Genomic DNA, 144,179 nt, shown 5'->3' with positions numbered 1-144,179 from the left:
ACGATCGGATTTTCTGACAACTTCGTCCGATTGTGTGTATGCAACACAAGTTTCAGACAAAATCCGACGGATTTTGTTGTCGGAATGTCCGACCGTGTGTACAAGGGCTAAGAGAGCAAAAGGCTGGTAAAAGCTATTAAGCTGTGCATGTGGAAGCTGAAAAACTGTTGGCTTGCTCAGCCTGATAGTTAGGGCCTGTAAATATTGTATAACTAGGGCTGAGGCACGGCTAGGTTTTTGTTTGGCTATTTTTACTTGTTTTTCTGGAAAACTATACAGCACTTATATATATATATATATATATATATATATATATATATATATATATATCACAAATAAACACGACACTGTTTGTCACTACCTCACTGGATTTGGTATCTGTGCCTGAAAGACTGTTCATCCCAGGTAGCTTTGTACCTGATACCTGCACCCCAGGTTACAAGGGATAGAGGAAACCCCTTACAATGGACAGAGCAGGTGTACAGACCTGGCAGATGTGGCCTGGGGTGGTGGGAACTCCTCTATTTGGGCACAACGGGCATGCAGATCCAGGAACTCAGTACATGGATGTGGAAACCCTCACAATGGGAACAGTTGATATGCAGACACAGAAACTCATATTTGGCACTGCTGGTGTTTAGAACTGGTAAGTCAGCGCAGGTTTGGTGGAAACTCCATATAATTAGAGCATCAAGTGTACAGGCCTAGGTACAGGGTTGGTGGGAGCCCCCTCTAATGATATCAGGTATTGTAAGTGGTGAACTCCAGTACAGAAATGTAAATAAGAGATTGAAGAAATGTTAGGGTTTTTTTTTCTCAAGATTGTGTTTTTGAGCCACATGTGGCCTTCTCCTTCCTTCTTTGTGGCATAGATTTACTCCTAGAATTTAAAGTAATTGAGACTCCTTATTGCACTCTGTTGAAATAAAGCTACACTTATTATTATGTAGGGGTTTGGTCCGTGGCAGCCTGCTGTGTTTTGTTTAAATTCCCCGAGGAGCATTGCAGCCAGAGATGACCTGTAGGACATCAACTAATGCCGCATACACACGGGTGGATTGTATGGCGTACTTAGTCCGTCGAAACACATTTCAGCGGACAATCCGCTCGTGTGTGGGCTTCAGCTGACTTTTTCAGCGTGCAGTCTGGAGTACTAAGTATTTCGGTTTTTTCGAAATTCAGTCCGTCGTACTTTGATTTCAGCGGACAATACGGTCGTCAGTATGCTAGTTCGACGGACTAAGAATGGCGCATGCCCAGAAAAGATTTACACGGCGGAAGGGTGCTTTGCTGTGTCTTGGACTTCCTATTTCTAGTCCCATCGTACGTGCTGTACATGTCATCGCGCAAGCTTTCGACGGACTGTTTGTGTATCCGTGTGTGGTCAAGTCCGTTCAGTGGAAAGTACGACGGACTGTCCGTCGGATTGTATGACGGACTAAGTACGCCATACAATCCGCTCGTGTGTACGCGGCATAACGCTCACTTATTTAAGGGGACGTCAGAGTCCTGTGTAAAGTTGGTCTCACACAGTAATGCTGCGTACACACGGTCGGATTTTCCGATGGAAAACGTTCGATTGGGAGATTTTTGTTGTAAATTCTGACTGCGTGTAGGCTCCATCGTAAATTTCCGAGATCTGGATCTCAAATTTTCCGACAACAAAATCCGTTGTCGGAAATTCCGACTCGTGTGTACACAATTCTGACGCACAAAGTTCTACGCATGCTCGGAATCGGAAGATTGAACTTTAATTTTCTCGGCTCGTCGTACGTCACCGTGTTCTTGACGTTCGAGATTTCCAACAACATTGTGTGACCGTGTGTATGTAAGACAAGTTTGAGCCAACATCCGTCGGAAAAAATCCCATGGATTTTGTTATCGGAATGTCCGACCGTGTGTACACGGCATTGGATTGTCATTTGAATGTTTGTATATAATTACATTAGAAGGTTCTTTCTTGCCATCACTTCATCTAATTTTGTTTAAAATGCAAGCTGAGGATCACCCCACACAAACCCCCTGAAACAGGGTTCCACATATCATTTTGAGGTTAAATATTTTAGGAAATGTTTTCTTGTCCCTTTCTGTGGTGTACAACATACAATTATAATATAAATTATTGGTGCTTTTTATATTTATCTAGAATTTACATAGGTGCAGCCCTCAGTGGATCATTTATGGGACCTTGAAGAATTTTTGGATGAAATAGTTTAGGATAAACTTACTTTTCATGTTCTGGAGATCTTCTGCCACTTTCCCCAACAACTCCATAATCCTCTGATTGTCGTTGGAATAATAAGCTGAAATACACAGAAGAGGAAAGAGCTTACTTCCGTTATACGAGAGGTCTCTAAACTATGGCCCGCTGCAAGATTTTATCTGGCTCATAGCTAGGGTTCGCAGTCCCTCACGTGCCTTCAGTCTTCATTTCTCCCCAACATCCACCCATCCTGGTCGCCAGCGCAGGTTCTCTCGGCTGCGCTGGACTGCAGTTGCTAGGACTGCTGGTGTCCTAACAAGCAATCAAATGCTAGTATTTACAGCAGGACCACATTTCCTCCATCTAGACCCACTCACCCTGTGTCTACAGCCAAACTCCTGGCCCTCTAGGCACCCAGCCACAGTGTAAGCATGTGAGATAAGGGTGGACTCCGATATAAGGGAGACTCTGATGGTCACCCTGATGTAAGGAAGGACTCCAATGGGGACCCTTATGTAAGAGGGAACTCTGATGAAAAAGGGACTATAATGGGAAGTCTGGTGTAAGGGGAAAATCTGATGGGGACTCTAATAAAAGGGGCGATGCAAAGGGGACTCTGATGGGACTCCAATGTATTGGGGACACTTATGGAGACCCTGATGTAGGGAGAGAATGTGATGTAAGGGCAGACTTTGATGGAGATTGTAAACCACACTTCGGAGTACCACGTTGAGGCTCTTTCAGGCATGGTATATCCTAAACATGTGTGGTTGGTTTAGTTTTGAATCAAAATTCAGACACATTTTTTGTCACACCTCCCAAACTTTGGAACCCTGCTTTGGACCCTGCTAGAACCAAACCCAGATGTCTTTCACTTATCACTAACAGGGGCGAGTCTAGTTTAAGAATACGCCGCTATCCATTAAGCAGAATCCCCAATACATTGAAGCAATGACCAAAGCTCCCGATCTTCTGCATGCTTCAGAAAATCTCCCCCATTCTTTGTGGGTTCATGAATAGGGACTGGATACAGAAGGTGATTAGAATATTTAGATAACAGCTATCAAAACTTTTCTCATATACATTGAGCAGTACATATTTACCCATGATTCGATCTGTTAAATTATGCTTCACGTTAGACTCTGAGAAAGAGAGGAAAACCAATATCAATTAGTATATTCTGGTTTATCATTATACACCCCTCTATACTCTACATATATTCATTCAAGACACACCCACTACCAGTAGCGGTCCATCCATCGGGGGTGCCCATACAGTCAAAAAATTGAAAAAAAAAATGATTTAAACATGTCCCTTTAAAAAAATAATTATTATTTTTTTAAATGTGCATTGTGTCCTAGCGCCGGGCACAGTGCAATATGGGAAGCGCCACGTCTGTGCAATCATGAGATTGCAGATGAGGCGCTTCATTTTCCCCTAAAAATCCCTCTGTGGCGCAGTTGATCGTGCCACTGCTTCTGGCGCGATGGACTGGTCGGGCGACAGCATAGACTTTCACTCTGAGTTAACATGGGCTGTGCTTCCAACGTCACTCAAGGAAGTGACCTTGGCACTCTGCTGCTCAGTTCTCCTGCCTGAGAGGATCAGAGGTAAGCCATGCTTTACAACCTGATGTGTTTAATTGTGGTTTTTTTCGGCGGCTGAACTATTATTATTAACTTTTTTTATTTTCTACGGTGGGCAGCACCCTAACTGTCCCCCTCCTGGTCAACAACTTTGGTTATTTATGTTCGGTGGTCAGCGGCACCATCCCCCCCCCCAACAACTTTTATTGTAATTTAATTTCTTCTCTGCTATAAAACAGGTATTGTTAAGTCTTCCTTGACAGGCTTTGTGCGATTTACAGTTTGCAGACTGCAGATATGTGCAATTTACAGGTTGCAGAATGCAGATATGTGCGATTTACAGGTTGCAGATATTTAGATTTAAGATTTACAGGTTGCCTGGTATATGATGTACAGAGCCCGGTGTATAATGTGCAGCCTGGTATATGATGTGCAGAGCCCGGTGTATAATGTGCAGCCTGGTATATGATGTGCAGAGCCCTGTGTATAATGTGCAGCCTGGTATATGATGTACAGAGCCCTGTGTATAATGTGCAGCCTGGTATATGATGTACAGAGCCCTGTGTATAATGTAGAGCATGGTATATGATGTGCAGTGCCCTGTGTATAATTTACAGCCTGGTATATGATGTGCAGAGCCCAGTGTATAATGTGCAGCCTGATATATGATGTACAGTGCCCTGTGTATAATGTACAGCCTGGTATATGATGTGCAGTGCCCTATGTATAATGTTCAGCCTCGTATATGATGTGGATTTGATAAGGGTTGTGGCTTATAAGTGGGATGGGCCAAATCTGGAGGGGTGGGGTCTTGTGCCCCCCCATCCTAAAACTTCAACAGCCGTCACTGCCCACTACCCTGTAGGCAGGGGCCTAATTGTGGAGATCCTACATTGCCAAGTTCTACCTCATGTTGTTTTTCTGTACTGTTTTTACTGAGCAATTATGGTTCGTGGGTTTTATCTATTAAGCTGCCTAGAAGTCAGGAGGTGGTTAAGATGCTCACTCTCAAGTGTTGTGCCATGGCTCTGCCCCCTTTTGGAGGGCTGTAAATACAAGAGGAGGCAACCTATCAGAGCCCTTTTGATGGGGATTTGCAAGGAGGACTGCAGACACATGTACTATATGTCTGCTATAAATTTTGGGGGCTTCCTCTTGGTGGTTTACCAGTCAGAGTACCATAGATGGGTTCATGGTCTTTACTCAAAGAACTTTGCTCTATTTGAAGGTATGAACTGGAGCAGCCTGAAGTTAGGATGAGCTAGAGTTGTGTATGGAAGAATCTGTGAGAGACTGATGTTTTTACTGCTCTGTACCTGCACAGGTTTCCAGTAAAAGTTCTAAAAGTGTCTGGCCCGATGCTTATTCAAAAGAAATGCATGCATGGCATATCAAAAGAACAGGGCTTAGGATGGGGATGAAGAGAATTTTGTGTGAACACATTACAACAATTTTGCATGCAGTGGAGTGGAGAAGGTGATATTGCAGCTGTCAAGTGTAACTGGAGTTATGTTGGGTGATAAAGTAGCCAGTCAGAAGGAAATGGTGGTGACCTGGCTTGGGTGACAGAAATCCCTTGTGGTGAGGGAGTTTGTGAGTTTAACCGCTTCCCTAGTGAATAATGGCCCACATCCAAGGACTGATATTGCGACACAGGGTACCCCATGTACCCAGCCTGGAGGTCAGCGAAGACTAGAGGAAAGGAGGGCCCTTGGGCGTGGAGAGACTTGGAAACATGTGAAGAGATGATCTCTGTATGTGTCGGGGAGAAGCCTCGTAGTGGGAGTGAGGCGACATGTCGGGCTGTGCTGGTGAGTGGGTTACAGGCTCCCCGGTACCCACTCAGAATTGCAGCATCCATTGGGAGAAGTCAGAGTACAGTTAAAGTGAAGTGTGGGTCACTAAGGAGTGTGACGTACACAAAGAGTTTACTGTGCAAGCCGGACATGCTTGATTCTAAATTAGAGTGCAGTCTTAAGACTGTTTTCCAGTGACCAAGGCCTGTGCTTGTGAGCACAGGCATTAGGAAGCACCAGGAGCAGGTTAAGCCCTGACCAAAACTCTACCCACCCCAATCAGGGGTCACACTCTTCTACTAAAGAGAAGGATCAGGCAGTTTGAACTCTGATTCTAGGGACTTAGACATGTGACCATAATGGAATTTTGGAGAAGCTGTGAACATGATTGTTACCATTTAGGATCACCATGGAACATGGTGTACTGGGCAGTGGACATCATATCTGATAATAGCTCTGCTTTAAAGCCCAACTTCAATTTAATAAAATACACTGCTGAGGACAAAAACCGACCCATGATGTCAGGATCCACCCACTTCTGAAAAAAAGAGGAGGACCTGTGATGTAATGGGCCCATGATGTCAGAATACTCCTACTGTTGAGGAGAGAAGAGAATCCATGATTTCAAAGGTCCACGACATCAGGGCCCACACAATGCTATAGCCAGATGGGAAACCTGACCTGCCATGTTTGAATGGTGTGGTGGCTTCAGATTGTGCAACTCTGACTCCACCCTTGTAGGTGTTTGCCTATTGCACTACAGTATTGTAATAAACCTGTTTTGGTGGAGTAACACTATGCTGGCTTCTTAGGCACTTGTTTAAGGGATTCATGTACTACACAAGCCGCACTATTAACCCCTTAGTGTTGGGCTAGTTGGAGTTCCTGAGGACCACATCAGCTTGCATTAGTGACTACTAAAGACCTATACATATTGAGGGGTTTTTTTTAATCTCTTTAAATATTAGAGATGAACATCTTCCAGTAAGAGGCTGAGTGTTTTAGTGATGAGATCACATGGGGGAATATCCTTTTGTTTCCTCCTCCATAGAATTATGTATGCAGGATCTCCTTCCACTAACTCCTCCTCCACAGAATTATGTATGGAGGATCTCCTTTCACTACCTCCTCCTCCACAGAATTATGTATGCAGGATCTCCTTCCACTACCTCCTCCTCCACAGAATTATATATGCAGGATCTCCTTCCACTACCTCCTCCTCCACAGAATTATGTATGGAGGATCTCCTTCCACTACCTCCTCCTCCACAGAATTATGTATGCAGGATCTCCTTTCACTACCTCCTCCTCCACAGAATTATGTATGGAGGATCTCCTTCCACTACCTCCTCCTCCACAGAATTATGTATGCAGGATTTCCTTCCACTACCTCCTCCTCCACAGAATTATGTATGGAGGATCTCCTTCCACTACCTCCTCCTCCACAGAATTATGTATGGAGGATCTCCTTCCACTACCTCCTCCTCTACAGAATTATGTATGGAGGATCTCCTTCCACTACCTCCTCCTCCACAGAATTATGTATGCAGGATCTCCTTCCACTACCTCCTCCTCCACAGAATTATATATGCAGGATCTCCTTCCACTACCTCCTCCTCCACAGAATTATGTATGCAGGATCTCCTTCCACTACCTCCTCCTCCACAGAATTATATATGCAGGATCTCCTTCCACTACCTCCTCCTCCACAGAATTATGTATGGAGGATCTCCTTCCACTACCTCCTCCTCCACAGAATTATGTATGCGGGATCTCCTTTCACTACCTCCTCCTCCACAGAATTATGTATGGAGGATCTCCTTCCACTACCTCCTCCTCCACAGAATTATGTATGCAGGATTTCCTTCCACTACCTCCTCCTCCACAGAATTATGTATGGAGGATCTCCTTCCACTACCTCCTCCTCCACAGAATTATGTATGGAGGATCTCCTTCCACTACCTCCTCCTCTACAGAATTATGTATGGAGGATCTCCTTCCACTACCTCCTCCTCCACAGAATTATGTATGGAGGATCTCCTTCCACTACCTCCTCCTCTACAGAATTATGTATGGAGGATCTTCTTCCACTACCTCCTCCTCCACAGAATTATGTATACAGGATCTCCTTCCACTACCTCCTCCTCCACAGAACTATGTATGGAGGATCTCCTTCCACTACCTCCTCCTCCACAGAATTATGTATGCATGATTTCCTTCCACTACCTCCTCCTCCACAGAATTATGTATACAGGATCTCCTTCCACTACCTCCTCCTCCACAGAATTATGTATGCAGGATCTCCTTCCACTACCTCCTCCTCCACAGAATTATGTATGGAGGATCTCCTTCCACTACCTCCTCCTCCACAGAATTATGTATGGAGGATCTCCTTCCATTACCTCCTCCTCTACATAATTATGTATGCAGGATCTCCTTCCGCTACCTCCTCCTCCACAGAATTATGTATGCAGGATCTCCTTCCACTACCTCCTCCTCCACAGAATTATGTATGCAGGATCTCCTTCCACTACCTCCTCCTCCACAGAATTATGTATGCAGGATCTCCTTCCACTACCTCCTCCTCCACTAAAACATTTTTGCATATATTGGAAGCAACTTCTGAAGCCACTCAATAGCAACCCTGAATTCCTAAACACTCACCATTCTTCAGCTGTAGAATTTCCTCTTGGAAACTTTTATCTAATGAGAAAATAGAAAATCATGTCAGAGAAGATCCCTTGACTGTTGGGGAGCTCAGAAAAGAAAATGCAGCTAGAAAAAAAAAAAAAAAACATCTAAAGGCATTATCAACAGATTGCACCAAAGTCTGAATATGGTAGAGCTTTTCCTTGTAAAATATAAAAGATGAGTTTGCGCTTAGTAAATGGATACCCAACATGTCAAGCTTTAAAACTGTGTACATGGGGTAATGCCGTTGCTTTTAATGATTTCCTAGAATTTTATTATATTTTTGTTAACATGCTTTTTATTTTTTTTGTTTAACTTTATTATTATCACAAGGGGGCTAACAAGCCCCTTATGTAATAGCATGGGCACGTTCTCTTTTTGGAGACATCATGGGTCTATTAGAACAAAAGTTTCATAATCACCTCCAAAATGACTTCAGTTGGGTGTGCATTAACATTTGCACTTTGAGGATATTTTGCTGCGTTCTCTGGATGTGAGTCAAGTTCAAGCACAACAAAGGTAGAGGAAATATTTTATATCTGTAAGCAAGCGGGGCCGTATGATGCCAATGGGTGCCTGCCCCAACCACATCCTTAGCAACCATTGGCATCACCCAGTCCATTAATCTACATGGCCACAGATGCTAAGCTCATGGTGGGTGCCTGCAGCTGCTGCTCCCCTAGCAACCATTAATAGCAGGAAGCTGCCATGTTTATCCACAATGAACAACCTAAACCTTTTGGCTTACAGCTAGTAGACCTTTACAGGGTCCCATGATTTAGTGGTGGCCCTGTATTTCTTTCTACATCCCATACACGCCCCTTCCTCTTACATTCCTTTCAACTTCCCTCTTTACTACTCATCTCCTGAACCCTACATCTCCTGTGTGTATTTCACCCTAACGTTTCTTACACCCGTTTCCCTTACATCCCCTGCAAGCCCCCGCACACCCTCTGCACACCTTTACATTTTCTTCCTGAATACAATTGTAGCAGATGACATTTGGGATCAAATGTCACTCGCATTGTAAATTTAGTTTTTGGCCTTAGGACATTAAAAGTTCTGAGGGGTAATTATTATAGGTAGGCCTAACACCAGTCTGGCCAGGCCATGTTTAGAAGTTCTACCTGGTCATGTGAATGGTGAGGTGCACATGACAGGCCAGAACCAAGTCTGGTTGGATGTTTTGGTATCGGCCCTCTCGGAGCCAATCAGTGGGAGTGCCAGGCCCGCAGAGGAGTCTGGGAGGGGGTACTTAAACAGGTGTGGGTCACGTGTTCAGGGTTCCAGAGTTGTTCGTAAGACCCATGTGGTCTGTTCTGGTTCCAGGACCGGGGTCCCGGTCACGGGGTGCTCGACATCCCCCAACATGTTCCTGTCAGAGGCCCCTGTTAGACCCGTCTGGTCTGGGGGAAGGGATCCGTCTGTTCCCGAGTCTCGGAGCCGGCTGTTCCGAGGCGCAGTAACTGAGGGAGGATTCAAAGTGTCCGGGTGTGCTCTCGGCAGCTCGTGGAAGTGACCGGGGGAGGACTCTTCAGAGGAGGGCCGGCAAGTGGCCTCCTGAGAAGTGCCTGGTTACTGGGTTGAGGAGAACATTGACGAATTCACACTTTTCCAGTACCATAGAGGAAGCGGGAACGGTTAGAAAAAGTTTCCTGTAAACTCTCAGTTGGTTGATAAAGTTTTGAGTCAACATGCTGACTGCCATGATCTCTGGCTAGAGGTCTGTTCAGCCTTGAAGTACCCAGCTGCGAGTGGCTACTCTCTGGGTGGAAATAGAGACTTTGTTAAACCTGCAGTTCAAGGTACCCGAGTTCTTCATCTGTGCCCTCTGTTCCCTAAGAGACTGTGTTTGTGAAAGTTCTACTGCAAAATAAACCTTTTTGAAAGGACTTCATCTGTGTCAGTGTACAAGTTGTTGGGTATCAACCCTGGGAACCCCTAGACGCAGAGGAGCAGGCCAGGAGAAGGTAACCAGTAAGCCCATTAAGTCATGGCCGCCCTGCAACGGGTTATGGCCGCTACACAATCATCAGTGTCCAGAGGTGAACAGAACAGAGAAGAAAAATAAGGAGACATTATCACAATTTGTGTCATTTTCAGGTTTGGTTCTACCTCCTCTAGCCCCCCCAACCCCTGAATGCAATTATGGTAAATACATCCCTGCACTGCCAATGCTCAAATAGTAATACCGTTTTTTTTTCCTTTTTTCTCTTTTTAGTTTCATGTAATAACCCAAATGATAATTATAATAGAGATACTCACTGTAAATGAAGAGGAAACTCATGAGGATGACCACGGTAATGAAGGCCAATATTAGGAGGACCCCCAGGATCAGTATCACCCGGTTCTTTGTACTCCTGGCAGCCGGAATCCCTACAGAGAGGATAGTGAATAATCCTGCGTGTATCAGCCGGTATAATGATCCTCCAGAATTCTTATCTCACATAAAGACATGTTATATTTATCTGTGTTATGCAGTATATCTCTATCGCATCATGTTATCTCACATAGATCAATATATTATGTCACGCAGCATACAGTATATACAGTATACAGTTAATTTGGTTCCAGTACAGCAGTATTAGTAGACATGTGTCCTATAAATGGAGACTCTGGTCCTCAGTTGTCTATAATGGATGAAGAGGATACCCCTCATTATAATAACTAACCTTTGGATGTTGATGTATTCTTCGTCCTCTGTACATTGCGATCACATGTGTTGGCATATACAATGTCCTCACTAAGTGGATCTATAAAGGAACAGAGACCTTCATATGAAAATCTAAGATTCCAGGGAGGACATTCAGGCAATGCAATGCAGATATAATGGAGCTCTGTGAGAGCGATGTATATTCTCCACTCGATATTCCTTTTCCTCAAACTGGTGAAATCTCATCCTAGGCCATGGGTGCTCAACGTTTGGCCATCCAGCTGTTGTGGGATTGCAAGTTTCCTCATGCCTCTGCCCTTGGGACCCGAACAGCAAGCGACATACCTCAGCACCAGAAGATGGCAGACGCCTTCAGCACATATTATAATTCCCTTTATAATATCAAAGAAGATGCAGGCACCACACAACCAGACCCAGACCTTATTAATGCCTTCTTAAAACAACACCAAATTTCCATCCCTACCAAATGAGCGACTAACCACGTTAAACAAACCTTTTACCCTAGATGATTTACTCCGCCATTGCATCTCTGCCAAACAACAAAACTCTTGATCCCGATGGGCTGCCAGGTGACTACTATAAGAAATACAAACTAATCCTAGCCCCATATCTTTGCAACCTGATCAATGACGCTGCCATGAAGACATGTTGAGAGCATTGATTGTTACACTACCAAAGCCAGGGAAGGATCCAACTAATTTCCATCCCATTTCCCTTCTTAATTCTGATTTATCAAGGTTTATGCTAAACTTATCGCTTCTAGACTTATGCATATATTACCCAACCTAATCAACAAGGACCAAACCAGCTTTGTTGCAGGGAGGCAGGCCTCGGATGCAACCAGGCGCCTGATAAACATTATTAATTTGGCGGAACGCACTCAAACCCTTTCTCTGCTCCTCTCTTTGGATGCAGAGAAGGCATTCGACAGGATGCACTGGACATAGAATTCTCTCAGCCATCATGGCACTTTATTCCAACCCCTCGGCTCTGGTTTATGTTTCAGAAATGCTTTCCACCCCCTTCACATTTCTAACGGCACCAGACAGGGGTGTCCTCTATCCCTCCCTGATTTTAAACCTGGTCATGGAATCCCTTGCTGAATACATTAGGTCACATCCCCAAATCGCTGGATTCCAAATTGGCTCACAAGAACACAAAATGTGTCTCTTTGCAGACGATGTAATTCTAATGCCGTGTACACACGATCAAACAAGCGGGTGGAAAAGTCCGGCAAACTGAAGTCCGCCAAACAATCCCCCCATGTGTAGCCTCCGGCATACTTTTTTGACCCGAAAGTACGGCGTACTTAGAAAGTAGTTTTACACTCCGGACTCGCATTTCGGCAGACAAATCTGGCCGTGTGTATGCCAGTCCGCCGTACTTTTGAAATGAGCTCATTTGGAGCGGGTCTCCAGGTAGGCGGGGCCTGGGAAGGAGACGTCGCTGGCCCCGCCACTGGCCCGCCGCTGGCCCGCCGCCTGGTATGGACTTAAAGGGGAACCCCAACGCTGAAAAAAATCGGCGTGGGGGTCCCCCCAGGTCCACATCAGACCCTTGTCCGAGCACGCTACCCGGGTGGCCAGGAAAGGGGGGGACGAGCGAGCGCCCCCCCCCCCCCCACCCCAAAGCCCCTTGTCCCCATGTTGATGAGGACAAGGGCCTCTTCCCGACAACCCTGGCCGTTGGTTGTCGGGGTCTGCGGGCGGGGGGATTATCGGAATCCGGGAGCCCCCTTTAATAAGGGGGCCCGGATACCGGCCCCCCCACCCTATGTGAATGAGTATGGGGTACAATGTACCCCTACCCATTCACCTGTAAAATAAAAGTACAAAAAAACCAAAACACACAAGATAAAATAGTTTATTGCACAGCTCCGGGGGTCTTCCGTCTTTGGGGGTCTTCTCGCTGGCCTCCCCCGCTATCTTCTTGTAGCTCTTTTGCTAGTGGAGGAGCCCGGCTTTCTTCCTCGCCGCCGGCCTCTTCTTCCGACTTCGGGGGTCCTGTCCCCCTCTTCGGTTCTTCTGCCGGGCCACCGCACCTTCTTCTAGCTCTTTTACAGGCGGTGGCCCGGTCTTCTGTCGCCGCCGCCACCGCCGCCGCCTTCCGTTCTTCTGTTCTTCTCTTTTTCTTCTTCAGATGTTGCCTCGCCGAGTCCTCCGCTCACAATGACGGGGACCGGGCACGCGGCGACTTATATAGGGACAAGGGGCGGGGTCTTTGGTTGATGTCACATGGGTTGATGTCACATGGTGACCCCGCCCCCTTACGATGTCACAGTCCCGGAGGATGCTGGGACTGTCGCCATGTGACATCAACCCATGTGACATCAACCAAAAGACCCCGCCCCTTGTCCCTATATAAGTTGCCGCGTGCCCGGTCCCCGTCATTGTGAGCGGAGGACTCGGCGAGGCAACATCTGAAGAAGAAGAAGAGAAGAACAGAAGAACGGAAGGCGGAGCGGCGGCGGCGGCGACAGAAGACCGGGGCAATGCCTGTAAAAGAGCTAGAAGAAGGCGCGGTGGCCCGGCAGAAGAACCGAAGAGGGGGACAAGACCCCCGAAGTCGGAAGAAGAGGGCGGCGGCGAGGAAGAAAGCCGGGCTCCTCCGCTAGCAAAAGAGCTAGAAGAAGATAGCGGAGGAGTCCGGCGAGAAGACCCCCTCGATGACGGAAGACCCCCGGAGCTGTGCACTATTTTAACCCTTGTGTGTTGTGTTTTTTTTTTACTTTTATTTACAGGTGAATGAGTAGGGGTACATTGTACAACATACTCATTCACATAGGGTGGGGGGGCCGGTATCCCGGGCCCCCTTATTACAGGGGGCTCCCAGATTCCGATAAGCCCCCTGCCCGCAGACCCCGACAACCAACGGCCAGGGTTGTCAGGAAGAGGCCCTTGTCCTCATCAACATGGCCCCCCTTCCCCAAGGCACCCCCCATGTTGAGGGCACGCAGCCTGGTACGGCTCAGGAGGGGGGCCGCTCGCTCGTCCCCCCCTTTCCTGGCCGGCCGGGTAGCGTGCTCGGACAAGGGTCTGATGTGGACCTGGGGGAACCCCCACGCCGATTTTTTTCAGCGTTGGGGTTCCCCTTTAAGTCCATACCAGGCGGTGGGGCCAGCGACGTATCCTTCGCGGGCCCTGCCTACCTGGAGACGCGCTCGAAATGAGCGGACTTTCCTCCGCGTTACAATTGAAGTACCCATATATGTGGAATGATACAGCCATAGGTTAGCTAGATGTTACTCTAACTCAGTGATTTTCAACCAGGGTTGCGTGGAACCCTAGGGTTCCTCCAGAGGTTGCTAGGGGTTCCGTCAGCATTGGGCAATTTCTGCCTCTCAGATAAGTTCCCACTCATTGATCTTTTTAGCTACCTGTAAGGGGGTAATTCTTCCCAATGACCACAAGTATAAGGACAATTCATCCCACTGACCATCACACTAATGTATCATGAGTTGTAGATTTCAAATTTTTAGAAGGGGTTCCCAGAGACCAGAGAACTATTTCAAGGGTTCCTCTATGTTGAAAAGGTTGAGAAAGGCTGCTCTAACTAAATAAGTCCACCATAGGACTGTACAAAGAAAACTATATACCCTTGAGATCACAAATTGTGTGAGACCTAGATAACCTAGCCCAATAAGAATTTTCATGGGCAGGCCAGCAGCGTTCAAAATGAAAATAGTTCCATAGCTATTGTACTTATTACGACCTCTGCCTATTCATATCCCACTCTCCTACCTTTCCTCCTTACAAAAACACCTAAACTCTTATATATGGCAAAGGAAAACACCCCGCAGAGCGCACAGTATTCTCATCAAACACAGGTTAGCGAGAGGCTCCGGACTAGTGGAAATCAAAAACTTCTATCAATCTACAATCCTAGCACAGTTGAGAAGCTGGTTCTCATCAAATTAAAGGTACCCACTGGTGCGAACCTGAACAAACAATGGTGCCAGGGCACAACCTAAAGAACTGGCTATATAGTACAAGCCCTAGAGGCAATATCCCACAACATCTACCACTTACACTCAAAGCCGACACTCTTACCTGGTGGAAATTCATAACCTTCCAGTGAAAAATGACTCCCGGATCTTCCCTGAAAATGCCCATAACACTAAAGCGGATGATATCCAGCTTATGTCTTCCAGCATTGCTGGATGTCCCCTATAGATAGATAATTGACCTTTTATAATAGAGGTAAATTTAAATCCTTCCCTCAGCTGCAACAAGACCGGTTAATGGACCCCACAGACCTGTTCCAATACTTGAAAATTAGCCACTGTCTAGATAGGCAGCCACATCTAACAAAGGAAATTCCAACTCCAGCAATTACCAGACTATGGAAATACACCATCCACAGAGTCCATGGTTCAATTAACTCACACCCACTATTTATATGAAGCAATACTGTCCCCATCCAGGGCAGCTTACATCCACTCCCATAGAGCATGGTCTCCTTGGATGGACTGGTACTCCCACCACTTCCCCATTGCCCAATACATTACTTCTAAGTGATACCCGTAGGTACTATTCCTCCTCTTCACTCTTCCTCCCACTTAACTGTTCTCCCATCCCTTACTCTCCCTTCCTATTTGCTGCTTGTACTATCTGCTTGTACTTCAGAGCACTCACAAAGCCTTTACTTAAAGTATGGTTTTAGATTATTGCAGGTTACACTGGTTGTTTCCTTTTGATATATGCCGACTACATTGTGGTCATACCTTTTGGATTGCTCTGTGTATCCATGCTTTACCTTTATGTTATGCAGACATCCCGACCTACAAAAACTAATTTCAGGGAGGTGGCGCTTCGCGCCCGCAACACCTCCCCCCCACAGCAAAATATTTTTTTATATCACCTTTTTTAATATTTTTCCACAGTGCTTCTGGGGAAGGGAGTGGGTGGTAGGTGGCAGTGGATGGTGCCAGTAGTTTATTTTTTTTATTTTTATTTGTAATAATTTTTTTTTTTTCACAATGCCTTTTTTTTGGGGGGGGGGGGGGGGGGTTTCAGTGGACAGTGTTGGTAGGGCAGGGCAGAGTGGTGTCAGTAGTTTTTTATTTGGGGGGGGGGGGGGGGGCTTTGATGAGATGTCAGCATATACACTTGTTAATTTTTTTATTTCAAAGCTGATATATATATATATATATATATATATATATATATATATATATATATGTATATAAAATATCTGCTCTGAAATACAGTAACAAACATAAGGAATAAACAAACTGTGTGTGTGTGTTTGTTCTCTAGCATTTGAGAATTCTCCCATTAAAACCAATGCAATATGGTCCACCACAAAATGGCTGCCAGCTGGAGCCCTAAGGACAGATTGTTTAGTGTTGATGGGGATGCTAGGAGCGGAAGCTGTTTGCGGAGATGTCTGCGGGGGTCAGAGTCGGTCTTCACAGCTGTTCCCCGCCACACTGATCATTCCCGGGAGATCAGGAGGCGCTTGCGGGTGTGCGGAATTCGCTGCAGTAATGCGGGAGTCTCCTGCACCTCGCGGGAGACTTGAGATGTCTGTGTTATGTACTTCAAAATTTTCTCAATAAAAATGTATTGAAATTAAAAAAAAAAAAAAAAAGAAAGAAGGATAGAAAAAAGCGAGGGGGGTGGAGGGAGGAAAAAAAAGGATAGAAAGAAGTGCCAGCAATCAGTGCCCATTAGTGTTGACCATCAGTGCCACCCATCAATGTCCATCAGTGTTGACCATCAGTGCCACCCATCAATGCCCATCAGTGTTGACCATCAGTGCCACCCATCAATGTCCATCAGTGTTGACCATCAGTGCCACCCATCAATGCCCATCAGTGCTGCCTATCTGTGCCACCTATTAGTGCCCATCAGTGCCCATAAGTGCTACGTCATCAATGCCCACCAGTTCAGCCTATCAGTGCCCATCAGTGCCGCCTCATCAGTGCACATCAGTGAAGGAGAAAAAATGACTTATTTACAAAATTTACTGACAAACTAAGAAAAAAAAATTGTATTCAAAATATTTTGTCTTTTTTTTGCAAAAAATAATAAACCCGGCAGTGATTAAATACCACCAAAAGAAAGCTCTATTTCGATGAAGAAAATAATAAAAATATAATTTGGGTACAGTGTTGCACGACCGTGCAATTGTCATTCACAGTGTGACAGCGCTGAAAGCCGAAAAATGGCCTGGGCAGGAAGGGGGTAAAAGTGCCCGCTAGTCAAGTGGTTAAACTCAATGGACTTTTCTTTTAACCTAACCAACTATTTACAGTAACTGATGGCATCAATATGATTTTTTTTCTTTACTCTAATTAAAAAGACTTAAATTATTTCATGGGAATATTTAAGGATATTACATGTTATTTTTGCCGAGTCTCCCCCCCCCCCCCCCCCCTCAATATTAATTAATGGTCACATCTACCACCTACCTGTTTCCATCTCCAGTTTCTGAGCTCCTCTCATTGTACGATGCGGTCACACCCGATTCTGATCTGCGTCTTCAACATACGTTGTTTCTTTTTTATAATCTTCTTAAAAGAAGGTGTTGCCCTGCTTTTTTTTTTTTTTTTTATTTCGCAAACTTTAAAAAAAAAAAAAATGACAAAAATAAACAAAGGGGAAGTGTGTGAATTCCTGCAATATTCTGTATATTACTGCAGAAAAACATCTTCCGCTTGTGAACATGATATGTTATCTCAGCGGGTTCTGCACTCTGATTGGTTTATAATAAATGATCGTGCATTACTCCTCATCATAAATAACATTCAAGAAATAGATAGAGTTGCGCTGTCCCTTTAAATCATAAATATTTATAAAACATTCATATAATGAAAATAATAATATGAGCCAAGTGAAAAAAATGTCATCCAAGAGATGAATTAGGAGCTCCCACACCGTGTGATGTAAATACCGTCCAATAAGAAATGGTGCCGGGGCTTCTCTCTTCCACCTAATCCACACACAAAGCCCCTTAGCAGATCCCCGGACCTTGTGATCGCTCTCAATGGGGGGGGGATTTACTAAATCTGGTGAGTGAAAAATCAGGTGCAATTCTGCATAGAAACCAATCAGCCTCCATGTTTTATTGTTAAAGCTTAAAGGGGTTGTAACCCCCTGGTGTTTTTTCACCTTAAAAAAAAAAAAAACGTACCTGACCCCCGGAAATTTCTTTGCCGGAAACGCGCTTTTCCCTCTCTGCTCAGGGTTCTCGGCTCTTGATTGGATAGATTGGTAGCAGAGCAGCCATTGGCTCCCGCAGCTGTCAATCAAATCCAATGACGCGGGCACTGGGGGGGGGGGGGGGAGGAAAGGCGATGGGCAAGTCCGGCATTCGTATCTATGGACGCCAAATAGTGAATGAATTAATGTTCTTCAAATAGTCCAAATAAACTGATCCAGTGCCATCAAGTGAAGCTAAGTAAAATGTGACTTGCTTGATCTTCATAAATCCTCAAAAGTTCTTATATTAGTTCCCTTCAGTGCTCCCCCATTAGGTATGCACTCACCTCATGAAGTGTGACCTCACAGTGTGAGGATTTATGAAGATCAAACAAGTCACATTTTACTGGATCAGTTTATTTGGACTATTTGAAGAAGAACGATAATTCATTTATTGGCACCAGTGGCGGCTGGTGCTCACAATTTTTTTTTTTGGGGGGGCGGTGCAAACAAACTGAAAAGAAAAACCCATCAAACGCTCCCACTGGGCCATCAAATGCTCCCACCGTGCCCATCAAATGCTCCCACTGTGCCCATCAAACGCTCCCACTGGGCCATCAAATGCTCCCACCGTGCCCATCAAATGCTCCCACTGTGCCCATCAAATGCTCCCGCCGTGCCATCAAATGCTCTCGCCGTGCCATCAAATGCTCCCACTGTGCCCATCAAATGCTCCCACCGTGCCCATCAAATGCTCCCACTGTGCCCATCAAATGCTCCCGCCGTGCCATCAAATGCTCTCGCCGTGCCATCAAATGCTCCCACTGTGCCCATCAAATCCTCCCACCGTGCCCATCAAATGCTCCCACTGTGCCCATCAAATGCTCCCGCCGTGCCATCAAATGCTCTCGCCGTGCCATCAAATGCTCCCACTGTGCCCATCAAATGCTCCCACCGTGCCCATCAAATGCTCCCACTGTGCCCATCAAATGCTCCCGCCGTGCCATCAAATGCTCTCGCCGTGCCATCAAATGCTCCCACTGTGCCCATCAAATCCTCCCACCGTGCCCATCAAATGCTCCCACCGTGCCATCAAATTCTCCCACTGTGCCATCAAATTCTCCCACCGTGCCCATCAAATGCTCCCACCGTGCCCATCAAATGCTCCCACCGTGCTCATCAAATGCTCTCACCGTGCCATCAAATGCTCTCACCGTGCCATCAAATGCTGCCACCGTGCCCATCAAATGCTTTCACCGTGCCCATCAAATGCTCTCACTGTGCCGTCAAATGCTCTCACTGTGCCATCAAATCTCTGCAATTACTAGTAAAAACAATAGAAATAAATATAAGTCCCTAAATCTATCCCATAGTTTGTAGATACAATATCTTTTGCACAAAACCAATCAATATACGCCTATTGCAATTTTTACCAAAAATATGTATATATATATTGGCCTAAACGGATGAAAAAATCGTTTTTTGGCGATTTTTTTTATAGCAAAAAGTAAATAATATTGTTGTTTTTTTTTTCAAAATTGTCTTTCTTTTCTTTTCTTTTTTTTTTTTTTTTGTACATAGCACAAAAAATAAAGACTGCAGAGGTGATCAAATACCACCAAAAGAAAGCTCTATTTGTGGGGAGAAAAAAAGGACATCAATTTTGTTTTGGTACAACGTCGCACGACTACACAATTGTCAGTTAAAGTGATGCAGTGCCATAACGCAAAAAATGGCCTTGTCAGGAAGGGGGTAAATCCTTCAGGGGCTGAAGTGGTTAACTAGTTAATGTAACTTTTGTAACCCTGATATCTTTGTCTTCTGATGTGTATTAGCATTATAATGAAAGTCTATGGACGATTCTATAGCTTAGTGTTTGGCGCCATCTAGTGGCCAAATACTGAAAGGGAACTTAAATGATATTTGGCTTTCAAGCATTGAACTATTTACAGAAAGTGACTGTTATTTACAGTGGAGAGTTTACCCAGGATGCTGAGTGACCTACCCATGGACACCCTCTCCTGCATTGCATGCTGGGTAGGAGATAAAAGGACCCTGAGCGGCCATTTTAGGTCTCTTGGGAACGCATGGTCTGCCTGTGAGGACTTGTGCAGAGGCCTCCCAGAGGAAGCAACCTATTGCCAATACGGAGAGCAACCCTGCCTGGACCTGAAGTGCCAGCGACACAGGGATCGGATTGAGAGGATCCAGAGACACTCATTTAAGCATCGGAAGACCAGGTCCACCCGTCGGAACGGGATGGAGTGACGGAGCAGGCTGCAACTACCGGACCAAAGTTACCATTAGACATGTGCAGAGTAAAATATTTCGTTTCGGAATTTCGTTTTCGTCCGAAAACTTAATTTATTTAGTTACTCCCGAAAATCGTTTTTATTTATTTCGTTTTCGTTCAAAAATTTCATTCGTCCGAAAAGCCACATGAATTACGTTCGAATCTGTCTTAGAAGATTCGACGGAGCTAACTATATAGCATACTTTAGAACCTTATTAAAGTCTATGGGACTCCAACGTTCAAAATCTAAAGTGCTAATTTTAAAGGCTAATTTGCAAGTTACTGTCCTAAAAAGTGTTTGGGGACCCGGGTCCTGCCCCAGGGGACATGTATCAATGCAAAAAAAAGTTTTAAAAACGGCCGTTTTTTCGGGAGCAGTGATTTTAATAATGATTAAAGTGAAACAATAAAAGTGTAATATTCCTTTAAATTTCGTAGGGGGGGGGGGGGTTGTCTATAGTATGCCTGTGAAGGGGCGCATGTTTCCCGTGCTTAGAATTGTCCCTGCACAAAGTGTCATTTATGCAGGAAAAAAAGTCCTTTAAAATCACTCGCGGCTATAATGAATTGTCGGCTCCGTAATACAGAGAACACTCATTGAAAGTCATTGATAAAAAAATAAAAAAATAAATTAAAAAAAAGCGTGGGGGTCCCCCAAATTCAATTACCAGGCCCTTCAGGTCTGGTATGGATATTAAGGGGAACCCTGCCTCAAATTTTAAAAAAAATTGACGTGGAGTTCCCCCTAAAAATCCATACCAGACCCTTTATCCGATATAACCGTACCAGGCCACATGCCCTCAACATTGGGAGGATGCTTTGGGGGTCTGTGACCCCTCAAAGCACCTTGTCCCCATGTTGATGAAGACAAGGGCCTCATCCCCACAACCCTGGCCGGTGGTTGTGGAGGTCTGCGGGCGGGGGGCTTATCAGAATCTGGAAGCCCCCTTTAACAAGGGGACCCCCAGATCCCGGCCCCCCCCCTGTTTGAAATGGTAAGGGGGTACAAAAGTACCCCTACCATTTCACAAAGAAAGTGTAAAAAATGGTTAAATAAAACAAACACACTTTTGAAAAATTCCTTTATTAAAAATAAAAAAATAAAAAAAAGATTCCAGCGGCGGTAATCCACTCTTGCTATCCAGCGACGGACGGTCATCTCTCCAGCGATGTCTCATCTCATCCAGCGCAGCGAATACATCCTTCTTCTGTCTCCGTGGAGGAGACACTGCAAGGATTCCGGCGGCTGACATTTCTTATATACGGAGGGCGGGGCCACCCGTCACCTGACCCCGCCCCCCTCTGACGCAAGGGGAAACCCGGGGTTCCCCGTGACGTATAGGTGACCCGCACCCCTCTGATGTAACACAGGCAGGTTTCCGTTACATCAGAGGGGGGGCGGGGTCACCCATACGTCACGGGGAACCCCGGGTTTCCCCTTGCGTCAGAGGGGGTGGGGTCAGGTGACGGGTGGCCCCGCCCTCCGTATATAACAAACGTCAGCCGCCGGAATCCTTGCAGTGTCTCCTCCACGGAGACAGAAGAAGGATGCTGCGCTGCGCTGGATGACATGAGACATCGCTGGAGAGATGACCGTCCGTCGCTGGATAGCAAGAGTGGATTACCGCCGCTGGAATCTTTTTTTTTTTTTTTTTTTTAATAAAGGAATTTTTCAAAAGTGTGTTTGTTTTATTTAACCATTTTTTACACTTTCTTTGTGAAATGGTAGGGGTACTTTTGTACCCCCTTACCATTTCAAACAGGGGGGGGCCGGGATCTGGGGGTCCCCTTGTTAAAGGGGGCTTCCAGATTCTGATAAGCCCCCCGCCCACAGACCTCCACAACCACCGGCCAGGGTTGTGGGGATGAGGCCCTTGTCTTCATCAACATGGGGACAAGGTGCTTTGAGGGGTCACAGACCCCCAAAGCATCCTCCCAATGTTGAGGGCATGTGGCCTGGTACGGTTCAGGAGGGAGGAGGGGCCGCTCTCTCGTCCCCCCCTCTTTTCCTGCGGCCTGCCAGGTTGCGTGCTCGGATAAAGGGTCTGGTATGAATTTTTAGGGGGAACCCCACGTCAATTTTTTTTTAAATTTGACGCGGGGTTCTCCTTAATATCCATACCAGACCTGAAGGGTCTGGTTATGGATATTTAGGGGGAACCCCACGTCAAATTTTTTCTTAAATTTGAGGCAGGGTTCCCCTTAATATCCATACCAGACCTGAAGGGCCTGGTAATTGAATTTGGGGGACCCCCACGCTTTTTTTTAAATTTATTTATTTATTTTTTTATCAATGACTTTCAATGAGTGTTCTCTGTATTACGGGAGCCGACAATTCATTATAGCCGCGAGTGATTTTAAAGGACTTTTTTTCCTGCATAAATGACACTTTGTGCAGGGACAGTTCTAAGCACGGGAAACATGCGCCCCTTCACAGGCATACTATAGACAACCCCCCCCCCCCTACGAAATTTAAAGGAATATTACACTTTTATTGTTTCACTTTAATCATTATTAAAATCACTGCTCCCGAAAAAACGGCCGTCTTTAAAACTTTTTTTTGCATTGATACATGTCCCCTGGGGCAGGACCCAATCTCCTATTCTATATCGAACTGTTGTAACAACGAAAACGAACGAAAATAAGCATTTATTTATGTCGGATTTTCGTTTTTTCGGATTTTGTGCTTTCGTTATCGTTTGTCAAAACGAAAACGAAAATAGCTGAAATTCGGACGAAAATGCGTTCGGACGAAAACGAATGCACATGTCTAGTTACCATACCAAGGTTCCGATCCAGTTGGTGAACGGGTTGCTACCCACCGTTTTCTAAACCATTGCACCTAGTCAGACTTATATACAGGCCTCGCTGGGATACTTAGTCCCACGGAGGAGGAGTATATCAACTGACGCTAGGCAGGCATAAGGCCTACTTACTATCACACTTCAGGCACTGTATTATATTTGTGGAAACAACACTAGAATCATTTCTAATTCAACGTTAACTGCTTTAACCTTGGATTACAAATTTATATGGAGTTAACCTTGCTATGACCTTGCTATGACATATGACTCTGAAGATCCGAAGATAAAGACTGAGTACTTTAACCACTTTCAGACCGGACCATTTTGCTGGTAAATGACCAGAGGTCTTTTTACACTTTGGCCCTGCGCTGCTTTAACTAGTAATTGCGCGGTCATGCAATGTTGTACCCAAACAAAATTTGCGTCCTTTTCTTCCCACAAATAGAGCTTTCTTTTGATGGTATTTGATTGCCTCTGCGATTTTTATTTTTTGCGATATAAACGTAAAAAGACCGCAAATTTTGAAAAAAAATGATATTTTCTACTTTTTGTTATTAGAAAAATCCAATAAACTCAATTTTAGTCATACATTTAGGCCAAAATGTATTCAGCCACATGTCTTTGGTAAAAAAAAAGTCAATAATTGTATATTTATTGGTTTGCGCAGAAGTTGTCACATCTACAAACTAAGGTACGTTTTCTGGAATTTACGCAGCTTTTAGTTTACGACTGCCTATCTCATTTCTTGAGGTGCTAAAATGGCAGGGCAGTACAAAACCCCCCCAAATGACCCCATTTTGGAAAGTAGACCCCCTAAGGAAATTGATAAGAGGCATGTTGAGCCCATTGAATATTTTATTTTTTTGCCTCAAGCGATTGAATAATGACAAAAAAAAAAAATTTTTTTTTTTTTTTCACAAAGTTGTCACTAAATGATATATTGCTCATGCATGCCATGGGCATATGTGAAATGACACCCCAAAATAAATTCTGCTGCTTCTCCTGAGTACGGGGATACCACATATGTGGGACTTTTTGGGAGCCTAGCCGCGTACAGGGCCCCGAAAACCAAGCACCGCCTTCAGGCTTTCTAAGGGCGTAAATTTTTGAGTTCACTTCTCACTACCTATTACAGTTTTGAAGGCCATAAAATGCCAAGATGGCACAAAACCCCCACAAATGACCCCATTTTAGAAAGTAGACACCCCAAGCTATTTGCTGAGAGGCATGTTGAGTCCATGGAATATTTTATATTTTGCCACAAGTTGCGGGAAAATTACAAACTTTTTTTTTTTTTTTTTTTCACAAAGTTGTCACTAAATGATATATTGCTCACGCATGCCATGGGCATATGTGAAATGACACCCCAAAATAAATTCTGCTGCTTCTCCTGAGTACGGGGATACCACATATGTGGGACTTTTTGGGAGCCTAGCCGCGTACGGGGCCCCGAAAACCAAGCACCGCCTTCAGGCTTTCTAAGGGCGTTACAGTTTTGAAGGCCATAAAATGCCAAGATGGCACAACCCCCCCCCCCAAATGACCCCATTTTGGAAAGTAGACACCCCTAAATTTAGGGGTACACTAGTGAGACTAGGTAATAAATGGCGGGTGCCCTGAAACTATAAAAAAATAACTAACCAACCAGCGTCACCTGTAACAGTTATATGGTGATCACTGGTGAAAGGGTTAACTAGGGGGCAATCAGGGGGCTTTATGCGGTAGTATATGGGGGTCCCTGGCGCTATAAAAAGCTGCGGCGAACCTAAATACCTACCTGCCTAACTAGCGTCACCTGTGACACTAATACAGCGATCAGAAAAACGATCGCTTATTAGGCTGGGTTCACACTGGAGCGATGCGGGAACGCCACGAATGCGCGGCGGGTTCCCGCATCGCATGCCTCCCGGCGGCAGTTCACACTGCCCTATGCGAACTGCTGGGAGTGTCAGTGAAATGTTACTGACACCCCCAGATCAGTTCGCATATCGCAGTGCGATCTGCAAACTCGGATCGCATGGTGTGAACACCCATGCGATCCGATTCTGCTGCGGGCCAAAAAAAGGGTCCCGTGCGAATTTGCGGCGGGTGCGGCGGGTGTGGCGGGTGCGGCGAATGGCTGAACTCGAATCGCACAGAGATCGGATGTGATTTGCACTGCAGTGCGGTGCGAATCACATCCGTTCTCATAAACCGCTGCAATGTGAACCCAGCCTTAGTGACACTGGCGACGGGGGGTGATCACGGGGTTAAACCTTTATTGGGGGGGTCAGGGGGGTACCTTAGAACTAAAGGGGGCTAACCCTAACTGCCCTAACAGTTATTATAGTCACAAATGACACCCGCCGGGTGATCAGGGGGTTAAACCTTTATTAGGTGGCGGGTGCCCTGAAACTATAAAAAAATAACTAACCAACCAGCGTCACCTGTAACAGTTATATGGTGATCACTGGTGAAAGGGTTAACTAGGGGGCAATCAGGGGGCTTTATGCGGTAGTATATGGGGGTCCCTGGCGCTATAAAAAGCTGCGGCGAACCTAAATACCTACCTGCCTAACTAGCGTCACCTGTGACACTAATACGGCGATCAGAAAAATGATCGCTTATTAGGCTGGGTTCACACTGGAGCGATGCGGAAACGCCGCGAATCCGCGGCGGGTTCCCGCATCGCATGCCTCCCGGCGGCAGTTCACACTGCCTTATGCGAACTGCTGGGAGTGTCAGTGAAATGTTACTGACACCCCCAGATCAGTTCGCATATCGCAGTGCGATCTGCAAACTCGGATCGCATGGTGTGAACACCCATGCGATCCGATTCTGCTGCGGGCCAAAAAAAGGGTCCCGTGCGAATTTGCGGCGGGTGCGGCGGGTGCGGCGAATGGCTGAACTCGAATCGCACAGAGATCGGATGTGATTTGCACTGCAGTGCGGTGTGAATCACATTCGTTCTCATAAACCGCTGCAATGTGAACCCAGCCTTAGTGACACTGGCGACGGGGGGTGATCACGGGGTTAAACCTTTATTGGGGGGGTTAGGGGGGTACATTAGAACTAAAGGGGGCTAACTCTAACTGCCCTAACAGTTATTATAGTCACAAATGACACCAATGCAAAAAAAAAAAAAAAAAATGACATTGGTGTCACTGTGACTGGGGGGCAGGGGTAATTGGGGGGGGTGATCGGGGGGGTGTGAGTGTGCCTGGCATGTTCTACTGTGTGTGTAGAGTGTTGGTGCAACTCACCGATCCGCTCTCCTCCGTGTCGGAACGAAAAATACCGACACGGAGGAGAGAATACATCACTTCCTCTCCTGTGTTTACATTACAGGAGAGGAAGTGATGTCACGGGGGATTTCTATTCGTCGGGAGCGATCGCGAGGGGGTGGCCATGAATGAATGGCCGCCCCCTCGTCCCGGATCGCTCCCGGACGAAAACCGACCGCCGCAGGCACCGGGTGGGGGCCCGATCGGGCCCCCGACCCGCGGGAGGCAAGGGACGTACATGTAAGCCCTTATGCCTGCCCGTGCCATTCTGCCGACGTACATCGGCGTGCGGCGGTCGGCAACTGGTTAAGCGAGATCTCACACATAGCTATAAAAGTAGGGGGAGCTCATATTTATATATATATATATATATATATATATATATATATATATATATATATATATATATATATATATGCGTGTGTGTGTATGTATATATATATATATATATATATATATATATATATAGTTTGTAACTGTTTTATCGAAGTTTATTAACCACTTGGTCCCCCGTGGACGTCCAGGGACGGCCTCGACTTTCCAGGGGTATATCTCAATGATGCCTGAGGCTACAGACATCATTCAGATATCAGCATTTTCAGCCAGCGATTCCCTGCACCATAAGAATGATCATAGCGGCTGTTCCACCGCTTGATCATTCTTACAGGTGGCGGGAGGGGACGTCCCCCCCTTCCATCCCCCTCCGGTGCTTTTACCGACTCACCGCTTGAGTCGGAGAACTGATCAGTCGGCTCCCGGATGGTGATCATAGAGAACTGGTCCGCCGGAGTCGCTATGATCGTTTGGAGGCCGGGCGCAATGTTATGACATCACGCCCGGCCTCTGCATTCAAATAATGGCGCCGCTTTGGCTGGGAAGCTGTGATAGGATTTTTTTATTTTTTATTTTAGGCTTCCCAGCCTAGTGGTGAGATGTGGGGTCTTATTGACCCCATATCTCACTGTAAATAGGTCAGATCATGCCATATTCCTATTACAAGGGATGTTTAAAAATTTTTTTTTTAAGTGTCAAACTAAAAAAATAAAAGTAAAATTAATAATAAAAATAAAAATTTAAAGCGCCCCTGTCCCCGTGAGCTTGTACGCAGAAGCGAATGCATACGTAAGAACCGCCCACATATGAAAACGGTGTTCAAACCACACATGTGAGGTATCGCCACGAACATTAGAGTGAAAGCAATAATTCTAGCCCTAGATCTCCTCTGTAACCCAAAATATGTAACCAGTAAAAAATTTTAAAGTGTCGTCTATGAGGATTTTTAAATACCAAAGTTTAGCGCCATTCCACGAGCGGGCACAATTTTGAAGCATCACATGTTGGGTATCTATTTACTCGGCATATCTTCATCTTTCACATTATGCAAAAAGATTGGGCTAACTTTACTGTTGTTTTTTTTTTTTTCTAAAGCATGAAACAGTTTTTTTTTTTCTGAAAAAAAACATGTTCAAAAAATTGCTGCGCAAATACCGTGCGAGATAAAAAGTTGCAACAACCGCCATTGTATTCTCTAGAGTCTTTGCTAAAAAAACATATATAATGTTTGGGGGTTCTATTAGGGGTGCGCATCTTCACTGGTCTCACGATTCGATTACGAATATCTGGTCAACGATTCGATTTAAATCCTCGATGCATCACGATTATCGACGAGCTCCCACTTCTGCTTGGGCCCCCTAGTGTCTTTTTATTAAAAGTCAGTAGTTACACTCTTTTTTTAGCTGCTGACTTTTAATAAACAAAAAATTGACTGGAACTCCGCTTTGAATTAAAAATAACCTCACTCCCTTAAAGTGCTCTACTTACTGTTACATTGTATGATGTGCTCCGCTGTATTTATTAAAAAAGTATGTGCTTTTTTTAAAAATTTGTCACTATACCGCATTTCACAGTAAATACATCCCGATCATATGCCGTGCCCGGTGTTGTGCCAAGAATGGTTTCCCCGTCAAAATCTGTTCCCCCTGGCTCTCGGCTCATATCGGAACTCCACCTGTCCAGCCCTCTGCACTGCAGCTCCTCCTCCTCTACCCCGAAGGCAAATCACACTTCCACCGTCCCCTGTACAATATTATTAGTCTATTCTATCCACACATATATTTATATGTATTACTCCATCCCCACATATATATATATATATATGTGTGTGGATAAAATAGACTAATAATATTGTACACGGAACAGTGGAAGTGTGATTTGCATTTGGGGTAGAGGAGGAGGAGCTGCAGCGCAGAGGGCTGGACAGACGGAGTTCCGATAAGAGCCGAGAGCCAGGGGGAACAGATTTTGACTGGCAAACCATTCTTGGCACAACACCGGCCCGCCTCTCGCCTCTCTCCTCTCAAGTCTCTCTAGTCCTGACGTCAGCGGGAAATTCTCAGCCCCGCCCGCTGACTATAGTTATCGTATCAGAAGAGAGGCGGGCGGGGCTAAGAATCCCCCGCTGACCTCAGGACTCGAGAGACGTGAGAGGAGAGAGGAGGGAGGCGAGAGGCGGGCCGGGCTTGGCATGGCACATGATCGGGATGTATTTACTGTGAATTTTGGTATCAAGTGACATTTTTTTAAAAAGCACATACAGCGGCATTTATAAAAAAAAAAAGTAATTTTAAAAATATGCTCGGAGTGCTTTCCTGGGAGGGGCGGGGCAAGTTTTAATGACGTCACCCGCAATCGATTTTCCGGTCTGTATTCATCGATGCCGCATCGGGGACTCCCGAATCCTGATGCATCGATGCAACGATTAATTTCAGCACCCCTAGGTTCTATGTAATTTTCTAGCAAAAAAATATGAATTTTACATGTAGGAGAGAAATGTCAGAATTGGCCTGGGCGCGAAGTGGTCTATGTTGGATGACAGTATAATTGCTGTAATCACCTATTTACAATTATATATAGTAAAATATACTTTAAAGCGGGAGTCCGCCGGGAGTTCAAAGCCAAACACTATGCGAATTGCAAGACCAGGTGGGTAGTCTATATGCTCCAGCCTTGTGTATCTCAGCCTTCTTCCAGCCTTGTGTTCCCAGCATGTCCCAGCCTTCTTCAAGCCTTGTGTTCCCAGTGTATCCCAGTCTGCTTTCACCCTTGTGTTCCCAGTGTGTCTTAACCTGTTTACAGCCTTGTGTCCCCAGTTAGAGATGGCCTTGTGGTTCGCCCGGCGGTCGATTCGCGGCAAACTTTGCTCAGAGGGGGAGGAGACCAGTGTCAGCAGCGCTGTGGACTTCTAGCGCTGTTCGCGGCAGACATATTTGTTTACATTGTGAAGAACTTTGACCCATGACACATCCATCATGGGGTACAGGACAGCCAATTGAGACATTTCAGCACATGGACATACCCCCTACCTTATAAATAGACCTGATCTGGCGGCCATTTTACATTCTGTCTTTTGTCAGTGTAGGGAAAGGACACTGTGTGGAGCAGGGACATTCAGTCTAATCACTAGCTATTACTATTAGGTCCACAAAAGTCCTTTTAAGGACTGGTATAGGTGTACAGTATATAGGGTTTTAATACACTTCTAATATACTTTCTTTCAAATATAGAAAGTATATTATGGTGCACTGCTGACTGCTGTGCTGCTGAGTGCTGCCCGATTCTGCAGCTGTCTTTTATCAGCAGGGACAGTCTGCACATCATTAGCTACTAGGTCCACAAAGGTTCTTTTAAGGACTGGTATAGGTGTATAGTATATAGGGTTTGTGACGGAACCAATCCCACACTCCGATTGAGTGCTTCCGTCAGTATACCGCTTCCTAAGTCTGAATATAGATATCAGATATTCCCACCGCTCACAAGCACAAAACAAGATGAGACTTGCTTAGTGCTAACATGGACTCCTTTATTAGAACCAAAATGACAAGTATTTATAATACAGTAGAAGACTAAAACCTAACCTAATTAGCATGAGCTAATTATCTAAATCAACACTCAGACTAGTTGACTGAGAGATAAGACTTTTCGGCTCCTAGCTCACTAACAATTCAATAAATATTACCATAAACATCAACACAGGGTTAATTAGCCCAAACAACAATGTGTGGAATAAGATTACAAGCCAGACTAGACTCATTTACATAATACAAGCCAACATACAGGTGACTGGAGTTTATGACATTAGCATCTGACAGTGTGTGTCCCAACAGCATGAGACAACACACATTATATATACATATATACAGCATTAAATCTGACTAGCACAGATTATAGTGGGGTTCCCATTCACCCTGTGCCCCTTAAAATCCAGGGCCCATAATCGATCGGCAAGAGGCTGGCATTCAGTCCTCTCCAAAAGCCTGTGTCCCGGCTTGGTCTGTCACACATCTCCCCTTTCGGTAGGAGACTAACACAGGAGGAGGCCCCAGACGGGTTGACTCCGAATTTAGTCAGTAGTTCCAGTCCCCCAATGCCGGTATCTACACAGTACCCCAAATAAATTGTCCCAAACAGAGCAGTACTTACCCAGCCAACCTCTGCCTCTCTCAGAGAACACGCCCGCCGCTGGGGAGAGGCCTGGACTGGTCCTTCTCCCTGGAGTCCTTTCAAATGCTGGAGAGACGACAGGGTGACTGGGCTCACTCCGTAATGCTGTTGGGGATCTGGGCCGACCGCCCAGCATCCCTGGGGTATACAAGTGGGGACTAAAGTCCCATCTACTTTTGGTAGGTGAAAATCCCCCAGTTCTTGCAAAGCAAGGCTGACTTCCTCCTGTCTCAGTGCCGTGACATTTTCTGGCGTTGTGTCAGTGGAGACCAAAGTTCCATACCCCGATATCAGCTCAAGCTGCAGTTGTGTGTAGGGGCCAGTAGCATTCTGCCCTGTAAGCACCTCAGCTGAGGACCCCACATCATCCACTCCAGCTAACAGTTGGGGAGTGACCGTCATCTTCTCACCATGGGCCCCTAGAACTACTGCAGGTGTGGGGCAGAGGTCTTGGACCCTCTGTCCGGTGGCCAGCACTTCAACTGGAGGAGTCTCTTGTAACTCCACAGTTGCCGGTGCTGGGCAGAGGTTGGTAGCACTCTGACCTGTTGCCAGCACTTCTGCTGGGGACTCCACATCCACCGCTCTGGTTAACTGTTGTGGCAGGAGGCTGGCTTCCTCCACTCCCAAATGGTGTAACTGCCATGGGGAAAGTGAGCCGGCTGATTCCTTTTCCGTTCTCTCATCTGACTGCTGGGATGACATTTCTCTATCACTGTCTTCCAGGAGCACGGATCTTTGCTGGTGAGGAAAGACTGCTTCCTCCACCCTGGTGATGCTGCACACGGGCTAGCGCTTCCTTCCAGAGTCCGCAGCGAATAGAATCAAACCATCCCAGCAGGACCTGCTCTGATACTGGTCCTCTGTGCTGTAGCTGCATCTCTCACAACCTCCTTCTGAATTCCTTTTACATGGCGGCTGGTATCTGTACCACTCCTCCTCTTCTGCTATCCAGACCTTGGATCCAGGTGGAGGTTTGGATGTTCCAGACTGCAGGAAGTATCCCACTGCTGCCACCAGTGTGATGGAACCGATCCCACACTCCGATTGAGTGCTTCCGTCAGTATACTGCTTCCTAAGTCTGAATATAGATATCAGACATTCCAACCACTCACAAGCACAAAGTAAGTCTTGTCTTGTTTTGTGCTTGTGAGCGGTTGGAATATCTGATATCTATATTCAGGCTGGGAGGAAGTGGTATATGATGGAAGCACTCAATCGGAGTGTGGGATCGGTTCCGTCACAGGGTTGTACGCGTATAATATACTTTCTTTCAAATATAGAAAGCATATTATACTTCACTGTTGTGCTGCTGAGCTGAGTGCTGACCGATTCTACAGCTGTCGTTTCTCAGTGTAGGGAGGGACAGTTTGGTTTTTGGAGCAGGGACAGTCTGCAATTCACTAGCTACTAGCTAGCTACTATTAGGTCCACAAAGGTCCTTTTAAGGACTGGTATAGGTGTACTATTTGGTGTGCAGTATATAGGGGTGTAATACACGTATAAAATACTTGCAAATATAGAAAGCAAAGTATAGTGCATTTCCACTGTGCAGCATTGTGAGTACTGAGCGGTTCTGCAGCGATACTACAAAGAGTGACAAACGCAATTAGAAAAAAGTATTATAACTGGTGTGATAGACCAGTGGCCCCCCAAAATGACAGGTTGAAGTGGGATGTTATATACATTCTTCCACATACATATTGCACTTCTCTAGAGACTTTTGTCACAGGGTCATTTAAAAAATGACAGGCAGAGGAAGAGGCAGGCCCTTCCGCAGGGATGGTAGGGGTAGGGCAGGAGCAACAGGCTTGAGCCAAAGTGGCAAATTGCAGAAGGTGCGTTCGATTACATCAAAGGACGCACCAGACTTGGTTGAATGGCTCACTCAGCCTTACTCTTCTGCACCCTCCTCATCTTCTTGATCTGCACCCTTTTCTTCACTCTCTGCTGTGTGCACCGCCAAAGACACTACCACCAACACCACCACCACCATATACCCTCCGCTTGAGTCACAGGAATTATTTTCTGATCCATCACAAGACATTGCCGATGCGCAGCCACTCTTGATATTGGATCAGGAAGAGGAGCAAGCAACAACCGCCACTCAGCAGTCTGACGCAGTACCCAGATCAGCCCAAGGAGGAGGTTGGTCCCCGGTGTTGCTGCCTACTCCGAGATCTCTAATTATAGCGGTGGGGAAGGTGACATTGATGATGACGTGTCTAGTGATGTCACGTGGGTGCCCACAAGAGAGGAAGAGGAGGGGAGTTCAGAGGGAGATATGGACCAGCAGATAGGGAGGAGAAGCAGACGGAACATACATTGCACAGAAGGGACAAACCAGACTGCTAATGTATCAGGAGCGAGGCATCAACCATGTACGGTCACATCTGGCGCTCCCAGGACGCCGGTACATGGCTCCGCAGTGTGGGCTTTTTTTTTTAACGTGTCCGCTGCTGACAATAGTGTTGCCATCTGCAGCCTTTGCAGTCAACGCATAAGTTGCGGTAAGCCCAACACTCACCTAGGGACGACCGCCTTAAGAAGAAACATGAGCTTCCATTACTGAGCCCAGTGGGAGCAACAGAACCCACAAAGCCACACTCCAGGCTCTCACCATCCAGCCTCGTCTTCTACTTCTCCTTCTCCTCTCTCCTCACAATTATCCTCCACTTCACCTTCCATCATGCCGTCCTCACGTTTTTCTGGAAAAAGGCAGGCTTCCGTGGGCCAAATGTTTGAGCGTAAAAAAATGATGACGCCGGATAACCCTCTTGCCCAACGGTTGACGGCTGGCTTGTCCGAACTGATAGCCCGCCAACTACTGCCATATAAACTGGTGGACTCGGAGGCCTTTCGAAAATTTGTGGCCATTGGAACACCACAATGGAAGGTCCCAGGAAGGAAGTATTTCTCACAGGAGGGCATCCCAGAGCTATATGGCCATGTTCAGTGGCAAGTGAATGTATCTCTGGCACACAGATACATCTGACCACAGACACATGGTCTAGCAAACACAGGCAGGGAAGGTATATAACTTTTACTGCCCACTGGGTGAACCTTCTGACGGCCGTCAAGCATGTAACCCGTTGCACACGTGTAGATTTGGTTTTACAGCCACGGATTGCATGCAGGCATGCCTCTTCCTCTCCTCCTCCTACTCCATCCTCCCTCTCCTCCTCAGCTGACTCCTCCTTTTCCGCTGCTAGCGTCTCTTCTGCTGCGCCGCCCAAGATCCCCAGAACCTATTCGACATGCCAGGTGAGACGTTGCCATGCTGTGCTGCGTCTGTTGTGCCTGGAAGCCAAGAGCCACACTGGCCCTGCACTCCTTTCAGCTTTGCGTTCACAGGCAGATCAGTGGCTAACACCGCTCGATTTGACAATTGGTAAAGTGGTGTGTGACAACGGTGCCAATCTGCTTAGCACATTGAAAAAGGGCAAAATTACACACGTGCCATTCATGGCACACGTCTTAAACTTGGTCGAGCAGCGATTCGTTGTTGACATTCAGCAGCGACACAATTGGTGCTGGTGTGGTCTCAGTGCTCTCTATCACGGTACTAGTGTCAGTGCTCTCTATCTCGGTGCTGGTGTCAGTGCTCTCTATCTCGGTGCTGGTGTCAGTGCTCTCTATCACGGTGCTGGTGTCAGTGTTCTCTATCACGATGCTGGTGTGGTCTCAGTGCTCTCTATCACGATGCTGGTGTCAGTGCTCTCTATCACGGTACTGGTGTTAGTGCTCTCTATCTCCGTGCTGGTGTCAGTGCTCAGTCTCTATCATGCTGCTTGTGTCAGTGCTCTCTCTCTATCTTGGTGCTGGTGTGGTGTCAGTGCTCTCTATCTCGGTGCTGGTGTGGTCTCAGTGCTCTCTATCACGGTGCTGGTGTCAGTGCTCTCATGGTGCTGGTGTCAGTGCTCTCTATCTCGGTGCTAGTGCCAGTGCTCTCTATCTCAGTGCTAGTGTCAGTGCTCTCTCTCACGGTGCTGGTGTCAGTGCTCAGTCTCTATTGCGGTGCTGGTTTCAGACAGTGAGGGAGATAGCAGCGGAGAGGCCAATCAGCAGGCAGTGCCAGCACCATAGCTGAGGATCAGCACTGGACTGACACCTCCAGACCACCACAGTGGAGCCCTGCATAGGTGGGGGTAAGGGCCGGGCAGAGGGAGGGGTAAGGGGCTCAAGCACAGGTTGGCACACTGGGACACTGGTACAGGACTGCTCTGCCCTGACAGTGGCACTGGTCATCTCCTGCATCCCCTTCATAGCCTGCCCTGACCTTTCCTCTCCTCCATGGTCCTCATGCGGTCCTGAATTGTCAAAATTTCACAGATAAAAAAAGAATGCTTGTCGTTGTCGCTCCCAGATTCACTTAATACTTTTGTTATGTCAGTGTCCATGTTGCGGGACTATGTGTGCACAGCTAGTAAGTATTTTGTGGCTGAAAATATGACCTGGAGGTTTTTAAGGTTTGCCTGCCATTAAAGTCAATGGTGCCCACCGCGAACCGCAACTTTTGGCCACGTTCGCGGTTTGCGTTCGCGAAACGTCCCATCGGAAGTTCGTCCATCACTATTCCCAGTGTGACCCAGCCTTCTTCCAGCCTTGTTTTCCCCAGTGTATCCCAGCCTGCTTACAGCTTATTTTTCCCAGTGTATCCCAGCCTGCTACCAGCCTTGTATTCCAGGGTGCCCCAGCCTTCTTCCAGCCTTATGTTCTCAGCATGACCTAGCCAGCTTCCAGCCTTGTTCTCCCAGTGTGTCCCAGCCTTCTTCCAGCCTTGTATTCCCAGCGTGCATGAGCCCGCTTCCAGCCTTGTGTCCCCATTGTGTCCCGGTCTGCTTTCAGCATTGTGTTCCCAATGTGTCCCAGTCTGCTTTCAGCATTGTGTTCCCAATGTGTCCCAGTCTGCTTTCAGCATTGTGTTCCCAGTGTGTCACAGCCTTGTGTTCCCAGTGTGTCCCACCCTTCTTACAGCCTTGTGCTCCCAGTGTGTCCCAGCCATCTTCCAGCCTTGTTTTCCTAGTGTATCCCAGTCTGCTTCCAGTTTATTATTCTCAGTGTGCCCCAGCCTTCTTCCAGCCTTATGTTCTCAGAATGACCTAGCCAGCTTCCAGCCTTGTTCTCCCAGTGTGTCCCATCCTGCTTCCAGCCTTGTGTTTCCAGTGTGTTCCAGCCCTATTCCAGCCTTGTGTTCCCAGTGTACCTCAGCCTGTTTCCAGACTTGTGATCCCAGTGTGCTCCAGCACAGAGAAATGACTACACACATTAAACGTATTTTAACTGGAGAAGAAATTCTTGATATGGCATATGATAGCGATATACAAATCTTTGAATGGCGACTCTAGCATTGGAAGGAAACGATTTAACCTAAATTCTATAATGAAGATGTGTGGCCAGACAATGAAATTGCATGAAAGGCACTTCAATCTTAAACTATGTAAGGTGTACTTTACTAAAACCATAATGGATCTGTACTGCGCCAAGCCCACAGTGTCCATCTCTCAGGTTTATTCTCTGTATATACAAGCTGGTAGAGACAGAACAGGTCCCAATCCAAGATACAATATGGCATAGGAATACTGCTCTCACACTATAGAACCTCTATGGCATGCTCAGCTCAAGTCCCTGCCCACCAACTATGCCCCTCTGTCATGTTTCAACCACATTGGGCTCTACAATTCAGCCCAATGTGGGTGAATCATGTCAGAGGGGCATGACTGTTAGGCAGGGACTTGATGAGAAGTCTTTTTAGTTCATTAACTTCACATCAGAGTTGAATACAGTGTGCAGTGGTATGCCACAGGGGTTCTTTACTGTTAGAGCGGTAAGGATGTGGAACTCCCTTCCACAGCTAATGGTTTCAGTGGGGAATGTGTATAAGTTCAATTAAAACTTTTTGATGTATTTATTAGCAACCACAAGAGGAATATTGAAAATTGTATTGACACACAGACACACTCAGATTTGACTGGATGGATGGGTATCTTTATTCAATCATACCAGCTATGTAACTATGGAAAAATGATCCAGGAGTCAAAAAATAGGATGTTTGGTTGTAAGCAAAGCAAAGCTTAAAGACCTAGAAAAGATCTTCAAAGGTGCTGATGGGTCTATAAGTACAAGGATCAGGAGAAGAATCAACACAATGGAAAAGACAATTGTAGCAACTCCTAGTATTGCTAGTGTGCTAGAGTTAAGGTATTTGGGCTTGGCTGGCAGCTAAGCTTCTTTGTTAATCTGGGTCGGGTGTGTGATTAGGTAGGCTGGATGTCTCATCAGCAGCATTGATGGTGACTCCCCCTGCTGGCTGGAACCTTGGAGAAGATTCCAGAAGCAGTCAGAAGGAGTCTAGGAGGAGCTGTCTGGAGTGTTCTGAGAGCCCTGGCCTATCCCCAACAGATGTGTTGGCAGGGGGCAGGCCCCCTCAAATGCTCAGAGGGGTCCCCTTGTTAAAGGGGGCTTCCAGATTCTGATAAGCCCCCCCCGTAGACCCCCACAACCACTGGCCAGGGTTGTGGGTTGAGGCCCTTGTCCTCATCAACATGGGGACAAGGTGCTTTGAGGGGTCACAGACCCCCAAAGCATCCTCCCAATGTTGAGTGCATGTGACCTGGTATGGTTCAGGAGGGGGGCGCTCTCTCGACCCCCCCTCTTTTCCTGTGGCCTGCCAGGTTGCGTGCTCGGATAAAGGGTCTGGTATGGATTTTTATGGGGGACTCCACGCCATTTTTTTTTAATTTGGCGTGGAGTTTCCCTTAGGGGGAACCCCACGTCATTTTTTTTTTATTTGACGAGGGGTTCCCCTTAATATCCATACCAGACCTGAAGGGCCTGGTAATTGAATTTGGGGGAACCCCACGCTTTTTTTTTTTTTATCATCAATGACTTTCAATGACTTCTCTGTATTATGGGGAGCCGACAATTCATTATAGCCGCGAGTGCTTTTAAATTACTTTTTTTCCTGCAGAAATTACACTTCGTGCAGGGACAGTTCTAAGCACGGGAAACATGGGCCCCTTTACAGTCATACTATACACACCCCCCAGGTACGAAATTTAAAGGAATATTACACTTTTATTGTTTCACTTTAAGCATTATTAAAATCACTGCTCCCGAAAAAACTGCATTTTTTTACAACTTTTTTTTGCATTGATACATGTCCCCTGGGGCAGGACCCAGGTCCTCAAACACTTTTTAGGACAATAACTTGCATATTAGCCTTGAAAATTAGCACTTTAGATTTTGAACGTTCGAGACCCATAGACTTTAATAGGGTTCTAAAGTTCACATGAAGTTTAGGTCTGTTCGTAGGTTCTGGTGCGAACTGAACCGGGGGGGGGGTGTTCAGTTCATCCTTACCCAACACCTTTATAAAGTTTATTGAAGCCATTGTCACTGCCCATATCCAACAACAAGTATCCTCCCCAGAAAGCATTCGCTCCGATTGTGTCAACAGACTACACAAGCATCATTTTCTAGACCATATTCCATCATCAGGATCCGGGAGACAACGCCAAAAAAAAATGTTGTGTCTCCTCAGGTTCCTCTCATTCACTATCTCTCCTCCGGGCCTCTCCTGCACTATTTCTCCTCCAGCATCTCTCCTGCACTATGTCTCTCCTGCACACTTCCTGGTTGCCAGGCCCCTCCAAACGTTCGGGACCGATATATGTTTATTGGCTGCACCCCCCTGTTGCAGGTCCTGTCTCCACCATAACGAGCTTTGGAGAATACTGGTTAGTGCTTAGGCCCCGCACATTCGGTGAGCCAGTGTCATCTGCCAGGGTGACCTGCTTTGATACCCATCCTGCTGATTGGTGGGAGACTCTCTACTGCTACTGGTCTCAGAGCCTGGTCTCTGACCATGACAATATTACAATCTTTGTTGTTGTTCAGAAGACAAGGACCTGGGGTGAAATACTGAAAATTCAACTTGCAGAAATTTTTAAAGCTTGAAAATCCTGGTGATTACTGGTTACTCTTAGTCTGGTAAAGGAATTTTTGACTTGGGTTCCAAAGTTGCTGACGTGGCAGCAACAGAATACTGGACTATTCAGGCTTGAAACTGGTGTGTCAACTCACATAGTTTGCCAGCAAATAACTGGGCCTGAATAGGATTCATCTCCATAGTGTGGCTCTCATTATGTTGCATAGTTTACCTGGCCATGTCCTGTTCTGCAAATATAACAAGGCTTATGCACAGTATGACCTATAGAAGCCACCTTTCCCTTATGAATAGTGTACCTACCAGCAGGGCTGGACTTACCATTGGGCTTGACTGGGCTCAAGCCCATGGGCCCCGCCCAGTAGGGGGCCCCACACGCCCTGCCGAGATACATAGCCGAGTGTTCTCGGCTCCACTCACAGTCACGCCCAGTCCCGCCCTATGATGGACATATCACAGGGACTGAGCGTGACTGTGAGCCGAGCCGAGTACATTTGGCTACTCTTGGTTCTGCTCAGGACTGCGAGAGGACCCAAGAGCCACCGAGAGGAACCGAGAGCCGCCGAGAGGAACCGAGAGCCGCCGAGATAGACAGGACTGGCAGCGCCATTTTTAAACTTCAAGACTGCAATGAAAAGGCTGCAAATGACAAGGCTACACTGACAAGGCTGCAAATGACACTGACAAGGCTGCAGATGGTTGGGCAAGGCTGCATTGATGGGCATTTCAATGTCAGTTTTTTCCTTAAACTTCCCTCCTAAAAGTTTTTTTCCTTAAAATTCCCTCCTAAACTTGGGGCTTGTGTTATATGCCAGAGAGGGTTATACGCTGATAAATATGGGAATGTATAGAAGGTAGGGCCCGAAAGTGACTTAAGCCCAGGGGCCCCCACCACCCTAAGTCCTGCCCTGCCTACCAGTACTAAAATGCCCCAAAGTAAAGATTTATATTTACAGAACTGAGATGTTCCCCAGCAACCCAGAGAGAGAGTATAGAGTACTGTATCTGATGGCTTCAAGAAGGTAGAGTTCAAGGTAGCTGGTGTGTACAGGAACAACCGTGACTGGTGACTGCAGTGCCCCAAGCAGATGGAGGTCTCAGCAGACAACAGATAGTTCCGCAGTCCATTATTCAAGCAAGAGTTAGGAAAGGTGGCAATCAGAGAGTAATCTATATCTGGGCAAAGAGACAAGGCAGGCAGCAATAGGAGAGCAACCCATATCCAGACAAAGGGTCAGGGCAGGCAGCAAATAGTAATCTGCATCCAGGCAAAAGGTCAGGACAGGCAGAAAAGAGTAAGCTGTATCCAGGCAAAGGGTCAGGGCAGGCAGCAAAGAGTAAGCTGTATCCAGGAAAAAGGTCAGGACAGGCAGAAAAGAGTTAGCTGCATCCAGGCAAAAGGTCAGGGCAAGCAGCAAAGAGTAAGCTGTATCCAGGCAAATGGTAATGGCAGGCAGCAATCAGAAAAAAAAATCAATTTTTCAAGCAAAGGGTCAGTAGCAGGGTGGTCCAGAGAGGACAATGCAAGGCCATGGTGCAGAAACAAGGTCAAAAACCACTAACACAAGCCCAGAGTACTGGGCTTGAGGTCCTAAAATGGAATGTCTCAGCACCACAGCCAATCAGAGGGGAAAATCATTGTAAAAAAAAATATGGGGGATGCGTGGCCACCCAGGCCAATCAATGGGGGGGGGGCTAGGCTGAAATGAAGAGCCCCCAAAGAAAAAAAAGGTGTTGATAGCCAATACAAGTGGCAAGGACATCACTACCATAGTCGGGCCAGAGCATAGGGAGCCTCTCCGGGGAAAGTTCCAAGAGAGTGAGACAGTGTTAGTGAGTGTCTCATCAACATCTTCTGGGGCACCGTTCAGTCAAGAAGACTCAATGCCTATCACCACCACAGGATAGTTGTTTGAGAGGAGATTCTTTTCACACCCTCCTTCATCTTGAACCACCCAATCAGATGCTAAACATATGGGTTGGGAACCCAGCACAGGGACTAGAGAAGAATTAGTTACGGAGAGGGGCTTTCATTTTTTAAATTGTATTTAATAGTAAATTAATAACAACATGTAAAAAAAGCATAACAGTTGAGAAAGTTGCTTATTAATTTATTATATTTCAAAAAATTTTAAATCAGAGTCATCTGTGAGTTTTCATCTCAGGGTAGGAAGTAGATGGTGACACTAGATCAGGGTCTCTCAACCAGGGTTCTTCCAGTGGTTGCTGGGGGTTCCTTGAAAAATTAGCAATTTCTTCCTCTCAGATAAGTTCCCACTGCCACCATTGATATTTTTATCTATCTGTAAGGGGTAATTCTTCTCAGTGCTCGCAAGTGTAAGGAGCCTTCTTCCCACTGACCATCACACTAATGGATCATGAGTTGTAGGTATAGTCATTGTTAGCAGGGGTTCCCTGAGACCAGAAAGTTATATCAAGGGTTCATCAGTGTTGAAAAGGTTGAGAAAAGCTGCCCTAGATGATGCCTGATGGTGATATTCTTCTAGAGGGAAAAGCAGATGAAGGAATTGTCGGGGGAGGGGATAAATATCTGAACATATTACACTGACACATTGCAGATCATGCCACAACAAACGTGAATGACTTTATCTGATGATCTGCTCACTTTACAAATATATCCTCCGCTTCTTTCTCTAGTTTGCAACCAGATTTGCCGGCATTTAGAAGAGTAGCTCCATGAACAATATCATCCACAATTGATTTATTAACCACTTGCCGACCGTTCTATAGCTGAATGAAGGCTACAGCACTGCCGGCCGGCCAGTTCTGGGAGGGTGTCCTATGATGTCCTACCATGATCGTGCCCACCAAGCACTCGATGTGCCACACGGGGAGCACATTCTTTGATCACTGTGACTTCGGACACAGCTGATTACAGATGGGGTAAATCAGCGGCTCTTTACCACATGATTAGCTGTGTCCAATCACAGCTGATCACGATGTTAACACAAGCCGATTATCAGAACTCCTTTCCTCACCCTGACAGCATGAGGAGAGGCGAGTCGATAATTGGCTTGTGTGCAAGGGACATCTACACTGATAATCAGGGAATTTATTATCAGTGCAGTCCCAACAGTGCCCACCAGTGCTACCTCTCGGTGCCCACCTGTGCCATCAATCAGTGCTCCCGAGTGCTGTCAATCAGTGCTCCCGAGTGCTGTCAATCAGTACTCACCAGTGCTGTCAATCAGTACTCACCAGTGCCACATATCAGTGCAGCCTTATCAGTGCCCATCAGTGAAGGAGAAAAATTACCCTTTTGCAAAATTTTATAACAAACTTTTACTGTTTATTAAGCAAAAAATTAAAACCCCCAACAGTGATTAAATTCCCCCAAAAAGAAGCTCTATTTATTAGACATGTGCAATTTGTTTCATTCCAAATTAATTTTTTAACAAATTCCGACAAATTCGGTTATTCAGAAATATCCAAATTAACAAAAACCCGTTTAATGAACTTTTACGAACATTCGTAAATTTGAATATTCTATAATTCGTAAATATGAAAATTCGGAAATCTGAAATAATAACTAATTAATAATAACTTAACTATTACTAACTATTAAATGAATGATATTGGTATTTCCTTTTCAAATTTGGCTGTTAGTGAACGCAATGAATACAAATGTATCCAAAATATGTATTTATCTGAAATAACAAATAAAGTATCTAAACGAATGGAACATAACAAATGAATAATAATAATAAATAACAATACTAATAAAAAACGTATTATTATTATTTATTTATTTGTTCCATTTATTTAGATGTGACATTCGTAACTTCGGATAAATTTGTATTTGTAACGCTCAATAACAGCCAAATTTTAAAGGAAATTTCAATAACTATAATTTTATAGCTAGCTATTATTAGTTAGTTAGTTATCATTTAGAATTTTGGGATTTTCATTCTTTCAAATTTTCGGATTTTCTTTCTTATTTTCGGATTTTCGAATTTACAAACTGAAGAAATTACGAATTGAGAACATAATGAACGGCCCAAAAAAAAATGAAAGAAAGAAATGAAAACAAACAAATTTTTCGGCAGTGCGCTAGACGCTAGATTTATGTGAAAAAAAATTCTAAAAATGTTATATGGGTAGAGTGTTGCATGACTGCACAATTGTCATTCAAAGTGCGACAGCGCTGAAAATTGGCCTGGGCAGGAAGGGGATAAAAGCACCCGGTATTGAAGTGGTTAAAGGAAGCGCTGACATGAATGTAGAATGGCGACCCTGCTACAATGCGTGAAATCTCATCTTTGCCGTGACAACTAATATTTTTGAGAGGCTCTTATTTTATCTGCCTATTGTTGCAGGGTAGGTATTAGAATTCTACCTTAATTATGCCTTATGTTAGATCTAGTGATGACATCGCTGGGTCTCTGTACTAAGCAATGCAGGCAGATCATGACTGGTGGGAGGGACTGGTGGGATGTTGTACATTTCTAAACACATCACACCACCCTCAGTAGTCCTTTCAAGAGCCCTCAGTCCTGATGCAAGCAGTGGGCTGGCTCTTGGGAGGAGTTATACGAATATTTTAAAAATTCCTTGATGGTGGGTGTCAGTTTAGAGGCGTGGGTGTTCCTAGACAGACTCACATTCGGAGCACCTAAGATAACACCCACGTGGAATGCTGAACCTCTGTGGTTGAAAGAACTGAAATTGATTAGATTAATTGTGGTTGGTCTAGATGACACTGGACCTCCTCCAGCCAAGAAATGAAGAAGACTCTGTCTGACCCTCTGTAGCTTCTAATGCACATTGTGAGAAGCTCACAGTGTGTGGTGAAATGCAGAACCCTATAAAGCTGTGCAAGACTAAAGACTAGGCTGGAGTACAGCTTGAAATCTGCAGATTGGGCACTCTGAGATCCTACCATTCTAGAAGAATAACAAGTTCCAGCATATCCTGTAGCAATATTTTATGCAGTAGTAGATTCTTTATGATGGAGAAGGAGAAAAGGCGGACAGAGATATCAGGTGTCCTCTGATGTCCATCAGTGCAGATCAGAAGACAATCTTCTTCTCACAGACATACCAGAAGTTCGGTGAACAGTGACCATCATTCCACTCATTACTTGGCCTTAACACAGCACAGTCTTCCCCTCCTCCGTAACCATGACCCTTCCAATCATCGGGCTGACCCTGCTCCCAGAACCTGAAGGACAGAAGAGACAATAGTGATCAGACCAAGGCAGAGCAGAACTGGGACCTAAGAAATGCTTTAAAATTTGATTTTCAAATTGTGAGCCCAACAGCTGTGACGGACTGCAAAAGAGCTGACCACATGTTACAATTTAATTGTGCAATTCACTGAGGTTAGATCAGTTGCGGCCAACTGCATGTAAGGAGTTATTTTCTTCACCTCGTTCCCTGATTGGCTATGTGAGGAGTAGGGATGAGCCAATGGTTTGGCCTGGACCTAGGCTGTTAGAGTGTTTCAAAGAATGCCCAAACTTTTGCAGGTTTGGCCCCCTGTTCGGTGGGAGGTGAGCATCATCTATAGAAGTGGTATTTTTCCACTTCTATATATACCAGCGTCCTGCTGTCAGTGGTTCCTAGAGAAGCAGGAAGTGGTGACACCCGCTGTGTCCCTAGAAACCCCCTCTGGCACATTACTTACATGGGCAGCAATATCACTGCCCAAATATCTGGTCATATTTGGACAATGATGTCACTACTTTCCCCATGCCTTCCCCTATATAGCTGATGACAGCATGGGGAGCTGTTATTTGGTGAGCAGTTCCATCAGGAATGGCCATGTGCACTGGGTCAAGTTTTTCATTTTTTAATCCGGCAATTTGGCAGGTTTTGGGCATCATGATTGATTATAGATTTACAATGACCGACTCTTGCTTTTTTTTTTGGGGGGGGGGGGGGGGGGGGCAGGGTTGGTTGTAAAAAAACGGATTTGTGGATGTCTTTAATTCTACTGTATGTAACCATTCACATGGATGGAGGGCAGTAGTGGTAGGCACCAGTATTTTTAACGGTGTCCTCTAGACTCTGATAAGGCCCACTAACTCATAGATCATGCATACATTAAGGCTTTCTGTATGAAAAAGTGTTGTAAAGCGCAAGGTGGAGTGAACTTAAGTCTCAACAATGCACTTCAGCACAAGGATTCATGGATTAGCCACCTTTTCAGATCATTTTGCCAGATCCTAAATTTAGGAATGTGCGAGAAGGATTCTTAAATTTGAGGTTTAAGTGTCTTACTTTGGAGTGACCTCATAAGGAGTTCCATCCACCCATTTCCAGGTTCCATCCAAATCCGTTAGACCGATCCACACAAATCTCTTGTTTGCAATTCCACGCAGAAAATTCTTAAGAAAGACAAAAGATAGAAATTGTGTGAAGATTAATTAATATGCATACACACTTTTCAGCCAATTTGACATGACAGTTAATCTACCAGTATATTTTTGGGATTGGATAGGAAACTGAGGTACCAGGAGGAAACCAACTCAAAGAAACTCTGTTGCCCGGTTATCATTGGCTTGTTTTGGCTACGACTTTAATACCTGCATCTGAGAGTTCCTGTGCTCCACGTGTGTGACAGCATTCTCCACAAATACCAGTCCAGCATCCACAGCATCTCAGTGGTATCCAGACTGTCATCTGACCATGCACAGTGTCCATACCTACCACAGGCACCTGTGCCACTCCTCATCCTGCTACACCCTGTCAATAACTCCAGGGGGTATTGGACAGGAGATGTAAGGGAAGCCCTCTCATCATCTTAGCATCTACCATGTACATTACAATGGCTGAATTGCACAGAGTTACATTTCAGGTCTAAATACAAGTGTGACTTCCTAATAGGAATATGCATAAGATCATTATGATATTTGGTGTCTAACAAATTGTAATTTCATGCTGATAAATTATATGTTGGTTGTCAGATTGTGAAACCTTGTCAGATGTAATTATACATTTATTTAAGATACAGTAGTTGCCAATATGGGGCCCTTTGAGTAAGTGGGGCTGTTCTGCAACACCCATTAAGGTTACAAGAAAAGATGGCTGTCCCCACAGCTCTGAGCTCTTACCATAGAGATTATGAAGGAGTATGAAGAGTCATTTATGAGCGTCAGTGACTCTGAAACATCAGATTGGACTTACTCTCCAATGAAAAAGATTCTACAAAGAACCAAAGAACAGGTGGACTACTTAAAGTGGATGTAAACCCTCTCCTATACCCAATGAAGTAAACAGCCTCAGATGATACACGGAGAAGAAACAAATCCTCCTACATAAGTTTTACATGTATATCTGTTGTCTTTCCCATTCTATATTGAATGGCAGTCTGCCTATGTAAACAAGGCAGACCGCCATTCTCTCAGGGAGAAAGAGAGAGATCTTGTGTTCCTGCTAATCAGGAACACAGATGCCTCTCTTCCTCCAGTAAGTCCACCCCCCACACAGTTAGAAATCACTCCCTAGGAGCACACTTAACACACTTTTTAGCACGGATCACTGTATTGGTGTCACTGGTCCCCAAAAAGTATCAGATTTGTCTAACACAATGTCGCAGTCCTGCTAGAAATTGCTAATCACTGTCATTACTAGTAAAAACAATAAAAAAGAACGAAAAGGAGAGGCACATGCGCGGAAGCTCGTCGGATGGCAGCTTAGTCCGCGAGCTCCGCACCGCCCCGGCCTTACAGCCTCTCCAGCGCCGACATTAGCAGCCGCAAATAGCTTCGGTGGACAGGGGAAACACCCGGGAACTCCGGAATGGCAGGTGGAACGGCTAGGAGAGACCTCTCCCGTGTTTTAAACACGGGCCCGGGACCCGCGACCATATCCAAGATGGCGCCGAACACCGCCACACGAGGGGATGTACAGGAGGAGGAAGACACCATAGCAGATCAGCCTCTTCACTCAGCAGGGCTGACAGGCCCCACAGTAAGTAATAACTCCAACGCCTGCTTGTCCCCCTCCTCCACAGAATCCCTCCTAGGCAGGGTCCTTGATGATATGCCGCTCTCACCCATGGAGGACATTACAGCTAGCCCAGGAGGCAGTGAGGCCTTTAAACCAGGCGCTCACCCCTCACCTCAGGACTTTTCCTCTATGGTTGCAATGTTCGGCACCATGTTAGCCAGGGGTCTCTCCCAAACTGCTACCCAAATCACCTCAGCCATTCAAGCTGACTTACAGCAACTGGGAAATAGAATTGAAATGATCGAACTCAAAGCAGATCAAACAATCACCAGAGTGAATCAAAATACTGCCCGAATACAGGACTTACAAGACCAACTTGAAACTGCGTTCTCCAAAATTGACGACCTCGAAAATCGTACGAGGAGATACAATTTTCGCATCAGAGGAGTCCCTGAATCCTTCCAGGACTCGGTCCTATAGGTCCAATCGTTCATTAAGGAGCTCATTCCAGACATTCCTGATCACTGGACCGCGCTCACAGGGCACTGCAACCCCCACGACAAGATGGGCTCCCGAGAGACATTATAGTCAAACCACACTTTTACAAAGTTAAGGAGGAGATCATGCAACGGTCGTAGGGTGAAGGGCATCTTACATTCCAGGGCCACCCCATACAAATCTTTGCTGACTTATCGCCCTACACCATTCAAAAACGGAGGTCTCTGAAACCGCTACTTCTTGCACTCTCCCAGAAATCGATCGCCTACTGGTGGTCCTTCCCATTTCGGCTTTCATTCTCTTTTAATTCTAAATCTTATGGCTTTTCATCATTTCCAGACGGTGAAAAACTCCTCCTTCAACTTGGCCTCATCTCACGGGACCCCGAATCATCTTTGACTGGCAAGACCCCGAATACGTCCTCTAAGAGACCCCCTCCGTCAAGCCCCATCGCCCCTGCATGGCAGAAGCGCCTATCCAAAAAGTCCAAAGACTCCAAGCCGCCTTAATGACAGTATCAGGTCTGGGTTCGGTATGGACCCGCGTCACTCCCTTTAATCCTGGCTGATCCGGATCCTCTGATATACTTATGACTCTTTTGACTTTTTTTATTTTTATTTTTTTTGTACCAGTCCTGTCTTTCACACTGCTAACCTGGTTGATGTTTTATTTAATTCTATATCTCTTATTTTTTGATAGGGGTGCCCCCCCAATTTTTTTTGACCTGTCTTAAGTTGGATGTCTAATGTACAAAAGGGCTTCCCTCAGGTCCACTGCCGATTCTCGGGGGAGATACTTTCCCCCCATTATCCCTTCTTAGACCCACTGCTATGTTTAACTAAGGGACTTCCACCAGAACCCGCGGACCACTCCGGCCTTGACCTCGATTGGAGGTCAATGGCTGGTTAGGTGGCCGGACGGTTTGCACCATTTAGTCCCTCAGGACATTATATAGGGCTCAGTCCATTATCTTTTATTTAAGCTCCTGGAGAAGGCTGGGGCGGATGTCCTGCGCCTCTACGTATCTCTAACTGAGAGAGGGGCTCCTTTGAGTTCCTCTTTCGGATTGGAGATCTTGTGCACCCTCTATTCATGGGTGGTGTGCTACCAAGGTTATGTTTGGGGTTGGGTTGTATGAGGTGCGGGAATGGGTTTCCACACCTCATCTGGGTGTTCTCGATTATCTGTTTGTTGTCTATGTTTACTGACATCTCGCTTCTCTCCTATTTTCTCCTAGCAGATCCATCTTTCTACCTTTCTTTTCCACCCCTCCTTCTCCCTCTTCCTGCCGAAGGTCACCTATCCAAGTGCGCTTCCAGAATTTGGCAGATATCGTCTTCACTACACAAGGTAAGTCCCACTCTCTCCCAGATGGTACCTCCCACCTGATCCATGCCAGTACATGACACTGCTTCTCCACCCCTCTCCATAGTTTCACATAATGTCCAGGGCCTCAATTCCCCTGTTAAAAGACGGAAACTGTTCAAACTTTACCAATCACAAAAATTTGCGGTTCTCCTGCTTCAGGAGACCCACTTCCCTAAATCGTTCCACCCCTCATTTCTCCACCAAAACTTCCCCCAATTCTATCTCTCCAACGTGGAAAACAAAACAAAAGGTGTGGCTGTCTGCTTTTCTAAACACTTAAATTTTTCCATGTCACAGGTTATTACTGACCCATTGGGCAGATATATCCTGGTTAAAGGCACCATAGACGGGACGATCTATACTTTTGTCTCGTATTACGCGCCCAATAAGGGTCAAGACAAATTTTCCACTTCAATGCTAGCCGCCCTTTCCCCGCAACTGGAAGGAGTTATAGTCTTGGGGGGAGACTCGAACATAACATTCGATCTGTCTCTAGATAAATCGGGATCTGGCCTCCCACGTCCTAAGCAACCCTCTAAACAAAGTACTAGGATAGCCAAACTCCTTTTTGACTCGGGTCTAGTGGATGTTTGGAGGGAACTCAACCCCCGCACCAAAGACCATACCCACTACTCGGCCCCACAAAAATCATACGCCAGGATAGATCATATTTTCCTACGTGGTACTAATGTTCCGTTAGCGTTAAAGTCCGCTATTAGAGACTCCCCTATCTCAGACCACTCCATGGTTACACTTTCCCTTTGCAACTCTTGTACCACAAATAAGGAATTCAAGTGGCGTCTTAATGAGTCACTGCTTAGTAATCCAGCTCACTGCTCCATGTTAGAACGGGACTTAAAAAATTACTTCATATGTAACGACACAGAAGATGTCTCCCCTGCTACACTGTGGGCAGCCCATAAGGCTGTGATAAGGGGCAAAATCATACAATTTTCCTCCCAATTAAAAAAGGAGCATAGGGCCGAAATAACCAAACTTACTAACGAATTCCAGGCGTCGTGTAAACGTAACAAACGAGAATGTACACAATCCTCCCGTTGGGATCTAGAAACTTCAAGAATCAAACTTAACTTAGCCCTCACCACGGAAGCAGAAAAACACCTCCGATGGTCTGGTGCCAGGTTTTACTTACACAAAGATAAAATTGGATCTAAATTAGCCACCAAATAGTCACCCAAGTCACGGATCATGGCTTTCCCCAAGATACGGTTACCATCGGGTATCCCGACACAAAATCTGCAGCGCATCCTGAAATGCTTCCACGATTTTTACTCTTCCCTCTATAAGGACAACAATCCCAACCCTCTCCCAAGCGTCGAGAAGTTCCTGGAATCCCTACCCTTGCCCAAACTCTCCAGGGATCATGTGGAGCGCCTTGAACAACCCATTTCTTCCTCAGAGGTTAAGGAAACCATAAAGAATCTCAAACTAGGCTCCGCTCCCGGCCCAGATGGCTTTTCAGCCGGCTATTACACAAAAATTTCTGACACTTTAGCACCTTACTTAGCGAGATTTTTCAATTCACTTCGCCAAGGTACTTGCCTGGATATCTCGGCCATTCCTAAACCTGGAAAAGACCCGTCTTTGGTGTGCAACTATCGCCCGATCTCATTGATCAATAACGATCTTAAACTTTTAACGAAAATAATGGCAAATCGTTTATCCTCCTTCATTGCTCAGTATGTACACCGAGATCAAGCAGGCTTTATCCCGGGGAGACAGGGCCCAGACCAAGTGAGAAGAGCCATAGACATAGTGTCCCTCCTTAACTCGCAATGGGATGGAGGACCCACTCAAGAAGGGTTCCTCCTTTCGGTTGATTTACAAAAAGCATTTGACACGGTCACCTGGCCATATATCTTCGAAGTACTTAGTAGGTGGGGCATGGGTCCAAATTTCCTAGGTACATTGAAATCCCTTTACTCCAACCTCAGCGCCCAAGTAAGATTGCAAGGTAGATACTCGGACATATTTACCATCGAGAAGGGCACCAGACAGGGATGCCCGTTATCGCCCCTGATTTTTGCCATAGCCATCGAATCCCTAGCCATAGCCATCCGTACAAATCCGGACATCAGAGGAGTCTCTTGCAGCGGTCAGGAACATAGATGTGCCCTTTTTGCTGATGATCTACTCCTATTCGTCACATCCCCTTCATTTCTACTCTCAACATTATCAAACTCCTGGAGCAATTTGGAGCTGCCTCAGGCCTCCAAGTCAATGTTGCAAAATCCGCCGCTCTGAACATATCCGTCTCGCCAAACCTCCTTACAAGCCTTCAAACTCACTTTCCGTTTACCTGGAACTCTTCAGCCATCCCTTACCTAGGAATCAACTTAGCCAGCAGATATTATAAGTTATTCTCCAGCAATTACCCCCCCATATTCAAAAAACTCGAAGCGGATATGTCCATGTGGTCCAAATATGATCTATCCTGGCTGGGCCGGGTAAACTCTATAAAAATTACCCTCTTACCTCGCTTGCTGTACCTTTTCCGTTCTCTGCCAATCCCAATCAGAAAAGCCCAAATTACGCGGTTCCAATCCTCTATCTTGAAATTTATCTGGGGTTCCAAAGGCAGCAGATGTTCCAAAGAAATTCTTTATAGACTTAAGACCCAAGGTGGCCTTGCTTTGCCCAACGTTTGGTGCTACTACCAAGCTGCACAGGTAGCTCAAATCTCAGTAGTGTATTCTAAGGGCCCTAAGCCAGATTGGCTCCCAATGGAGAGGGAGGCGACACCGAAACACACAATTGATTATTTACTCTGGTCCACGTCGTGACTTTGTCCTGCAATATTGGCCCCTACCCTTTCTCACTCTATGTCGTTGTGGGACAGGCTTCGAAAGCACCCAGCCCTGGTCTCTCCCATGCGCCCCCTTGCACATCTCTTTAATAACCCAGGCTTCCCACCTGGACAAAATATTTTAGCGTTTAAGTGGTGGGTGGACAAGGGCCTATACAGAATTGGCCACTTCCTACACACCACAGGACCTCTCACACCAGGATACTGTGTGAGTAAATTGGAAATGCCCTCTACCGAAAGATATAGACTATTTCAAATTTCCCACTTTCTACGCTCAAAATGGCCCCTCAACTCTATCCCCCCTTCTCGAATGGAAGCTAGCATTAAAATCATGGTGCGATGGTATCGTGTCCCAGCCTCTTTGGCCAAGATGTTTCCGGACACTTCCCCCCTATGTTTTAGGGGATGTGGCCTCACGGGCACCCTAATTCACACATGGTGGACATGCCCTAGGATACGGACATTTTGGAACGGATTTTTCCACCTTTTGAGAAAAATTACGGGAACGGCTGTCCCACAGATACCCGAAATAGCACTTCTTAATGCCAGCGTGGAAAAGACCCCTAAACACACCCAATCTTTAATTTTTTATATGCTCTTAGGAGCTAGAATTACTATAGCTAAAAACTGGAAAAGGTCCACGGTACCGCTGCATGGCGTGAAACGGAAAATTTCCTGGATCATGGCCCAAGAAAAGATTGTCTGCAAACTTCTAGACAAAACCCACAAATTCCAATTTATTTGGGAACCATGGGCGAACTACTTCGGAGTCCCCATAATTCCAGGGACTTAGATGTCTGGGTCCGCTCTTCTTCCCCTAGGTGACCTTCCCTCTTGCCCTCTCTATTCTCCCCCTTTCCTATGGATCTGCTCTTTCTCCTACTTTTTCTAAATCCTTCTCTTCCTACGCCTCTCCCTTTTTCTGTGCTCTTATGTAGAAACGGACTCCCCCCAGTGTTTAAGTCTCACATTATGCGATCTAAACAGCTGGTACAGACCTAGAGGCATAGCTGGGTACACTTATAATCTCAGTGGTTTAGTTTCTCACATCTCAGCTTAATACCTGCGTGACACGATTCTGTTTTCCTTTGATCACTACACACATTGATATTTAAGTATGCTTATTGTAGTTTTTAGTTGTTGGGGTTTCAGCAGCCCCCTCCAGACTTTCTATGTAATCCTCAGGGATGGGGCTGGGGCGGGTGGCCTTCTCCACAGTGTGCTCCCCCTGGGGTGGAGTGTGGCCCCCCCTCAGCAGCCCATCTCCCCTACAACCATAGCTCTTAAGAGGGTTTAGTAGTGCATACTTTTAATACCTGATTACCTAGCTTGCTGTACCATCCCGGAAATAAGAGAAGCTGTTTTACGTTTTCTGTAATGTTTATTGTACACTGGTTTATCTTTATGCACCCTCTGGCCCAGGAGGTGGTTGTATTATTCTGTTTTATTCTTCTTCTGTATTGAATTCGTTTTAAAACTCAATAAAAACATTGAAAAAAAAAAATAACTAAAAAGTCCATAAATATATCCCATAGTTTGTGAATGCTGTAACTTTTGTGCAAACCAATCGATGTATGCTTTTTGGGATTTTTTTTTTTTTACCAAAAATATGTAGCAGAATACAAATTATCCTAAATTGATGAGGACATTTGATTGTTTACTTTTTTATTGGATGTGTTTTATAACAGAAAGTAAAACATTTTTTTTTTTCAAAATTGTCGCTCTTTTTTGTTTATAGCACAAAAAATAAAAACCGCAGAGGTGATCAAAAACCACCAAAAGAAAGCTCTATTTGTGGGAAAAGAGAACATCAATTTTCATTGAGTACAATGTCACACAACCGCGGAATTATCAGCTAACGCAACTCAGTGCCGTATCGCAAAAATGGCCTGGTCAGGAAGGGAGTAAAACCTTCCGGAGCTGAAGTGGTTAAATATTTTTCCTTTTTAAACCATTTATTTTACTGTTGTTTATGTCTTTTTTTTTTTAAATATATTTTCTATAAATATTTTAATAAATTATAAAATATATTTTACATTATTACCATTTATTTAACTATTGTAATTTTTTTCTGCATTTCTTTTTTTTTCTTTTCGTTAAAGCAATGTTTACAAATCAGGGAAGGAGAAAATACCTCCTCGCTCATCAAAACAATTCCCATATTTCTCCACAAAATAAGTAATCAAAGCAAAATAAATAAAGTGATAAATAAACAATCAGGTAATAAAAGAGGCAGCTATTACCTGAAAATGCACTCACTAAACTGTGAAAAAAAAATGTTTAAGAATCATGAAGCTGGGCTACTTAATGTTCTAATTAGAAATGAAATAACGTTGTCTCTGTGGAGAATCTATAGCAGTGTAAACTCTGTTACATTCCTGTCTGGATGAGGCAGCAAGCGATAAATACTTTTTTTTTTTTAGATGTCAGAGTTGCACCAACAGATTCTTTAAAAGGTGCAGGTTTCTGTTAAAACACATAGCGGTGTGTGAGCAAAGGTTTAATTATTCAATTAACCTGCCTCAGGCATAATCACTCTCAGTCTACCAGTGCTTAAATTGTTGTCCTGCAAACTGGAAAATCTCTTCACAGGGTGAGGCTGTGAGCATAATAATCAAATACTGCTGGCAGTGATGTGATCGGACAGTGGAACTATCACAGTTGGACGTGTCTATCTGTTCAGCATTCATACCATCTCTCCCTCGCTATTAATGACTATCAGGTGGGCCTCCCTCTCCTCACAGTCTTTCTTGGAGACGTTCCATGGTCGTGAGCTTGAAGAAAAGGAGTAACAGCTGAGTCCATACCGCATCCATCCCTTACTGCATAATGGATCAGAAGAGTCTGAGGGAGCAAGAAAGAGGATTATGAGGGTCATGCTAGATTGTCATGGTTATTCAGCCAAGATGGTAAAATTATAGTAAAAGGAAATCACAGATAAAAGACATCACATCCCTGAGTCAGACCCTAGAGTCTTATATGTCTCAGAAATTCCATCAATGAGATCTCCCTGTCGGAATTCTTGGCTCTGTTCCTGCACACCCAGAAGTTTTGTTTCTCCACCCAACTTTGTGTGTCACAACTTTTCTTACATTCTCCATGATATAAAATACATACAAATTCCATCATAAATACTGGAGTGGCCATTAAAATGGGCACAGCAATATTACATGTGGGAGGGTCGAGGCGGTGCAAGCGTCTGCTTGACATTTCTTGCCTGGATAGGCGGTCCACGTGTATGCTTTGCCTCGACGGGACCTTAACATTTTATCAAATTGACCGTAGTCAGGATAAAATTAAACTCGCCACGGGAGACGCCCGCTCAGGGTGCAGTCACCAGGGCACAACACAGGAAAGACCCAACCTCATTCCCGGTGTGGGATTTCTTGATTTTCACAAATATACCAGTTTAAGTGGCGCTAGCAGGCCACGCACTTTGTGCCACTTTAAAATTCTTTAGATTTCCTTAAAATTCTATTATGTTAATGAACAACTATATCTGCTCAATATAGATACAGCAGACTTTTTGTTGGACCATAGTTTACTAACTGCAACCATCATTCACTTTACACCACTTTCACACCAGGGCGTTTTGCAGGTGCTATAGCATTAGAAATAGCGCCTGCAAAACGCCCTAAAGAAGCTGCACCATTATGTGTAGTGTGAAAGCCCCGAGGGCTTTCACACTACAGCGGTGCACTGGCAGGACGTCAGAAAAAAGTCCTGCCAGCAGCTTCTTTGGAGCGGTGAAGGAGCGGTGTGTTTACCGCTCCTCCACCGCTGCTCCCCATTGAAATCAACGGGGCAGCGCTGTATCACCGCCGCAAAACGCCGCTATTGCGGCTAATTGACGGCGGTTTTAACAGTTTCGCGGCCGCTAGCAGGGGGGTTAAAAGCGCACTGCTAGCGGCCGAAAGGCACCGCAAATCTGCCGCAAATCCAGCGGTAAAACGCCGCTAAAAATAGCGTGTTTTACCGCCGACACAATGGGCGGTGTGGTGAGAAAGGGGTCATAGAGGCAACTTTCATGTTCATATTCATGTTCATACTACCCTAATGGCTGGAAGGGGATGTATATATACTTGTTTCTACTATTTCTGTAGTGACAACCTCCTATTGCTCCTGACTATGAATTTTTGATTGGTTTTTACCAAACATAAATTCACTTCTTCTCTCTCCTAAAGCGGACATTAGGAGATATTTTACCTATATACTTCATTCAGGTGACACTCCACATGAGTGTTACTGGAATACCTCTTTTCTGTTCTTTTCTATCTTTTTCTCTAATAATCACGGCATTTAGGCCAGTTCTGTGAAAGAAACGGCTAATAACATTTACTCACCTAACCATGTCTTACTCTGTGCTTGATAAACATGCTTTTGTGATCTCTCATAACATCAGGGGTTTAAATACACCAGGGAAGCGAATCTCGTTACTTCGGGAGCTTCGCAAGACTAAAACGGCCGTGGTATTTCTCCAAGAAACCAGATTGCATGACAGACACTACCCACACGCCTTTCATGTAACAAATCCAATGACCAAATCAAAGGGAGTTTCTATCTTAATACATAAAAACACTGACATCGTCATCACCCAGCAGCAAGCAGACACTGAAAGGAGATACTGTCAGGGCTGGCTTAGCCCTTCCTTCTCTGGGCTGGCTGCTCAGCTGTCGGCTAATTGCCAGCTCTCATCTCTCTCCACAGTTACCAGCTGTTCCTGATCATGCTCGTCTGACCTGCCTACTTAAAGCTGTCCAGCTCACTTCACCTTTGCCTTCGCCTTGGTCACATCACAAGAAACCGTTTCCTGCGGTTCTGTTTAAAGACTGGCTTGCTGAGATCCCTTCTGGCTCCTTATCCTGCTTGCTGTTGCTCTACTTGGATCCCTGACTTCTGGCCTGGCTGAATACCTGATCTGGTTATTAAACTCTGGCCTGGCTGACTAATCTATCCGGTTACTGGACTCTGGCTATGCTTTGACTACGCTTTTTCTATTTACCTTTTTATTTAATAAACAAGTGTGATTTAATTGTACTTCTGTCTCAGTCTTATTCATGGTTTCTGACAGATACATATTCCTTAAGGGGCAATGGGCGGGAACACCGATCACACTGGCAAACGTACACTTCCCTAACACCGCACAAGTCACCTTAGAAAACAGCATAGACCCCATACCGCTGTCACATTCACCATGGATCCCATGGGACTTATGCCCTAAATGACTAAAACAACCTCCCCTTATAGGGGCAACACTTAAAACTCTACAAAACAGTCATTTGAATATCCGGCCTGACCACATCCCCTAGCCCACTAACGCCATTGATGGCTAACACAGATTTTCCACCGGGTATGATTAGATTAACCCAGCCATTCACCAACAGAAACTCACCATTCTTAGCTACACACTGTCTTGAAGGCAACAAAATGAAATCAATCTCAAACTTACAAGTGGAATTGGTGCGATTAGTACGCGATTACAAGAAACTTTGTTAAAATTACTAACAAATTGGTATAACACGCCAAATAAACAACATAAACGGTTCCCCACAGTTCATGATCTCTGCTGGCGTTGCAAGACAAGGGCACCCTACAACATATTTGGTGGGAGTGCGACCTAATTCAACCCTTCTGGAGTAATCGAAATTACAAAACAAATTACTGACAAAAAGATCCACTAAGGCTACATTCACACCTGAGTGTAGCGTTTTCAAGCAGAAAATCGATCAAATTTACCGCCATTTTGCGGCGTTTTTTGCTGCGTTTTTTACCGTGATTCCCGGCTTTTTTAACCGCGATTTGTGCAGGGCAAAAGGTCACCAATGTTAAAAGAAGAAAAACGCCCAAACTGTTCAATTCGAGCGACCAAAAAGGGTCCGGAACTTGTTTGAGCTTCAGGCGTTCGGCTTCAGGCGACATGGAGTGGAGATGTGAACCATCTCCATTGAGAATAATAGATTTTTTTCCCCTCAAGCATTTTGTAGCTTCAGGCTTCAAGCTACAAAACGCACAGGTGTGAATGGGGTCTTAAGCATGTTGTTTGCTACATATTACCAACTGCTCGATGAAGAGATATAAAAAAATCACAGCCGCGAAAGCGTTAATACCCAGACACTGGAGAAATACCATTGCTCCCTCAACAAAAGAATGGTTAGAAAAGGTACATTTTCTTTACAAAATGGAAGAGATTAGGGCAATGGCCCATGAAAAAATAGAAAATGTTAATGTTACGTGGCATCCCTGGATCATCTGCAAACATTCCTCTTCATTTGACTCTTTGGTACAAACCTGAATAGTGATCAAATCTACGACCCTAATATAATACTGGTCTCTCCTTATATTTTTCCACCTTTTCTTTTTCAAAATGTCACCCTTACTAGAGGCTGACACCCTTTTCCTTTCCTTCCTGTTCTACTCTCTAGAGCCAAATAGACTTAATCGGAATAGTTAAATACGATGTTCTTGATGTATACTGAGCGGCTGATTGTCATACCGTCTTAGGAAACGTTTCTCATCTTGAGACATCCGCCATAGAAAACTTAAAAGGTGCAATCTGTTCTGTTTAAAGTTGAATATATATTTTGCTCAAGCATGTACAATGGCTTTACTGATTATAAACTTGCTTTATTTCTGAAATAAATAAAATCTTTATTAAAATGGGGACAGCAGGCAGACTTAGGAACTCAGAGCAGGAATGGTGGGACTCCACTATAATGATCATTGCAGGTCTACATACCGATAAACTCAGCACGGTGATGGTGGGAATTTCTCATAATGGACAAAGTAGGTTTAAACATCTGGGAATTAACTGCAGCAGTGGTGGGAACTGTGGTGGGCAAATCAGTTGCTCAGACCCAGGAACTCAGAAAAGGGTGTAGCAGAGCGTCTCCCAGAGTTAGCCTGGAAAAGTCCTGTTCGGGGGTTTATACGTCTCCCAGGCTTCTTTCATACACATTGGGGGATTTCTGATCCATGGTCCAGTTCGGATCTTGGTCCTCTCCCCCAGGGCAATTTAAACTCACCTGAGACAGACAGCCAGTGCTCTTGGCCTGGGATCCTCAGACAACTTCTGTCTAAGCCCTTGTACACACGGTCGGACATTCCGACGGAAAATGTCCGATCGGACCGTGTTGTCAGATAATCCGACTGTGTGTGTGGAATCCATCGGACTGTTTCTGTCGGAATATCCGACGGACAAAGTTTTAGAGCTGGGCTATAAAACTTTCCGATAACATGATCCGATCGGACTTTGTCCGATTGTGTGTAGAGAATTCCGATCGGACAAAGTGCCACGCATGCTCAGATCAAATTCCTAGACCAAAGCCATTGGCTACTAGCCTGAACGTAGTCCCGTCGTAACTAAATAACGTCGTCACGTTACGTACGATTGGATTTTCCGACAACTTCATCCAATCGTGTGTATGCAACACAGGTTTCGGACAAAATCCGACGGATTTTGTTGTCGGAATGTCCGACCGTGTGTACAAGGGCTAAGAGAGCAAAAGGCTGGTAAAAGCTATTAAGCTGTGTATGTGGAAGCTGACAAACTGTTGACTTGCTCAGCCTGGGAGTTAGGACCTGTAAATATTGTATAACTAGTGTTGAGGCACGGCTAGGTTTTTGTTTGGCTATTTTTACTTGTTTTTCTGGAAAACTATACAGCACATATATATATATATATATATATATATATATATATATATATATATATATATATATATATATACACATACACATACACATACACATATATATATATATATATATATATATATATATCACAAATAAACACCACACTGTTTGTCACTACCTCACTGGATTTGGTATCTGTGCCTGAAAGAGGTAGCTTTGTACCTGATACCTGCACCCCAGGTTACAAGGGATAGAGGAAACCCCTTACAATGGACAGAGCAGGTGTACAGACCTGGCAGACCTGGCCTGGGATGGTGGGACTTCCTCTATTTGGGCACAACGGGCATGCAGATCCAGGAACTCAGTACATGGATGTGGAAACCCTCACAATGGGAACAGTGGATATGCAGACACAGAAACTCATATTGGGCACTGCTGGTGTTTAGAGCTGGTAAGTCAGCGCAGGTTTGGTGGAAACTCCATATAATTAGAGCATCAAGTGTACAGGCCTAGGTACAGGGTTGGTGGGAGCCCCCTCTAATGATATCAGGTATTGTAAGTGGTGAACTCCAGTACAGAAATGTAAATAAGAGATTGAAGAAATGTTAGGGGGTTTTATTCTCAAGCTTGTGTTTTTGAGCCACATGTGGCCTTCTCCTTCCGTCTTTGTGGCATAGATTGACTCCTAGAATTTAAAGTAATTGAGACTATCCTTATTGCACTCTGTTGAAACAAAGCCACACTTATTATTATGTAGGGGTTTGGTCTGTGGCAGCCTGCTGTGTTTTGTTTAAATTCCCCGAGGAGCATTGCAGCCAGAGATGACCTGTAGGACATCAACTAACGCTCACTTATTAGGGGACGTCAGAGTCCTGTGTAAAGTTGGTCTCACACAGTAATGCCGCGTACACACGGTCGGATTTTGCGATTGAAAATGTTCGATTGGGAGATTTTTGTTGGAAATTCTGACTGCGTGTAGGCTCCATCGGAATTTCCGAGATCTGGATCTCAAAGTTTCCGACAACACAATCCGTTGTCGGAAATTCCGATCGTGTGTACACAATTCTGACGCACAAAGTTCTACGCATGCTAGGAATCGGAAGAGCCGCACTGGCTATTGAACTTCAATATTCTCGGCTCGTCGTACGTCACCGTGTTCTTGGCGTTCGAGATCTCCAACAACATTGTGTGACCGTGTGTATGCAAGACAAGTTTGAGCCAACATCCGTCAGAAAAAATATTCCATGGATTTTGTTGTCGGAATGTCCGATCGTGTATACACGGCATTGGATTGTCCTTTGAATGTTTGTATATAATTACATTAGAAGGTTCTTTCTTGCCATCACTTCATCTAATTTTGTTTAAAATACAAGGTGAGGATCACCCCACACAAACCCCCTGAAACAGGGTTCCACATATCATTTTGAGGTTAAATATTTTAGGAAAAGTTTTCTTGTCCCTTTCTATGGTGTACAACATACAATTATAATATAAATTATTGGTGCTTTTTATATTTATCTAGAATTGACATAGGTGCAGCCCTCGGTGGATCATTTATGGAACCTTGAAGAATTTTTAGATGAAATAGTTTAGGATAAACTTACTTTTCATGTTCTGGAGATCTTCTGCCACTTTCCCCAACAACTCCATAATCCTCTGATTGTCGTTGGAATAATAAGCTGAAATACACAGAAGCGGAAAGAGCTTATTTCCTTTATACCAGAGGTCTCTGAACTATGGCCCGCTACAAGATTTTATCTGGCTCTTAGCTAGGGTTCGCAGTCCCTCACATGCCTTCAGTCTTCATTTCTCCCCAACATTCACCCATCCTGGTCCCCAGTGTAGGTTCTCTCGGCTGCACTGGACTGCAGTTGCTAGGGCTGCTGGTGTCCTAACAAGCAATCAAATGCTAGTATTTACAGCAGGACCACACTTCCTCCATCTAGACCCACTCACCCTGTGTCTACAGCCAAACTCCTGGCCCTCTAGGCACCCAGCCACAGTGTAAGCATGTGAGATAAGGGTGGACTCCGATATAAGGGAGACTCTCATGGTCACCCTGATGTAAGGAAGGACTCCAATGGGGACACTTATGTAAGAGGGAACTCTGATGGAAAAGGGACTATAATGGGAAGTCCGGTGTAAGGGGAAAATCTGATGGGGACTCTAATAAAAGGGGCGATGCAAAGGGGACTCTGATGGGACTCCAATGTATTGGGGGCACTTATGGAGACCCTGATGTAGGGAGAGAATGTGATGTAAGGGCAGACTTTGATGGAGATTGTAATGCCGCGTACACACGATCAAACAAGCGGGTGGAAAAGTCCAGCAAACTTAAGTCCGCCAAACAATCCCCCCGTGTGTAGCCTCCAGCATACTTTTTTGACCCGAAAGTACGGTGGACTTAGAATGTAGTTATACACTCCAATCTTCCCGCCGGACTTGCATTTCGGCGGACAATCCGGCCGTGTGTATGCCAGTCCGCCGTACTTTTGAAATGAACGGACTTTTCCCGCCCGGAGAAAAGTCCGCTCATTTTGAGCGGGTCTCCAGGTAGGCGGGGCCTGCAAAGGAGACGTCGCTGGCCCCGCCGCCTGGTATGGACTTAAAGGGGAACCCCAACGCTGAAAAAAAATCGGCGTGGGGGTCCCCCCAAAGTCCACAACAGACCCTTGTCCGAGCACGCTACCCGGCCGGCCAGGAAAGGAGGGGCGAGCGAGCGCCCTCCCCTCCTGAGCCGTACCGGGCCGCGTGCCCTCAACATGGGGGGTGCCTTGGGGAAGGGGGGGCTGCGCGGCCCCCCCACCCCAAAGCATCTTGTCCCCATGTTGATGAGGACAAGGGCCTCTTCCCGACAACCCTGGCCATTGGTTGTCGGGGTCTGCGGGCGGGGGGCTTATCGGAATCCGGGAGCCCCCTTTAATAAGGGGGCCCCCGGATACCGGCCCCCCACCCTATGTGAATGAGTATGGGGTACAATGTACCCCTACCCATTCACCTGTAAAATAAAGTACAAAAAAAACACAACACACAAGATAAAATAATTTATTTCACAGCTCCGGGGGTCTTCCGTCTTCGGGGGTCTTCTCGCCGGACTCCTCCGCTATCTTCTTGTAGCTCTTTTACTAGCGGAGGAGCCCGGCATTCTTCTTCGTCGCCGCGGCCTCTTCTTCCGACTTCGGGGGTCTTGTCCCCCTCTTCGGTTCTTCTGCCGGGCCACCGCGCCTTCTTATAGCTCTTTTACAGGCAGTGGCCCTGTCTTCTGTCACCGCCGCCGCTGCCTTCCGTTCCTCTTCTTTTTCTTCTTCTTCTTCTCCTGGAGATGTTGACTCGACGTTCTCTCCGGCAGCAATGCCAGGGACGCGCTGCGCTGCGACTTATATAGGGACAAGGAGCGGTGTCACATGGGTTGATGTCACATGGGTTGGTGTCACATGGTGACCCTGCCCCCTTATGATGTCACAGTCCCGGAGGATGCTGGGACTGTCGCCATGTGACATCAACCCATGTGACCAACCCATGTGACATCAACCCATGTGACACCGCCCCTTGTCCCTATATAAGTCGCAGCGCAGCGCGTCCCTGGCATTGCGGCCGGAGAGAACGTCGAGTCAACATCTCCAAGAGAAGAAGAAGAACGGAAGGCGGCGGCGGCGACGGCGGCGACAGAAGACCGGGCCACCGCCTGTAAAAGAGCTATAAGAAGGCGCGGTGGCCCGGCAGAAGAACCGAAGAGGGGGACAAGACCCCCGAAGTCGGAAGAAGAGGCCGCGGCGACGAAGAAGAATGCCGGGCTCCTCCGCTAGTAAAAGAGCTACAAGAAGATAGCGGAGGAGTCCGACAAGAAGACCCCCGAAGACGGAAGACCCCCGGAGCTGTGCAATAAATTATTTTATCTTGTGTGTTGTGTTTTTTTTTGTACTTTATTTTACAGGTGAATGGGTAGGGGTACATTGTACCCCATACTCATTCACATAGGGTGGGGGGCCGGTAAGCCGGATTCCGATAAGCCCCCCGCCCGCAGACCCCGACAACCAACGGCCAGGGTTGTCGGGAAGAGGCCCTTGTCCTCATCAACATGGGGACAAGGTGCTTTGGGGTGGGGGGGCCGCGCAGCCCCCCCTTCCCCAAGGCAACCCCCATGTTGAGGGCACGCGGCCTGGTACGGCTCAGGAGGGGGGGAGGGCGCTCGCTCGCTTCTCCTTTCCTGGCCGGCCGGGTAGCGTGCTCGGACAAGGGTCTGTTGTGGACTTTGGGGGGACCCCCACGCCGTTTTTTTTCGGTGTTGGGGTTCCCCTTTAAGTCCATACCAGGCGGCGGGGCCAGCGACGTCTCCTTCGCGGGCCCCGCCTACCTGGAGACCCGCTCGAAATGAGCGGACTTTCCTCCACGTGTGTGGGCGAGTCCGTTCATTTCAAAAGTAGGGCGGATAGTACGGTGGACTTAGTACGCCGTATTAGTCCGCTGAAAAAGTGCCGTGTGTGGGCAAGTAGCCCGTTCCGAAAGTCCGACGGACAGTCTGGCGGGAAGTCCGCCAGACTAAGTATGTCGGACAGACGGCTACATGTGTACGCGGCTTAAACCACACTTCGGAGTACCATGTTGAGGCTCTTTCAGGCATGGTATATCCTAAACATGTGTGGTTGGTTTCGTTTTGAATCAAAATTCAGACACATTTTTTGTTATTCGGAAATTTTAATGTATCTGACCTTTTCTGACACAAAGGATGGAGTTTACTCAACAAGAACAGGATGGTTCTGCAAACTTTACACCTCCCATACTTTGGAACCTTGCTTTGGACCCTGCTAGAACCAAACCCAGATGTCTTTGGCTTATCACTAACAGGGGTGAGTCTAGTTTAAGAATATGCCGCTATCCATTAAGGAAAAACCCCCAATACATTTTAAGCAATGACCAGAGCTCCCGATCTTCTGCATGCTTCAGAAAATCTCCCCCATTCTTTATGGGTTCATGGATAGGGACTGGATACAGAAGGTGATTAGAATATTTAGATAACAGCTATCAAACTTTTCTGATATACATTGAGCAGTACATATTTACCTATGATTCGATCTGTTAAATTATGCTTCACGTTAGTCTCTAAGAAAGAGAGGAAAACCAATATCAATTAGTATATTCAGGTTTATCATTATACACCCCTCTGTACTCTACATATATTAATTCAAGACACACCCACTACCAGTAGCAGCCCATGCAGTCAAAAAAAAAAAAGCAAAAAAAAAAAATATTTAAACATGTCACGGCGGCACCATCACCCCCCCCCCCCCCCCCAACAACTTGGTTTTTTATTGTAATTTAATTTCTTCTCTTCTCTGCTATAAAACAGGTATTGTTAAGTCTTCCTTGACAGGCTTTGTGCAATTTACAGTTTGCAGACTGTAGATATTTGCAATTTACAGGTTGCAGAATGCAGATATGTGCAATTTACAGGTTGCAGATATTTAGATTTAAGATTTACAGGTTGCCTGGTATATGATGTGCAGAGCCCGATGTATAATGTGCAGCCTGGTATATGATGTGCAGAGCCCAGTGTATAATGTGCAGCCTGGTATATGATGTGCAGAGCCCGGTGTATAATGTGCAGCCTGGTATATGATGTGCAGAGCCCAGTGTATAATGTGCAGCCTGGTATATGATGTGCAGAGCCCAGTGTATAATGTGCAGCCTGGTATATGATGTGCAGAGCCCGGTGTATAATGTGCAGCCTGGTATATGATGTGCAGAGCCCTGTGTATAATGTAGAGCCTGGTATATGATGTGCAGAGCCCAGCGTATAATGTGCAGCCTGGTATATGATGTGCAGAGCCCGGTGTATAATGTGCAGCCTGGTATATGATGTGCAGAGCCCTGTGTATAATGTGCAGCTTCGTATATGATGTGGATTTGATAAGGGGTGTGGTTTATGAGAAATGGGAGGGGCCAAATCTGGAGGGGCGTGGTCTTGTTCACCCCCATCCTAAAACTTCACCAGCTGTCACTGCCCACTACCCTGCAGGCAGGGGCCTAATTGTGGAGATCCTACATTGCCAAGTTCTACTTCATGTTGTTTTCCTGTACTGTTTTTACTGAGTAATTATGGTTAGTGGGTTTTATCTATTAAGCTGCCTAGAAGTCAGGAGGGGGTTAAGATGCCCGCTCTCAACTGTTGTGTCATGGCTCTGTCCCCTTTTGGAGGGCTGTAAATACAAGAGGAGGCAACCTATCGGAGCCCTTTTGATGGGGAATTGCAAGGAGGACTGCAGAAACATGTACTATATGTCTGCTATAACTTTTGGGGGCTTCCTCTTGGTGGGTAACCAGTCGGAGTACCATAGACGGGTTCATGGTATTTACTCAAAGAACTTTGCTCTATTTGAAGGTATGAACTGGGGCAGCCTGAAGTTAGGATGAGCTAGAGTTGTGTATGGAAGAATCTGTGAGAGACTGATGTTTACATTGCTCTGTACCTGCACAGGTTTTCAGTAAAAGTTCTAAAAGTGTCTGGCCCGATGCTCATTCAAAAGAAATGCATGCATGGCATATCAAAAGAACAGGGCTTAGGATGGGGATAAAGAGAATTTTGTGTGAACACATTACAACAATTTTGCCTGCAGTGGAGTGGAGAAGGTGATATTGCAGCTGTCAAGGGTAACTGGAGATATGTTGGGTGATAAAGTAGCCAGTCAGAAGGAAATGGTGGTGACCTGGCTTAGGTGACAGAAGTCCCTTGTGGTGAGGGAGTTTGTGAGTTTAACCGCTTCAATAGCGAATTATGGCCCACATCCAGGGACTGATATTGCAAAACGGGGTACCCCATGTACCCAGCCTGGAGGTCAGCGAAGGCTAGAGCAAAGGAGGGCCCTCGGGAGTGGGGAAGCTTGGAAACATGTGAAGAGATGATCCCTGTATGTGTCGGGGAGAAGCCTCATAGTGGGAGTGAGGTGACATGTCGGGCTGTGCTGGTGAGTGGGTTACAGGCTCCCCGGTACCCACTCAGAATTGCAGCATCCATTGGGAGAAGTCAGAGTACAGTTAAAGTGAAGTGTGGGTAACTAAGGAGTGTGACGTACACAAAGGGTTTACTGTGCAAGCCGGACATGCTTGTTTCTAAATTAGAGTGCAGTCTTAAGACTGTTCTCCAGTGACCAAGGCCTGTGCTTGTGAGCACAGGCATTAGAAAGCACCAGGAGAACGTTAAGCCCTGACCAAAACTCTACCCACCCCAATTGGGGGTCACACTCTTCTACTAAAGAGAAGGATCAGGCAGGCTGAACTCTGATTCTAGAGACTTAGTCATGTGACCATAGTGAGATTTTGGAGAAGCGGTGAACATGATTGTTACCATTTATGATCACCATGGAACATGGTGGACTGGGCAGTGGAAATTTTATCTGATAATAGCTCTGCTTTAAAGCCCAAATTCAATTTAATAAAATACACTGCCGAGGACAAAAACCGACCCATGATGTCAGGATCCATCCACTACTGAAGAAAGGAGAGGACCTGTGATGTAATGGGCCCATGATGTCAGAATACTCCTACTGCTGAGGAGAGAAGAGGATCCATGACTACAAAGGTCCACAACATCAGGGCCCACCCAATGCTGAGGGCAGAAGAAGGACTCTGATGTCCTGTGGCCAGAAAGGAAACCTGATCTGCCATGTTTGAATGGTGTGGTGGCTTCAGTTTGTGCAACTCTGTCTCCACCCTTGTGTAGGTGTTTGCCTATTGCACTACAGTATTGTAATACACCTGTTTTGGTGGTGTAACACTATGCCGGCTCCTTTGGGACATGTTTAAGGGATTCATGTACTGCACAAGCCGCACTATTAACCCCTTATGCAGCATACACATGATCGGATTATCCGCCCGTGTGTGGGCTCTGGGGGACTTTTTGTTCCCAAAAGTCCGGCGGACTTAGAAAGAAGTCTTGACTTAAAATTGTCCGCCGGACTCGGCAGTCCGCCGAACTTTTGAAATTAACGGACTTGCCCAAACACGGAATAAAGTCTGTTCATTTTGAACATGGCTCCAGGAAGACGTGACTAGCGAAGGAAGTGGATGTCGCCGCCTCCATCGGCGAGATTGACACCTTGCCTGGTATGGATTTAAACGGGAACCCCTATGCTGAAAAAACGGTGTGGGGGTCCATACCAGATCCTTATCCGAGCATGCAGCCCAGCCGGTCAGGAAAGGGAGTGGGGACAAGCGAGCACCCATCCCTCCCCCGAGCCATACCAGGCCGCATGCCCTCAACATGGGGGGGTGCTTTGGGGAAGGGGGGACCCTGAGGTCCCCCACCCCAAAGCACCTTGTCCCCATGTTGATGAGGACAAGGGCCTCTTCCCGACAACCCTGGCCATTGATTGTCGGGGTCTGCGGGCAGGGGGCTTATCAGAATCTGGGAGCCCCCTTTAATAAGGGGGACCCTACCCTATGTGAATGGGTATGGGGTATGATGTAACCCTACCCATTCACCTGGGGAAAAAAGTGTTAATAAAAAAACACAACACAGGTTTTTAAAATACTTTATCAGACAGCTCCGGGTGTCTTCTCGCTGGACTCCTCCGCTATCTTCTGCTATTTTACCGCTAGCTATTTTACTAGCAGCGGAGCCTGGCTTTCTCCTCTATCTTCTTGCAGCTTTGTTACTAGCGTTGGCCCGGTTTCTTCTTCTTCTTTCTTCTTTCCTGTTTCTGCTTTCTTCTTTCTTCTTCTTCCTTCCGATGTTGACCCAACACTCTCTCTGGCCATAATGGCACGGATGCGTTGTGCCGCGACTTATATAGGCATAAGGGGCGGGGTCGCCGGTATCCCAGCATCCTCTGGGACTGTGACATCGTAAGGGGTGGGGTCACCATGTGACATCAACCGATGACTCCGCCCCTTTTGAGTATATAAGTTGCCGCACAACGTGTCCCTGCCATTACGGCCAGAGAGAGCGTTGTGTCAACATCGGAAGGAAGAAGAAGAAGCAACAAGACCGGGCCAATGCTAGTAAAAGAGCTGCAAGAAGATAGCGGAGGCCCGGCAAGAAGAACCGAAGAGCGGGACAAGACCACAGAAATCGTAAGAAGACCCCTGGACGCTGGCGGCGAAAGAGGAGAAAGCCAGGCTCCTCCGCTAGTAAAAGAGCTAGCGGTAAAAGAGCAGAAGATAGCGGAGGAGTCCGGTGAGAAGACCCCCGAAGACGGAAGAAGACCCCCAGAGCTGTCTAATAAAGTAATTTAAAAACCTGTGTTGTGTTTTTTTATTAACACTTTTTCCCCCCAGGTGAATGGGTAGGGGTACATCGTACCCCATACTCATTCACATATGGTAGGGGGCCAGGATCTGGGGGCCTCCTTATTAAAGGGGGCTTCCAGATTCTGATAAGCCCGCAGACCCCGACAGCCAATGGCCAGGGTTGTCGGGAAGAGGCCCTTGTCCTCATCAACATGGGGACAAGGTACTTTGGGGTGGGGGTGCCGCATGTTGAGGGCACATGGCCTCGTACGGCTCAGGAGGGGGGGGGGGGGGCGCTCGCTTGTCCCCACCCTCTTTCCTGAAGGGGCAGGCTGCATGCTCAGATAAGGGTCTGGTATGGACTTTGGGGGACCCCCACACAGTTTTTTGGCATGGGATTCCCCTTTAAATCCATACCAGGTGACGTGGCTATGGAGGTGTCAGTCTCGCTGATGGAGGCGGCGACTTTGACTTCCTTCGCTAGTTCCGTCTACCTGGAGTCACGTTCAACATGAACGGACTTTACTCCACGTGTGGGCAAGTCCATTCATTTCAAAAGTCCGGTGGATTGTCCACCAGACCTAGTCCGCCGGAAAGGTCCGGGCGTGTGTGGGCAAGTCCGCTCATTCGGAAAGTCAGGGGGGTTGTGCGCCGGACTAAGTCCGCCGGATAGTCTGATTGTGTGTACGCGACATTAGTGTCTTGCTGGTTGGAGTTCCTGAGGATCACATCAGCTTGTGTTGGTGACTCCTAAAGACCTATACACATTGAGCGCTTTTTTTTTTTTTTTTTTTGATCTCTTTAAATATTAGAGCTAAACATCTTTCAGTAAGAGACTGTGTTCTATAGTGATGGAATCACATGGTGGAATATCCTTCTACCTCCTCCTCCACAGAATTATGTATGCAGGATCCCCTTCCACCACCTCCTCCTCTACAGTATTATTCATGCAGGATCTCCTTCCACCACCTCCTCCTCCACAGAATTATGTATGCAGGATCTCCTTCCACTACCTCCTCCTCCACAGAATTATGTATGGAGGATCTCCTTCCTCTACCTCCTCCTCCACAGAATTATGTATGAAGGATCTCCTTCCACTACCTCCTCCTCCACAGAATTATGTATGCAGGATCTCCTTCCACTACCTCCTCCCCCACAGAATTATGTATGGAGGATCTTCTTCCACTACCTCCTCCCCCACAGAATTATGTATGGAGGATCTCCTTCCACTACCTCCTCCCCCACATAATTATGTATGCAGGATCTCCTTCCACTACCTCCTCCCCCACATAATTATGTATGGAGGATCTCCTTTCACTACCTCCTCCTCCACAGAATTATGTATGGAGGATCTCCTTCCACTACCTCCTCCTCCACAGAATTATGTATGTAGGATCTCCTTCCACTACCTCCTCCTCCACAGAATTATGTATGCAGGATCTCCTTCCACTACCTCCTCCTCCACAGAATTATGTATGCAGGATCTCCTTCCACTACCTCCTCCTCCACAGAATTATGTATGGAGGATCTCCTTCCACTACCTCCTCCTCTACAGAATTATGTATACAGGATCTCCTTCCACTACCTTCTCCTCCACAGAATTATGTATGGAGGATCTCCTTCCACTACCTCCTCCTCCACAGAATTATGTATGCAGGATCTCCTTCCACTACCTCCTCCTCCACAGAATTATGTATGGAGGATCTCCTTCCACTACCTCCTCCCCCACATAATTATGTATGGAGGATCTCCTTTCACTACCTCCTCCTCCACAGAATTATGTATGGAGGATCTCCTTCCACTACCTCCTCCTCCACAGAATTATGTATGTAGGATCTCCTTCCACTACCTCCTCCTCCACAGAATTATGTATGCAGGATCTCCTTCCACTACCTCCTCCTCCACAGAATTATGTATGGAGGATCTCCTTCCACTACCTCCTCCTCTACAGAATTATGTATACAGGATCTCCTTCCACTACCTTCTCCTCCACAGAATTATGTATGGAGGATCTCCTTCCACTACCTCCTCCTCCACAGAATTATGTATGCAGGATCTCTTTCCACTACCTCCTCCTCCACAGAATTATGTATGCAGGGTCTCCTTCCACTACATCCTCCTCCACAGAATTATGTATGCAGGATCTCCTTCCACTACCTCCTCCTCCACAGAATTATGTCTTCAGCAACTTCCACCAAAATATTTTGCATATATTGGAAGTAACTTCTGAAGCCACTCAATAGCAACCCTGAATTCCTACACACTCACCATTCTTCAGCTGTAGAATTTCCTCTTGGAAGCTTTTATCTAATGAGAAAATAGATCATGTCAGAAAAGATCCCTTGACTGTTGGGGAGCTCAGAAAAGCAAATGCAGCTAGAAAAAAAAAAAAAACATATAAAGGCATTATCAACAGATTGCACCGAAGTCTGAATATTTTGGATCTTCACATTTTTGTTCTTGTAATATATAAAAGATGAGCTTGCACTGAGTAAATGGATACCCAACAAATAGCATTGGCATCAGGCATGTACTGGCCATTGGGCCTACTGGGAGTTTCCCGGTGGGCCGATGGCTCAGTGGGCCAATTTCAGTGACAAAGTAATGGCTGCGCGGCTTACCCTCAACTTCAGTCAGTGATGTGAGAAAGTTGAGAAAATACAGAGGAGAATAAGTGAAATAATAAAAGAGGTTAGTGAGGACTCATGTTATGCTACTTATGTTTTTCTGCACAATTACGTATAGTTTTATATACTGTTTTTGTGCTTGTTTGCAAAATTAAAGTGGGCTGGTCTGGATGAAGTCCAGGGACAAATTTTTATCCCAGTCCAGCCCTGATGGGCATGCATAGTATTTCTGATATAATGGGGACTCTAAAGGTTTGTCCTGTAGGAACAGAAACTGGGGTGCTCCCTAGGTAAGGTGTGGCACAGGAAAAATTCTATGGTGATGTTCTTAAGGGACCCAGTGCCTCCCGATTTGAATGGTGCTACCTGGTCTGGTCATGGGCTGGGAAGGCAGAGAGCCCAAGTTGCCAGTGCCACCTGGGATTTGGTCACTCCAGGGGTGCTCTTATTATCGCTTGGGAAACCTACTATGAGAATGGCCATATTATTTTTTCTTGGGCTAGGGCTGATCAGGATAATTTTTGTTACCAGGTCACACGATCTAGCCAATGCACTAGCATGGGCACTTATTTGTTTAATTTTGTTTTCTCTCCATGTATGTAACTAGCTTTTTTTTTTTTTTTGATTTTCAAGTAAACTGTTTCATTCCACTGTTATCAGCACGATAACTTTTGACAAGTTCTCCAACAACGAGATAAAACCAGCCTGAGATTTGTGTCGTGGTGGGTGCTATAAAAAGATTAGCAGAAAGCTTGCCTATTCACAGCAAAGCTCCGCACGTTCCTTCCTTCCTCTGCCTATGTGGAGTGGGGGGGGGGGGTGTGCCTTTCCTCCAATCACCTGTTACACAGTGTATGCCAAGAATATCCATACCCAGGTCAGCACGATCCCGCGAGCCGTCATAGTTGTACATCGGCTCCTATAAGTGGGATAGCGGGTGTGCACCGGCGGTCGTGATGACCACCAACCATGCACGATTGCAGGAGCGAGAGGCAGAACAGGGACATGTGTGTAAAATGCACACATCCCTTTTCTGTGAGGAGAGGAGAGGAGAGGTAGATCGTGAGTTTCTAATAGCTAGGAACTAAGATCTGTCATCTCCTATAGTCAGTTCCCTCCCCCTACAGTTAGAACACACACTAGGGAACACAGTGGCGGACCCCATTGACTTTAATGGAAGGTGAACCTTAAAAACCTACAGGTCATATTTTCAGCCACAAAATACTTACTAGCTGTGCACACATAATCCCACCACATGGACACTGACATAACAAAAGTATTAAGTGAATCTGGGATCGACAACGACAAGCATTCTTTTTTTATCTGTGAAATTTTGACAATTCAGGAGTGCATGAAGGCCATGGAGAAGAGGCAAGGTCAGGGCAGGCTATGAAGGGGGTGCAGGAGATGATCAGTGCCAAAGTCAGGGCAGTGCAGTCCTCTGCCCGGCCCTTACCCCCACCTATGCAGGGCTCCACTGCGGTGGTCCGGAGGTGCCAGTCCAGTGCTGATCCTCAACCATGGTGCTGGCACTGCCTGCTGATTGGCTTCTCTGCTGCTATCTCCCTCACTGACACCAGCACTGAGATAGAACACTGACACCAGCACCGCGATAGAGACTGAGCACTGATACCAGCACTGTGATAGAGAGCACTGACACCACACCAGCACCAAGATAAAGAACACTGACACCAGCACTGTGATAGAGAGCACAGAGATAGAGATCACTGACACCAGCACCGAGATAGAGAGCACTGGCACCAGCACCGTGATAGAGAGCACTGACACCAGCACCGTGATAGAGAGCACTGACACCAGCATCGAGATAGAGAGCACTGACACCAGCACCGAGATAGGGAGCACTGACACCAGCACCGTGATAGAGAGCACTGACACCAGCACCAAGATAGAGAGCACTGACACCACACCAGCATCGTGATAGAGAGCACTGGCACCAGCACCAAAATAGAGAGCACTGACACCACACCAGCACCATGATAGAGAGCACTGACACCAGCACCGTGATAGAGAGCACTGACACCAGCACCGTGATAGAGAGCACTGACACCAGCACCGAGATAAGAGAGCACTGACACCACACCTGCACCGAGATAGATAGCACTGACACCACACCAGCACCGAGATAGAGAGCATTGACATCAACACCGAGATAGAAAGCACTGACACCACACCAGCACCGTGATAGAGAGCACTGAGACACACCAGCACTGTGATAGAGAGCACTGACACCAGCACCGAGATAGAGAGCACTGACACCACACCAGCACCATGATAGAGAGCATTGACACCAGCACCGAGTTAGAGAGCACTGACACCAGCACCGAGTTAGAGAGCACTGACACCACACCAGCACCGTGATCGAGAGCACTGACACCAGCACCGTGATCGAGAGCACTGACACCATCACCGTGATAGAGAGCACTGAGACCACACCAGCACATGGCCTGGTACGGCTCAGGAGGGGGGGGGGGGCGCTCGCTCGTCCCCACCCTCTTTCCTGAACGGGCAGGCTACATGCTCAGATAAGGGTCTTGTATGGACTTTGGGGGACCCCCACACAGTTTTTGTGGCATGGGGTTCCTCTTTAAATCCATACCAGGTGACGGGGCTATGGAGGTGTCAGTCTCGGTGATGGAGACGGCCACTTTGACTTCCTTCGCTAGTTCAGTCTACCTGGAGTCACGTTCAAAATGAATGGACTTTACTCCGTGTGTGGGCAAGTCCATTAATTTCAAAAGTCCGGTGGATTGTCCACCGGACCTAGTCCGCCGAAAAGGTCCGGGCGTGTGTGGGCAAGTCCGCTCATTCGGAAAGCCAGGGGGGTTGTGCGCCGGACTAAGTCCGCCGGATAGTCTGATCGTGTGTACGCGGCATTAGTGTCTTGCTGGTTGGAGTTCCTGAGGACCACATCAGCTTGTGTTGGTGACTCCTAAAGACCTATATACATTGAGCGCTTTTTTTTTTTTTTGATCTCTTTAAATATTAGAGCTAAACATCTTTCAGTGTGTTCTATAGTGATGGAATCACATGGTGGAATATCCTTCTACCTCCTCCTCCACAGAATTATGTATGCAGGATCTCCTTCCACCACCTCCTCCTCCACAGTATTATGTATGCAGGATCTCCTTCCACCACCTCCTCCTCCACAGAATTATATATACAGGATCTCCTTCCACCACCTCCTCCTCCACAGAATTATATATACAGGATCTCCTTCCAGCACCTCCTCCTCCACAGAATTATGTATGCAGGATCTCCTTCCACCACCTCCTCCTCCACAGAATTATGTATACAGGATCTCCTTCCACCACCTCCTCCTCCACAGAATTATGTATGCAGGATCTCCTTCCACCACCTCCTCCTCCACAGAATTATATATACAGGATCTCCTTCCACTACCTCCTCCTCCACAGAATTATGTCTTCAGCAACTTCCACCAAAATATTTTGCATATATTGGAAGTAACTTCTGAAGCCACTCAATAGTAGGGATGAGCTTCGTGTTCGAGTCAAACATCGCCTGTTCGCCCGTTCGACGAATTCCGAACGTTATGGGCCGTTCGCGCCAAATTCGTGTGGCGCTCACGGCCCACAATGCACTGCGATGGCGCAGTGCAGTGCTGGCTCATGATTGGCCAAGCATGCACTGTGACCCCGCATGCTTGGCCAATCACAGCGCCGGCAGTTAGGAGAGCCATGATTGGCCATAGGCAGGATGCCTGTGGCCAATCATAGCTCATAGCTCATAGCTCAGGCTGTGCAGTACATGCCCCACACTATATAAGGCCGCCAGCTCAGTATACACCGCTATATTCACCTATATAGCTAGCGATATATCTATCTTTTATAATAGAGCTTGCAGTCAGTGTTAGGAGCTTGTGCGTGCTGTCTGCGTGCTCTGAACCCAGTATACACCACTATATCCACCTATATAGCAAACTATCTTGCTAGTTTTAAATAGAGCTTGCAGTCAGCGATAGGAGCTTGTGCGTGCTGTCTGCGTGCTCTGAACCCAGTATACACCGCTATATCCACCTATATAGCAAACTATCTTGCTCGTTTTAAATAGAGCTTGCAGTCAGCGGTAGGAGCTTGTGCGTGCTGTCTGCGTGCTCTGAACCCAGTATACACCGCTATATCCACCTATATAGCAAACTATCTTGCTCGTTTTAAATTGAGATTGCAGTCAGCGGTAGGAGCTTGTGCGTGCTGTCTGCATGCTCTGAACCCAGTATACACCGCTATATCCACCTATATAGCAAACTATCTTGCTCGTTTTAAATAGAGCTTGCAGTCAGCGGTAGGAGATTGTGCGTGCTGTCTGCGTGCTCTAAACCCAGTATACACCGCTATATCCACCTATATAGCAAACTATCTTGCTCATTTTAAATAGAGCTTGCATCAGCGGTAGGAGATTGTACGTGCTGTCTGCGTGCTCTGAACCCAGTATACACCGCTATATCCACCTACATAGCTCTTCTCTATTTGAGCCATCTGCCATCTGCAGGAGTTAGTGGACGTTGTGTGTGCCTCCAGCACAATATACACTACCCAATTGTTGGTTATCCCAACTCCCTTCAGGCCATTACCATGTCTGGAAGGCCAGCAAGGAGATGCAGACAGGCGTGAGCCGATAAAAGAGGGCAAGCAGGCTCTATGTCTAGAGACAACATTGCTGGTCGTGGACGCAGTGCATCGTCATCATCAGCACGTGGCCATGGGACACGCTTGTCCTTGTTTTCGGCAGCTGGACATGTTGAGCCGCAACATGCCAACGACTTGGTAGAGTGGATGACCAAGCCCTCTTCATCCTCCTCATCCTCTCTCACTCAGTCTCAGGGTACTAGCAAAGCAGCTGCCAACGCATCGTCTTCCCTCCTCTCAATGTCATCATCAGTGACTCCTTCCCTAGACCCACCACGTCCTCCTGAGGAGTCTCCTGAACTCTTTGAGCACAGTGTTGGGTACATGCTCCAGGAGGATGCCCAGTGTTTTGTAGGCTCTGATGATGATACTCAGCTAGAGGAAGGCAGTAGCGTGAGCGCAGAGAGAGGGGATGCTCAAGAAGGACAGCAAACTGGCAGTCATGTTCCACAAGCTGCAGCATACTGCCAGGTTTGCTCCAGCGATGAAAAGGGAGGGGATGATGAGGGCACTGACTCCACGTGGGTGCCTGGTAGGAGAGAGGAGGAGGAGGAGGCACATGTCCAACAAGGCAGGATGCCCTCCGGGGGCCAGCTTAGGGGCAGCACACCGACTGAATCCCACCGCAGAGCTCCGCCTGTGCAGGGCGCTGCCTCTGCGCGTTATTCTAAAAGTTCTTTGGTGTGGGCCTTTTTTGAGACGAGTGCATCAGATCGCACCGCTGCTATTTGCAACATATGTCTCAAGCGTATCTCGCGTGGCCAAAACATCAGCCGCTTGGGCACCACATGCTTGACCAGACATATGTTGACCTGCCATGCAGCTCGTTGGCAAGCGTACCTCAAAGACCCACACCAAAGAACAAAGCGGAACTCTCCTTGCTCCTCATCAGCTGGGATTTCCAACCCCACTAGACTTTCAGTCCTCTCTGAAACCTGCTCTGAGAGGAATGAAGGTGTAGAATTAGGTGTGTCACAGCCAAGTGCTTCCGGCAATCTGCTAGCAGTACACCCACGTCTGATTATAGCAGGCAAATGTCCCTGCCCCAGCTGCTGGACCGGCGAAAGAAGTTCACTCCCAGCCATCCACATGTCCAGCGGTTGAATGCTAGCTTGGCTAAATTGCTAGCACTTCAACTGCTGCCTTTTCAGTTGGTAGACTCGGCCCCCTTCCGTGAGTTTGTACAATGTGCGGTTCCTCAGTGGTAGGTCCCCAAACGCCACATTTTCTCACCGAAGGCGATTCCGGCTCTCTACCGGCATGTGGAAGGCAATGTCCTTGCCTCGCTGGACAGGGCGTTCAGCGGTAAGGAGCATATTACCGCTGACTCATGGTCCAGCAGGCATGGACAGGGACATTACCTGTCTTTCACGGCCCATTGGGTCACTCTTCTGGCAGCTGGGAAGGATGCAGGACAAGGTGCAGTAGTGTTGGAGGTTGTTCCGCCACCACGCCTCCAAAATGCTACTATTGGTTGTGACACACCTCTCTCCTCCACCCCCTCCTCTTCTTCTTCCTCCATGGCCTCTTCCAGTGCTCAGTCCTCAGAACCAGCGGTGCTCCGTAGGCGTTCCAGGGGCTACGCAAGTACGCAGGCAAAACGATGCCATGCCGTGCTTGCGCTGGTTTGTTTGGGGGACAGGAGCCACACTGGGGCGGATGTTTTGTCAGCTCTGCAGGGGCAGGCCGAGAGGTGGTTGACGCCACGCCAGCTTAAGCCAGGAATGGTGGTTAGCGACAATGGCACCAACCTCCTCTCCGCCCTCTGACAGGGACAACTGACCCATGTGCCCTGTGTAGCTCACATCCTTAACTTGGTGGTGCAGCGGTTCTTGGGCAGGTACCCGGGCTTACAGGATGTCCTGAAGCAGGCCAGGAAAGTCTGTGTGCGTTTCCGCCAATCATTTAATGCCTGTGCTCGGCTGGCTGAGCTCCAAAAGGTTTTGAACCTGCCCAAGAACCGCCTTATATGTGACATGCCCACCAGGTGGAACTCAACGTTGGCCATGCTGCAGCGGCTGCACACGCAGCAGAGGGCCATCAATGAGTATCTGTGCGACTACGGCACCAGGACAGGGTCAGGGGAGCTCAGTTTTTTCTCACCACGCCAGTGGGGCATGATCAGGGATGCATGCACTGTCCTGTCACCGTTTGAGGAGGCCACAAGGATGGTGAGCAGTGACAGTGCATGCATCAGTGACACTGTACCTCTTGTCCACCTCTTGGAGCATACGCTGCGTGGAATAATGGACAGGGCACTTGAGGCAGAACAGAGGCAGGAAGAGGAGGACTTCCTTGCCTCTCAAGGCCCCCTTTATCCAGACAGTGTTCCTCCTGCTGTGCCACCCATCACACAGGAAGAGGATGAGGAGGAGGAGGAGGATGATTGTGTCAGCATGGAGGTGGAGGCTGGCACTCAGCATCAGCAGCAGCAGAAGTCTTGTAGGGATGATTTACAGTCCCAAGAAACCCGTGGACTTGTACGTGGCTGGGAGGAGGTAGCTGCGGATCATGTTGTCCTTAGTGACCCAGAGGACTCCAGACTGAATGCCTCAGCTAACCTACACTGCATGGCCTCCCTGATCCTGCAAAGCCTGCGGAAGGATCCTCGTATTCTTCGGATCAAGGAGAGGGACCATTACTGGCTGGCCACTCTCCTTGATCCACGGTACAAGGGTAAGGTTGCCGACCTTATCTTGCCATCGCAGAGGGATCAGAGGATGAGACATCTCCGGGAGGCCTTGCAGAAAGGTCTGTGCAACACGTTCCCAGAGACTGGGAGGTTACAAACTCCTGGTCATGGACAACGTGTTGCTGAGGCATCGTCAGAAGGAGCGGTGGAGAAGGTGGCCGTCTGACCGATGCTTTCAGACAATTTTTTAGTCCGCAGCCCCAAGGTATGATCGGTTCCAGCAACCATCGCCAGCGTCTGATTTACATGGTGCAGGAATACCTAGGGGCAAGGTCAGACTTGGACACCTTTCCCACCGAAAATCCTCTGGCTTACTGTGTCTTGAGGATGGATCACTGGCCAGAGCTTGCACAGTATGCAATTGAGCTACTGGCCTGTCCTGCATCCAGCGTTCTTTCGGAACGCACCTTCAGTGCTGCTGGTGGCTTTGTTACCGATCACAGGGTGTGCCTGTCCACCGAATCAGTTGATCGACTGACCTTCATCAAGATGAATCAGTCTTGGATCACCCACAGCTACCAAGCACCTGAAGCTGATGTAACAGAATAATTTTTTTTGAAATATCACATCCCTTCAAGACTGCCTATGCTGATGCTGAGTGACTGTCCTGTTATGTTGATTGTCTATCCTCTTCCTCTTCCGCTGATATGTTGGAAGAACATTTCTGGTTCTGGGTGATGCCATCAGCCCAATTTTTCTGCCCCTGTTTAACAGGGGCATTTAATTACAATTGTTTATGCAATGCTTTACAGCAGGGCTAATTCCTGCACTACAACTAGAGTATATGGAAGAGGTTGCAGTGTGGTGGCACCAGCACCAGTGCCTAAGGCCCAATTTTTCTGCCCCCTTTTAACAGGGGCGTTTAATTAAAATTTTTGATGCAATGCTTTGCAGCAGGGCTAATTCCTGCACTAAAACTAGGGTATATGGGAGAGGTTGCAGTGTTGTGGCACCAGCACCAGTGTCTAAGGCCCAATTTTTCTGCCCCTGTTTAACAGGGGCGTTTGTTTACAATTTTTGATGCAATACTTTGCAGCAGGGCTAATTTCTGCACTAAAACTAGAGTATATGGGAGAGGTTGCAGTGTTGTGGCACCAGCACCAGTGCCTAAGGCCCAATTTTTCTGCCCCTGTTTAACAGGGGCGTTTAATTACAATTTTTGATGCAATGCTTTGCAGCAGGGCTAATTCCTGCACTAAAACTAGAGTATATGGCAGAGGTTGCAGTGTTGTGGCACCAGCACCAGTGCCTAAGGCCCAATTTTTCTGCCCCTGTTTAACAGGGACATGTAATTACAATTCTTGATATAATATTTCACAGGAGGGCCCGTTCCTGTGCCCACCCAGATTAACTGTGAGGACTTATAGTGTTGTGGCACCAGCACCACAACCACCAAAGGTCAATTTTTCTACCACTGTTCAACAATGGCATGTAATTACAATTCTTGATATAACCGTTCCAGCGCCCACCAAGAGTCACTTTGAGGGCTTACAATATTGGGGAAAAACCAACACCTTGTTACGCCATTTCTGCAGAGCATATAGGGCAGGCCCCTACTTTCAAACATCCAACTTACAAGCATCTCCTACTTGCAAACGGAAGTAGACAACAGCAAGTGAGATGAAAAAAGACGGACGGCAAAACAAATTATACAGGGAAGATAACCCTTCCCTATATTTTCCAAAAAGCTTAAAAATATTTTTTTTGACTGGAGCTACACTTTAAAAATGTACCAGTTGAAAATTACAAACAGATTCAACTTAACACAACAAACCTACACAGTCCCTGTCTTGTTTGCACCGCCTGTATACTGCTGTTCTGAGTATATAGGGCATGGGGGCCACACGTATTTTCTTTTTTTAATATGGGTACGGGGTTCCCCTTAATATGCGTACAAGACCCAAAGCGGCTGGTAATGGGCAGGGAGGGCTACCCATGCCATTTTTCTCAATGATTTTCAACCATATTGCAGGAACCAGATATAACATTAAAACCGCAAGCAGTTTTAAATGACGTTATTTCCATTAAATGTCATTTTGTGCAGGAACTGTTCTAAACACGGGAAACATGTGGCACTTCACAGGCATACTACAGACACCCCCCAGGCACGATATTTAAAGGAATATTTCACTTTTTTTTCACTTTAATAGTCATTAAAATCACTGCTCCCGCCAAAACAGGCTTTTTTAAAACTTTTTTTTACATTGACCCATTTCCCCTGGGGCAGGAGCCAGGTCCCATAACCCTTTTTAGGACAGTATCTTGCATATTAGCCGTTAAAATTAGCACTTTTAATTTCGAACGTTTGAGTCCCATAGACTTCAATGGGGTTCTAACGTTCATACGAATTTGGGGTCCGTTCGAAAGTTCTGGTGCGAACCGAACCGGGGGGTGTTCGGCTCATCCCTACTCAATAGCAACCTTGGATTCCTAAACACTCACCATTCTTCATCTGTAGAATATCCTCTTGGAAACTTTTATCTAATAAGAAAATAGAAAATCATGTCAGAAAAGATCCCTTGACTGTTGGGGAGCTCAGAAAAGCAAATGCAGCTAGAAAAAAAAAAAAAAAAACATAGAAAGGCATTATCAACAGATTGCACCGAAGTCTGAATATTTTGGATCTTCACATTTTTTGTTCTTGTAATATATAAAAGATGAGCTTGCACTGATTAAATGGATACCCAACAGGTCAAGCTTTAAAATTGTGTACATGGGGTAATGTGGTTGCTTTTAATAATTTCCTATAATTTTTATGAATTTTATTATATTTTTTTTAACTTGCTTTTTATTTTTTTGTTTAACTTTATTACTATCACAAGGGGGCTAACAAGCTCCTTTTGTAGTAGTATTGGCATCAGGCATGTACTGGCCATCGGGCCTACAGGGAGTTTCCTGGTGGGCCGATGGCTCAGTGGGCCGATTTCAGTGACAAAGTAATGGCTGCGCGGCTTACCCTCAACTTCAGTCAGTGATGTGAGAAAGTTGAGAAAAAAACAGGAGAATAAGTGAAATAATAAAAGAGGTTAGTGAGGACTCATGTTATGCTACTTATGTTTTTCTGCACAATTACATATAGTTTTATATACTGTTTTTGTGCCTGTTTGCAAAATTTTAAGTGGGCTGGTCTGGATGAAGTCCAGGGACACATTTTTATCCCAGTCCAGCCCTGATGGGCATGTATAGTATTTCTGGTATAATGGGCACTCTAAAGGTTTGTCCTGTAGGAACAGAAACTGGGGTGCTCCCTAGGTAAGGTGTGGCACAGGAAAAATTCTATGGTGATGTTCTTGAGGGACCCAGTGCCTCCCGATTTGAATGGTGCTACCTGGTCTGGTCATGGGCTGGGAAGGCAGAGAGCCCAAGTTGCCAGTGCCACCTGGGATTTGGTCACTCCAGGGGTGCTCTTATTATCGCTTGGGAAACCTACTATGAGAATGGCCACATTATTTTTTCTTGGGCTACGGCTGATCAGGTTAATTTTTTGTTACCAGGTCACACGATCTAGCCAATGCACTAGCATGGGCACTTATTTGTTTAATTTGGTTTTCTCTCCATGTGTGTAACTAGCTTTTTTCTTTTTTTTTCTTTTTTATTGATTTTCAAGTAAACTGTTTCGTTCCACTGTTATCAGCATGATAACTTCTGACAAGTTCTCCAACAACGAGATAAAACCAGCCTGAGATTTGTGTCATGGTGGGTGCTATAAAAAGATAAGCAGAAAGCTTGTCTATTCACAGCACAGCTCTGCACGTTCCTTCCTTCCTCTGCCTATGTGGAGTGGGGGGTGTGTGCCTTTCCTCCAATCAGCTGTCACACAGTGTATGCCAAGAATATCCATACCCAGGTCAGCACGATCCCGCGAGCTGTCATAGTTGTACATCGGCTCCTATAAGTGGGATAGCAGGTGTGCACCCGCTGCCCTGCGGGGGTGTTGATGCTTGTGACCGGCGGTCGCGGTGACCACGCACGATTGCGGGAGCGAGAGGCAGAACAGGGACATGTGTGTAAAATGCACACATCACTGTTCTGTGAGGAGAGGAGAGGAGAGGTAGATCGTGAGTTTCTAATAGCTAGGAACAAGATCTGTCATCTCCTATAGTCAGTCCCCTCCCCCTACAGTTAGAACACACACTAGGGAACACAGTTAACCCCTTGATCACCCCCTCCTAGTGTTAACCCCTTCCCTGTCAGTGACATTTATACAGTAATCAGTGCATTTTTATAGCACTGATCACTGTATAATTGGCAACCATCCCAAAAAATGTGTCCGCCATAATGTCGCAGTCTTGAAAAATATCGCAGATCGCCACCATTACTAGTAAAAAAATAATAATAAAAATGCCATAAATCTATCCCCTATTTGTAGATGCTATACCTTTTGCACAAACCAATCAATATACGCTTATTGCAATTTTTATTACCAGAAGTATGTAAAAGAATACATATCGGCCTAAACTGAGGAAAAAAATTGGCTTTTTTTTTCTTTGTTCCATGATTAAATCAAAAATAATAGGGGTGAGTGGACATCCCTGACAGGTACCATTGGTGATGTCAAAGGTGTTAGATAAAAGTCTGGAGGTCCACACTAGGGACAGAGTTTACATCTCAGATTGCTGAGAGAATAGGGCCACTAAAGCCGTATTTCAAAAGAACCTCCTTAAGATAATTCCAGTGCACCTTGTCAAAGGCTTTCTCCGCATCAAGAGACAAGAGCAGAAAAGGTCCTCGCCTGCGCTCTGCCTACTGAATCAGTTCTATAAAACGACGAGTTCCGTCAGAGGCCTGCCGTCCTAAAACAAACCCTACCTGATCCTTGTGGACCAGGGATGGGACATATTGGGAAACTCTGGAGGCTAGTAATTTGGCAAAATGTTTTATGTCTATGAGTAGTGAAATGGGACGATAGTTAGCTGGATTGTCCATAGGTTTGCCTGGTTTGGTGATTGTCACTATAAGGGCTTCTAGTGATTCTTTGAGGATTTTACCAGAGTTTGTCAAGGATGAAAATTAGTGATGGATGAACTTCCAATGGGACGTTTCGCGAACACGGCCAAAAGTTTGTGAACCGCTAAGTTCGTGGCGGGCCCCATTGACTTTAATGGAAGGTGAACCTTAAAAACCTACAGGTCATATTTACAGCCACAAAATACTTACTAGCTGTGTACACATAGTCCCACCACATGGACACTGACATGACAAAAGTATTAAGTGAATCTGGGATCGACAATGACAAGCATTCTTTTTTTATCTGTGAAATTTTGACAATTCAGGAGCGCATGAAGGCCACGGAGGAGAGGCAAGGTCAGGGCAGGCTATAAAGGGGGTGCAGGAGATGATCAGTGCTAAAGTCAGGGCAGTGCAGTCCTGTGCCAGTGTCCCAGTGTGCCAACCTGTGCTTGAGCCCCTCCCTCTGCCCGACCATTACCCCCACCTATGCAGGGCTCCACTGACACCAGCACTGAGATAGATAGCACTGACACCAGCACCGAGATAGAGAGCACTGACACCAGCACCGAGATAGAGAGCACTGACACCAGCACCGTGATAGAGAGCACTGACACCAGCACCAAGATAGAGAGCTCTGACACCACACCAGCACCGTGATAGAGAACACTGACACCAGCACCTTGATAGAGAGCACTGACACCAGCACTGAGATAGAGAGAACTGACACCAGCATCGAGATAGAGAGCACTGACACCACACCAGCACCGAGATAGAGAGCACTGACATCACCAGCACCGAGATAGAGAGAGAGAGCACTACCACTGATACCGGCACCGAGATAGAGAGAGAGCACTGACACCAGCACCATGTTAGAGAGCACTGACACCACACCAGCATCGAGATAGAGAACACTGACACCAGCACTGAGATAGAGAGCACTGACACCAGCACCGAGATAGAGAGCACTGAGACCACACCAGCACTGTGATAGAGAGCACTGACACCACACCAGCACCATGATAGAGAGCACTGACACCACACCAGCACCATGATAGAGAGCACTGACACCAGCACCGTGATAGAGAGCACTGAGACCACACCAGCACCGAGATAGAGAGCACTGAGACCACATCAGCACCGAGATCAAGAGCACTGACACCACACCAGCACCGAGATAGAGAGAGAGCACTGACACCAGCACCGAGATAGAGCACTGACAGCAGCACTAATACCAGCAACTCGCTGCGGGACCCAAAAATATGACACCGCTCAACCTCTTCAAACAGGAGGGTAAGGGCATAAAGTACGGTGTGCTTTTTTTGTACAAGGAAGTGAGCCAAAGGTAGAAAAAAGGTCTGTGTGCTCGATTAAATAAATGGTTTATAGAGTTATGCATATACATGGTCTACTGGTCACATGTGTTGAATTCCTCTGAGATCCATGCCTCATTCATTTTTATAAATGTCAGATAGTAAACACTGTCGTGAGCTAGGCGAGTGGGCTTACTGGTCACGATCCCCCCTGCTGCGCTGAACATCCTTTCGGACAGGACACTGGACGAGGGGCAAGCCAACAGTTCCATTGCAAATTGGGCAAGCTCTGGCCAGAGGTCAAGCCTGCCCACCCAGTAGTCCAGGGGTTCATCACTTCTCAGAGCATCCACATCGGCCGTTAACCCGATGTAGTCAGACACCTGGCGGTCTAGGCGTTCCCTGATGCTGGATCCAGATGACACCTGTTCTGGTATGGATATTAAGGGGAACCCCGCATCAAATTTAAAAAAAAAATGATGTGGGGTCCCCCTAAAAATCCATACCAGATCCTTTATCCGAGCACGCAACCTGGCAGGCCGCAGTAAAAGAGGGGGGGGCGAGAGAGCGGCCCCCCTCCCTCCTGAACCGTACCAGGCCACATTTTGGCACGGGGGTTCCCCTTAATATCCATACCAGACCTAAAGGGCCTGGTATGGAATTAAGGGGGACCCCCATGCATTTTTTTTTTTTTTACATTTTGGTTCGGGGTTCCCCTGTGGGAACCGTTTTTATCAATTAACTTTTATGTGTAGAACGGATTGACAATTCATTATAGCCACAAGTAGTTTTAAATTACTTTTTCCTTTAGAAATGTAATTTTGCTGTCAGACGGTTATAAACACGGGAAACATGCGCCCCTTTACAAGCATACTATAGACACCACCCAGGTATGATATTTAAAGGAATATTACACTTTTATTGTTTCACTTTAATCATTATTAAAATCACTGCTCCTGAAAAAAACGTCAGTTTTTAAAACTTTTTTTTGGATTGATCCATGTCCCCTGGGGCAGGACCCAGGTCCCCAAACACGTTTTAGGACAGTAACTTGCATATTAGCCTTTAAAATTAGCACTTTAGATTGTGAACGTTCGAGTCCCATAGACTTTAATTGGGTTCTAAAGTTCACACGAAGTTTAGATCTGTTCGCAGGTTCTGGTGCGAACCGAACAGGGGTGTGTTCGGCTCATCCCTACCGGGGAGGGAAAATGGCTAATTGGGCCCAATTTGGACATTTTCACTTATGGGTGTACTCATTTTTGTTGCCAGCGGTTTAGAAATTAATGGCTGGGTGTTGAGTTATTTTGAGGGGACAGCAAATTCACACTGTTATACAAGCTGTACACTCACTACTTTACATTGTAGACAAGTGTAATTTCTTCAGTGTTGTCACATGAAAAGATAGAATAAAATATTTACAAAAATGTGACTGAGGGGTGTACTCACCTTTGTGAGATACTGTGTGTGTGTGTATATATATATATATATATATATATATATATATATATATATATATATACATATACATATACAGTATATATATAGTGGCATAGGGGGATTGTTCAGCTCAGTGGTGGATGCGTTTTCATGTAGTGAGTCCACATCAGATGGGCGTTTATAGTTAAGGGCCTGTTAGCCCACGTTTATTAAATGATAAAAACAAAATCCACTCAAGAATCCCACGCAGGGGTTTAAACGTCATTCAGACACAACTGAAAATACAAGCCCACCTGGCTACTCTTCAACAGCACTGCTGCTACAGGTACTGGTCCCTCAAACCACCAGCTCTTCCAGGCCCACAGTCTTGGATGCACACAGCTTCAGGCTTCTTAAATGCACGCAGCTTCAGGCTTCTTAAACGCATACAGGTTTTCAAGCCCCTCAATGCACACAGCTTAGCTCTTCACACAGAGACACTCACTAGGAGCCGCTGCTCCAACTCCACCTTCCTTCCCCCTTCTGCTCTCACCAGCCCCTCGTCATATGGGCTGTGTGCAGCTGGGCACACACCCTGCTTGCTCCTCAAGACCTGGACACAGGGTTGGAGATCGCGTCCCACCCATGACTCTCAGGGATCTCCAAACTACAAATCCCATCCAGAACTAGCAAAACCTGGATGGAGAAAACTGAGAGAGCCATTTTCTCTATTTAAACTCTACACTCTATATATATACTGTATAAATATATATATATATATAATATCTTATACTATGGTGTGCTCTTTGTTGGGTTGTTTGGGGTATGGCTGTATTCAACTGTTCTATTGTGTCTGTCTGCCTTGGGTATTATGGGATGTGTATGTAGATTAGCTGTGAGAGGGCAAATTCCTCCAACAGCTCTTCCTGCTGATTGGACAGTCTACTGAAGAGATGTTTGAATATCTCTGCATACCTTTGTTTCAATAAACAGTTCCATGTTGCAGTTTTGTAACTGAGCTAGTCTCGCCTGGTTCTTACAATATATGGGCTGTAATATCTGAAGTTCCAGACTGGGAGAAGCAGTGTGCTGACTGACGCACTCAAGCAGAAAGAAGCCTGATGGCCAATCATCTTTCCTTCCTCGATTGATGATGGATCAGCATTGCTTGACAGCATGATTTACTATTTACACCATGGGGCTTTTTCTTAAATTAAATTACAGTTCATGTATTTAGCATTTAGTTCATGCCACTGCCCCCAATCAGGTAGGGGGCAGTGGCATATGGCATATATGGGGACCTTCCTATTTTAATGAGGGCTTCCAGATTCTTATAAACCCCCCTGCAGATCCTCACTACCATGGCCCAGAATTGTGTGGACGAGGCCCTTGTTCCCATCAATATAGAGACATAATGCCTTACCAAGGGGGCCCCCTATTGCAAGGGGCCCACCAAATGATGAGTGAATAAGGACTGGTATAGTTCATGAAGGCCGTACACTTATTGCCTCTCCCTTTTTGTCTGGATGATGCCATTGATCCTATATGGCCATGACAATATGACAATATGGAGTCAATGATGTCATCAGGTATCCCACTCATGCCGCGTACACAAGAGCGGACTTTTCTGACGTACTAGGTTCGATGGTCTTTCTGACGGAATTTCGACAGACTTTGTGAATTAACGGACTTGGCCACAAACAATCACACCAAAGTCCGACGGATTCGAACATGATGACGTACGACCGGACTAGAATAAGGAAGTTCATAGCCAGTAGCCAATAGCTGCCCTAGCGTCGGTTTTCATCTGTCGGGCTAGCATACATACACGAGCGGATTTCTCGATAGGAACTGGGTCCGGAGCAGTTCCAGCAAAAAAAAAAAATGAAACATGTTCTATTTCTAAAGTCCGTCAGATTTTTGGACAGCAAAGGTCCAATGGAGCCCATACACGATCGAATTGTCCAACTGATTCACTCTGTTGGACCTTTGCTGTCGAAAAGTTTGGTCGTGCGTACGTGGCATTAGTTACAATCATCCTGTTTCTATTTGTAAGCTACCATTTATCAGCACATATTCTTCTTTTGAAATAACACCTCCTACAGGTGCCTCATTTTACAGGCAGGTTTTGGTCATTCCCCAGTCATGGACTTGTGCATTTTTAATGTTTCAATTTAAGTCTTAATAAAAAATCCACTCCCCACTGAACTATTTTGTAACAATTTTTTAACGATCTTGCATTGGTACATGTTCCCCTTAGCAGTGCCCATCTAACAATGTCCTTTGTTTGCATATTAGCCTTGACAATGGCCAGAAAAAAAAAAAAAAGTTTAATAATCCCCTCAAAATGACATCAGTAGGGTGTGCATTAACATTTGCACTTTGAGGATATTTTGTTGTGTTCTCTGAATGTGAGCCAAGTTCAAGCACATTCACACAACTCTAATACACACACATGCAAAAGATAGAGGAAATATGTTACATCTGTAAGAAAGCGGGGACGTGTGATGTCAGTGTTTGCTGAGAACGCAGTGGGTACCTGCCCCAACCACATCCTTAGCAACCATTGGCATCACCCATTCCATTCATCTAAATGGCCACAGATGCTAAGCTCATGGTGGGTACCTGCACCTGCTGCTCCCCTAGCAACCATTAATAGCAGGAAGCTGCCATGTTTGTTCACAATGAACATCCTAAAACCTTTTGGCTTACAGCTAGTCAACCTGTACAGGGTCCCACGATTTAGTGGTGGCCCTGTTTTTCACTCTTTATCCCATGTGCGCCCCTTCTTCTTACATTCCCTAATCCACTTCCCTTCACTAAGCATCTCCTGAACCCTACATCTCCTGTGTGTATTTCCCCCTAACATCTTTTAAACCCCTTTCCCTTACATCCCTTGCAAACCCTCACACCCTCTGCACACCCTTACGTTTTCTTCCTGAATACACTCATCAGTGTCCTAAGGTGAACAGAACACCTACTTGAACAATCCCCCCATGCCACAAGTGGTGGACAATGCGGGCATGTAGAAGGTGGAATCCGGGTCCTTGCTCCATAGCTCCCCCCCAGGCACCAACTCCCCCCCCTCCCCACCCCTGAATACGATTATGGTAAATAAATCCCTGTACTGCCAATGCTTAAACAGTACACTTTTCCTTTCTCTTTTAGTTTCATGTAATAATCCAAATGATAATTATAGTAGAGATACTTACAGTAAATGAAGAGGAAACTCATGAGGATGACCACAGTAATGAAGGCCAATATTAGGAGGACCCCCAGGATCAGTATCACCCGGTTCTTTGTACTCCTGGAAGGTGGAATCTCTACAGACAGAGGGGATAGTGAATAATCCTGTGTGTATCAGCCGGTATAATGATCCTCCAGAATTCTTATCTCAGATAAAGACATTTTATATTTTATCTGTGTTATACAGTATATCTCTATTGCATCGTGTTATTTCACATAAATCAATATATTATGTCATGCAGCATACAGTATATCATATCTGTGTGTGAAATTTATACTGAAGCATGGAAACCAATGAGATGCTGGTTTTTATTACCTTTATACAGAGATAGTAAGAGGTGATATCTGATTGGTTAATTTGTTTTATAGATCCAGTATAGCAGTATTGGTGGACGTGTCCTATAAATAGAGACTCGGGTCCTCAGCTGTCTATAATGGATGAAGAGGATACCCCTCATTATAATAACTTACCTTTGGCTGTTGCTGTATTCCCCATCCTTCGTACATTGAGTTCACACAAGTTGGTATATACAGCGTCCTCACAAAGTTCATCTATTAAGGAACAGAGACCTTCATATAAAAACCTAAGATTCCAGGGAGGATATTCAGGCAATGCAATGCAGATATAATGGAGCACTGTGAGAGCGATATATACTCTCCACTCAATATTCTTTTCATGAGACTGGTGACATCATCTAATCCTAGGCCATGGGTGCTCAACCTATGGCCATTCAGCTGTTGCAGGGGTTGTAAGCTCCATCATGCCTCTTCCCTTGGGAGTCATGCTTGTAGCTGTCAGCCTTGCAATGCCCCATGGGACTTGAAGTTCTGCGACAGCTGGAGGACCTCAGGTTGAGTGCCCATGCCCCAGGCAAAGTCCCTGACTGGAGCTCAAGGATGACTTTACATGATAAAAGTTGAAACTGACATGCTCAGGTCTCACATAATTCTGGACAGACATTCAGTCTTTGATAAATAATGCTGGTATGAGAGAAATATTACCACCCCAGTTGGCCTTGGGTTTAGAAGATTGGCCCAGACATTCCCATCCAGTCCTGACACACATCTTCATTGCTGCTCGTCTAACCATAGCCTGTAAATGGAAAAGCAGTACCATTCCAAACCTTCAACAAGCTATGGCCACTGTCAACCAACACATGCACCTGGAACACATGTTCACCAAAGCCAATCTAACCATGACAAAATTCCTCCTAGACTGGCCCTCCTGGCCTGCTAAAGCTAGGACAGAAAAATTGACCCTTAACCAAACTTTATGTCTCTAACCCTTTGTACTAGTCTCCCCTGACATGGCATAGTATAGGTTGTGATGCCAAACCCAGCTAGGTCAACTGCACTTGTAAATTAAATTCAGTAAGTCTCCTATATTGCAGCTACAAACCTACTATTAGGCTTCCGCCCCCCTTCACTAGACTTCTGTCTTCAGAGGCAGCTCTAGACTTTATGAGGCCTTAGGCAAAACTTAGACATGAGGTTCCCTTACACCCATAATGGGGAAAAATAATTCAAGTGATAAGAATGAACTGTATTAGGAGGATACAGTGCAGAAGAGTACAGCACAGGGGGGAGTAAGTGGACAGTACAGGGGGCAGGAGGGCACAGTATAGGGACAGTAATGAATAATTCAGATATGTTCTCCTCAAGCAGAGCCCTGCAGGGAAACTGCTCTCACAGATCCTATCTATTCTGGCAAGCTGTCACAGAAAGAGAGAAATAAAGGGGGATGTATGGAGAAAGAAAGAGAGGAGGATGGAGGTAGAAAGAACGAGAGGGGGTGGAGGAAGAAAGAGAGAGGGATGGCCGGGGAAAGAAAGAAGGAAAAAAAGAGAGGGGGTGAAAAGAAAGAAGGATAGAAATAGAGAGGGATAAAGGGGGAAAAAGAAGGAAAGAGAGAGAGATGGAGGGAGAAAGTAAGAAAAGGATGGGGGGCGTGGCCAGTGCGTGCACTGTATGGCAGCATAGGATCCGAGCTCCGGAGCATTTAAGGCTTCCAGTGAGGACATGCCTCAGCACCTGACTGACACCCACAGGAACACTACCGATATGTCCAGGAAGAGGAAGGACGATCGGTGCCCGCAGAAGCTAACAAAATTCTTCCTTCTGTGAGGAGGCTGTCAAGATGACACCGCCACCTTGGCCCCTGCCTCCTCCTCTCTCAGAATGGGCTCCTACACAGACCTGCCAGATGACCAGCCTGGGACTGAAGGATTCCAAAATGAGGGCTTTTCACCAAACCCACCCTCATCACCTAGCCAGATGTGTGCCAGTCCTGCTAAAGCTAGAATGCGCTTGGATGACAGTTCACAAGAATCAGAGGTGAGCCATGCTGTCCCTGAACACATGATGCAATCTCCCCACTGCTCTTCTATAGCCTTATTTCATACCTCAGCCAGTGATGAACACATTGTTGAAGGATATGCTCCTACCACTGCAGAATTCTCTGCATGCTGATTTTGAAACTCTGACCCATAAGTTCTCCTGTGAAATAATCTCACTAGATGAGAGAGTGAATCACATAGGGGGTTCCATGGGAGAAACCACTACTACAATAAATGACCTGGTGGATGCTTATGATGACAACTTAGGCCGCGTACACACGCGGGGACTGTTCGCCCAACTTTGTCCGTCAAACAGTTTCGGCAAACAGTCCGCTCAAAATTAGCATGGACGGACATGGCCACACACGACGGACGAACAGTTTGCTGAAACCGTGCGCGCGTGAACGGCACGTACGACGGGACGAAAAATACGACGTCCTATACGCTGCATTATAACTTTCGGCGTGAAAATCCTTTCTGAGCATGCGCGCAACTTTGTTTGACGAACAAGCCTACACACGCGGGGACTGTCCGCTGAAACAAGGTTTCAGCGGACAGTTTTTCGGAATTTCCGAAAAACCTTGTTCAGCGGACTGTTCGCTGAAACTGTCAGCTGAAAGCCCACACACGAGCGGACTGTCCGCTGAAACTTGGTTTCAGCGGACAGTTTCAGCGAACAGTCCCCGCGTGTGTACGCGGCCTTAGAAGACAGACAGTGGATGAAAGCAAAAATTGCAGATTTAGAAGAAAGGTCCAGGCACAATAATTTATAGCTAAGGGGGATCCCGGAGTCAGTGCAACCTGCTAATTTAAAACGCTATGCCACTGAAATGTTCAATTCCCTTCTACCTGATGCAACTGCTTTGGACCTAACCATTGACTGCATACACCGCCTGCCTAAACCGAATTACATGTCAGAAACCATTCCACGGGATGTCATCATGCACATACACTTTTTTCACATTAAAGAGCAACTCCTACGAAAATCCAGGTCAATTGGCCAGTTTCCAGCTCCCTACGTGAACATCCAGCTGTATGTGGATCTCTCCAAATACACCTTGGACATGAGGAGGCAACTTGCCACAGTGACAAAAGCATGTAGTAATCACAACATCCCCTACAAATAGGGCAATCCCACCAAACTCATGGTGGAAAGAAATTGTGTATCTCATAATATCACCTCTGTGAATAAGGGCTTGGATATTCTCCATACCTAGGGCATCATTCCTGAGCCACCACCACAAGTGGCTATGCATAAACCCCCCCAGGGAGAATAACACCCCCCTGGCATAAATCCACCCATCACCTGCAATGCAGGAACAAATAATTGCTCACAGAGTCCCCCTCCTTGGAATTTAGTTCCATCCTTCAACATATTAGCCCTCTGCCCCGGATGTCGCCATAGAGTGCCTAGCTTTGGTCTCATTGACACTATCCTCATTGATTACCAACAGCTTAGTCACAGCATATGCCGCCGCTGTCTGTATATTGTTTGCTTTGTTTTGTTACAACTCTCCATATCTTTCATTTCTTCTTTTGAATCTCCTATGGAACACACCATCCACTTTGTCTGCTCGTCGAATGGTTACCCGCACTCGACCATCCCTGCAAGTGGAAATTATCTCCCAAGCTTCCTGGTAATCTGGTCTATCAACTACCGCATACGCATTCTTACTCTGATTACAGAATCTTCAATCTAGCACTCCACACATACCAATGGGACTTAACATACTACCCCTTAACCCCAAAGGGTTATATCACCCGGCCAAAAGAGGAAGACCGCTTTAGCGCATAGGTGTGATATCCTCTGCACACAAGAGACTCATTTCCAAAGCAGATCTGTGCCGCAATGTACACTTAAACCTTTCCCCCACACTTTTACAGCTAACAGCCCAGAGAGAAAAAGAGGTGCATTTATTGCCATACATGATACCGTAGCCTTTCAACTCCTGGATAGCAACTTGGACCCAAATGGCCACTTTATAATTCTAGTTTGCAAGATTGACTCTATTGTCTATACAGTAGTCTCTCTCTATGCCCCCAATTCCGGTCAAATACGTGTCTTGGACAAACTTATTAAGTGGATCCGGCCCACTAAAAAAGGCCACCTTATTCTATGTGGGGACTTCAACACCAACTCCTCCTCACACCTGAGACTACAGTCCCCTATGTCCACATTAATTCATGCCAATGACTTATTTGATGTTTAGCCACGTTCTTCTAGGTGATAGCAGTGCCATACTTTCTTTTCAGCGACACATAACTCTTACTCACGCTCACGTATTGACCACTTTCTCGTGGACAAGTGGTTACTTCAAGCAGCGTGCAGCTCTGACATCTCCACCATCTCCTGGTCAGACCATGCTCCCATTGGCATATGCCTACATGCAAGCCCCCACTCTACTACTCCTAAAATCTGGTAAGCCAATACCTTTTATCCTCCGTTCTTCCCCTTATAAATAAACACAATATAATCTCTTTGAGGGAGGTTACAACTTTTATTGAACGCCCACAATGCATTCGTCATTCGGGGTGTGCTGCTCTTAATGTGCTAAAAGCAAAAAAAGAGGACGCAGCGTTTTGACCAATTACTCTCTTCTATTAACAGAATAGAGGACCTGAACAAATCCCAACCACGCTGTGACCACAAGAAACAGTTGCTTTCCCTTCAGCAGGAACTTAGAACTCTCCCGCTAGAATCTTACGAAAAGTCAGAGGAAATTACGAGCCACCTACTACATTACAAGCAATAAAACTGGTAAGGCCATGGCCGCACATATCAGAGATGTGAGGAAAACCAAAGATTCCCTTTCTAACTCACCCTATAATGAAAATCAAACTGGTAGACCCCCAGAAGATAGCAGACACCTTCAGCACATATTATAATTCCCTTTTATAATATCAAAGAAGATACAGACCTTATTAATGCCTTCTTAAACAACACCAAACTTCCATCCCTATTAAATGAATGACTGACCACGTTAAACAAACCTTTTACCCTAGATGAGATTTAATCCGCCATTGAATCTCGGCCAAACAACAAAACTCCTGGCCCTGATAGGCTGCCAGGTGAATACTATAAGCAATACAAAACTAATTCTAGTCCCATATCTTTGCAACCTGATTAATGACGCTGCCATGAAGACATGATGAGAGCATTGATTGTTACACTACCAAAGCCAGGGAAGGACCCAACTTCCTACCCAAATTTCCGTCCCATTTCCCTTCTTAATTCTGATATCAAGGTAGTGTAACAATCAATGCTCTCAACATGTTCCCAGAGTCTGTGTTTTGGGGGGATATGGACTTGAATCCAAGGTAGCACCACTTTCAGGGTCCCCAGGCATACAGCTCACAAAAAAAGACCGTTCCCCCAAATGCCAAGGCCCATAATCGGTTGGCAAGAGGCTTGCATTCAGTCCCCTCCAAAAGCCTCTGTCCCGGCTAGGTCTGTCACAGTGAACATAACAAAATGTCATATCCTGGACCTCAACATAGATGGTACGACACACAACTGGTTACAATTGAAGTACCCATATGTGTGGAATGATACAGGCATAGGTTACCTAGGTGTTACTCTAACTAAATAAGTCCATCAAAGGATTGTACAAAGAAAACTATATACCCTTGAGATCACAAATGGTGTGGGACTTAGATAACCTAGCCAAATATGAATTTTCATGGGCAGGCCACCTAGCAGCGTTCAAAATTAAAATAGTTCCACAGCTATTGTACTTATTCTGAACTCTGCCTATTCATATCCCACTCTCCTACCTTTCCTCCTTACAAAAACACCTAAACTCTTATATATGGCAAAGGAAAACACCCCGCAGAGCGCACAGTATTCTCATCTAACACAGGTTAGCGAGAGGCTCCGGACTAGTGGAAATCAAAGACTACTATCAATCTACAATCCTAGCACAGTTGAGAAGCTGGTTCTCATCAACTTATAATACCCACTGGTGCGAACTGGAACAAACAATGGTGCCAGGACACAACCTTAACCAATTCAATACCAAGCACTTAGACACCTTCCTGCCTAAGCCAATTTTAAGTTTTCAGTGTTGTCCCAATTTGAATGACAATTGCGCGGTCATGCTACACTGTACCCAAACAATTTTTTTATCATTTTTTCCCACAAATAGAGCTTTATTTTGGTGGTATTTGATCACCACTGCTATTTTTATTTTTTGCGCAACTCATAGGTGGCACTGATGGGCACTCATTGGCAGCACCGATGGGCACTCATAGGCGGCACTGATGGGCACTTATGGGTGGAACTGATGGGTACTTATGGGTGGCACTGATATGTGGCACACATGGGCACTGATAGGTGGGCACTGATGGGTGTCATTTCTGGGCATCCCTGTTTTGTAATGTGCCACAGAGGTGCCAGTCAGTGCCCATTTGTGGGCACTGATTGCCATATTTTGGGCATATTTTTTCACATGTGGATGGCCATGGGGGATGTACCTGGCCATCCACATGCTTCCCTGGTGGTCTAGTATGGGCATCTGAGGGGGGGCTGCGCTGATAAACAATCAGCGTAGACTCTCCCTGTCAGGAGAGCCGCCGATCGGCTCTCCTCTCGTCTGTCAGACATGAGTGAGGAAAAGCCGATCAACAGCTCTTCCTGTTTACATCGTGATCAGCTGTGATTGGACACGGCTGATCATGTTGTAAAGAGCCTCCGTCGGAGGCCCTTTACTGAGATCGGTGTAGCGGTGTGTCAGATTGACACACTGCACTACCGATCATCGCGATGCGTGTCCCCCATGGGCGCACGATGGCTGTTATCCTGTAGCACATCATATGACTCCCAGTCAGGATAACTGAACCACCGGCCGGCCGTCATTCTGCTATAGGCCGGGTGGGAAGTGGTTAAAAAAATGGCTATATAGTACAGCCCCTAGAGGCAATATCCCACAACAGCTACCACTTACACTCAAAGCCACCACTCTTACCTGGTGGAAATTCATAACCTCCCAGTGGAAACAGACTCCCACATCCTTACTGAAAATACCCACAACACTAAAATGGATGATACGCAGCTTATGTCTTCCAGCATTGCTGGATGTCCCCCACAGAAAGATAAGTGACCTCTTATAATAGAGATACATTTAAATCCTTCCCTCAGATGCAACAAGGCCGGTTAATGGACCCCACAGACCTGTTCCAATACTTGAAAATTGGCCACTGTCTTGCTAAGCAGCCACATCTAACAAAGGAAATTCCAACCCTAGCATGGCTATACCTCAAGTCCCTATCTCCCAACAAAAAAGGGATATCTCTTTTTTTATAATCCTGTATAGAAAAAAGGATGTTTGAGAAGTCCTTCTTCCCCTTTTGTACATGGGAAAAGGACATTGGAACCCAATTCACTACATCCCAATGGCAACGTGCATTTAAGTCAATCTACCATACAGCACCTCCCTCTGACACTAGGGATGAGCCCGACGTTCGAGTCAAATGTAAGTTCAACTCGAACTTTGGGTGTTCACCTGTTTGCCGATTAGAGAACAATTTGGGGTGTTCATGGCAAATTCAAAAGCAGAACATGCAAACAGGCAAAAAATTAGTTTGAACACCGTTAATGGGACACGAACATGAATGATCAATAGTGCTAATTTTTTTATGCTTATATGCAAGTTATTGTCATAAAAAGTGTTTGGGGACCTGGGTCCTGCCCCAGGGGACATGTATCAATGAAAAAAAAATTCGTACCTGGGGGGTGTCTATAGTATACCTGTAACGTGGCGCAGGTTTCCCGTGTTCAGAACAGTCCGAGAGCAAAATTATATTTCTAAAGGAAAAAAGTCATTTTAAACTACTCGCGGCTATAATGAATTGATGAAAAAATGGCATGGGATTCCCGCACAGTCCATTACCAGACCCCTTTGGGTCTGGTATGAATATTAAGGGAAATCCTGAACCAAAATAAAAAAAAAAAATTGTGTGGTGGTCCCCCCAAATTCCATACCAGACCCTTATCCAAGCACACATCCTGGTAGACCGCAGGAAAGAGGAAGCGATGAGAGAGCAACATCCCCTCATGAACTGTACCAGCCTCATGCCCTCAACATGGGGAGGGTCCTTTGGGGTAGACCCCCAAAGCACTGTGTCCCCATGTTGATGGGGACAAGTGCCTCATCCCCACAACCCTTGCCCGGTGGTTGTGGGGGTCTGGGGGTGGGGGCTTATTGGAATCTGGAATGCCCCTTTAACAAGGGGACCCCCAGATCCCAGTCTCCCCCATGTGTGAAATGGTAATGGGGTACAAATGTACCCCTACCATTTCACAAAAAAAGTGTGAAAATGGTAAAAATGACATGACACGGCTTGGGAAAAGTCCTTAAAAAACAAAAAAATGTCCCACAAAGTCTTTTTCTTTTCTTGCTCCGCCGACAGACTGAAAAAGAGAAAAAAAAAAAAAGCAACCGACCCGCGTCCATGGGAGGCACACGCTGTATGATGCGTCTTTGATTTGACAATTCTTTTATAAATGAGGGCGGGGCCACACCCTGATGTTTCCAGGTGACCCCCGCCCCCCCTGAAGCACAGGGACTTCCCAATGTCTTCCCCAGGGCGTCAGAGGGGGTCAAAGGTGGCCTAATATTCATACCAGACCCAAAGGGCCTGGTAATGGACTGTGGGGGAATCCCATGCCGTTTTTTTCAATGACTTTTTTGTGTATTGCCGAGACCTAACAATTTATTGTACTTTTATATTACTTTTTTCCTTTAGAAATGTCATTTTGCTGTCAGACTGTTCTAAACACGGGAAACATGCACCCCTTTCCAGGCATACTATAGACACCCCCCAGGTACGAAATTTAAAGGAATATTTCACTTTTATTGTTTCACTTTAAGCATTATTAAAATCACTGCTCCTGAAAAAAAAAACGACCATTTTTTTTAACTTTTTTTATGCATTGATACATGTCCCCTGGGGCAGGACCCAGGTCCCCAAACACTTTTTATGACAATAACTTGCATATAAGCCTTTAAAATTAACACTTTTGATATTTCATGTTAATGCCCCATAGACTTTAATGGTGTTCCGGATTCGAATTTGCCCCGAACAACACATATTGTTCTGTGTTCGCAGAACACCCGAACAACTAAAGTTCGGCACAAGCTTATGCTCCGGGCCGAACTGTTCGCCCATCCCTATTTGCAAGTACTATTTACTTGTACTTCAGAGCACTCACAAAGCCTTTATTTCAAGTATGGTTTTAGATTATTGCAGGTTACACTGGTTGTTTCCTTTGATATATGCCAACTACATTGTGGTCATACCCTTGGATTGCGCTGTACATCCATGCTTTACCATTATGTTATGTACGTCTTTCAATAAAAAAATTTTGAGAAATTTTCGAAAGAAGGAAAGAAGGATGGAAAGAAGGAAGGATAGAAAGAAGGAAGGAAGGAAGGATAGAAAGAAGGGAAGAAGGAAGGATAGAAAGAGAGGGAAGTGGAGGGAAGTGGAGGGAGAAAGAAGGATAGAAAGAAAGAGAGGGGAGTGGAGAGAGAAAGAAGGAAAAAAAGAACGACAGATAGAAAGAAAGAGAGGGGGGTGGAGGGAGAAAGAAGGAAAAAAGAAAGAAGGATAGAAAGAAAGAGAGGGGGGTGGAAGAAGTAGAGAAGGAAGGGCACCCCTACATGTGTACTCACTGGGAGGCAGAAGTGACTGGATGGATGGATCAGATTCCATCTTTCCTTTCCGTTTTGCTGGGCTTAAGCTTGAATCTTCCCGCCCACACATCAACTTCTCTTATGCCGCTTACAGACGCTCTGACATTCCGACAACCAAACTGTGGATTTTTTTCCGACGGATGTTGGCTCAAACTTGTCTTGCATACACACGGTCACACAAATATTGTTGGAAATTCCGAAAGTCAAGAACACGGTGACGTACGACGAGACGAGAAAAATTACATTCAATAGCCAGTGTGGCTCTTCTGCTTGAGTCTGAGCATGTGTGGACTTTTGTGCGTCAGAATTGTGTACACACGCTCGGAATTTCTGACAAAAAGTCTTGTTGTCGGATAATTTGATAACCAGCTCTCAAACAGTTGTTGTCAGAAATTCCGACGGCAAATGTCCGATGGGGCATACACACGGTCGGAATTTCCGTCAACAAGCTCACGTCGAACATTTGTTGTCGGAAATTCCGATCGTCTGCATGCGGCATTAGGCTGAACAGAGAACACCGCCGAGGAGTGTGGGTGGGGCAGACACAGAAGAAGAGGGCTGGAGAAGGAGGAGCAGAAGCTCTCTCTCTCCTCTCCTGTCTGGCTGCGTGGGCAGCAGGAGGAGGGGTGAAATGTCAGAGCTGGCTCTGCTGAACGGCTCTCCTGGCTGTGATCCGGAGCTGTATGTGAGCTCCAATTACCCGGAAACTTGGTCCCACTCGAAGCCTGTTATCTCTCCATGTAGCAGAGTGAGCAGACTCAGGACTAGTCTGTGCTGGTGGCAGGGTATCTCTACTGCTAGAAGAGGCAGTTCTCTAATTAGTTAAACCAGGCGGCAGTGAGGCCCCTGTGAGTGTGAGGCCTTAGGCGGCCCAATTTGCCCAATTAGAGAGCCACCTCTACCTGCCTTTCCCCTCTCCTTTCTTTTCCTTTTTCACTTGATACCCGGATGAGTGATCCATGCCGCTTGTTCATTATAGATTCACTACTTATTTGTGAATCCTATTCTGTATTGTAAGTCATCTATACAAATTTCCTTGGTTTGCATACATGTTGTAATTGATTGTTATCCAACTAATTATTGTACGTGCTCTCTGTTGAAAACCTAATAAAAAAATAAAATGTAGCACTGACTCCCGAAGTAGCGGCTGGTTTAATTGGGCTTACTGTTACCTTCTTGACCTTGTGTGCGTCTAGGGGTCTCCCGAATTACATGGCTCAAGAACTGTAGAGACTGACGCCAGATCCACTTAAAGGGATTTTTATTTGCAAAAATAGTTAACGAACACAGTCTCTCAACATAGGGTTAGAGGGTTTAGGTAGGAAAGTCCAGGTACTCTTAGCGCTAATTCAAATAGGAAAAGTCTCTCACATTAGGAAATCCAGAGAATAGCCATTCACAACTGGATCCTCACCCATATCGGATAGTTCTTGTCTCACCAAGCCTAGCAGCCAACAGGGTTTTTCAATCAGATACAGTCCCTGCCACAGACTTGTTGTAGAACACTTGCTCAAAGTCTCTGCCACAGACTTGATGCAAAACACTTAAACAGAACTGAAAGATGTAGACAAGTTAGAGAACCCTTGTATGGTCCAGCGATACCCAATGAGACTAGATTCACTTGGGGTCCTTCAACTTGTCCAACTTATTGAGAAGCCAACCTTTTGCGTGGCCTTCTCCCGAAGAGTCCTCCCCTGGATACCTTCACAGTTGCTGGGCCTCTCCACAAACCGAGACGGCACCGGACCACCTCCGAATCCTTCTTTCAGTTTCTTTGCCTCGGGCTAGCCAGCCCCGAGACCTGTAGTCGGGTGGATCCGCACCCCAGGCCATGAGAGTCCTGGAGGCTGGTCAGGAGGACCAGGACCAAACAGCCAGAAAGCACTTCTGGACAGTAAACCCGAAGCACGTGATGTCAGCACCTTAAGTACCCTCTCCCAGAATGCACAGCAAGAGTGACACACCCACTGGGCTGGTTCGCAGAGAGAGTAAACCCTTAATGCACCCAACTAGACTGCGTTCTTAACCCTGCCAGGGATCACATCGCCACCTATGGTCAGGCAGAACACCATGCAGTCCAGCCAGACTGGTACTGAGGTCAAAATAAATGAGTAATTAAACCCAAAACCAAACTGCGGTTTCAGGTATAGTTAAATGACAAAACACAGGAGCCGGCGCTACAAAAATTTAATTGGAGCTTTTCTGAAGAACGATACTGCTACTGTATATTCTGATGCCAGCAATTTATTCATGGAGACTTGGAGAGTTCCACCTTATTATTTAATCAATAATACATAATATGATACTGTATGTGAACCCACATAACAATCTATATTTACACATTTGAAGAATTCATAAGTATTAAATAAAACATTTTAGGCAGAGATTACTAAAAGTTAATTTTACTATCACAAACCATGTCATACCTCCGACCAGAAAACGGGGACTATGTTTGAGGCACTAATTCTTTTTTACTGCATTTTATTTTTCTATTTTTTTTAATATGATTATTTTTCCATTTAAAAAAACATTGAAAAAAAAAAATCTCGTTCCATTTTGTATATCCGGTTCCCGACCAGCGCACGCCGATGTACGTTGACAGAATGGCACGGGCAGGCATATTGGCGTACAGGTACGTCCAATCTTCAATGCCGCCCTGCCATCGGGAGCGCGCCGCCGGCGGCACGCTCCCGCGCTGGTCGGGACCCCCGTGAGTCCGGTCGCGGGACCCGCGGACTCGATCGCCGCGGGCATACCCGCGATCGTCTCACGGGACGGCTGAATGGAGGAAATGCCGTGTAAACAGCATTTCTCCATTCTGCCTAGCAACTAGTGACGCTGATCTCTGCTCCATGTGATTGGAGCAGAGATCAGTGTACACTAAATGAAAGCCCAACCCCCCCACAGTTAGTAACACACACCTAGGAACACTTAACCCCTACACTGCCACCCCCTGGTTAACCCCTTCACTGCCAGTGTCATTTACACAGGAATCACTGCATTTATATATCAGTGATTACTGTATAAATGACAATGGTCCCAAAAATGTGTCAAAAATGTCCGATGGGTCCTCCACAATGTCGCAGTCACAATAAAAATCGCTGATCGCCGCCATTACTAGTAAAAAAAAAAATAATAAAAAATTATTAATAAAAATGCTATAAAACTATTCCTATTTTGTAAATGCTATAACTTTTGCGCAAACCAATCAATAATCGCTTATTGCGATTTTTTTTACCAAAAATATGTAGAAGATTACGTATCGGCCTAAACTGAGGGAAAGAAATGTTTTTTTTTATATTTTTGGGGGATATTTATTATAACAAAAAGTAAAAAATAATGCGTTTTTTTCAAAATTGGCGCTCTATTTTTGTTTATAGCGCAAAAAATAAAAACCGCAGATCAAATACCACCAAAAGAAAGCTCTATTTGTGGGAAAAAAAGGATGTCAATTTTGTTTGGGAGCCACGTCGCACGACTGCGCAATTGTCAGTTAAAGCGACGCAGTGCCGAATTGCAAAAAGTGGTCTGGTCTTTGACCAGCAAAATGGTCCGTTCTGTAAGTGGATATGTAGCGCTGGCTCCTGGAGAGCACGCGCTATGTTTTTGAAAGTTAAGGTTACACCTGAACTGCAGTTTGGTTTGGGTACAATTGTTCTAAATTTGGACCTCAGCATCAGTCTGACTGGACTATAGGATGTTCAGCCTGGCCACAAGGGGCACTGTCTCTTCTGGCAGGCATGGAACCACAGTATGGCTGGGTGCTTTAAGTTACTTTCTCTCACGGAGCCCGTCCAGAGGGAGTGTATCTTGCTGTGTTTTCTGGGATAGGGTACTTGTGGATGTCACGTGGTTCGGGGGTTCCGGTCCAGAAGTATGTTCTAACTCCATGGTCCTGGTCCTCCTGACCAGCCCCCAGGAAGGCTATGGCCTGGGGTGCGGATCCACCTGACTTTTTGTCTCGGGGCTGGCTAGGCAAGGAAACTAAAGAAGGATTCCGAATTCATCCGGTGCCGTCTCCGGTAGTTGGAGAGGCCCAGTAACTTCATAGCCATCCAGGGGAGGACTCTTCAGAAGAAGGCCACGTACGGTTGGTTTCTTAGCAACAGCATGGAGGGGCTGAAGTACCTAAGTGAATCCGGTCTCATGGGTATTGCCAAGCTGGCTGAAAGATCCAAGTATCACACGAGTGTTCCATAAGTGTTAGTTTCCTGAAGTCTACAACACCGTCTGTGGCAGGGACGTATTCCTGTATGTTCTACAACAATGTCTGTGGCAGAGACTTGTTCCTGAGTAAAGTACCTTGTTGGTTGCTGGGCCTTGTAAGAGAAGGGCTGTCCAACTTGAGTGATCATCCATTTGTGAATGGCTATTCTCTGGATTTAGTCAAAGTAAGCAAGTCCTTCATTATTGACTTTGACTCTTAGCCCTTGTACACACGGTCGGAGATTCCGACGGAATGTGTCCTATCGGACCGGTTTGTTGGACCCAATTTTCCGACGGAATGTGTCCTATCGGACCGGTTTGTTGGACCCAATTTTCCAACTTGTTGGAAATATTTTCCGACCAACTGGTTCGATCGGACATACTCCGATCATGTGTAGAGAATTTTGAACGGACAAAGTGCCACGCATGCTCAGATCAAATTCCTACATCAAAGCTATTGGCTACTAGCCTGAATGTAGTCCCATCGTAACGAAATCACGTCATCACGTTCTGAAAGATTGGATTTTTCGACAACTTAGTCCGACCGTGTGTATGCAACAGTTTCGGACAAGATCCGACGGACAAAATCCGACGGATTTGGTTGTCGAAATCTCTGACCGTGTGTACATTGGCTAAGAGTACCTGAACTTTCTTCCTAACCCTCTGATCCTGTTTTAAGAAACTGTTCGTTGTCGACGTTTTGCAAACAAAAATCCCTTTATGCGGATCTGTCGTCAGTCTCTGAGTTTACTGGGTCATCTACCACGGGAACCCCTAGATGCAAATCGAGGAGAAGAAGGTGACGGTAAGCCCAATCAAACGACTAGCTCCTTCGGGGGTCAGTGCTACATATATAAGTTTGCAATGCTAATAATGACACATCTTCTGCGCTCAAGTATGGCACTAATGCTGTGGTAAGACCCTCTGAATTTGAGGCATCTCAAGTACATGGTCTCAGTCCTCTGGTCTCCACCAGGCTGGAGTATCTATAGGCACTACATGCAAAAAAACACAAGAGGGCGCACCAGCCTTCTGCATTAACCAAGACGACATTTATTTCCATATTAAAAGTAGGTAATATAATCACAAACGGTTATTCACAAAAGGTTCATCACAGATCTCAAGAATAAATCACACACTCCTCCAGATGGACAGGGAAGGTGTCACGGAGACCTACAGATGTTTATGTGTTTCAAGGGTGCCCCCTCTTCTTCAGAACTGAATGTCTGCTGCACCCCATATGTTCTTTTATACCGTCTAAGCATCAAAGCTCTACCCTCTAGCTCCACCTCTAATTAGTGAGGGGGCTGGGTTATTAATACTTATAATACTGGTGAGGTACTTCAGACATTGTCTCACAGGGCGAGACCATCAGCCACCAATCAAAAGTATACAGGTAATGCCCACCACAATAAAATATACTTTCTATCAAATCTTTATTAAAAAAAAACATATGAAACAAACTGTGTAAAGGGGGGGTAGGCAACCTTTTACCTTTTGGAGGTTGAGATCTACCTGAACGAGATGGAGAAAAGCAAAGATCCCCAGGGTGTACTAGGCGGCGCCCTAAAACAAGAAAATATCAAGCTCCCAATAGAAATTCATATATGTAGCTTTCTGTACCTTCCGAACGCAGTGTCCTCTGCCCATCTTCATATCACCCTCCCACAGTAGTGTCCTCTGCCCCCCTTCACATCAGTCCCCAAAGTAGTGTCCTCTGCCCCCTTCACATTAACCACCAAAGTAGTGTCCTCTGCCCCCTTCACATTAACCCCCAAAGTAGTGTCCTCTGCCCCCTTCACATTAACCCCCAAAGTAGTGTCCTCTGCCCCCTTTCACATTAACCCCCAAAGTAGTGTCCTCTGCCCATCTTCACATCACCTTCCCACAGTAGTGTCCTCTGCCCCCCTTCACATCAACCCCCAAAGTAGTGTCCTCTGCCCCCCTTCACATCAACCCCCAAAGTAGTGTCCTCTGCCCACCTTTACATCACCCTCCCACAGTAGTGTCCTCTGCCCATCTTCTCTGCCCACCCACCCACAGTAGTGCCCTCTGCCCCCCTTCACATCAATCCCCAAAGTAGTGTCCTCTGCCCCCTTCACATTAACCCCCAAAGTAGTGTCCTCTGCCCATCTTCACATCACCCTCCCACAGTAGTGTCCTCTGCCCCCCTTCACATCAACCCCCAAAGTAGTGTCCTCTGCCCCCCTTCACATCAACCCCCAAAGTAGTGTCCTCTGCCCACCTTTACATCACCCTCCCACAGTAGTGTCCTCTGCCCATCTTCTCTGCCCACCCTCCCACAGTAGTGTCCTCTGCCCCCCTTCACATCAACCCCCAAATTAGTGTCCTCTGCCCCACTTCACATTACCTCCCACTGTAGTGTCCTCTGCCCCCCATAGTAGTGATTTGTACCCTCCCAATGCAGTGTCCATCGCATAACCCCCCCCCCCCCACGCTTTATTGTCCTCTGCCCCAGGGGTCAAGTCCTGGGAAAAAAAGTGTGGGAACTCCCACCCAAGATCCATTCCCCCACCAAAAAAAAAAAAAAAAGGTACGCTCATATGCATATATACTTCACAGAAAATACAGTACAACATTTATTGTAAAGTGCCAGTTTACAAAAACAAAATAACGTGTCAAACAAAACAATCAACACAATGGGTGATGATCTTTCCCTCGCAGGGAATTTCTACCACAAATACACCCTGTTCCAAATTCTGTTACACAGCCCATTAGAAAATATCCCACAAAAGGAATAAGTATTGGCAGAGTATTGAAGAGTATTGGCAGGGTATTGCAGAGTATTGATAGGGTATTGCAGAGTATTGGCAGGGTATGTATTGAAGAGTATTGGCAGAGTATTGCAGAGCATCGGCAGGGTATGTATTGGCAGGGTATTGCAGAGTATTGATAGGGTATTGCAGAGTATTGGTAGGGTATGTATTGCAGAGTATTGGCAGGGTATTGCAGAGTATTGATAGGGTATGTATTGTAGAGTATCGATAGGGTATTGCAGAGTATTGGCAGGGTATTGCAGACTATTGGCAGGGTATGTATTGGCAGGGTATTGCAGAGTATTGATAGGGTATTGCAGAGTATTGGCAGGGTATTGCAGAGTATTGGCACAGGTTGCAGAGTATTGATAGGTTATTGCAGAGTATTGGCAGGTTATTGCAGAGTATTGGCAGGGTATGTATTGTAGAGTATTGGCAGAGTATTGGCAGGGTATGTATTGGCAGGGTATTGCAGAGTATTGATAGGGTATTGCAGAGTATTGGCAGGGTATGTATTGCAGAGTATTGATAGGGTATGTATTGTAGAGTATTGATAGGGTATTGCAGAGTATTGGCAGGGTATTGCAGACTATTGGCAGGGTATTGCAGAGTATTGGCAGGGTATTGAAGAGTATTAATAGGGTATTTATTGCAGAGTATTGGCAGGGTATGTATTGCAGAGTATTGATAGGGTATGTATTGTAGAGTATTGATAGGGTATTGCAGAGTATTGATAGGGTATTGCAGAGTATTGGCAGGGTATTGCAGACTATTGGCAGGGTATTGCAGAGTATTGATAGGGTATTGCAGAGTATTGGCAGGGTATTGCAGAGTATTGATAGGGTATTGCAGAGTATTGATAGGGTATTGCAGAGTATTGGCAGGGTATTGCAGAGTATTGGCAGGGTATTGCAGAGTATTGATACTGATAGGGTATTGCAGAGTATTGGCAGGGTATCACAGAGTATTGATAGGGTATCGCAGAGTATTGATAGGGTATTGCAGAGTATTGGCAGGGTATTGCAGAGTATTGATAGGGTATTTCAGAGTATTGATAGGGTATTGCAGAGTATTCGCAGAGTATTGCAGAGTATTGATACTGATAGGGTATTGCAGAGTATTGATGAGTATTGGCAGGGTATTGCAGAGTATTGATAAGTATTGGCAGGGTATTGCAGAGTATTGATAGGGTATCGCAGAGTATTGATAGGGTATCGCAGAGTATTGATAGGGTATTGCAGAGTATTGGCAGGGTATTTATTGGCAGAGTATTGGCAGGGTATTGCAGAGTATTGCAGAGTATTGATAGGGTATTGCAGAGTATTGGCAGGGTGTTGCAGAGTATTGGCAGGGTATGTATTGCAGAGTATTGGCAGGATATTGAAGAGTATTGGCAGGATATTGAAGAGTATTGGCAGAGTATTGGCAGAGTATTGAAGAGTATTGACAGGGTATTGCAGAGTATTGGCAGGGTATTTATTGGCAGAGTATTGGCAGGGTATTGCAGAGTATTGGCACAGTATTGCAGAGTATTGATAGGGTATTGCAGAGTATTGGCAGGGTATGTATTGCAGAGTATTGGCAGGATATTGAAGAGTATTGGCAGAGTATTGAAGAGTATTGGCAGGGTATTGCAGAGTATTGGCAGGGTATGTATTGGCAGGGTATTGCAGAGTATTGGCAGGGTATTGCAGAGTATTGCAGAGTATTGATAGGGTACTGCAGAGTATTGGCAGGGTATTGCAGAGTATTGGCAGGGTATGTATTGCAGAGTATTGGCGGGGTATTGCAGAGTATTGGCGGGGTATTGCAGAGTATTGGCAGGGTATGTATTGGCAGGGTATTGCAGAGTATTGGCAGGGTATTGCAGAGTATTGGCGGGGTATTGAAGAGTATTGGCAGGGTATTGCAGAGTATTGGCAGGGTATGTATTGCAGATTATTGGCAGGGTATTGCAGAGTATTGGTGGGGTATTGCAGAGTATTGGCGGGGTAGTGCAGAGTATTGATAGGGTAGTGTAGAGTATTGATAGGGTATTGCAGAGTATTGGCAGGGTATTGCAGATTATTGATACTGATAGGGTATTGCAGAGTATTGATAGGGTATTGCAGAGTATTGGCAGGGTATTGCAGAGTATTGATAGGGTATTGCAGAGTATTGGCAGGGTATTGCAGAGTATTGATAGGGTATTGCAGAGTATTGATAGGGTACTGCAGAGTATTGGCAGGGTATGTATTGCAGAGTATTGGCGGGTATTGCAGAGTATTGGCGGGGTATTGCAGAGTATTGGCGGGGTATTGCAGAGTATTGATGAGTATTGGCGGGGTATTGCAGAGTATTGGCGGGGTATTGCAGAGTATTGATGAGTATTGGCGGGGTATTGCAGAGTATTGATGAGTATTGGCAGGGTATTGCAGAGTATTGATGAGTATTGGCAGTATGGATGAGTATTGGCAATTTGGCAGGGTATTGCAGAATGCAACTTACTTACACACTACTAGTGACTGACCTCCTGGTATTCTCTTCCCTTCTGTTCTGGGGGGAGAAGAACTAAGTAAACTCAAAGTGCAGCGGCTGTTTCCACAGGAGGCACTGGGTAGAGGGGAGCGGGAGGACAGTCCGGCGCGCGTGTGTCACACTGACGGTCTCGTGCCTGTGCGTGCCCACGCCGAAGTCATGTGACCGGTTGCTAGGCAGGGGCCGCTCCGCATCTAGCAACCGGTCACATGACTTCGGCGTGGGCACGCACAGTCACTCGGCGGCTGAGGAGCGGCGCGGACTACGCGCTGCATAGCCTCAGCCGGCCCGGCTCAGATAGCTAATGGGAACGGCGTTCCCGCTGTGGAAATAGTACGGGAACGCCGTTCCCATGCGTTCCCGCAGCACTCGAGCCCTGCTCTGCCCCCCTTTACATCAACCCCCAAAGTAGTGTCCTCTGCCCCCCTTCACATTAACCCCCAAAGTAGTGTCCTCTGCCCCCCTTCACATTAGCCCCCAAAGTAGGGTCCTCTGCCCATCTTCACATCACCCTCCCACAGTAGTGTCCTCTGCCCCCCTTCACATCAACCCTCAAAGTAGTGTCCTCTGCCCCACTTCACATTACCTCCCACTGTAGTGTCCCCTGCCCCCCATAGTAGTGTTCTGTACCCTCCCAATGCAGTGTCCATCACATCACCCCCCCCCCCCACTTTAGTGTCCTCTGTTCCCCTTCACACCACCACCCACAGTAGTGTCCACAGTCCTCCTTCACCACACCGCCCACAGTAGTGTCCCCAGCCTCCTTCACATCAAGCCCCAATCGGCACTCCTTGCCTCACACTGATATAGAGTGTGGCAAGGAGAGCCGATTAGCGGCATCTCCTCCCAGGGGATGATAAAACATGCAATCAGGGCACTGATTACATTATAGCGCCACCAGTGTCATTAATCAGTGCCAGCAATCAGTGCCCCCCAGTACCCACAAGTGGCACCAATCAGTGCCCATTAGTGTTCTAAAATTCTTTACTCTAATTAAACAGACTTAACTAAAATATTTTGTGGGAATATTTAAGGATATTACGTGTTATTTTTATCTGATCTCTCCCCCCTCCCCCCCTCAATATTAATCAATGATCACATCTACCACCTACCTGTTTCCATCTCCAGTTTCTCAGCTCCTCTCATTGTACGATGCGGTCAAACCCGATTCCGATCTGCGTCTTCAACATATGTTGTTATTTTTATAACCTTCTTAAAAGAAGGTGTTGCCCTGCTTTTACTTTTTTATTTATTTTTTTATTTCACAGACTTAAAAAAAAATGCCAAAAATAAACAAAGGGGAAGTGTGTGAATTCCTGCAATATTCTGTATAACATTACTGCAGAAAAACGTCTTCCGCTCCTGTTATCTCAGCGGGTTCTGCACTCTGAAAAATGAAAAAATGTCATCCAATAGATGAATTAGGAGCTCCCACACCGTGTGATGTAAATACCGCCCAATAAAAAATGGTGCCGGGGCTTCTTTCTTCCACCTAATCCACACACAAAGCCCCTTACCAGATCCCCGGACCTTGTGATCGCTCTCAATGGGGGGGGATTTACTAAATCTGGAGAGTGAAAAATTAGGTGCAGTTCTGCATAGAAACCAATCAGCTTCCATGTTTTATTGTCAAAGCTTAAAGGGGTTGTAACCCCGTCGTGTTTTTTCACCTTAAAAAACTTATGGCAGTGACCCCCCCCCCCCCCCGCCCCTGTTTTACTTACCTGAGCCCCGTAAATTTCCTGGGCGGGTATTCGCTCTCCCTCCCTGCTTGGGGTTCTCGGCTCCTGATTGGATAGATTGATAGCAGTGCAGCCATTGGCTCCCGCTGCTGTCAATCAAATCCAATGACACGGGCACCGCGGGGGGCGGAGCCGAGTCCGGCATTCGTGTCTATGGATGCCAAATGATGTACTTGGGAGCGCGACCGCAAGGTAATCCCCCCCACTGGGAGAGCGCTTCTCCTAGGGGGTTATCTGATGTGAGGAGGGGCAGCGAGAGCCACTGGAGGGACCCCATTAGAGGAGGATCAGGGGCCTCTCTGTGCAAAACAAGCTGCACAGTGGAGATAAGTATGACATGTTTGTAATTTTAAAAAATAAAACAAGAAGCCTTACAATCACTTTAATTGAACAAGCTGAAGTTAGAGGCATGATCAATTACATTCAGGGCGGGACAAGGGGTGGGCAGGAGGGGAAGCTGCCCTGGGCACTGTGGCATCATGTGAGGTGGGGGGCACCATGAGGAGACTGGATGGGATCTGTTTTAGGAGGGGGCAGGGGGTAAGACTTGTTCTAGGAGGGAAAATTTGTGGGGATTTGAGGTGGGGGGGGGGGGGGGTAATTTGTGCTAGAAAAGGTGATATGGTAGAGGGGGGGGGGGGATTTCTCCTAGGAGGAGAAATTGGAGTGTGGATGGGAGGGGGTGGGGGATTGGAGGAGGGGAGGGGATTTGTGCTAGGATGGGGATGAGAGAAAGGGAACTTGTGCTGAGAGGGGGGGTTTGTGGTACAAAAGGGGATATGGCACGCGGGGGGGGGGGTAGTGCTAGGAGGGGAAATTGGGGTGGATTTGTGCTAGGATGTTGGGGGATTGGAGAAGGGAAACTTGTGCTGGGAGTGGGGGCTTGTGCTAGAGAAGGTAATATGGTGGGGGGGGGGGGGATTTGTCTTAGTAAGAGAAATTGGGGTAGGGATTTGTGCTCTGATGGGGGATGGGGAGGGTGAGGTTTGTGCTAGAAAAGGTGATATAGTAGAGGAGGGGAGGGGATTTGTCCTAGGGGGGAAATTGGGGTAGATTTGTGCTCGGATGATTGGGGATTGGAGAAGGCAAACTTGTGCTTTTGGGGGGGAGGATTTGTGCTCAGAGGGGAAAAGGATTTTTGCTAGGATGTAAAATGTACATTTTTTTGGTGAGGGGGTGGGGGGGGGGATTTCTACTGGGGGCATATGGGCAGGGAGGATTTCAGCTGGGGCAAAGATTTTTGTTGGGGTGGGGGATTTGTCCTGGGAGGAGGGGGGATTTGTGATAAAAAATATTGATATAGGGGGGAAGGGATTTGTCCTAGGAGGGGAAATTGGGCAGGATTTGTGCTAGGATTGGGGATTGGAGAAGGGGAACTTGTGCTGTGAGGGGGGGTACTTGGAGTGGGAGGGGGGAGTTGTGCTCAGAGGGAAAATTTGAGGGGTAGATTTTTTCTAGGGGGCATATGGGCAGAGAGGATTTGAGCTGTGGGCATAGATTTTAGCTGGGATGGGGAATTTAAAGGGGTTGCAAACCCTTGTGATTTTCACCTTAATGCATCCTATGCCCCCCTTCACATCACCGCCCACAGGAGTGTTCTCTGCCCCCTTCACAACACTGCCCACTTTAGTGTCCTCTGCCCCCCTTCGCATTACCTCCCACTTTAGTGTCCTCTGCCCCCTTCACATCACCCCCACATTAGTGTGCTCTGCCCCCTTTCACATCATCCCCCAAAGTAGTGTCCTCTGTCCCCCTTCACATCACCCCCCACAGTAGTGTCCTCTGCCCCCTTTCACATCATCCCCAAAGTAGTGTCCTCTGTCCCCCTTCACATCACCCCCCACAGTAGTATCCTCTGCCCCCTTCACATAATCCCCCAAAGAAGTGTCCTCTGCCCCTCCTCACATCACCCCCCACAGTAGTGTCCTCTGCCCCCCTTTGCATTACCTCCCACTGTAGTGTCCTCTGCCCCCTTTACATCACTCCCCACAGTAGTGTCCTCTGCCCCCCTTTGCATTACCCCCCACTGTAGTGTCCTCTGCCCCCTTCACATCACCACCCACAGTAGTGTCCTCTGCCCCCTTCACATCACCACCCACAGTAGTGTCCTCTTCCCCCTTCACCTCACCCTCCACTGTAGTGTCCTCTGCCCCCTTCACATCACTCCCCACAGTAGTGACCTCTGCCCCCCTTTGCATTACCTCCCACTGTAGTGTCCTCTGCCCCCTTCACATCACCACACACAGTAGTGTCCTCTGCCCCCCTTTACATCACCACACACAGTAGTGTACTCTGCCCCCCTTCACATCACCACACACAGTAGTGTCCTCTGCCCCCCTTCACATCACCACACACAGTAGTGTACTCTGCCCCCCTTCACATCACCATACACAGTAGCGTCCTCTGCCCCCCTTCACATCACCACCCACAGTAGTGTCCTCTGCCCCCCTTCACATTACCTCCCACTGTAATGTCCTCTTCCCCCCTTCACATCACCCCCCACAGTAGTGTCCTCTGCCCCCTTCACATCACCCCCCCACTTTAGTGTCCTCTGCCCCCCACAGTAGTGTTCTCTGCCCCCCTTCACATCACCCATCGCCTCCACAGTAGTGTTCTCTGCCCCTCTTTAAAACACCCCCCACCGTAGTGTCCTCTGCCCCCCACAGTAGTGTTCTGTACCCTACCAATTCAGTGTCCATTACATCACCCCCCCCCCACTTTAGTGTCCTCTGCCCCCTTGACATCACCACCCACAGTAGTGTCAGGGCAAATCACAACCCAGCTGTGCCATCTGACAGCTGGTCAATCGCAATTGCACATAATGGCACATGAGTGGATGCCAGTCATAAAAATGCAATCATAGTGTAAATAATAATAATAATAATAATACGTGATCACTTTCCTAGAGTAGTACAGTGCTCTGCTCTGGTTGTAAAAAAAAAAAATAGGATTTATTTTTTAACCACTTGCCACCAAATTGCATACCAGGTACATCATTTCACTTCAAATGGTCGTATCAGATTTATATGACGTCATCCCAGAACTGCCGCTCTCACACACCTGTGGGGGGCGTTCAACATGGCGATCAAGTTTGCGCTGTTTAGCTAGGACACGGTGTGACCCCCATCTCTGTAAAAAAAACACATCCGCAGCTCTTTATCCATGTGATTGGCTGTGTCCAATCACAGCCGGTCACATGTAAACACGGAGATGTCGGTAATTGGCGCTCCTCGCCTCACACTGACAGGGTGTGCCGATCAGCGGCATCTCCTCCCAGGGGACAATAAAACGTGTAATTGGGCCCTGGTTACATTATAGCACCACCAGTGTCATCAATCATTGCCAGCAATCAGTGCCCACAATTGCCATAGTTGCCAACATTGTAAAAAAAAAATGTATAGGAACACTTATTTGGCTGTTGGAGGAGTCTTATTATAAATAGGGGGTGGGGAATGTGTTTGTAGGTGTGGCATAGCAAAAATGGGCGTAGTTTACATAAAGTAGTGGGGGTGGCTCATATGGGCAGGGTCCAAATGGGTGTGGTTAGAGTCTGAAATGGATGAGAGAAGGAGAAAGAAAGGGCAAAATAGGGAGGGAGGGAGAGAGAAAGAAGGAAAGAGGGATGGAGGGACAGCAGGCCCAGATCCTAAACCACAATAGAAATGTGAATTCCAGAGTTTAACAAATAAGCAGATAAAGACACTCCAAACACCTGGTGTTGGTGCTTCAATCATCCCAGCGCCATGGTTGTTATGGTGTCAGGCTGATTGAAGCTCATTTCTACTATTATTACATTGTAATATAGAATGAAATCATTCAACTCACCATAATCCAGAATCAGTGGGACCACTGAGGGTGTCAACCTGCCACGTCGCCTGCCACCAGATGCCATCAGGTGCCCCCAGCAGAGTCCGTCCTTACATCAGGTGCCCCCAGAAGCAGAGGCCCTCCTTGCAGATCTGTTTCCCTGGCAGCAGAGCCCTCCTTTACATCTGGTGTCGCCAGGAGCAGAGCCCTCCTTTACCGCTGGTGTCCCGGGCAGCAGAGCCCTCCTTTACATCTGGTGTCCCCAGCAGCGGAGCCATCCTTTAAATTTGGTGTCCCAGCCCCCAGGGGGACAAACCAAGAGACTTTTCTTGTTGAGTCCCCCCTACCTACACCCTGCCCCCCCTACCCAGGTGACCCAAGAGGTCACGCAAACAGCTGACCCGTCCCATGCCACATAGGCTGCCATTTTTGGCTCACAGGACTGCATGGACCTCCCAAACAGGGTCCTTGTATAGACGAAACCACGGGGGAGGTTTTATGATGATTTCCTTCTTGTATGGGTTTCACTGTATGACTTGATGAGTGAATTCTGCAGATGCCTGTAAGTTGTTTTGTATGCAATGCACTCCCTACCCCTTCCCCCTCCCCAACTTTCTTTATTCTGTACCCCCCTTCCCCTCTCAATTCTTATTGTATTAAACTGTTACCTGAACTGTAACAATAAACAAATATTCAATCTTAAATTTGGTGTCCCAGAAGTGGAGCACTCCTTTACATCTGGTGTTCTCGGCAGCAGAGCCCTCCTTTACATCTGGTGTCCCTAGCAGTGGAGCCCTCCTTTACATCTGGTGTCCCCCTGCAGCGGAGCCCTCCTTACAGATCTGTGTCCCCAAGCAACAGAGCCCACCTTACTTCAGTGTCCCTGGCAGCAGCAGCGGAGCCCTCCTTACAGAGTTATCTGTGTCCCCCAGCAGCACGGCAGCTACAGTTCCTGGCAGTGCCCGGCTTTCTTGTGTGTGTGTTTAGTGGAGAGGGGAAAAGCTGATTGGCTGCCCCTCCCCTCTCCACTGAACACAAGGGAAAATAATCCTTGTGACAGCGGTGGCGGCCATCTTTTTTCCTGGAACAAAGGCAAAATCTCGGGAAATTAATTGGGACGACCTCCGATCGGGACAAAGGTCCCAAAATTGGGATTGTCCAGGAAAAATCGGGATTGTTGGCAAGTAGGGATGAGCCGAACACCCCCCCGGTTCGGTTCGCACCAGAACTTTCGAACGGACCCCAAATTCGTACGAGCTTTAGAACCCCATTGAAGTCTATGGGACTCGAACGTTTGAAATTGAAAGTGCTAGAGCACTGATTTTAATGACGATTAAAGTGAAAAAAAAAAAAAAGTGAAATATTCCTTTAAATATGGCGCCTGGGGGTGTCCATAGTATGCCTGTGAAGTGCCACGTGTTTCCCGTGTTTAGAACAGTCCCTGCACAAAATGACATAATTTAAAACTGCTTGCGGTTTTAATGTTATATCTGGTTCCTGCAATATGGTTGAAAATCATTGAGAAAAATGGCATGGGTAGCCCTCCCTGCCCATTACCAGCCCCTTTGAGTCTTGTACGCATATTAAGGGGAACCCCGTACCCATATTAAAAAAAGGAAATGCTTGTGGCCCCCAGGCCCTATATACTCAGAACAGCAGTATACAGGCGGTGCAAACAAGACAGGGACTGTGTAGGTTTGTTGTGTTAAGTTGAATCTGTTTGTAATTTTCAACTGGTACATTTTTAAAGTGTAGCTCCAGTGAAAAAAACTATTTTTAAGCTTTTTGGAAAACATAGGGAAGGGTTATCACCCCTGTATAATTTGCTTTGTCGTCCATCTTTTTTCATCTCACTTGCTGTTGTCTCCTTCCGTTTGCAAGTAGGAGATGTTTGTAAGTTGGATGTTTGAAAGTAGGGGCCTGCCACAACATTGTAAGCCCTCAAAGTGACTCTTGGTGGGCGCTGGAGCGCCCTGCTGTGAACGATTATATCAAGAATTGTAATTACATGCCATTGTTGAACAGTGATAGAAAAATTGACCTTTGGTGGTTGTGGGGCTGGTGCCACAACACTATAAGTCCTCACAGTTACTCTGGGTGGGCACAGGAACGGGCCCATCTGTGAAATATTATATCAAGAATTGTAATTGCATGTCCCTGTTAAACAGGGGCAGAAAAATTGGGCCTTAGGCACTGGTGCTGGTGCCACGACACTGCAACCTCTCCCATATACTCTAGTTTTATTGCAGGAATTAGCCCTGCTGCAAAGCATTGCATCAAAAATTGTAATTAAACGCCCCTGTTAAACAGGGGCAGAAAAATTGGGCTGATGGCATAACCCAGAACCAGAAATGTTCTTCCAACATATCAGCGGAGGAGGAAGAGGATAGACAATGAACATAACAGGACAGTCACTCAGCATCAGCATAGGCAGTCTTGAAGGGATGTGATATTTCAAAAAAAATTATTCGGTTACATCAGCTTCAGGTGCTTGGTAGCTGTGGGTGATCCAAGACTGATTCATCTTGATGAAGGTCAGTCGATCAACTGATTCGGTGGACAGGCGCACCCTGTGATCGGTAACAAAGCCACCAGCAGCACTGAAGGTGCGTTCCGAAAGAACGCTGGATGCAGGACAGGCCAGTAGCTCAATTGCATACTGTGCAAGCTCTGGCCAGTGATCCATCCTCAAGACCCAGTAAGCCAGAGGATTTTCGGTGGGAAAGGTGTCCAAGTCTGACCTTGCCCCTAGGTATTTCTGCACCATGTAAATCAGACGCTGGCGATGGTTGCTGGAACCGATCATACCTTGGGGCTGTGGACTAAAAATATGTCTGAAAGCATCAGTCAGGCGGCCACCTTCTCCACCGCTCCTTCTGACCGATGCCTGAGCAACACGTTGTCCAGGACCAGAAGTTTGTAACCTCCCAGTCTCTGGGAACGTGTTGCACAGACCTTTCTGGAAGGCCTTCCGGAGATGTCTCATCCTCTGCTCCCTCTGCGATGGCAAGATAAGGTCTGCAACCTTACCCTTGTACCATGGATCAAGGAGAGTGGCCAGCCAGTAATGGTCCCTCTCCTTGATCCGAAGAATACGAGGATCCTTCCGCAGGCTTTGCAGGATCAGGGAGGCCATGCCATGCAGCGTAGGTTAGCTGAGGCATTCGGTCCGGAGTCCTCTGGGTCACTAAGGACAACATGATCCGCAGCTACCTCCTCCCAGCCACATACAAGTCCACGGGTTTCTTTGGACTGTAAATCATCCCTACAAGACTGCTGCTGATGCTGAGTGCAAGCCTCCACCTCCATGCTGACACAATCATCCTCCTCCTCCTCTTCCTCCTCCTCATCCTCTTCCTGTGTGATGGGTGGCACAGCAGGAATACTGTCTGGATAAAGGGGGCCTTGAGAGGCAAGGAAGTCCTCCTCTTCCTGCCTCTGTTCTGCCTCAAGTGCCCTGTCCATTATTCCAAGCAGCGTATGCTCCAACAGGTGGACAAGAGGTACAGTGTCACTGATGCATGCACTGTCACTGCTCACCATCCTTGTGGCCTCCTCAAACGGTGACAGGACAGTGCATGCATCCCTGATCATGCCCCACTGGCGTGGTGAGAAAAAAACGAGCTCCCCTGACCCTGTCCTGGTGCCGCAGTCACACAGGTACTCATGGATGGCCCTCTGCTGCGTGTGCAGCCGCTGCAGCATGGCCAACGTTGAGTTCCACCTGGTGGGCATGTCCCATATAAGGCGGTTCTTGGGCAGGTTCAACTCCTTTTGGAGCTCAGCCAGCCGAGCACAGGCATTAAATGATCGGCGGAAATGCACACAGACTTTCCTGGCCTGCTTCAGGACATCCTGTAAGCCCGGGTACCTGCCCAAGAACCACTGCACCACCAGGTTAAGGACGTGAGCTACACAGGGCACATGGGTCAGTTGTCCCTGTCAGAGGGCGGAGAGGAGGTTGGTGCCATTGTCGCAAACCATTATTCCGGGCTCAAGCTGGCGTGGCATCAACCACCTCTCGGCCTGCCCCTGCAGAGCTGACAAAACATCAACCCCAGTGTGGCTCCTGTCCCCCAAACAAACCAGCGCAAGCACGGCATGGCATCGTTTTGCCTGCGTACTTGCGTAGCCCCTGGAACGCCTACGGAGCACTGCTGGTTCTGAGGACAGAGCACTGGAAGAGGCCATGGAGGAAGAAGAAGAGGAGGGGGTGGAGGAGAGAGGTGTGTCACAACCAATAGTAGCATTTTGGAGGCATGGTGGCTGAACAACCTCCAACACTACTGCACCTTGTCCTGCATCCTTCCCAGCTGCCAGAAGAGTGACCCAATGGGCCGTGAAAGACAGGTAATGTCCCTGTCCATGCCTGCTGGACCATGAGTCAGCGGTAATATGCACCTTACCGCTGACCGCCCTGTCCAGCGAGGCAAGGACATTGCCTTCCACATGCCGGTAGAGAGCCGGAATCGCCTTCCGTGAGAAAAACTGGCATTTGGGGACCTGCCACTGAGGAACCGCACATTGTACAAACTCACGGAAGGGGGCCGAGTCTACCAACTGAAAAGGTAGCAGTTGAAGTGCTAGTAATTTAGCCAAGCTAGCATTCAACCACTGGGCATGTGGATGGCTGGGAGTGAACTTCTTTTGCCGGTCCAGCAGCTGGGGCAGGGACATTTGCCTGCTATAATCGGACGTGGGCATCCTCCTGGAGCATGTACCCAACACTGAGCTCAAAGAGTTCAGGAGACTCCTCAGGAGGACGTGGTGGGTCTAGGGAAGGAGTCACTGATGATGACATTGAGACAAGGGAAGAGGATGTGTTGACAGCTGCTTTGCTAGTACCCTGAGCCTGGGTGAGAGAGGATGAGGAGGATGAAGAGGGCTTGGTCATCCACTCTACCAAGTCGTTGGCATGTTGCGGCTCAACATGTTCAGCTGCCGAAAAGAAGGACAAGCGTGTCCCATGGCCACGTGCTGATGATGACAATGCACCGCGTCCACGGCCAGCACTGTTGTCTCTAGACACAGAGCCTGCTTGCCCTCTTTTATCGGCTTGCGCCTGTCTGCCTCTCCTTGCTGGCCTTCCAGACATGGTAATGGCCTGAAGGGAGTTGGGTAAAACAGCAATTGGGTAGAGTATATTGTGCTGGAGGCACACAACACCCACTAACTCCTGCAGATGCCTTTATTATAGAACACCAGCAATAAAGGGTAGATAAAGGGGTATACTGTACTGGAGGCACACAACACCCACTAAGCCCTGCAGATGGCTCTATTAGAGAACAGCAATAAAGGGTAGATACAGGTGTATATTGTGCTGGAGGCACACAACACCCACTAACTCCTGCAGATGCCTTTATTATAGAACACCAGCAATAAAGGGTAAATACAGATGTATACTGTACTGTGCTGTGCTGGAGGCACACACAACTTCCAATAACTCCTGCAGATGGCAGATGGCTCAAATAGAGAAGAGCTATGTAGGTGGATATAGCGGTGTGTACTGGGTACAGAGCACGCAGACAGCACGCACAAGCTCCTAACACTGACTGCAAGCTCTATTATAAAAGATAGATATATCGCTAGCTATATAGCGGTGAATATAGCGGTGTATACTGCGGTCAGGGCACGCAGACAACAACCACTACAGAAGAGCAAGATCGAAAAATCGGCCGATAACGATCGGTGTATACTGTGTTGAAGGTACACAGAACACCTACTAACTGCTTCAGACGCCAACACACTACACAAGGCCGCTGCGCTGGCGGCCTTATATAGTGTGGGGCGTGTACTACACAGCCTGAGCTATGATTGGCCACAGGCATCCTGCCTGTGGCCAATCATGGCTCTCCTCGCTGCCGGCGCTGTGATTGGCCAAGCATGCGGGGTCACAGTGCATGCTTGGCCAATCATGAGCCAGCAATGCATTGCGCCATCGCAGTGCATTGTGGGCCGAGAGCGGCACACGAATTTGGCGCGAACGGCCCATAACGTTCGGAATTCACCGAACGGGCGAACAGCCGATGTTCGAGTCGAACGTATGTTCGACTCGAACACGAAGCTCATCCCTATTGGCAAGTATGCATTGCCCACCAGTGCCAGCAATCAGTGCCAGCAATCAGTGCCCATTAGTGATGTCAGTCAGTGCTGGCTATAAGTGTTTCTAAAATTCTTTACTCTAATTAAACAGACTTAAAAATATTTCATGGGAATGTAGCACTGACCCCCGAAGGAGCTTCTGGTTTTATTTGGGCTTACCGTTACCTCACATGTTTGCTTCTCCGTCTTGGGGTTCCCGTGATAGACGGCACAAAGAATGTGGAAACTGACACTGAATCCTCTTTTGGGTTATTTATTTAGAACAAAACAACATCTCTCAATAAAGGGTAGAGGGTTAGGGGTGAGTTCAGGCACTTAAATTGCAGGGTAAAGATATTCAGAGAATCCAGAGAATAAAGCGGTTCCACACTGGATTCAACAACCCCCGGATAGACCTCTCTCACTAGGCCTAGCTGCCGGTAGGATGCTTGGTAAAGTCTAGGCCACAGACTTGTTAGATACACTTGAGCGTTACTGGGGGATGTGGATGAATTTAAAGAACTCACATACGGTACCAGGTTCTCTCAGCCGATCCGGCGATACCATATGAATGTTGCGTCCTTCAACTAAGCCTCCAGGCTCCTCCAGAGAAGCCAGCCTTGCGCACGTCCTTCTCCTGAAAGAGTCCTCCCCTGGGGTTCCTCAGTTACTGGGCCTCTCCCTTTAGATGAGACAGCCCTGCACCATTCTTGCATCAATAGGCCCTGAGATTCACTCGGGTCCATCCCTTCATTTGCATTGCCTCGGGTCTGCCGGCCTCGAGACTCAGGATGCATAGTTCCGTACCCCAGGCCAGGAGGGCCATGGGGCTGGGTCAGGAGGACCACCAGAACCAAACAGACAAAACAAAATTCTCTCCTCCAACGTGGCACCGGTTCCTTAGAATGCACAGCAGGAAAACACTCCCACTGGGCTGGCTCTGAGAGAACAGTGGCATTCAATGCACCCAGCTAGACTGCGTTTCTGCTCTTGCCGGCGGTAACAGCGACACCTGCAGTCAAGGAGAACCCAGTGCAACCAAGCTGGGCTGGTACTGAAACCAGAAATTTAGAGAAATAACCCCGAAGCCCAACTGTGGCTTCAGGCAACTTAACTTTTCAAAAACCATAGCGCCGGCTCGTCAGGAAACAGTGCTACTGGAATATTTAGGGACATCACGTGTTATTTTTGCAAAACTTAAAAAAAAAAATGTCAAAAATAAACAAAGGGGAAGTGTGTGAATTTCTGCAATATTCTGTATAATATTACTGCAGAAAAGCGTCTTCCGCTCCTGAACATGATATGTTATCTCAGCGGGTTCTGCACTCTGATTGGTTTATAATAAATGATCGTGCATTACTCCTCATCAAAAATAATATTCAAGAAAAAGATAGAGTTGTGCTGTCTCTTTAAATCATAAATATTTATTAAACATTCATGTAATTAAAATAATACTATGAGCCAAGTGAAAAAATGTCATCCAATAGGTGAATTAGGAGCTCCCACACCATGTGATGTAAATACCGTCCAATAAAAAATGGTGACGGGGCTTCTCTCTTCCACCTAATCCACACACAAAGCCACAAAGCCACTTACCAGATCCCCAGACCTTGTGATCGCTCTCAATGGGGGGGGGGGGATTTACTAAATCTGGTGAGTGAAAAATCAGGTGCAGTTCTGCATAGAATCCAATCAGCTTCCAAGTTTCATTGTCAAAGCTTAAAGGGGTTGTAACCCCTCGTGTTTTTTCACCTTAAAACACTTCTGTCAGTGACTGCCCCCCCCCCCCATTTTACTTACTTGATCCTTGTAAATTTCCTTGGCGGGGACGTGCTCTCCCTCTCTGCTCAGGGCTCTCAGCTCTTTATTACAGGATACATTATATAACTGTATACATGCAGGATCCATTATATAATACATTGTGTACATACAGGATCCATTACATAATACATTATATGCATACAGGATCCATTATATAATATATTGCATACAGACAGGATACATTATATAATACATTGTGCACGTACAGTATACATAATATACATACAGGATCCACTATATAATATATTGCATACAGACAGAATACATTATATAATACATTGTGTACGTACAGTATACATAATATACATACAGGATCCATTATATAATACATTGTATACATACAGGATCCATTATATAATACATTATATACGTACAGGATCCATTATACAATACATTATATGCATACAGGATACATTATATAATACATTGTACACATTAGGGTTAAAAGTCTAGGCCAGGTCAAAGGTGTAAGCCAAGGTTAAAGGTCAGGATTAAAGGTGGGGGTCAGTATATTTTTATTCGGGAACAGGAGAATGTATTTTGCTTTGTACATTCACATCATTATTATGTATATAAATACTTTATTTCTTTCATTCTTTGGACATCTATTATTATAGGAGTTGTCATTCCCTTTTCTGACCACAAGATGCCGCTTGTTTCTTTTTTTATTGCGTTAATTTCATAAAACCAATTTTTTATTTCGATTTACTATATATTCATTGCTGATTTATTATATGTTGATTGTTTACATTTTTTTTTAATTAAGATTGATACTCGTTTTTGGAAACATAAGTATTGCATGAGCTTGAATGTCTTTCATATCCTCGCCTGCACCATTTTGGTTTTCTAGTATTGATTGGCGGCGCCCTCAAGTGCTGTCCTCGAGTATCCTTTATAGAGTCTGGGAATGAGTTCACTGCTTTGCCTGTGCTCCTGGACGTCATCAGTTGTGACGAAATGCGTCAGCTGGAGCTATTGCGTTTGACGTCATCGCGCTCGCTTGCCATCCAGACCGAATCAAAGTTTCTGTGTCACGTGTTTTTATTACCCCTAGCCTTGTGGGCACCTATTTTCATGTTAGTAAAGCAAGTTGCATTTTTAGTATATTATAGAGTGTTTGCTTTCTTTTCCCTATGATGTATGTTAGTCTGGCTTGCGTTGGTTGGAGTCCATATGCGGGTGGATGACATCCTGGCTGCCTGTGTTCTACACTATTGAGATAAAGCACATTGAGACCGTCCACAAGGTCCGGGTATCTGGTAATTGGCCTTGCGTGTGGATTAGGTGGAAGAAAGAAGCCCTGGCACTGAAGATCACAGTTGCACCATTATTTATTGGACTGTATTTACATCGCACTGTGTTTGAGCTCCGAATTAACTTATTTGCATTTGTTCACTTTGTATATATAATATGAGGGTTCTATATATATTTATGATATATATATATATATATATATATATTTATATATATATATATATATATATATATATATATATATATATAATATCATGAAGAGACATATCATAAAGAAATGATATGATATGAAAAATATGTATATATAATATATAACACAGATATACACCCACCGGCCAATGACCCCCCTGCCCCAAAAAAAACCCACCTGTTTTTTTTTTTTTTAAATGGCGAGGGGTCACCACCAAAATCGAGCTCCCCTCCCCACTCCTGAACCATACCAGTCCACATGCCCTCAACATTGGGCGGACTGGTATGGTTCAGGAGTGGGGAGGGGAGCTCGATTTTTGAGGTGACCCCTCGCCATTTAAAAAAAAAAAAATTGGCATGGGAGTTAACCTCAAAATCTATACCAGACGGCGACCCCACGCCACTTTTTTTTTTATTTTGGCATGGGGTTCCCCTTAAAAGCCATACCAAACCCAAAGGGCCGGCTGACCGCTGATGACTCATCCAGCTTCCTGGCCTGCTCGTTAACAACCAGCTATTCACTGTGCCCTGATTGGGCATAAGCCTTGCACCTGACCAGCAGCCAGGTGCATTGCTTCAACCAGTTAGGACTGTGCAGTGCGCGGTGCATTGTGGGGAGCTCAGCGGGTGAAAATCCCACCGAACGCCCCGTCAATTCAGGGTGTTCTGCCAACACCCGAATGAGTGCTGTTCATGGGCCGAACTGGCTTAGGACTGTGCAGTGCGTGGTGCATTGTGGGGAGCTCAGCGGGTGAAAATCCCACCGAAAGCCATGTAAATTCCCCGTAAAAAAACACCCGAATGACTGCTGTTCATGGGCCGAACCGATGCTTGGCCTTGAACCGTTTGCCCATCACTATTACCAAGCAATTGGTAAAAGGTCATTGATACCTAAATGTATTTTATTGAGATTTTATATGATAGACCAACACAAAGTTGCACATAATTGTGAAGTGGAAGAAAAATTATAAATGGTTTTCAAAATGTTCTACAAATATGTAAAAACTGTGACTGGGCCATTCTAACACATGAATATGCTTTGGTAAACCATTCCATTGCAGCTCTGGCTGTATGTTTTGGGTCGTTGTCCTGCTGGAAGGTGAACCTCCACCCCAGTCTCAAGTCTTTTGCAGACTCTAAAGCCGCGTACACACGGGCGGACTGTATGGCCTACTTAGTCCGTCATACAATCCGACGGACAGTCCGTCATACTTTCGACTGAACGGACTTGACCACACACGGATAGCCAAACAGTCCGACGAAAGCTTGCGCGATGATGTGTACAGCACGTACGACGGGACTAGAAATAGGAAGTCCAATACACAGCAATGCACCCTTCCGCCGTGTAAATCCTTTCTGAGCATGCGCCATTCTTAGTCCGTCGAACTAGCCTACTGACGAGCGGATTGTCCGCTGAAACTAAAGTATGACGGACAGAATTTCGAAAAATCCAAAATACTTAGTACGCCAGACTGCGCGCTGAAAAAGTCCGCTGAAGCCCACACACGAGCGGACTGTCCGCTGAAATGTGTTTCGGCGGACTAAGTAGGCCATACAGTCCGCCCGTGTGTACGCGGCATCACAGGTTTTCTTCTAAGCTTGCCCTGTATTTGGCTCCATCCATCTTCCCATCAACTCCGACCAGCTTCCCTGTCCCTGCTGAAGAAAAGCATCCCCACCACATGATGCTGCCACCACCATGTTTCACGGTGGGGACTGTGTGTTCAGGGTGATGTGCAGTGTTAGTTTTCCCCCACACATAGCGTTTTGCTTTTAAACCAAAAAAGGTTACATTTTGGTCTCATCTGACTTATGCTTCTGGTCTTATGCTTCCGAATGGAAAGCTACTAGTTTCACTTTCTGAGATCGGTTCCCTAGGAAGGATGCGAACCAAGGTAAGTCTGAATCTGCAACTCCAGCTACTTCTGTGAGACAAGTGAGCAGGGTTTTGTGGTCTACTGTGTCGATCACTGCACTGAGGTCCAGCAGCACCAGGAGACACAGTTTTCCTTCATCTGCTGCTTTCGAGGGTGTCATCCCAGATTTTGAGGAGTGCAGTTTCTGTCCGGTGGCCAGGGCAGAAAACAGATTGTAGTGGGTCCAAGAGTTTATGGGTGTTCAGATGGAGTTGTATCTGTCTTACTACTGCTTTCTTGATAATTTTGGAGATGGTGTTGAGGCTTGTGACAGGTCTGCGGTCTTTTGGGCCTTTGGGATCGAAGTTAGGCTTCTTTAGGAGGGGTTTGATTGTGCCTTGCTTGAGGGAGGTCTGGACGATTCCTTCTTTAAATGACTGGTTTATGAGGTACGTTATGATGGGTGCCAAGATGTCAGTACATTCTTTCAGAAGTTTTGTGGGAATAATGTCATTCGGCGATGTTCTGTCTCTGAGGTTTCTGATGATGGCTTTGGTGGTGTCAATGGTGATTTGGACCAGAGTAAATCTCGGTGGTTGTAGAATCTTTGTATGTTTTTTTTTTTTATCTTCTTGCTCTGGCTGAGTGGGGTTACTTGCTATGTTCTGCTGAATTATTTTCTGAATTTTGTCAATGAAAAAAATCAGATAACTCATTGCAGAATTCTTGTGTTTCGTTTGCTGGAGACTCTAAACAGGTGGGGTTCATAGTCTGGCTTTTGAGATGGTTTTGGAGAAATGTTATTTTCTTGCTATGAAGATGGCTTTATGGTATCTTGTGATGAGTGATTTGTAATTTGTGTGGTTTTCCATTGTTGGGTTCCTTCTCCGGGTTCCTTCTCTGGGCTCCTTCAGCTCTTCTGCATTCTTGTTTCAGTGATGTAAGAGAGTCATTGAACCAGCCCAAATTGTTTTTGTGGGTGAGTGCTCTGCGTATTGGTGCGACTATGTCTGCGGTCTGTAATAATGATGTGTTAAGGGAGTTGAGTGTGTCTTCATTTGAGTAGTTTTGGGTTAACACCGCTATTTTGTTGGATAGTGTCGTTTTGAAGAGTTGCGAGTATAGTTTCTTCTGTGATCTTGTCCAGTGTATTGTCGTTGAGTTTGTTGGTATTTGGTAAGTGATGTTTATTTTGAATTTGATCACGTGGTGGTCAATGGCAATGGCATGTTATCAAGTGTCTTAATGTTAATGTTTTATTTGAAGATGAGGTCGGGGGTATGGCCTGAAGCATACGTGGGAGCATTTATCAGTTGCTGCAGCCTAGTGCTTCCAGTTGGTTGATGCAAGTGGTAGCAATGGAGTCCTGAGAGGAGTTTGCCCAGAGATTAAAGTCCACAAGTAGCAGGAGGTTTTTAGTTTTCAAGGTGTACGTAGAGATGAATTTTGATAAAAGGTGTTAGCCCCCGTACACACGGTCGGACATTCTGCCAACCAAATCCATCGGATTTTGTCCGTCGGATTGTGTCCGAAACTGTTGCATACACACGGTCTGACAAAGTTGTCAAAAATCCGATCTTTCAGAACGTGATGACGTAATTTCGTTACGATGGGACTACGTTCAGGCTAGAAGCCAATAGCTTTGATGTAGGAATTTGATCTGAGCATGCATGGCACTTTGTCTGATCGGAATTCTCTACACATGATTGGAGTATGTCCTATCGGACCAGTTTGTCGGAAAATATTACCAACAAGTTGGAAAATTTGGTCCGACGGATATTCCGACGGAAACAGTCCGATGCATACCACACACAGTCGGATTATCCGACAACACGGTCCGATAGGACACATTTCGACGGATTCTCCGACCGTGTGTACGAGGGCTGGTCCCTGGGATCTGTGGCCCAGTAGTATGTGAATGGTGTCCTGGGGTGTTGTTTGACATTGAAGTGTGAGTGTTTCCATGAATGGCAGTTGGCTCTGTAATGTTGGTTTTGTGAGCGTGAGGTGAGTTTTGTAGATCACTGCTAGGCCGCCTCCTCTTTGACCGACTCTGTGCTCAGTTAGGATGCGGTAGGCACAAAATCTGCTAGAATGGTGTTACAGTCAGGCGTTAGTCAGCTTTTTGTGATGAAGAGACGATGTGTGTGTTGTGTTGAGTGATAAAATCATGAATTTCGTGTTCGTGCTTGACTGCTGATCTAGTGTTGATCAGGGCGCATGATAGGTTTTGTCGTGGATGTGGGGCACTCCTGTTTTGGATGGTTGGTTTCAAATTTGTTCTTAAAAGTTGTTCTTTTCGTAATATTGTTTGGGTGGTGGTTGGTAATGTTGTAGTGGTATTCCTTAGGCTGCAGAGGGTGTCAGCTGAATAATTGATGGCGCACCTGATAGGAGAGTTCTCTGGGGTGCGTGTTATGGAGTGAGTGACTCGAGGTGCCATATTTGTGTTAGGAGGGGAGGATTTGGGGAGGGACAGGATATGAGCTGTGAGGGGGGATTTGGAGAGAGGATTCATGCTCAGAGGGGAAATTTGAGGAGTACAAGATTTGCTTTAGGAAGAGGGATTTGTAGAGGGAAAGGATTTGAGCTGGGAGGGGAATTTGGGGGGGGGGTATTTATATTGAGAGGGGAAATTTGAGGGGTACAGGACTTGTGTTAGGAAGGGGGATATGTGGAGAAAGAGGATTTGTTCTGGGAGGGTGAGGGGATTTATGTTCAGAGGGGAAATTTGAAGGATAGAGTATTTATTATATATTTTTCCCAGTTGAAGTCCATACGTGACGTAACGCGTAGGAGACCGGAAGTGACGTCTGTACCTGAGGAAATCGCTCAGTGATCTGTTAAGCTGTGTGCCTGTTCATTTACTCCTGTTTGTGAGTAATTTTAGCTATTTTTAATAAACTGCTTGTTTGAAATACCACACTATGGAGGATATCCTTTACTTGTTGTTTTGAGCATTGTTACATTGGCCATAACTACAAGGAAGAACGGCACCGTCAGAAGCCCCCATCCACAGCCCCGCTGACCCCCCTGAGTTTTCCCTGCAAATCAGTTGTTTCGCTGCATACCTTGCAGCCGTGAGGTAATTATTTAAGATAACCAGCACTGGCACGGAACACCGTTGGAGGGGAGTTGCCCTGGCACATTGCACTTTTTTTGCGGCTGTGAAATCACATCTGAAAGTTGCATGATTGAACTGTGTATGGGACACTTTATCGAAATCCACGTTTTTGCTGCTATTTTGTTCTGTTTATGTTAAGGAATGTAATTAGGACATTCCTCTGTTTCTCTGCACATTTTAGATCACCGATGTTATGCATCTATAGAATTTTTCTTATACGATTTTTATCACATAGATTATTATATAATTTTTTATAACTTTGCTTGCAGTGATATCACAGATGTTTATTTATTCCTAATTTATCTATTATATGCACTTTATGGTCTCAAGCACTGTTTTGCTTATTTCCAGACACGGGAATAATGCACAAGAACACTATATATTAGATGTTCATTTAAATGCACTTCTATAAGCTTTAAGTGCTGCTCACTAAACACCATTACACTTTTTCTATATAGGAATATTTACACTCTTTTATTATTATTGTTTTAAAGTTATTGCATTCGTTTTTTGTTGGTATTTAGGAAGCGCAACACACCCCTCCCCCTTTTTCTATATATATATATAATTGTGTTAGAAATGGGAATTTGTGGAGAGAGAAGATTTGTTCGGGGGGGGGGGGAAGAGGGGGACCTTATGCTCAGTGGCTCAGAGGGCAAATTTGAAGGGTAGTGGATTTGCATTAGGAAAGCGGGGGCGGGGGGGGGGGGGGGTTGGTGAGGGAGAGTATATTTGAGCTGGGAGGGGGGATTTGTACTAGAAGATTTTTTGTTTGAGCCAAATTTTGGCTAGCAAAGGGAATTTATGCTTATATTTGGTAAGTATGAAGAATAGTGTTCACATTTTTTTTTTATGGGAAGGGGGTGGATTTCTACTGACACATAAAACTCATACATTTTGGAGGAGGGGGGCACCATTTGACATCTTTTCCCCCGGGTGATAGATGGCCTAGTCCCTGCACTGGGTTCCCATATTTTCATCAAGATGGAGTAAGCTTTTAATGCCGCGTACACACGCCCAGACTTTCCGGCAGACTAGGTCCGGCGGTCTTCTCAACGGACTTTTGGTGGAGTTCTGATGGACTTTTCAAATGAACAGACTTGGCCACACACGAAGGGGCTAAATCTGTTTGAAAGCCCATTCGTTTAGATGAAAAATGATCGGATTAGCCCACGCACGATCGGATTGTCTGACGGAAAGTCCAGTCGTGTGTACGCGGCATTACAGTTTTATATACAAAAAAAAGGAGGAAAAAATTAGCAGCTTAGAGCTAAAAAAAAAAAATTACAAAGTAAGGAAACAACTTGCTCCTTATGAGAAAGAGGAAGCCTTTATTGCACATTACAAAACAACTGAAAGAAATTCTAGAGAAAGAAGAGGAGGAACAAAAGATGAAAAAGTATTTAAGTGAAGAAAACGTTTCAGAAAGTTTTCTATATATATATATATATATATATAAAATGTGAGGGGTGTACTCACTTTTGTGAAATACTGTATAACTCTCATTGATTTATATGTATATGAAATAAATGGGAATAATATATATATATATATATATATATATATATATTCACTCTATTATACACATATATATATATATATATATATATATATATATCTATATATATATATATATATATATATATATATATAGAGAGAGAGAGAGAGAGAGATATAAGGAGGCCAGTATGGTGGCCTGAATTTATGGGAGGAGCCCGGAGGGGTATTTAACCAGCCCATTCATCTGTGGTCTTCGTTGGTTTCCTGTGCGCGATACCGATTAATAGGCTTGTGCAATTCGTTTCGTAACGAATCGAAATTCGGCCGAATTTTGCATCTTTCGGACATTCTAATGCATCCGAATGTCCGAATAAAAAAATAACGAATTACAACGAATACAAAAGAACTATAACGAATAAATTCGAATGAATTTGACATGATTCGGTAATTCTTTAACCACTTGCTTACTGGGCACTTAAACCCCCCTCAGTCCCAGACCAATTTTCAGCTTTCAGCGCTGATGCACTTTGAGTGACAATTACGCGGTCATACAACACTGTACCCAAATGAAATTTTTATCATTTTTTTCCCACAAATAGAGCTTTCTTTTGGTGGTATTTAGTTACAGCTCGGAGTTTTATTTTTTGCTAAACAAACAAAAAAAGATGCAAAAAATAAAAATAAAAATCATGTTTTAATAGTTTGTTATAAAATTTTGCAAATGGGTCATTTTTCTCCTTCATTGAAGTGCGCTGATTAGGCGGCACTGATAGGCTGCATTGGTGGGCACTGATGGGCTGCATTGGTGGGCACTGATGGGCTGCATTGGTGGGCACTGATGGGCTGCACCGGTGGGCACTGATAGGCATAGTTAAGGCGGCACTAATAGGCACAGATAAGGCGGCACCGATGGGCACAGATAAGGCGGCACTGATGGGCAAAGATGGGCACAGATAAGATGGCACGGATGGGTGGCACGGATAAGTGGCACGGATGGGTGGCACGGATGGGCACTGATAGGTACCACAGATAGATGGGACTGATGGGCACTGATAGGTGGCACTGATAGGTGGCTCTGATAGGTGGCACTGCTGGGCACTGATGGGCGGCACTGCTGGGCACAGATGGGCGGCACTGCTGGGCACTGATGGGCGGCACTGGGGTGCAGCACCTTTGAGGCAGATTGGGTGGCACTGTGGGTGGCACTGTGGGGTGGCACTGTGGGTGGCACTGTGGGTGGCACTGTGGGCACTATGGGCACTGACGGGGGGCACTGACGGGGGGCACTGACGGGGGGCACTTACTTTTGCTTTTATTTTACTTCAGGATGGCACTGCGGGAGGCAGGTGGGCACAGGCAGGTGGCAGGTGGTCCCTTGTATTGATGGCCGTGATCGGGACTGATGTCCCGATCACGGCCGCCGGTGATCGGCTTTTTTTTTCTCTCCTCGCGCTGTCAGCGCGAGGAGGAATAATAGCCGATTACCGGCTCCGTTCTATCACATGATCAGCTGTCATTGGCTGACAGCTGATCACGTGATAAGGGGTCGGGATCGACCCCTTACACGGATCGGTGATCAGGCGAGTCTCACGTACTCGCCGATCACAGAGCGCGCCGCGCGCGCCCCTCAGGGGGCGCGCAGGCCGCTCGTAACCGGGACGACGTCAATAGACGTAGTCCCGGAAATGTAGGTCCGCGCTAATGCCGTCATTTGGCAATAGCGCGGATCTGTAGTGGTTAAAGATCTAATGAAACAAAAGGTCAGCTCAAAGTAAATCTTATAGTCCAATCAGCTAATTAATTTTGTGCCGGGGGTTGATTTACTGGCAAAGTGCATTCCTGAGAACTGAGTGAGAAGGGTGTTGTATTGTATTTGAGCCGAGGAGAAGAGACGTTGTCATTGTGCGTGTGTTAAAACATTCAATACACAAGCGACTTTCCAAATTACAAATCATTATCACGAATGTCTATACATACATAAATAGCGAATTTCAACGAATACGAATGAATGAATTAGACACTCTACGAATAATAACGAATCATCCGAAAACGTATTAACGTGACATAACAAATATAACAGAACGAAATTATGTATTTTACGAATGACAACGAACCGAAACTAAACGAAATTTTCCATTGTGCACAAGTCTACCGATTAAGTCACTAGGCCGATTATTCAAGACAGCGTTCGTGAGATCCCGTGTGCATCAGTTCCGTCTTCGTAGTTTTTGTTTCCAAGTCGGATGTCTCCATGAGCCTTGCGTCCGTGAGCTTCCTCGTTCACAAGTTGCCATCTTACGAGGTCTTCGTAGCAGTCATTGTCGAGTTGCAGTTGTCGTACAACATTTCTGGTTCGGCTGTCGCAGGTAGGGCTTTTGGCTCACGTTTTTTTCATTTCACGCTTCGTAGATTACCATGTTACTAAACTGTGATATCTAAACAACGAATTACTCACAACAATTCACGTAATCCGTACGTATATATCTCATTTCGCAGCGCCATGTTTGCATGTCCATATAAACATTCTTATCATGCGTCACAAGACGATTCGCTGCCACTCGCTTGTGACACATCGGTCGATGCCACATCAGGCATTCGTTTCGCAAACATTTCAATCATTTCAAATCATTTCAATTGTTTTAATCGTTATAATAATTTCAAAGAATTTCTAATCATTTCTAAAACATTTCAAAGCATTTTGAATCATTTCATTCATTTCTGTCACATACCGTGCTCCGATACGAATCCAGTCGCATCTTTGATGCACCAATTAGTTTCGGTGTGCCCCAGTGGATCTGGGCCTCATTTCAGTACATTCTCCAGAGACGGATTCATTTGTCAGTCATGGGTTCGGTCACTGATTCTTGTCTTTGTCATGGCATATCATTTCTTGTCACTTATTACGCTCCGATACGAATCCAGTCGCATTTAAAGATGCACCGATTCGCTCCGTTGTGCCCAGTTGTTTGGCCTCATTTCAGTACATGCTCCAGAGATGGATTCACTTGTCAGTCATAGGTTCGGTCACTGATTCTTGTCTTTGTCATGGAATATCATTTCTTGTCACTTATTACGCTCCGATAGGAATCCAGTCGCATTTTAAAATGCACCGATTCGCTCCGGTGTGCCTAGTTGTTTAGCCTCATTTCAGTACATGCTCCAGAGACGGATTCACTTGTCAGTCATAGGTTCAGTCACTGATTCTTGTCTTTGTCACGGCATATCATTTCTTTTTACGTATCATGTTCCAATACGAATCTAGCCACATCTATGCACTAATTTGTCTCGTGCCCCAGGACAAGCCACATTTCAGTACATGCTCCAGAGTCCATTTCGTGCTCAGTCGCAAACAGTGGCATGGCAATTCGGGCCTCTGTCATGGCAGAACAAATCATTTCACTGCCACGTACCGCACCCCGATTCTAATCAAGTTGCATCCTCGATGTACCAATTCGTCCCGGGGGCCCCAGCTATTGGCATCATTTCACAGATTGCCTCATTTTGGTACACGCTCCAGAAACCGGTTCGCTGTCAGACGCAACTGCGGCACGACCGAGTTGTGCCTCTGTCATGGCAGATATTAATTTCATTCAAGGCTAACATTTCATTCATTTAATTCATTTCATTTCATTTCATTTCGACTCACTGCCGCCTGTTAAAGTCACCATTTTAGTAATTTGTCAAAGACAGGTAAACAAAGCTTTCAACAAGTTTTCACCTCTCATATTTCTTAAGGTCAGTCGGATTCGGTAGGTCCACCCTGCACCAGCTTTGACAGTGCTTCCCCAGGAAAAAAAAAAAGGTATATACTTCGCTTAGGTACGTATGCCGTTAGGCAGCACAAGCGAGGCTTGAAATTTATGTCACCCTTAATAGGTTGCGGTCAGTCAAGACTCAACCCCGAGGACAAGTCAGCACACCCAGGCATTAGAACAACTGAACCATGTCCCAGGCCGGCAGTGAAGATCTCACGGCCCCTCTGTCCCCCTCTCTGGTCTTAGAGAGTGTCAGCATACAGTCACTTAGGGGATGGACCATCCCGAAGTTGACCACAGAGCTGAGGCATAGAGGGGTGCCCTTTCCCGCTACACCCAGGAAAGCAGAGATCTTCAGGCTTCTCTTTCCTCCACCAGCCACAGCAGGATCCAGCACTCAGCAGGTTTCCCCGGATTCCTTTGCATCAGCCATATCTGAACTGCATACCTTGGTGTCATTTCTGACTGCATCAGTTTCCGAGGTTCAGAACAGAGTAGCACTCCTGGAGACCCGCCCGGCTGTTTCTGTCCCTGACCCTGCCATAGTCCAAGCTATTACAACTCCTTCTGCAGGTACCACAGGGTGGAGTTCCGTAGTGTACCCTTCCCACTTGGTCTGAAACCAATATCAGGAAGGACATCCTGGAAGGCAGGGACATCAACCTCGCCTCTCTGCTCATCTCTGTACATGACTTGGCGGAGAATAAAGCATATACTTGGGGGGGCGTGTATCCCCTCCAAGGAATTTTCCCTCAAATACGCCTCTGTGGATATGGCGATCCAGGCTATAGTCAAAACAGGCACAGGTACCTGGCTCTCCAAAGCCGATATCTCGGACGCCTTTAAACTCCTACCTATCCACTCGTCCCTTTGGTGCTGGCATGGCATCAAATGGAGGGAGGCGTATTACTTTGCTACAAAATTGACCTTCGGGTCAAAGAGTAGCCCCTGGCTATTTGACACGTTTGCGCAATCAGTCACATGGATCCTCTTACACAAAGCCCAGTGTCAAGAGGTCATCCATTATCTAGATGACTTCTTACTAATAGAGCCGCCCGGCTCATCCCAAGGAGACCTTGACAAGCTAAGGATTGTGTTTAAAAATCTCAATATTCCCATCACTGAACACAAAGTTGATGGTCCAGCACAAACGATCACGTTTCTTGGTATCAATCTGGACACCTGCACCATGCAGGCCAGCCTCCCCTCAGACAAACTGACCTGCATTAGGGTGGTCCCCGAAGACTTCACCCGCACCAGAGGGTGCACCAAAAAAAACTGCAATCCCTTCTTGGGTTGCTCAATTTTGCCATGCGCATCATCCCACAGGGTTGCTCCTTTGTGTCCCGCCTACTAGTGTACCTTTCCCGTACGCAAGATCCCGATCAAGTCCTCAGTCTCGACACCGCAGCAGTAGCGGACCTCTCCATGTGGAAAGAGTTATTTTCCATCTGGAACGGTATATCATTATTCATTCCCACAGTGTCTTCCCTGTCACCCCAGGTAGTGACAGATGCAGCGGCATTCACAGGCTTTGCGGCAATTTTTGGCCATCTCTGGTTTGCAGCACCCTGGCCGCCACAGATACTAGCAATACCCGGTTTCACCAACACATCTTCCCTCTTCAAACTTTACCCTATAGTGACAGCTGCACAGCTCTGGGGCCATAGCTGGACCAAGCAAACCGTGGCCTTCACTACCAATAACCTAGCCACAGCAGAAATTATAAATAAAGGCAGGCCCAAATCCCTTGCAGTCATATCCTTCCTACGTAGGCTGTACAGCCGTCATTGCAATTTCAGTTTAATATTTATTGTTCATTTGTTCCGGGCAAGCGCAATCTTGCAGAAGATGCGCTCTCCCATTTTAACTACGCATCATTTTTTGAACAGATGCCTGGAGCCGATCCTGTATCAGCCACTATCCTGGCCTGGTCTCAGCTGACCCTGGACTAGCTCAACATCTGCAGAAAGCAACTCGGCTTGTCAACTCCTCACTCTCCTGCAACACCCTCAAGGCCTACCAGACAGCCTGGAGGGTCTTCAACAAATTCCTGACACATCACTCCAAGGAAACCTCTAGTATCAAACAGATTCTGGCCTTCATTTCACACTGTCATACTCAGCTGATTCTATCCCACAACACCATTCGGTTATACCTAGCCGGTATCCAACTTTTCTTGTCCCTTCGGGACCCTGCAAAACCCTCCTTATTTACATCTCACGCAATACAAGCCATTCTATGTGGCATTCAAAAGCTCCAACCAGTGATCAGCGCCAAACGCTTACCCATAACGGGAGATATCTTAAGGGGTATGTCAACCATCCTGGCTACATCTCCATTCGCTCTCCTCCCTAGTATGGTCCTACAAGCAGCCATGTACCTGGCCTTCTATGGGTTCTTACGACCCAGAGAATTCACTTGTAGCAACCCTACAGGCCAAGTCCTACGCAAACGCCTCTTGGTCCGCTGCAAAGACCATTTCATTCTGCATCTAGCAGTTTCCAAAACCCGGCAAGTAGGTTCAGGAACAGATATCCATGAAGCACATGAGGATACTTCTCCGCAACCTTCACCTGAACCCTAGCCAGTACTCCGGACACTCATTTCGTATCAGGCCTCAACAGCCTCAACAGCGTCCCATCATGGGGTCCCGGACCACGTTATTAAAAGACTAGAAATGGCCCAGGCCTTTGCCAAATAAGAAGGCCAGTATGGTGGGCTGAATTTATGGGAGGGGTATTTAGCCAGCCCGTTCGTCTGTGGTCTTTGTTGGTTTCCTGTGCGCGATACCCACCCTCCCATCCCCTTTTTAGGGGATATATCAAAGTATTCATACTCCTTACAGATTACTCATTTCATCTCATTTCATATTTATTTCATTTCATTCCTCATTTCTTATCTAGGGTAGGCCCCCATATTTTGGTATACCGTACATTAGACCAAGGCACACTTTCAGGTCTATTTCATGTGGTAAGTTTTATGCTAACTCTGTATGTCATCCATATCCGTATCGGCCATAGGGCTCTGAACCATAAATAAATATTTATTATATATAATATAAATTCTCATTGATTTATTATATTTTCATTTTTACAGTTATATTTACGTAAGATACACGTTTTTGGAAACATAAGTATTGAATGAGCTTGATTGCCATCATCAGTGACATAATCACACTTGCTGGCCACAGCAAACCTGAGTTTTCGTGTTACATGCATTTGTTACGTGCAAGTACCTCTTTTAACCATGTTGCAGTTTTTGTACATTATGAAGTGATGACGTGTTTCTTTTCCCTATGATGCATATTAGTTTGGCTTGCATTGGTTAATATGCGGGTGGGTGATATCCTGGCTGCCTGTGTTCTACACTATTGAGATAAAAAACATTGGGGTGGATTTAATAACACTGAAGAGTGCAAAATATGGTGCAACTGTGTATGGTAGCCAATCAGCTTCTAACTTCAACTCATTCAATTACACCTTGACAAAAAAAAAATGGAAACAGATTGGTTTCCATGTACAGCTGCAGCAGATTTTGCACTCACCAGATTTAGTAAATCAACCCCATCGAGACCATTCACAAGGTTTCGGCTTTGTGTGTAGGCATGGGTGAATGGTTCGGGCCGAGTGTAAGTTTGGCCCAAATATCAGCCATTTGGATGTTCGCCGAAACACCTTTGCCCTCCCCACTCCAAAGCACCTTGTCCCCATGTTGATGGGAACAATGGCCTCTTCCCGACAACCCTGGGAGGTGGTTGTGGGGGTCTGCAGGCAGGGAGGCTTATCAGAATCTGGAAGCCCCATTTAACAAGGGGGGGCCCAGATCCCGTTCCTCCCCATGTGAATGATTATGGGGTATATTGTACCCCTACTCATTTATCAAAAAAGTGTCAAAAATAAATAAAGACATGAGCCAATTGACAATTCCTTTTTAAAGAAAACAATGTCCCTCAATTTAGATCCATCATCAATCATGATGCCCGCCACACCACTGAACCAAAAAAAGAAAAATAACTCCCCGTCGGCCAAATGCCTGCTCTGATGAGTGACAGTACTTAAAGAGGTAAGGGGCAGCCACCTGGTTGCCCCACCCTGTGTGACATCAATGACCCAGCATGAACTTAAAATATGCATGGGGGGACCCCAAGTTTTTTTTTTTTTTTTTTGTATTGCAGGCAATGTTTTTTTTTATTGCCAGCAATTTAAATGTATTTTTTTTCTTTATATATGTTTTGCTGCAGCAGGTTCCATACATGGTACAGATGCGCCACTTTACATGCAGACTAAGGGGACCCCTCAGGCACAATATTTACTTTTTATTGGACTGTATTTACATCTCACTGTGTTTGAGCACCTAAATCACCTATTGGATGACTTTTTTTTTTTCACTAGACTTGCATTATTCACATTATTTGAGTGTTGTAGAAATATTTATGATTTAAAGAAACGTAACGACATTATCTTTTTCTTAAATGTTATTTTTGATGAGGAGTAATGCACATCAATTTATTATAAACCAATCAGAGTCCAGTACTCCCTGAGATGAAATATTCTATTCATGAGTGACTGGGAACATGTTTTTCTGCAATAATATTATACGGAATATTGCAGAAACTACCCCTTTGCTAATTTGTGGCATTTTTTTAAGGTTCCTGCAACAGGAAAAACGTGAGGCAACACTTTCTAAAGAAGATTATAAAGATAACAACAAGGTGTATTGAAGATGCAGGTTGCACAGGGAACAGAATCGAGTTAGTCTGCAGAGTGTGATGAAGGGAGCTGAAAATCTGGAGATGGAGCCAGGTAGGTGGTAGATGTGATCATTGACTAATATTGAAGGGGGGCAGAAATATTGCAAAAATATTGCAAAAAAAATATAAAAAATACATTTAATATCCTTATAGGGTGTGTATTCACTTTTGGTCTGTTAAATATTCCCATGAAAGCATTTTGTTAAATGTGTCTATTGATCCTATCAGATACATAGTTGGTTAGTTAAAAAAAAAAAAAAGTCCTTTGAGTTTAATCAACAGAAAAAAATTATAAATGAATAAATAAATAATTAAATAGTACATTTCTGTCTATAGAACCCAACACCCACAATCCACCTAAAAGACGACAAAATAAAAAAAAAAACATTATAAAGAATGGTTCAATCTAATCCCATACGCAATCATATATTCCCTGGACCAACCATCTCTGTAATTCCACGTATGTTAATAGCGAGTTATATTCTATGCATTTAGGAATGAATCCAAAAATTGTTTCTAAAAAACAATCTACGGAGCTTCCCAGAAGGAGTCTCTTCCACATTCTTCACATCTCTTACAGTGAAGAAGTCTTTTTGTATGAGAAGGTTATTTCTCTTCTTATGTCTGGAGGAGGAGTCCCCCTTGTCCTTCATAATGACCTTGAAGTGAATATCTGAAGATCAAGTTCACTATATGGACCACTTCTGTATTCATACATGGAGATCATATCCCCCCTTCTGTATTCATACATGGAGATCATATCCCCCCTTATGTATTTATACATGGTGATCATATCCCCCGTATGTATTTATATATGGTGATCATATCCCCCGTATGTATTCATACATGGAGATCATATCCCCCCTTATATATTTATACATGGAGATCATATCCCACCTCCCTTAATGTGTTTTAACTGTTTGATTCATATGTTGTCTTATGAAGATTTGATAGAGAGTATATTATAATGTGGTGGACATCCCCTGTCTTCTTTTGACCGGTGGCTAATAGTCTAGCCCTTTCATCCCATGTCTGAAATACCCCACCAGTACTATTAACCTGGACCCCTCTCTAATTAGAGGTGGAGCTAGAGGTTAAATCTCTTATACTTAGAGCATATATAAGAGCATATGGGGTGCAGCAGACATTCAGCTCTGAAGAAGAAGGCGCACCCTCAAAACGCATCAGATTTGTAGGACTTGGTGAAAATTTCCCAGTCCATCTGGAGAAGTTTACAGGGGGGTTCCGGGATATTTCTTCTTGAGATTTGTGGCCAGCTTTTTCTGAATAACCATTTGTGAGTATATTATCTATTGTTACTTTGGAAGTAAATTGTGCCTTGGTCAATGTACAAGGTTGGTGCGCCCGCTTTTGTTCTTTTGCATGTAGTGTCTATGTAGACCCCAGTCTGAGGAGGACAGCGATGCCTGGGGGATACCAGATGACTGAGACCATAGACTCGGGATGCCTCAAATAGAGATGGTCTGGACACAATATTTTACTTGCATGTCCCCCCCCCCCCCCCTAGATCTACAGCGATTGCACTTAAATGTGAACTTCCAGGTGGATTTCCCTTTAGAACATAAACCCCAAAGTGAAGCCACTTGCCTCCCAAGCCTATTCTGCCATATCTGTCCTTCATGTAAAAGCAATCATTGTATAGATAGAAAATGATTTAGAACGCCAAAACATTATATATATATATATATATATATATATATATATATATATATATATATTTATGTAGAGGCCCTGGAGAATAAAATGGTAAGTTTTGCATTTTTTTTATATCACACAGTATTTGCACAGTGCTTATTTAAACACAATTTTTGGGGGGAAAAATAACGCATTAATTAATTTTTGGAGAACACAAACACAATGTAATACCATTTTTTTGGTAAAATATAAAAAGATGACATTATGCTGAGTAAATAGATACCTAACATGTTACTCTTTAAAATTGCGTACGCCTGTGGAACAGTGCCAAATTACGGTACTTAAAAATCTCCACAGTCGACCCTTTAAATGCCTTTACGGGAGTAACACAGCAAGTCTGGTGGTAGAATTATTGCTCTTGCACTGATGTTCTCCATGATACCTCACATGCGTAGTGTGATCACCATTTACAGTATCTCACAAAAGTCAGTACACCCCTCACATTTTTTTTTTATGTTTTATTCTATCTTTTCATGTGACAACACTAAAGAAATTACACTTGTCTACAATGTAAAGTAGTGCGTGTACAGCTTGTATAACAGTGTAAATTTGCTGTCCCCTCAAAATAATAATAACACACAGTCATTAATGTCTAAACCACTCAGTAAAAAAAAAAAAGTCAGTACACCCCTACGTGAAAATGTCCAAATTGGGCCCAAAGTGTCAATATTTTGTGTGGCCACCATTATTTTCCAGAATTATTTCAAAACAAACAAAAACACTGCACTATATAAACAAAAAATTAGAAGCAGCTAACACACTAAATTGGATAATTTCAGTTCAAATAATATGTGTACAAAAAGTGTTGCACTAAAGAACATGTACAATGTGAAAGTGTACTAATAGTGACTGAATATCTCACTCATTTATATTTAAAAGATAATACTAAGCATCTAGAATAATATCTAATACCAAGTGAACTGTAAGCAATATCTAATACCAAGTGAACGGTATACAAATAAATAAATATAAACAGAGGATAGAAAGTCCTTTGCTAGAAGATCATAATTGTGCTCGCCCTTGGTGCAAACATGGAGAAGTGGAAATATTCATTCAGTCCATAGAATGTTTGATCAGGAACACCCTGGTGCTGACACCACCACACACAGAAGAAGGATGTGAGCTTACCGACTCCAAATGACCCCGGCGAGCGTACGCTCCAGGGGTCAAATACGCTTTTCTGTTATACAGATAGGAAATCCTCGGGTCATGGAAGATGAACTCTCAGTGGTGATGGTTGTTCTACACTTGTTCCAATCAAGTGGGAGTGTGACCTTTTCCTGGGGAGCACTGGCTCCGTGTCCAATTCAGTTGGAACAAGTGTAGAACAACCATCACCACTGAGAGTTCATCTTCCATGACCCGAGGATTTCCTATCTGTATAACAGAAAAGCGTATTTGACCCCTGGAGCGTACGCTCGCCGGGGTCATTTGGAGTTGGTAAGCTCACATCCTTCTTCTGTGTGTGGTGGTGTCAGCACCAGGGTGTTCCTGATCAAACATTCTATGGACTGAATGAATATTTCTACTTCTCCATGTTTGCACCAAGGGCGAGCACAATTATGATCTTCTAGCAAAGGACTTTCTATCCTCTGTTTATATTTATATTTATTTATTTGTATACCGTCAACTTGGTATTAGATATTGCTTACAGTTCACTTGGTATTAGATATTATTCTAGATGCTTAGTATTATCTTTTAAATATAAATGAGTGAGATATTCAGTCACTATTAGTACACTTTCACATTGTACATGTTCTTTAGCACAACACTTTTTGTGCACCATTATTTTCCAGCACTGCCTTAACCCTCTTGGGCATGGAGGTCACCAGAGCTTCACAGGTTGCCACTGGACTCCTCTTCCCCTCCTCCATGATTACATCATGGAGTTGGTGGATGTTAGAGACCTTGCGCTCCTCCACCTTCCATTTGAGGATGTCCCACATATGCTCAATAGGGTTTAGGTCTGGAGACATGATTGGCCAGTCCATCGCCTTTACCCTCAACTTCTTTAGCAACGCAATGGTCATCTTGGAGGTGTGTTTGGGGTTGTTATGTTGGAATACTGCCCTGCGGCTCAGTCTCTGAAGGGAGGGGATCATGCTCTGCTTCAGTATGTCAAAGTTCATGTTGGCATTCACAGTTCCCTAAATGAACTGAAGCTCCCCATTGCCAGCAGCACTCATGCAGCCCCAGACCATGACACTCCCACCACCATGCTTGACTGTAGGCAAGACACACTTGTCTTTGTACTCCTCAGCTGGTTTCCACCACACACACACACACACTTGTCACCATCTGAACCAAATAAGTTTATCTTGGTCTCATCAGACCACAGGACATGGTTCCAGTAATCCATGTCCTTAGTCTGCTTGTCTTCAGCAAACTGTTTGCAGGCTTTCTTGTGCATCATCTTTAGAAGAGGCTTCCTTCTGGGATGACAGCCATGCAGACCAATTTGATGCAGTGTGCAGCATATGGTCTGAGTACTGACAGGCTGACCCCCCACCCCTTCAACCTCTCCAGCAATGTTGGCAGCACTCATATGTCTATTTCCCAAAGACAACCTCTGGATATGACGCTGAGCACATACACTCAACTTCTTTGGTGGACCATGGTGAGGCCTGTTCTGAGTGGAACCTGTCCTGTTAAACCGCTGTGTGGTCTTGGCTGCCTTTCTGCAGCTCAGTTTCAGGGTCTTGGCAATCTTCTTATTGCCTCGGCCATCTTTATGTAGGGCAACAATTCTTTTTTTTCAGATCCTCAGAGAGTTCTTTGCCATGAGGTGCCATGTTGAACTTCCAATGACTAGTATGAGAGAGTGAAAGCGATAACACCAAATTTAACACACCTGCTCCCCATTCACATCTGAGACCTTGTAACACATTAACGAGCCACATGACAACGGGGAATAAAAATGTCTAATTGGGCCCAATTTGGACATTTTTACTTAGGGGTGTACTCACTTTTGTTGCCAGCAGTTTAGACATTAATGGCTGTGTGTTGAGTTATTTTGCAAATTTACACTGTTATACAAGCTGTACACTCACTACTTTACATTGTAGACAAGTGTCATTTCTTCAGTGTTGTCACATGAAAAGATAGAAGAAAAGATTTACAAAAATGTAAGGGGTGTACTCACTTTCATGTGATACGTTACGTGCGCATGCGGGACTGATATGTTCATCCGCCTTGGTGCACAAGGAGATGGGAGTGCTTCATTTTTTTTGTTTTAATTTATTATTTAATTGGATTTTTAAAAAAAAATGTTTTACACTGTTCCATTTTTATATCACTTTTATTCCTGTCACAAGGAATGGAAACATACCTTGTGATGCAAATAAGCAGTGATAGGTCCTCTTTACTGAGACATATGGGGTCTATTAGATCCCTGATGTCTCCTCTGCCCTTAACAGAATCAGATCAGACCAAGATCGGTCCGATTCAATGTTTGCACAAGCTGGCAATAACTTGTAAAACAAAAGGCCAAAACTGGAAGTGAAAAAATACTAGTCGCTTCCGGCTTCTAGTTCCATAGAGATGATCGGGTAAGATCTGGTCTCCAACCAGCTCTATGGTAATCTGCCACCAGAGGGCGGAAGGAGGGGGTTGGTGACTGCTCCCGGGAACCTGTAAAAGCAATCTGGCAGCTAAATAGCTGCAAAGATGGCTTTTACATAAAAGGGAATTGCTGGCTGAAAAAAAAACAATACCCGCCAAATGCCTGCAGGCATCATATGCTTGGGCGATAAGTGGTTAAATGTTGCATTTTTAAATG

General features: G+C 45.9%; 1 protein-coding gene across 1 annotated transcript; it reads right to left on the bottom strand.

Moving 5' to 3' along the window:
- Positions 1-42,937: 42,937 nt before the first annotated feature.
- LOC143962472 (C-type lectin domain family 10 member A-like) lies at positions 42,938-109,949 on the bottom strand. Its single transcript, XM_077471746.1, has 10 exons — positions 109,916-109,949; positions 89,745-89,825; positions 89,240-89,350; positions 80,791-80,829; positions 70,634-70,672; positions 64,202-64,240; positions 60,745-60,819; positions 54,201-54,352; positions 45,145-45,251; positions 42,938-44,083 (listed from the first exon to the last, which is right to left on the bottom strand). The coding sequence occupies exons 1-10, from the start codon at positions 109,947-109,949 to the stop codon at positions 43,933-43,935; spliced, it is 828 nt and encodes a 275-aa protein (XP_077327872.1). The 3' UTR covers positions 42,938-43,932.
- Positions 109,950-144,179: the final 34,230 nt, after the last annotated feature.

Source organism: Lithobates pipiens, unplaced genomic scaffold, assembly GCF_037356315.1.
Source record: "Lithobates pipiens isolate NorthernLeopardFrog02 unplaced genomic scaffold, aLitPip1_a1.2 Scaffold_8, whole genome shotgun sequence".
Lineage (NCBI taxonomy): Eukaryota > Metazoa > Chordata > Amphibia > Anura > Ranidae > Lithobates > Lithobates pipiens.
Note: the sequence above shows the minus strand (reverse complement) of the source record. Positions and strands in the feature narration are given on the sequence as shown.

Excerpts from the sequence above, each read along its gene's own strand:
- LOC143962472 (XM_077471746.1), bottom strand. The coding sequence starts at position 109,949 with ATGAGAGGAGCTGAGAAACTGGAGATGGAAACAG. Across the intron at positions 80,830-89,239 it reads GAGTTTCCTCTTCATTTACT|ATAAAAGTTTCCAAGAGGAT; the intron begins GTAAGTATCTCT and ends TTTTCTTATTAG. Across the intron at positions 44,084-45,144 it reads CCTTATGAGGTCACTCCAAA|GTTCTGGGAGCAGGGTCAGC; the intron begins GTAAGACACTTA and ends TCTGTCCTTCAG.